The sequence below is a fragment of the Phoca vitulina genome, unplaced genomic scaffold (genome assembly GCF_004348235.1).
Source record: "Phoca vitulina isolate PV1807 unplaced genomic scaffold, GSC_HSeal_1.0 scaffold21, whole genome shotgun sequence".
Classification (NCBI taxonomy): Eukaryota; Metazoa; Chordata; class Mammalia; order Carnivora; family Phocidae; genus Phoca; species Phoca vitulina.
Window position 1 is genome coordinate 30,246,356 of NW_022589724.1, and position 136,333 is coordinate 30,382,688.

General features: G+C 59.7%; 6 protein-coding genes across 11 annotated transcripts in view; 3 read left to right on the forward strand and 3 right to left on the reverse strand.

Annotated features, from left to right (window-relative positions):
• The window catches only part of ADAMTS13 (ADAM metallopeptidase with thrombospondin type 1 motif 13), a 30,418-nt gene extending 28,284 nt beyond the window's left edge, over positions 1-2,134 (forward strand). For all 3 annotated transcript variants that reach the window (XM_032418378.1, XM_032418379.1, XM_032418380.1), the window contains 2 exons: positions 876-1,051; positions 1,660-2,134. In XM_032418378.1, coding sequence (XP_032274269.1) covers positions 876-1,051; positions 1,660-1,845 — 362 coding nt within the window. In that variant the 3' untranslated portion in view covers positions 1,846-2,134. The remainder of the gene's footprint in view (positions 1-875; positions 1,052-1,659) is intronic.
• A 413-nt stretch (positions 2,135-2,547) lies between these two features.
• Positions 2,548-10,630, forward strand: CACFD1 (calcium channel flower domain containing 1). The gene is made up of 5 exons (XM_032418382.1): positions 2,548-2,728; positions 5,865-5,937; positions 7,319-7,444; positions 9,865-9,972; positions 10,469-10,630. Exons 1-5 carry the CDS (start codon positions 2,608-2,610, stop codon positions 10,557-10,559), a joined length of 519 nt encoding a protein of 172 aa, XP_032274273.1. The 5' UTR covers positions 2,548-2,607; the 3' UTR covers positions 10,560-10,630.
• A 2,192-nt stretch (positions 10,631-12,822) lies between these two features.
• On the reverse strand, positions 12,823-20,434 carry SLC2A6 (solute carrier family 2 member 6). Its single transcript, XM_032418381.1, has 10 exons — positions 20,234-20,434; positions 19,564-19,726; positions 18,334-18,540; positions 17,623-17,722; positions 16,878-17,089; positions 16,307-16,459; positions 15,572-15,680; positions 15,000-15,194; positions 14,651-14,796; positions 12,823-13,999 (listed from the first exon to the last, which is right to left on the reverse strand). Exons 1-10 carry the CDS (start codon positions 20,419-20,421, stop codon positions 13,844-13,846), a joined length of 1,629 nt encoding a protein of 542 aa, XP_032274272.1. The 5' UTR covers positions 20,422-20,434; the 3' UTR covers positions 12,823-13,843.
• Positions 20,435-42,811: 22,377 nt separating this feature from the next.
• Positions 42,812-51,694, reverse strand: MYMK (myomaker, myoblast fusion factor). The gene is made up of 5 exons (XM_032418300.1): positions 51,560-51,694; positions 47,164-47,278; positions 46,195-46,343; positions 43,443-43,559; positions 42,812-42,961 (listed from the first exon to the last, which is right to left on the reverse strand). The coding sequence occupies exons 1-5, from the start codon at positions 51,692-51,694 to the stop codon at positions 42,812-42,814; spliced, it is 666 nt and encodes a 221-aa protein (XP_032274191.1).
• Positions 51,695-59,549: 7,855 nt separating this feature from the next.
• On the forward strand, positions 59,550-93,448 carry ADAMTSL2 (ADAMTS like 2). 3 transcript variants are annotated; one of them, XM_032418879.1, is made up of 19 exons: positions 59,550-59,776; positions 61,532-61,622; positions 62,197-62,339; positions 63,306-63,381; positions 64,592-64,694; positions 65,189-65,334; positions 65,471-65,594; positions 68,136-68,216; positions 70,705-70,880; positions 76,931-77,279; positions 77,711-78,083; positions 82,671-82,768; positions 86,778-86,904; positions 87,713-87,926; positions 88,019-88,174; positions 88,687-88,857; positions 89,500-89,676; positions 91,763-91,907; positions 92,736-93,446. In XM_032418879.1, the coding sequence occupies exons 2-19, from the start codon at positions 61,533-61,535 to the stop codon at positions 92,852-92,854; spliced, it is 2,868 nt and encodes a 955-aa protein (XP_032274770.1). In that variant the 5' UTR covers positions 59,550-59,776; position 61,532; the 3' UTR covers positions 92,855-93,446. The 3 variants fall into 3 exon arrangements, with proteins under 3 accessions (XP_032274770.1, XP_032274772.1, XP_032274771.1); XM_032418881.1 differs by lacking the exons at positions 59,550-59,776; positions 61,532-61,622 and having other exon boundaries at positions 62,227-62,339; positions 65,189-65,329; positions 92,736-93,448; XM_032418880.1 differs by lacking the exons at positions 59,550-59,776; positions 61,532-61,622; positions 62,197-62,339 and adding an exon at positions 62,753-62,839 and having other exon boundaries at positions 65,189-65,329; positions 92,736-93,448.
• Positions 93,449-94,789: 1,341 nt separating this feature from the next.
• On the reverse strand, positions 94,790-121,172 carry FAM163B (family with sequence similarity 163 member B). 2 transcript variants are annotated; one of them, XM_032418820.1, is made up of 3 exons: positions 120,866-121,172; positions 97,563-97,678; positions 94,790-96,966 (listed from the first exon to the last, which is right to left on the reverse strand). In XM_032418820.1, the coding sequence occupies exons 2-3, from the start codon at positions 97,653-97,655 to the stop codon at positions 96,565-96,567; spliced, it is 495 nt and encodes a 164-aa protein (XP_032274711.1). In that variant the 5' UTR covers positions 97,656-97,678; positions 120,866-121,172; the 3' UTR covers positions 94,790-96,564. The 2 variants fall into 2 exon arrangements, with proteins under 2 accessions (XP_032274711.1, XP_032274712.1); XM_032418821.1 differs by having other exon boundaries at positions 97,563-97,721.
• Between the last annotated feature and the right edge of the window lie 15,161 nt (positions 121,173-136,333).

Genomic DNA, 136,333 nt, shown 5'->3' on the forward strand with positions numbered 1-136,333 from the left:
CTCAGGCCGCCACCATGGCCCCCCGCCCTGGCCCTGGCACTCATGTCCTTCAAGACCCTTCAGGGTCCTCCGTGTGCCCCCCCCCCCCCCCCCCCCGGCCCTGTTCCCATGCACCGTCCTCTTGGCTCAGCCCCCACAGAGCTGGTGTGTGCACGCATGCTTGTACACGCGTGCACACACACAACCTCACGGAGGGGATGGCATCCCATGGCCCCCCTAATGTCCTCCAGTAGCCCTTGGGAGGCCTCTGGGGACTTGGCCTCTCCCAACAGCCCAGGCTGGCCGAACACGACTTCCCTAGCCAGTTCCAGAGGTTTCTGGGATCCCCCTGGCTTTGCCTCTACAGAAATGTGACACCATCCCCACACCTCTCAGTGCCCTCACTGAGAGCCAGGCTTTGAGCGCCCAAGGGGCTGGCTGCCCCTTCTCACAGCTCCTTACTTCCTGGCCTCATGCACGTGGGCTCTTGTTCTCTGGGGGCCCAGGGGTGCAGGCAGGCAGGGTTCCAGTGGGCTCCTAGTAATGGCAGTGTCCTTTGTGACAGGTTCAGTGTTAAGCATTTTTGCACATGCAAAGTCCTCCTAAAAACCTCTCTCCCAGGGCGTGCCATTGTTACCTTCACTCTACAGAGGGGGGATTTGGAGCGCAGAGCATTGAAAGCCTTCACCTAGGGTCACACGGCAGAGAGTGGTAGAGGTGGGGTTCCGTGACGGCTTCTGTGTGGGAGACCCGATCTCGACCACAACACCATATTGCCCCCCTTCACTGCTCCCCAGCTGTGAGCTGCCCTGGCCTCTGGCATTAGTGGTCATTCTGGGGGCTCCTAGGACCTGAGGTGGTCCACACCTAGTCCATCCACCTACTCTTCTTTGCAGACTGTGACATGCAGCTCTTTGGACCCTGGGGTGAAATCGTGAGCCCCTCGATGAGTCCCGATGGGAGCAACTCGGGGGGCTGCCGCATCTTCATTAACGTGGCCCCACAGGCCCGGATTGCCATCCATGCCCTAGCCACTGATGTGGGCACGGGAACTGGTGCCAGCTACATCTCGGTAAGGCCACCAGGATGGGGACAGGAATGTGCTGACTTTTGCTGATTCTAGACAGCTGTCCCCAGGGATGGGAACCGGGGGTACTGTACTAGAGGACCCCCCGAATTTGCTCAAAAACCTCAAAATCATTAGTGAAAGAATGGGAGAGAAGAATTTCTTCCGCTTACTCACCAACAAATGTTTATTGAGCTCCGCACAAGAGTGAAATAGAAAAGACCTTTTCTGATGTAGATTGTCAGTTAACCCAGGACCGAAGCATAATTTTAAACCCTGATAAAACTTTTCCAGAAGAGCGGGCCACCCCTCCCCCCATGAGGTTCATGTGTTCTGGGAGAACTGTCCTCTGCAAGGTGTCAGCTCCCCCACTGGAGGCAGCCTGGCTTCTGGAATCCCAGCTCTGGCACCCTGGCTGTGTGTCCTTGGGGAAGTAGGACAACATCTCTGAACCTCAGTTTCCTGGGTAGAATAATAGTGTCTTCTTGATAGGGCTGTTGTGTGAAGACTAAATGTGACCCTGAGTGTATGATGCCTTGCATATTAAAGGCTCCATGAATGCTAGCTAGTTATCATTTGTGGCTGGCCCTTTGGGGCTGCCCCTTTCCCCTCAGATCCGGGACATCCACAGCCTGAAGACGATGACATTTCACGGGCAGCAGGCACTCTACTGGGAGTCAGAGGGAAGCCAGGCTGAGATGGAGTTTAGCCAGGGCTTCCTGGAGGCCCATGCCAGCCTACGGGGCCAGTACTGGACCCTCCAATCTAGAGTTCAGGAGCCTGGCTGGGCCGTGCCCTAGCTTCTTCTCCAAGCACATACCTCCAGGGACCTGTGGGCACAGTGGGATGCCTCCTCCAGATACTGGAAGAGAAAAGAAGGAGCCTGACATTTATGAGCACCTGTTAGGGGCCCGGCGAGCCCCAGAGGGTTGACTCTGGTCTCTTGAGTGCTTTCCAGTTTGGATTCCCTCCAATCTTAAGTATCTCCTTTAGGACCTCCTACAACATGCAAAAGGCTAGGCGGTGCAAAGTAGGGATGGACTCTCTGGAAAGGCAGTCTCCAGCCTCTCTGTACCAATAAACGGAATGTGCAGTCTGAGTAGCGTTTTCTTCACATAACCTGTCCAATCCGGCTTGAAAACCCACCCCATGGCATTGCCGCGATTCCCTGGCCGCGGTCGGGCTCCGGACCCATTCCTGACCTGAGCAAGCCCCACGCCACCCCTAGTGGTCTTCCTTTTTGCTTCCCAGGGAGGAGGGGCGAGGGACTGCGCGGAGTCAAGAATGGGCGCCGACCCCGGCGCACCCGTTAATTCTCTGCGAAGCCCCGCCCCTGCGCTAGCCCGCTGGGAGGATCTGCCCACCGAGAGCGCCAGGGCCACCGCGCGCCCGCCCCCTATGCTAATGAGCGCGAGCCCTCGGGCGCACCTCGCCACCGCCCTGCGAGCCCCGCCCTTTATGCTAATGAGCGGCCGCCTCTCCCACAAGGCAGCGCGCCGGGACGACGCGGCCGGCTCCGGAGCCCTTTGTGAGGGCGGCGGGCTGCGCCAGACGGCGGCACCATGAGCGGCTCGGGCGGGGCGGCGGCGGCGGCCGTCAGCTCCGCGCCGCCCGCGCAGGACGAGGGCATGACGTGGTGGTACCGCTGGCTGTGTCGCCTGTCGGGGGTGCTGGGAGCCGTCTGTGAGTACCCGGCCCGGGGGAGGGGCCGGCCCCGCCGCCCACCGCGCATGCGTATCCGGCCCCGCCCCCTCTGGCGCGCCCCCGCGGGGAGGGGCTGGGTGGGCATGGGGGGGGGGGCTCTGCGGGGCGCGCGCGGAGCTGACGCCTGGCGGTTGCTATGGTTCCCGGCCGCGCGGCCGGGCGGCTCCGGGGACGTTCCAGGAGGGAAAGTGAGCTCCCGCGGCCAAGTCGCTGCCCCCCGCCGCGTCCGAGCGCGAGGACAGCGCGGCCCTTGTGTCGGCGGCGGGGCGGGGGGCTTTCCGGGACTTCCCAGATGCCGCTCGCCGGGCGCCCGCTCAGCCCGGCCCGGAGGCAGCCTCACCTGTTGACTTGGGCGTGGGTGGGGGCGCCAGCCGTCTTAACTTCTGGGCAAGGTTGTTGATCCGTGGGGCGTTTGGTGCGGACAGGCAGTCCCCGAGGGAGGGCCGGGCAGTGAGCCGAGGGGACGCGGCCTCTCATCGGGGTCCTCACTGTCCTTCCAGAGGCCGGCGCGTTCCCTTTGCTGGCCGCTGCCTCAGCCGCCTCTCCTCTCCCCTGCTCGTACTCCCCAGCGCCATCCCGACACACATCCTGCCACACCCCCGAAAGAGCATGAGCAGGAAGGCAGACCTGCTGCAGAAGTAGAATAAAGCTCATGCGGCAGGTCTTCGGAAGGCAGATGCGCGTCTAGTCTGAACGGTCCACTCGCCTCGCCTGTGCCTGCGGCCCTCCGCTTCGGGAATTGCTGGAGGAGAGGGCACCTCCCCTGGACTTGAACGAGTGCCCGCCTGGCACAGAGGGCTGGGGCAGGGCAGATGCTGATCACGTCGCCAGGAGGAACACCTTTCAGGGTCCCCTTCCAGCCCCACAGTCCTGCCGGGTGGGTGGATGCTGGAAGGACGTTCAGGAGTGCAGGGGTGGGAGTGTGCGGCTCAGGCAGGGCACGCCCTTATCCAGAGGTGATAATGGGACGCGCCCCTGAGTCCCGTCTCCCTGCCACGTCCCACTGCGTCACTGCTGTTGGAGCAAGCATGTTTTTGACTCTGGAGAGACTGCTGGCTCGAGGTCAGGCCTTAGATAAGATCCTCTCAAGTTTGGCTAGCTGTTTTCCTTGCAGATCAGAGTGGGGGTCCTGCAGCGAGTGACAGTGGGCAGTGGGGGAGAAAGGAAAGGTTCTGACGGTGGCCGGTGGGCTGTCACCTTCCCACTCTCTTGGATTCAGCAGCCCTGCTGACTCCCTGGTTCACCCTGATATCCCATGCAGTTCTGTGTCTCTCAAAGTGGGGTGCCTGGGCCGCCCCAGGACTTCATGGTGTTGGGGCTACGGATGAAGCACCAGGAGAAGCTTGTGGCATCACCCTGAAATGTCAGTTCACCTGAAGACCGGTGGGAGGGGATTGTTACGCAGACACCAAGTAGTATACCCCAGGGGAGGGCGCAAAGCACGCAGGAGTGTTTGGGATGAGGGGCGCCTGGCCGGCGCAGTTGGTGGCGTGTGCAACTCTTGATGTTGGGGTTGTGAGTTCAAGCCCCACGTTGGGTGTAGACATTACTTAAAAATAAAATCTTAAAAAAAAAAAAGGCTCAGGGATGAAACAGGAATTCAGATAAGGGTTGTGCTTCTGGTCGGTCAGTTCAGGGTAGGGTTGCCCTCCTGGCCGGTGGGGGCCTTGGAGAGGCATTTATTCAGGGTCCTGACAGTCATGTAGAGGCCGTAGCCTGGGAGGGAAGAGGACTGTGCAGGATGCCTTCCTCACTTAGCAAGAACACTGGAAACTCCAGGGGCATCTTCCAGCCTTGATTGTTACGGGGCTCCTGGCTGGAGCCTTTCTGTTTGGGTCGAAACCTGGTTCTCCCCCAAGGTTGGCTGTTGGTAGGACAGTGTGGGGAGGGCCGGAGCTGGAGGCGAAATGCTGGCTGCCGCAGGTGTAGACTGCTGTCAGGGGAGCCCAGGGACAGCCAAGAGCCGGGCAGAAGCAGTACTGTGTTGCGGGCACTCACGTCTGTGGCCCTGGGGGCCTTGCTGTCTGAAAGCCTATGTGCCATGTCCCAGGGGAGTGCCACCTTTTTAGTAGGCAGAATGTGCCTCTGTCCTTTTAGGAGACCTGGGGGACACACGAGGGCAGTCCCTCTGCAGTTTGGGCTCACTTCATCTGGTTTCCTCCTCCACCGCCTGCAGCCTGCATAGGGTTACAAGGGAAAACAACAGAATTCCAGGCCCAGCCAGGGATCAGGTACAGAGGTTTAATGTTTAATGAACTGGTGGCTAATTGCTGCCTCAGGGCCCAGCTTTCAGCCCCACCCCAGCTAGGGCCCCGGCAGCTGGGCTGGGTGCCGGGCTGGGAGCCAGGGCCCCGGAAGTGCCTGGCTGGCACCGGGAGTTCCGGGAGAAGCGGGCCCCAGAGGCAGCTGGTGTGTGCAGAGGCGGGCCTGGCACACCCTGCCCGTGGGGCACAGTCAGGAGCGCAGGGCCAGGCTCCACATTTCGGGCATTGGGGCCTGGTGTTTCAGGGGTGGGTGGCCCGGGCTGCGGCACTTGCCTATGTGCAGGAGAGAAAACAGGCCTAAAACAGTGACGAGAACATCCTTAGCTGTGTGCAAGTCACAGCTGACATGGTTACCCAGGGCTGCCTGGTCCTGATTTCTGTTCCGGGAGAGGCCGCTCTTGTCCCAACCAAAATCCAAGCCACGTTTTCCGCGTCAGAGCGCTTCTTGTGTGGCCAACCCTGCTAATGGTGGCGCCTGCCTGGCCTGAGCCCTCCAGACTCTTCTCTCTTTTCATCCTCAGTACCTCGCAGTGGGTACGGGTACGGCTGGGGTTCAGAGGCCGGCCCTCCAAGCCGTGCATTGGACAGAGGGTGAGACGCCCTCCAAGCCAGCCAGCCACACCTTTGCTGTGGGGCCTGGGACCAGCCGCTTCCCCTCTCTGAGCCTGCATCCTCATCCGGGATGCCGAGCAGTTACATTGGTCTCCCTTGTCTCGGATGGCAGAGGGGAGACTTGTAGGTGCTGTGGGCGGAGGCAAGTGTCGGGTGTCGGAAGGGGTCTGCTGGGGGTCCTTCCCGGCAGGCTCTGTCCCTTCCTCCCTGCTGATTCCTGCTCCTGTCTCGCTTCCAAGCTTGCGCCATCTCAGGCCTCTTCAACTGCGTCACCATCCACCCTCTGAACATCGCGGCCGGCGTGTGGATGATGTGAGTAGCCTCGTGACTATCTTGCCCGGTGGGGCTGGGGCTCGCCATGCAGGGCTTCACCTCCTTCATACCCTGCCATGTTTCGTTTTCCTGATTCTCTGTAGGGCCAGCCCAGGGGAACCCCCATCCAAGCCTTTATTGGGTTTAGGGCTGGGGTCACAAACGTGTCCTGAGTTAGAGGCTTGGTGTCTGGTGGGGTTGGAGCCCGGTGCTGGGATCTGGAGCTCCAGCTTGGAGGTGGGCAAGCCACAGACTGGGCAGATTAGAGCTGGTGCGGGATCAGGTGGTTAGAATGCCCTAGATGAATTCCTTGCCCGCCTCCTGCCAGGGTAGCTCATTCCTGTGGGAAGGGAAGGCAGGGGGTGAGCACTGGCCAGTGCGGCTCTGGCCGCATCTGAGCCACCCAGCGCACGTGAGAGGTGGCCGTGCACCAGGCATTGCCTGTGCCCCCGTGGGACCTGGCCGGGGAGGGGCACGGAGATGGACAGGATGGAGCCCTGCCCCCAGAGAACTCAGGCCGGGGCGGAGGCTTGCTGGGGTGGGGCCCAGAGACACGTGGGGGATTGGGGTGTTGAGGCACTGGGCCGAGGCTTCAGTGGGCTGAGTCAGAAGACAGGCTGGCCTGGCTGTGGAAGGGCTGGGAGGACGGACCTGTACAGGAGGCTGGGGAGAGCCGGGGGGGGGATGCGGGTTGTGCACAGTCCCTGCTCTGGGCTCAGGTGGGCTCCTGGGGCACCTGCAGCTTGAGTTTCTGTCGAACATAGGTAATGAGGGCCCTGGTGTCTGTTACTGTGACCCAGCCATGGAGAACACAAAGACTGGAGCAGACCCCTCAGTCTGTCCCCGCGGGTTAGCTGTCCCCAGCCAGAATACAGGAAGGCGGGGGGAGGGGGGAGAGAACACTACACCACAGGGCTTGCTGAGCTCCCTCCTCCCTGTGTGGCCTTGCCGAGGGTCAGCCCTCAGTGACTGTGGACTGACTGACCCACTCCTGGCCGTCCTGGTGGATGAGCCGCTGCTGGGGACAGCTTTCCCAGTGCTGATGGCCACCTGGGTGACAGGGGTGATCATGCTAGTAGCCGAGTGGCGGCTGGCTCTCTGCCCAGTGCTCTGTGTGGAGGGACTCACTGCATGCTTATGGCGGCGCCGTGATGCAGGGGGTCTTGTCTCCTTCGAAGACAGAGGGATAAAGGGAAGACCAGATTCTTCCTCTGGAGCATTCATTTCGGTTAGGGAGGCTGGTGTGTGGGCAGTGGTTCAGCAGTGGCCCTGAGAGAAGACGTGGGGGGGGGGGCGGGAGGAGGCATTCTGGTGCTGGGCATTGGGGTCCCCCCATATCCCCAGGCCTGTCAGCCTGCCCCTCTCTTTTTCTGCCCTCCAGCATGAACGCCTTCATCCTGTTGCTCTGCGAGGCGCCCTTCTGCTGCCAGTTCATTGAGTTTGCGAACACGGTGGCGGAGAAGGTGGACCGGCTGCGCTCCTGGCAGAAGGCTGTCTTCTACTGCGGGTGAGGGGCCCCAGGGCGGGTGGGGCGATGGGAACATTGAACCCTCCAGGGCCCCTGACACGGTTTCCCAAGACTCAAGGAGCTGAAAGGCAGGCAATAGGTAGTGGCCGGCGCGTGGGGGGACTGTCAGCGAGGATGAGGCTGGGAGAGCTTTGCGCAGAGCTCTCTGGTGATGGCCGTGTGCTGTGTGACCCGCGATGGCGCGGCGGGGGAGCGAGCCCACTGCTGCAGTCTTCCGCACGTCAGATGTGGGATGTGGGTGCCCCGTGGCCTGCTGTGTGATAGAGAAAAGTGAGCAGTGCTTGGAATGTTGGCCCATCATTTGGGAGTTGTTAACTAGATTCTGGTAGGTTCATAGAATGTGTTTGTGGGCAGCCTTTCAAGAGTGTGGCCCGTCCAGGTGCCCTGACATGAGGGCGAGTTGCAGAACAGAAACGGTCACCTTCCTATATGCTTTCCTTTGATTTTCCCACTTCTAACAACAGATTCCATATGCAGCCCTGTCCACCTGAGTCATGAGGTTGAACTAATTTCAGGATGTGTCTAATACACAGAAGCTTCTAGAACAGCGCTGGTGCATAGGAGGCCCTCAGCAGCTTCTGGCAGCAACAGCAGTAGTTACTAGGGTTTGGGTTATCTTTGAAATGAAAGCGGAGATGTTTGGTGGAGGCCAGTGGTTTTGACAGCACCAGATACGTATTCTTTCCGTTCTGGAGCCACTTCCCGCTGGGTCTCCACCACAGATACAGGATCACAGAGCGCTGCCTGTCATCGTGTCCTTTGCCTTGACCTTTTTTTTTAAGAAATGTATTTTAAAAAATACTAACAGTAACATGCATTCATTAAAAATGATTTGGAAAATATTAAAACCCCACTACTTGGAACGCTTTGGTAAGTTTTGGTCTGCTACTCTGCGGGTGGCTTTTTAAACCGGTTTCTGACACGGTCATAACCATTCTAAGGGAATTTGTATCCTCCTTTTTTTCACTTCATATCGTGATATAAACATTTCCAGGATCACTACAAAGACTTTATGACGTTACTTTTAATGATGGGAATATTTATTCCACTGTGTACGTCATGCTTTTTCTTAATTTGTTAACTGTGGTGCAAATCAAATCAAACCGTGATAACCCGCGATGTGCCAAAGCTTTTTCTGTGATGCTTTTCTTAGGATATGTTTCCAGATGTGCACTTACTAGGTCAGAGATCACAGTCACTGAAAAGGCTTCAGTACATGACTACATTGCTTTCGAGTTTCTGTCACCTGTCCAGCCTCCCAGTGTTGTGCACCATTTTACACTTGTGTCCGTTGTCTAGGAGGTGAGGTGTTTTTCCAGACGGCTAACTGCATTTTCTTTTTTGGAAATGGTCTAGTTTACTTTTTACCTTTTGGCATCTTAATGTTTTACTTAGTAAGTTCTACGTTTCTTGTAATGAAGATTTCTCAGTCCTTTGTTATATTTTCTGCAAATATTTTTCCAGCCTGTGTGCTTTTGTTTTGACTGAAGATTTTCCCCCATGGTGATTTCTGTTATTCTTTTATTACCTAGAAATTTTATGACCACAGTAAAACCTCACATCACTTGTCCCGCCTGAATAGAGTCAGGTGGAATTCAACTGGTGGTCCAGTCTTACCTTCTTTGTGTGCAGGGTGCGTGTGGGCAGGGGAGGCCTCTGGGCAGACAGTCTGGCCCAGGGAAGCAACAGGACAGAGTGCTGGTCCTCCAGATGCAGTATCTTCCTGGCGTCGGTAATCTAGCTGCCACCCTGGTCTGGGAATCCCTGCCGGAATCTTAGAGAGTCAGCCCCATGGCTACTCAAGCCAGAGCGGACACCTGCCGCCAGGTGGCGCCAGACGGAGGTCGGGACCAGACGGAGCTGGGGCTGCTCCGGCCGGGAACCTAGCAAGCAGGAAACCCCATGCCTTATGCAGTTGAAGCTTTGGGTTCTTTGGTGGTGAGATGTGGCCGGTTTTACTGCAGTACAAAGAGCTACCATGTATCTGGTGCTGATGCTGTTCCGGGCATTGTACTGTGTCGTTAACACGGGAGGAATTCAGGGACTTGCTGAGTCACAAAGCCACTAGGGGGTGGACTGACATGTGATTTTCTGGTCGATTTTCTGGTCGGCCTGTTTTATGGACAGGGAGGGCAGACCATCCCAGTACTGTTTCACCCTTTGTGTGCCACAGACCCTGTCAATGATCTGATGAAGGCTTTACGTCTTCTCCCTGAAAATACACAGAATTTCGCAGACAAGTGCCTGTGTGTCTAAGGACTTTCTGAAGCCTGGCTGTGAACCTGTGTCCGGACTGATTTCTCAGGACCCTTCCTGCACCTGGTGTCTGGGGAGGGGGCCTGGAGGCGGCGAGGCCGCCGCAGGGCAGGAGTACCCCCTGACCTCTGCCTCTCTCGTAGGATGGCCATCATTCCCGTCGTCATCAGCCTGACCCTGACCACGCTGCTGGGCAATGCCATCGCATTCGCCACTGGGGTGTTGTATGGACTCTCTGCTCTGGGCAAGAAGTGAGTGTGCTTCTCCTGGCCCCCCGGGGGGGATCTTGACATCCTGCCTCCTGCAAGTCTCTCGGGAAGGAGGGTCTGGGAGGGGCCTCGTTACCCCTCTGCGGACACTGAGGCACAGAGGCTGTCAGCATCCTCGGGGTGTTCAGCTTTAGGGGACAGGAGCAGGAGGGCTCGTGGGCTTCTGCTGGCCTGGCTGTACCTCGCCACAGCCCATAGTGGGGCTGGCAGGTCTGTGGCTTGGGAGAGCCTCTTCCTCTGTCCTCAGAGCCCGGACTGCAACTCTGAATCCTTCTCCACCCAGCACCCCAGGCAGACCGTGCCACTCTTAGAGGGGACGTGTCTGCCATCCCAGCAGCAGGGTGTCTGGGGAAACCAGAGCCCAGTAGGGTGTCCCTGCAGGTCGTGCCTTGGTCACAGGCCAGGAATCTGGTAGTGGCTGGGAGGGCTGTGTGCCTGGGGTCTTTCCCCCCGTGACGCTGACTCGCTCTCTCCCCAGGGGCGATGCCATCTCCTATGCCAGGATCCAGCAGCAGAAGCAGCAGGGGGATGAGGAGAAGCTCACGGACACCCTGGAGGGGGAGCTGTAATGTGAGCTTCCTGCTCGCTCCTGTGCTTCTGTGTGGACACGTCCTGCAGGGATGAGGCCTGGAGCATTGACCCTGAAGGACAGCCTGGAAGAGGAGCCTTTGCCTGGCTCCCATCAGCCCCTCTACCCCCGTCCCTATACCTGGAGTCCTCTTCTGTCTTCTCCTTTCTCTAGCTTGGTGTCTCCCGGCCCTGGGCCTCGGCCAGCAGGAAGGAGACTGGCAGTGACAGCGGGCAGCCCCAGGGGTGACCCAGGCCACAGGGCTGGAGGCAGAGCAGAGCCTGGCCCCACGCACAGCTGGCCTGGCTCAGCCGGAAACGCCGCCGTGTGCATTTCCAGACTCCCACTGCTAGCAGAGCCACCGGGGATCTGCTGAACATTTGGGAGGAGCTTCCCCCAGAGATGCTGGGCCCGGGCATTGGGCAGAGGGAGCCTCCTCTTGGCTCTCCAGGCAGGAAAGTATGCTGTAGGCTGAGCCACCTGGGCCCCCTCTGTCCACCTGTCATCGGGACAGAGTGGTGCCCTGCTGCCCATGGTCTGCCGCTGCCCGGGCCCCTCCCTGCCTCTCTGTTCTCTGTGGGAGCCCACAGCACTCCCGAGATGCTTCTAGAGTACCCAGAACAGCAGCCTTGGCAGCGGCTGGACGTCCCGGGAGTGCTCCCTCCCCCAGCTCCCTGGAAGCTTGGACAAGCCGTTCCAGGATACTTCTCATGGGCCTGGCCCGGGCCCCCAGGTTCTCCCCCCAACCCCCAAGGCCCTGGTGCTAAGGGAGTGGGGAGGGCAGGCTCTCCTCTCCCATGGGGCTGTTTGTCCACCTCTCTGGTGTGGTCCTGCCATGTTAGCAGTGGCCCAAGCCCAGTTAGTAGGGCTAAGCTTGACCCACCGATATTGCTGCTGGCCTGCCCCCGACCCTGCCTTCGGGGAGCTTCTTGCCTTTGAGAGCTGGGCAGAGGCCAGAGCTGCCTCCGCCACCATGAGCTGTACCCAGGCCACCTGGGAACAAAGCCTGTGCGGGGGGCACGAGGAGGCGGCCCTGCCTGGGCTGTGCACCGTCTCCCCCGGCCTCCTTCCATGCCAGTGTTCCTGTGTCCCCCGCGTATGTCCGCCTCAGCCCGCTGACGGCTCCGCTCACCGGACTTGTCCCCAGCTGCTAGGCCTGTCTGATGGGACCTGACGGAGCCCAGGCGGCACCTGGGCAGAAATGGGTGGTGTGTAAAAGGCTCCATCTGGGGCCCAGCTCTGCTCTTCCTTCTCCCAGGACCCTGGCGGCGCCTGCTCATGGCCCCGAGCTCAGCCCCAGTCCTGCTTTGTTGGAAACAGCCCTCGGGCTGTGTCCAGATCCTTGCTTCCCAGAGGGAGCGCTCCTCTCAGGGGCTTGTTAGTGTTGGTCAGCAGGAGGGGCAGTTACTGTCCTGGGGACACATCCAGGGCTCCTGGTCAGCAGTGGCCCCCGGCGGCCTTCCAGAGGGCCTGACCAGGCTGGGCCCCCGGGTGGCAAGGGCACTGCAGTGTGGCTGGCCTGGTGGGACATGTGCCTTCGGGGGTCCTCTGGGACCACCTTTCTCAAACAAGCGCTGGGTTCAAAGGGCTGTGGGCTCTAGACCTCTCCGGGCGGGCGTGTGTGTGTGTGTGTGTGTGTGTGTGCGCGTGCTTGTCTCTGTGTCTGCCGTGTGTGTGTTTGTGTGTCTTCTGCGTGTGCTGTAAGACCTGTCTACCTCCCAAGAGGAGCGCCCCTCTTGGTTCATTCTTATCCAGGAAGTGGGACGCGAGGGTCGCTCCTGCCCACCCCTCCTGCCCCTGCGGCAGGGGCCTTGATGGCGGGGGCTTTCTTCTGCAGGAGGAGAGGGGCTGGCTCTGTGTCCAGGAAGGCTGCACCTCTACCCTGTCGGGAAGTCGGGTGGGTGTCGGGTGGGCTCTAGAGGCAGGCGCAGAGGTGGGAGGGCCCTCCAACCCCTCAGTCACCGGCCAGGATGGACCTGAGGTTCCCAGCGAGTAGGGCTAAGCAATCCTGGAGCAGTGACCCTATCCCTCAGTGTGGAGTGCCGCCTCGCAAGGAACATCTGTCCAGCTGGCAGAAGGGGCTGGGCCGCCAGGTTCCACTCCTGCCTCCGCGGGTCTGGACTCTCTTGTCTCGGGCCCTCACTTTCTCAGTGTTCAGTGTGCATTTTGAGCAATAAAGCCTGGCGGGAGTTTGTATGCTTGTTCATGCACTCTGCCTATTCCCTCCACCCACCCACCCCCACCCCTGGTGCCGTAAGCAAGCAGGCTGGGACCACTGGCCCTGGGAGTAACTGCCATTTTATTGAGGACCTTCTGTGCGGCTGGCCCTGTCCCAATCCTGCTCACAGCATCTAAGACGAGGCATGTGGCTTGCCGAGGTCACACAGCTGGGGAGGGCTGAGCCCGTGAGACAGAGCCATCCCGCGGCCAGGCTCTCCCCCACTGGCTGCCTCGCCCCTTCCCTCTGCCTTACTGTGGACAGGTCGGGGGTGGCCGGAGGGGGCCTTGCCTAGGGCAGCAGGCCCTGGCAACCTTGGCTGAGAGTTTGGGTCTAGCCAAACCTGGCTGCTGGGTGGGCTCCCCCACCTGCAATATACCCCATCCTGCCAGTCCAAGGCTGAGAGCCTGATTTATTTTTACAAACAGGGTGAACATGGTTTGCAGACAGGAGCACTTGAGCCCCGTTTCCAGAGGTTGGGTGGGTGCAGGAGGAAGTGTCTGTCCTGGGTCTTGGGCCCTGGCCTGTGGGAGTCTAGAATGTTCCCCATAGTACCCATAAACTTTTAGAAGTACAGATCTGTCTTCCTCCCTGTAGTCAAGTTGTTCCGTGGTGACTAAGCGGATCAGAACAAAATGGCACGATGATGTCCCTGTGTGGAGCCATCCACCGTCTCCCGCCCTGTGCTCTCTCCTCGTTATAGCCCTCTGTGGGCGCATCCTCTGCGCCCAAGTAAGGAACAGGCCCCAGGTCAGCCAGCAGGGCCTTGTCCTCGCCCCCGGGCCGTATGCTCCCCTGTGGCCCATGGCTGCCTCCTCTGCCAGTGCGTCTTGGCCAATGAGCGTGCAACATGGCAGGCTGCCTGAGCTGGGGCCTAGGATGGAGAGGGGTGCTGCGTGCCCAGAGCCAGAACGTGCCCTGTGGGGGGCCTGCCATGCTTCTGTCTGGTCCTCCTGTGCTCCGTCAGATGGCAGATTGCTGCTGCCTTCCGGGCTCAGCGTGCAGGCTTGTGGCCAGCGCGAGGCCCTGCGCCCAGTGGTTTGGCCCCCCCGGGCGGGGACCCTCACCTAGTGCAGGAAGGACCTCCTCCCGGTGCGGAAGAAGGACTCAATCTGCTCCAGCGACCGGCCCTTGGTCTCAGGCACCCAGCAGCCAGTGAACACCAGGCTGGCCAAGCAGATGGCAGCGAAGAAGAAGAAAGGCACGTGGAGGCCGAAGGCGTTCTGGGGGTATGGAGGGGATGCCTGGTCACACGGGGGGGTTCCTGGGGCCCTTCTAGTGTTAGCCAGCCTTGAGGGGCCTTCCCCTTACTCCCCCGCTCAGGGGTCTCCCTGGGCTCCTCACTGCCTCCCGCATGAGACGCAAATGCTTTAGCATGGCCCGCCCTGGCCCGGAGCTCTGGCCTCAGCCTCGGCTCAGACAGCCACCTCTCCCCCAGCTGCAGGAGGCCTGCACCCCCTAGCCTGGCGGGAGCAAGCTCCTGTGTTTCTGGAGCCACCGCACACGTCCTCCTGCCCTGCCCCAAGCTCATCCGCGCCTCTCTGCCAGGGCTGTGCACACCACGTGTGCTCCCCAACCCTGCCCTGACCCGCTGGCTACACCAGGGGCGGCCCTGGCCCTGGCTGCCCCAGTCACACTGTCCCTCCCGGGAGCTGGGAACGAGATTCTGGTTGGCTTCAGGGCCTGTTGGGGGTCTGAACCAGGAGTGGGGAGAAGGGCACATAGCGCCCTATGTGGGCTGGCCAGCAGGGACCCTGCCGGGAGACCCAAACTGCCACCCGACAGAAGGCCCTCTGGGCTCACTTGTCCTGGCCCAGGAGTACCTGTGGGACACTCCGAGGACTTGACCGAGAAGCCCCACCCGAGTTACTCACCACCACCAGCAGGAAGGACTTGGTGAGGGCAAAGGCGGTGAGCCAGCTGACGAGCACGCAGAGCCCCGAGGCCACACCGCGGGCTTGCAGGGGCAGGATCTCCGACATGAGGAGCCAGGTGATGGGCCCCCAGCCCATGGCGTACCCTGCCAACAGAGGGGACGAGGGGCCTCTGCTGCCTGCACGGAGCTGCCGAGACCCCTGGGTCGCCAACCCTGCTGACGCACCAGGACCGCGGTGCCCCGCCCATGCCCTAGCAGGGCCCTCACACCTGAGCACAAGCCAGCCCCCCTCTGGCTGGCCATCAGCCTCCTGAGCCCTCATCCCGGTGCAGTCGCTGCACACCTACCTGTGATGAAGAGCATGGTGGCCACCAGGGGCACGAGGGTGAGGTAGCTGGAGGGGGTGGCCAGGGGCTGCTCTGTGCCCCCCAAGGACACACTCTCGAGGCCCACGGTGCTCATGGTGCTGTTGGGAGTCAGAGGCTTCGGACCGAAGTGGACATACAGCCCCAGCGTCAGGTTGGCCACAAACATGATGGTGGCTGTGGACAGACAGGTGGCCCTCGGGAGGGGGGCCAGGACCCTCTGAGCCGGGTGCTTCCTCTGCATAGCCCCTCAGCACCCTGCGCCCTTCGCGGGCCGGTTCTCATCCAGGCGGCCACCACGGCCGGTGACCGGATGCTTCCTGCAGAGCAGCAAGCTCTGCCTGCCTGCGTTTGAGCTTCGGTCACACTGTGGCCCCCGCAGGCCCTCCCGCCGCAGCGGGTGTGTGCCAGGCCCTGTGCTGGGCGCTGGGGAGGTGGGGCCCATAGGGCAGGGGGGACAACCCCGCACCCCACCCTGGAGCTCCCAGCCACAGCGCGCCCTGCGTGGGCCGGCGCGCGATCGTCAGCGGCGGGAGGAGGCGGCGAGTGCTCACCTGAGATGAAGAGCAGAACCTTGCGGCCAGCCAGGTCCATGGTGAGGGCGGCGATCAGCACGGAGAAGAGCCTCACGGCCCCCACGATGGCCGCATCGTCCTTCGGGGGCTGCGGGGAGGAAGCCGCCGGGCCTGAGGGGCTCCAGCGTGCTGCTCCTGTCCCACCCGTACCCCAACAAGGGGCCGCGGGACGCTCCGGTCCCAGGCTGTGGCCACAGCTCCGTTGGAGCGTTGAGCTGCTGAGCAGGCACCATGTGCCAGGCGCTTCCTCTGGTCACCCAGCCTAGCCTGCAGGGCCCCCCGGGCCAGCATGGAATCCAGGCGCCACAATGACTTGTGGGACTGCACTGTCACTAATCTTTCAATCTCCTCTCCCTCTGAGTCCAGGACCGGCCGGCGCAGGCACACCCTCTAATCTCCCGTCTACAGAGGCGGAAGCTGAGGTTTGGAGGCAAGGGACTTCCCTCAGTGAGCGGGAGATGTTCTGAACCTGGGGTCCATGACCCCCAAGGGCTCCGCACTTCTAGACAACGGGTTCCTTTGGAATCCCGGATATTTTAAAATATGTAAGTTTACTTATAAACATTATTCTGAGAACAGGGACATGGCACAAAACCAGCTCGGAGACCCTGGCGGGCTCCACAGGGCACACGCACCCCTGACACGAGCCGCAGGGCAGGTGCTCGGTAAGGGACGGCCTCCCAGATGCCGGCTGGTGCGGGGTCGGGCTCTCACCAGAAGGACGGCAGTGCTTTCGAAGATGGGCTGCAGGTAGACAAGGATGGGCGTGATGCCCATCAGTTGCTGCAGGAAGCGCATCAGCAAGGCGATGAGGATGGGTCGGTACATGTGGGGGTTCCGGGCCTCGGCCCACGACATGTGGGTGCTCTAGAAACATGAAGCTGCCACTGAGGGGGAGCCGTGCCGGCCCCTCCAGCAGGCTCCACCCTGCCCTGGGTTGCATGGGGCTGGGTAGGAGACTCCCTCCTCTCTTCCCCCAGGAAGGACCCTGTGCCTGGAGGCAGTCCAGGCCATGCACAGGCCTGGGGGACCCCCGCCTGAACCCCAGGCTCTTGGATGAGCGGGTGGGTCAAGGAAGATTTTTGATTGTAAGGGTCTCTGTGTGCCCGGCATTGGTAGCACGGAGCACATGCTCTGGGTCAAGTGTGGCAATATTTCCCCTCCCCCCGGTTCTTGGAGGTGGGAGCTGCTCTTATCCCCATTCCCCGGGAAAAGCAACCAAGGCTCAGATAGGCCTAGCGGCTGGCCGCAGCCACACGGAGCTGTGCGCCCAACCCTCCCACACCTGTCTGCGGACGTTGTCCTGGATCTGCTGGAACTCCCAGCGGATGTCGGTGTCGGCCCCACGGAGCCAGGCCAGCGCCCGCAGCGCCTCCGTGTCCCTGCCCCGTGAGAGCAGGAAGCGAGGGGAGTTGGGCATGAAGCTGAGCAGCAGGATCATGATGAGCACGGGCCCTTCCCCGGCCACAGCCAGCCAGCGCCATGGCAGCAGGAGGCCTGGAGGCGAGGATGGGGTGAGGAGCTGGGGTCCAGGCTGGACAGAGTCCCCTCCCGTCGAGGCCTCTGAGCAACCTCATCTGTCCTCAAGGGCTAGTCCCAGGGCCACCTCCCACAGGAAGCCTACCCTGGTTGCCCCAAGCCTCTGTGATCTACACCAGGAGGGCCCCAGGGATTGCTTGGCCCCTAGCACCGGGCCCAGCACATAGAAGGAGGTCCTTGGAGGGTCTCAAGGGCCATGGCAAGGTGATAGAGGGGTAGCCTGAGCAGGCAAGGCCCCAGGCTTCTACCCCAAATCTCCACCCCATCTCAACCAGATGGGCTCTGATCTCTTTTCTATATGGACTTCCCATATGGCCAGAGAGAGGCAGAGTATTGCCTAGATGTACACAGCACAGTGGTATCTTGTCCCCCAGCTGGGGTTTGTTTTGGGGCGTGTTCACTGCCTTTCCAGCCCTGCCTGCTCAGCGGTACCCTGTCACTCCCACCCCTGCACACAGGAGGTGCTCAGTGCTCATTTGGATGATACTTGCCAAGGGCGTAGAGGGACAGAGATCCGAACACTGCCATGAGCTGGGGCGTGGCCCCCAGGGCCCCACGGACACTCGGGGTCGCAATCTCAGACACGTACACCTGCAAGACACATCGGCCCACCCAGGGCCTTTGGTGAGATTTAGGCTCCTGGGCCTGGCTAAGATGGGAGAGGTGGCCCCGGTGAACCTCGGGAAGTGACAGGTGGGGTCTTCTGATGGGGCTCTTGTCCTGATTGTGACTCTGTCCATTTCCCTAACCGTCAAATGGGCGGAAGTGCTCACCTTTGAAACGGGCAGCATGAGGTGGGGAGGCAGGAGGCCCACAGGCACCCAGACTCGGCTCCTCCCGGGCATCCCTAGCCCCCTGCTGGCCTTGCCCCGGCCCCTGACAGGGTGTGTGTGCAGCTGTGGGAGGAGTCCTAGGGAGGGGAGAGACTTCCCCTTCCCCCATTGCTCAACGCAGATTTTCTTCAGTTGAGCAATGTGCCTGATTGTCGGGAAATGGGGTGGGAACTTGAAGGAGTCCAAAGTGAGGTCGGCTGGGGATGTGGGGACAGATTAGCTGCCCTGCGGCAGGTGAGCTGAGGTTCCCCGGCAAACATATCTCCGTTGACCGGGGGGCTGGGAGGGGGGCCGGGAGACTTCAGCCACATGGTTGTTAGCACAGTGCTGAGGCAGCGAGGGGACAGGGGTGGGCAGTCCTGGCCTTACCGGGATGCAGGCAGCTGTGAGCCCCCCAGCGAAGCCTGTCAGCGTCCTCCCCAGCAGCAGCATCCAGAAGCCGTGGGCACCTGCCATGAGCGCGTAGCCGGCTGCTGATGGTACGGCTGAGAACATGATGCTGAGCTTCCGGCCCAGGAGGTCGTTGAGAACCATAGCACTGAGGCCCCCAGCTGCTGCACCCAAGGTGAATATGGACTGCAGGAAAAGGGTGGAGGGCAGACATGTGTGGGCACCCAACACTCCTACCCCCCCATCAGAGCCTAGGGGCAGCCACTTTTCCAGGCTGATCGTGAGATCCCTGCCTGCAGGATTCACGCCCTGACTGGTAGTGAGCCTCCTGTCTCCAGAGGTGTGCAAGCATCATGTGCACAACCCTTTGTTAGAGATGCCACCATGGGGAGTCCTGCTCTGGGGAGTAATGTGGGGCCACCTCTCCATAGTGGTTCAGCTCAGCCGAACGTTTAAATGTCTAATACTATTACAGCAGACAGGAGGATTCTGTGACCTGAAGCCCCTGGCATTTTTAGATTTGGGGGTTCTTGGATTCCCTGTAGAGTGTAGTGAGTAGGATCCAGTCAGTGACTTGGGCACATTGCTTAGCCTATCCGAGCCTCAGTTTCTTTAGCTGTTTTATGGGGACAGCAGGAGTACCGACCTCATAGGGTTGGCCCTGGAGTCAACTAACTCTCATGTACAGTGCCCAGCAGCATACCCTGGCACGTACTGAGTGCTCAGTACACACTAGGTATCATCTTAGCTGCTCGGTTGTAAATTGGAGGCTACTGAGATGGTAATTCTAGCATCCTGGGACTCTCAGGGCCCCCGCTCTTCCCTCCCACGTGCCCACACTCAATCCTGGGGCCCTCCTTGCCCCAGCCAGTGCCTCTTCCCATTGGCATCTGAGGCCCCTGCCCCCCATCATCCAGGGAGGTGCCCGCTCTGTTGTGGCAGTCCGGCTGTGGGGGTGTGGGGGGGGGGCCTGGGGCAGGGGGGAGACCCGGAGGACCACCTCTCCACTGTCTCCTTCCCACAGCTTCTTAGTAATCACTTCCTCCTTCTATTTCAGAGCAATCATCTGACCTCACTCACCCACTGTCCCTCCTACAACCTGGTGAGGATCAGGGAGGGGGAAGACCAGGGCCCTACAGGGGGGCCCTAGCTTCGTGGGTCCCCGCTCACCCTGCTCTGCCCGTCTCCAGCTCAGAGGAGGGCTCTTACCCCAAACCAGGATGCCTGGGTTTTGGTCAGACTCAGGTCCGGGTCCAAGGAGTGCTCCAGGGCTGGGATGACAGGGGACGTGTAGACCAGGGCATACCCGAAGCTGAAATTGCCCAGCACGGCGGCAAAGGTGGCCAGGAACACCCTCTTGTTCTGTGGGGCCCTGGTGGTGGTGGGGGCGGGCAGAGTGATGAGGTCTTGGAGCTCCTCCTCCCCCCGCGGCTGAAAGGCTGCGGGTCCTGAGCCCAGTGGCTGCCGGCTGGGGCTCGGAGGGCAGCGCTGGGTTGGGCTGGGCCGAGGGCTCCCAGACCTTGTGTCCTCTCGCTTGGAGAATCCCCAGGACAGTCCCCAAAGCCCACCCCCGTGGCTGAGACACGGGCACTTCTCTCTAGCAGAGGAGGCTTGCCTTCCGCTGGCAGCTTTGCCTCTGAAGCTTGCTGTGTGACCTTAGGCAAGCAAGCCCCTTGCCCTCTCTGGGCTTCCCTCACCCTGGCTGAGCCAGCTGGGGGCTGGGCCTGCTACGGGGGGAGAACAGCTCCTCAAATAGGACTGGGGTGTCTGGGGCAGAAGGGGGCCGGACGGACCTTTGCTGGACACTCACGGGAGGTCAGAGAAGGCCCAAGGCGGAAGCCGGCCCCTGCCCGCAGCCCCCATGCCCCGCGACTCTCACCCGACCCGCGTCCTCTCCCCCGGCGACGGGGACTTCTCAGGGAAGGTGTCGTAGTCCGGGCCCTCGGCTCCCAGCAGCGGCTCCTGCATGGCCGCCCTTGCTCGCAGTGTCCGTGCGGCCGCCGAGGGGCCGGGTGCTGGCGGGCAGCTCCGGCCGGAGACGCTCCGGGCAGCAGCGGCTCCGAGCATCCGGCGCAGGCTGCAGCTCCACCCCTCGGCCGCGATTGGCTGCGAGGCGGCCCTGCGGAGCCGGCGCCGGCCAATGGGGCCGCCGCGAGCGGTGCGGATGCTCGGATGCGGCTGCTCGGATGCGGGCGCGGCGCCGGGGTGGGGCGCGGGCGGCGTGCGGGGCCCGGCCGGGCTTTCCCAGGGCGCGGAGCCGGGAGCGGAGCGCGGGCGGACTTTCCCGGGGCGCGGGCTGGGGTGCGGGGCTCTGTCGGGGCTTTCCAGGGGCGCGGGCCCGGGGGCGGAGTGCGGGCGGGCTTTCCCGGGGCGCGGGCGGGGGGGGGGCAGGGTGCGGGGCTCCGCGGGGCTTTCCCGAGGCGCGGACCCCGGGGCGGGGCCAGGTTTTAAATGGGCGTGACCCGCACCTCGTGCGCCCCGGGAGGCCCCTGGGCTGGCCCTTCAGATGGGAACCCCTGCACCCGCACCCGAGGGAAGAGGCGCGATGGACGCAGAGCCCCTGCGGATTCGTCCGTGTCCACGTCTGGGTGGGATACCAGCACCCACCCCAGACCCAGCTCCTGTAGGCTGGAGGAAAACGCCCGGAGAGGCTTAGCGACTCCCCAAGGTCACACGGAGTACAGGTGTCTCCCTCCAAAGGAAGGCCTTGCGCTCTGCCTTCCTGGACTCCCTCCCTGCTGCATCGTGTGCCCGAGTCACGCCTGGCCCTGCCCCCTCCCCTCCAGGGCTGAGCTGAAATCTGGCTGAGGAGTGCCCATGACAGCATCCCGCATCCCGGACAGCCAGAGCGGGTGTGGGGTGGAGGCCCAGGGAGGAGGGGGCGGTGGTCCCAGTGGCACAGATTTGTATTTTCCCCATTTCTGGCCCGGTTTGATGGCAGAAATAACTTGGGCTTGTTGAGAATCATCCAGGTGATAAGATAAATTAAAAAACAAGAAAGACAGAAATAGAGTATTCCCTGGAGGCTCACCCTCAAACAGTAACACAGTCCACTAGTACCCGCTCTCCCCGCGGACTTTTCCAGAGAGGGGCTGGCTCACACCCTATTCTGCTGCATGGATGTGCCACGTGTGTTTTTTTTTAACTGATCCTTTGTTGTTGAGCATTCGGGTTATTTCCAAATTTTAGCTATTAAAACAGTAAATCTTTTTAATTTTTTAATTAAAAGATTTTTATTTATTTATTTGAGAGGGAACACATGCGAGAGCAAGGGCAGGGGCAGAGGCAGAGGGAGACTCTCAAGTAGATGCCCCGCTGAGTACAGGACTCTATTCCACAACCCTGAGATCAGACTTGAGCCAAAATCAAGAGTGGGCTGCCCAACCTGACTGAGCCACCCAGGTAACCCCAGTAAATTGTTTTTTGTTTTTTTTGTTTAAGATTTTATTTATTTATTTGACAGAGAGACACAGTGAGAGAGGGAACACAAGCACGGGGAGCAGCAGAGGGAGAGGGAGAAGCAGGCTTCCCGCTGAGCAGGGAGCCCGATGCGGGGCTCCATCCCAGGACCCTGAGACCATGACCTGAGCCAAAGGCAGACGCTTAACGACTGAGCCACCCAGGCACCTGCCTCCCCACCAGTAAATTGTTTTTAAAAAGTATCCTGTAGGGGCGCCTGGGTGGCTCAGTCGTTAAACGTCTGCCTTCGGCTCAGGTCATGATCCCAGGGTCCTGGGATCGAGCCCCACATCGAGCCCCACATCAGGCTCTCTGCTCAGCGGGAAGCCTGTTTCTCCCTCTCCCACTCCCCCTGCGTGTGTTCCCTCTGGCTGTCTCTCTCTCTGTCAAATAAATAAATAAAATATTTAAAAAAAAGTATCCTGTAATTCCCTTTTGCTATCAAAATACAACTAGTAGAACAATGGAGAAAGCATGCTCGGGAAAACCACATCCATCACCCTGCTGGCACTCTGGTGTCCTTCCCCACGTGGGTCCGTTCTGCATATTTTCGTATTGTGTGTGTGTGCACAATTGTGTGACCACTTACAGCACATTTTCAGCATTTTCCTGCTGTAAAGGACCTAGGCTTTGGATCCAGGCAGAGCCAAAAAACGGTGACTCCTATTGCTAACTTGGAGCAATCCATGTAACCATGTTTTATCAATTGAGATGTAACGTGGTTTGCTCAGGAATCTCCTTCATGGACATTAAGGCTATCTCACACATGTGTGCTTGTTTTTTTAATTTATTTTTTGACAGAGACAGCGAGAGAGGGAACACAAGCAGGGGGCAGTGAGAGAGGGAGAAGCAGGCTTCCCGCCGAGCAGGGAGCCCGATGCGGGGCTCGATCCCAGGACCCTGGGACCATGACCTGAGCCGAAGGTAGACGCTTAACGACTGAGCCACCCAGGCGCCCCCACATGTGTGCTTTTAAAATTAGTGATTTAGTGACCATCTTTGTTCTCAGAGGATGATTTCTTTCAGCAAGGATGTTTCTCCAGTCCTCAGGCCTCTTTTAACCACCACCCCCTGCACCCCCATTGGGTGGCTTGGGCCTTCTCTCCTGCCACCTGGGTCTGCCCCATATGGGCTGCTTGGGGACCCGGTCTCTGGAGCGGAGTGGGGCTCTCCTCTTCTTCCCCGCCCATCCGGTGCCTGGCCCAGCATATGCACCCAGCGGTGCTGGGAGGCCTCTAGTCGATTTGAATTCAGAGCCCTCCCCTCTCCCTTAGCTTCTCCCAGCCCCCATCAGGGAAGTCTCTGCTCAGAAGCAGCAGAAAGCACTGGTCTGGGAGTCAGGGGACCTGGATCTGCTTCCCCTCTCCGGCCAGGACACACCCACAGCAGGGGCTGGGTCCCTCATTTCCCCGCCCGCCCCAGCTCCAATCCCTCCCTGAGGGAGGCCCCGAGGAGGGTGGGTTCTTTAGAGGAAGGGCCCCTAGTTGAACCACTCAAGCTGCCACTGGTCTGGGCCTGCACTGGGGAAGGTGGCAGCTCTGGGGCGTGGGAGCTACCACCCTGGTCAGAAGGTAAATTCCCGCAGAGCTGCCAGGGTTGGGGAGGGGCTGGGCAGAGACCACCACCGACTTGCAGGCTCCTGCACGGTCTCCATCCCTGGCTGCTCCAGGGCACCGGACCTTAGCAGAGGGCCTGTGCACAGTCTGCCCCATACAGAGGAGGAGCCTGGGGACCCGGTCTCAGGCTGCTGTGACCACCTCTGCCAACCTCTGGAACTTCTCGAGAACCCTGGCTTCTCTGAGCTGTAGGATGGCTGTAACCTGGTGCCCCCCTCTCGGGCTGCTGGTGGGCACAGGCAGCTGGGCAGGCCTTGATGGAGCTCCTGCAGTCTGACAAAGGTCCCTCCAGACCAGTCTGCAGGCTTCCAAGGGCCCAAGAACCTGGATGAGCTACATTCCAGACCTGCTGGCACAAGGACAAAGGTCTCAGAGGGGGGCTGTGGCGCTGAATCTGACTTTCTAGCCCCAGTCATCTCAAGAGGGGAGGTAAGGGGGTGGGAGGAGATGCCAAGACCCAGGCCCTACTGTCTCGTCTGCTCCCTATCCTCCCTGGTGGCCTTCTGCATCCCAGTGTTAGAGAGGAGAAAACGGAGCCTCGGGGAGTCACTGGCCAGGGTCACCTCTGGGGCACCTCCTGGCCCTGGCTCCTGCTATGTCTGGAGGGCCCCCGAGGGGAGAGGGATGGGAGGTACCGACGGAGAGGGGACCGCCGCCCTCATCTCCTCCTTCCCACAGATGGGCCGGCCAGAGCCCCCAGGGGAGAAGGTTTCTGACGCCCAGCTGTCTGGCGCCCTGCTGCCCTCCACCATGCCCTTGGCCATGCCATCCCTGGCCCCGAGGACTCGGACCTGGTGCCCTCTGTGACCCTGGCTGCAGCCCTGGTCCTGCTGTTCCTCCTGCTCTTGGCCTGGCTGGTGTGCGACAGGCCCCTCCGAGGCTCCTGCTAACGTGGCTTCCCAGGCAAAGGATGGGGTATCCCTTGGCTGGGCCTGGCACGAGTCAGGAGTGGCCTAATGGGAGCAGAGCCAGGGACAGGGGTGGGGGTAGGGGGTTGGAGGGTTGGAGGGTAAGAGTGTGGGGAGGCGGCTGGGCCTCCCAGCCACACCCTAGGCCAAACCCTGTGACCTTTGTCTATGGCAGCCCCCAGGGGACCCCAGGAAGTCCCCAACCCCCCCGCCCCCGCTGGAGGCAGGAACCCAGACGAGCCCTGGCCTCTGCTGTCCAGTGCCGCAGCTGGAGCATCATGCCTCCAGGTGGCTGTGGAGGGTGGGCTGAGAGCCTGGGGCAGCCGAAAGTGCCCAGGCAGGCGGGGCTCAAGTCCACCTCATGCTGGTTTCCTGCAGGGTGGTGGTCCGCATCTTTGCATGACCATCCTGGGTGCTGCAAAGAAAGCCAGGTGACCCCTGGGCATCTGTGGGATGAAGCAAAGGGAGTCGGGGAATGAGAGTTCCAGCCCGGGCTCTGTCCATGACGGACTGGGACAGTGGATGACATCCTTCTCCATTCTGGGCCTCAGCTTTCTCAGGCATCAAGTGAGGATGACCGTACCTATTTCTGTGCATTGTTCTGAGGCTGACCAGTGGGTAGGCACTCTGTGGTCACCTCTGCAGCCGACACTCTCCCTTTTGCCAGGGACCCTCGGAGGAAGCCCCCCTCCCTGGAGGCGGAGGCCGCAGGAGCAGGGATGCACTGGTCTTGGCCGCCACCTGGTGGCTAAAGTAAGAATGGCATCATCTGTCGTTGGATCCCCTTGGGCTCCTCCTGGCAGAGGAGAGAAAGGGGTTTTATTTTTTTAAGTGGAAACATTTGAGATTGTGGATAAGCACAAGTCTTGTTACTTAGAGAGAACTTCTTTTACCATGTGCTGTTTATCTTTGTTCCCTTCATTTCTGCATCTATAATTTTACCAAAAAAAAAAAAAATCATCAGGAAGGGGGTGGAGGGGGCAGGTGAGGTGGAGGGGGTGGTGACGGTCAAGCCCACGGTTGCGGGTGTCCTCCTGCCCCACGGGGGCCCTGTCTCGGAGCCTGACAAAGGAAGACATGCATTTCTGAGGATGGGAGGGGCGGGGGACATTCAGGTTGGGACTGGTGGTCCTCATAGAACAAATGCTTACCAAGACACCATGTGCCAGACACGGGGAGATGAATCGGGCCCCCAGAGAGCTCAGGGTGGCTTTGTGCTCTTCTCCTCCTGCCGGCTGGCTGTCCCTCCCTCGGGAAGTGCAGGCCTCTGGGGTGGGCCCCAGCCATGCACCATACGGGAGGGAGGGAGAGAGGGAGGGAGGAAGGAAGGAAGGAAAGAAGGAAGGAACGAAGGAAGGAAGGAAGGAAGGAAGAAAGGAAGAAGGAAGGAAGGAAGGAAGGAAGGGGGTTTCTTTCTCCTGCTCCTCCAGCTTCTTGAAGTCAGAGTGCTCACCTGCGTATCCAGGCTGAGGTGCCGGGGAGCTGCAGACTCCCTCTGTCCCCTCCCCTCCCTCCCCATCTCCCTCCTCACTCCCTCTCAGAGGCTGCAGAACCAGAGGCGAAATCCTTGGCTCCTTCCCTCCAAGTGTGAGATCATGGCCACAGATGTCAGGCGGTCCCCACTCCCCCCAGAGGTGACTTCCAGTTCCTCAGTTCCCCGGAAGGCTTAGTGAGCTGGGAAGCGCCCTCTGGGGAGCAGGGCTGGGGGAGAAGCCCCTCTGGGCCTTGCTCAGGGGCCCAGGGCGAAGGAGTGACCGAAGCAGGCAGGCTCTGCTTGTTTGCATTTGTGACTGGTGACCTGCAGGGAAACTATCGTTCTGTGTAACGCAGTGACCCGTTTTATAAACATCGCCCCTCCCCCTGGGGGTTTTTCCTGCGGGGACAGCCAGATGCCCCAGGTCAGGAAAGTACCGGCTTTGGGTGGGTCGGACATTGCGAAGGGTGACGGGATGGGCCTGGGAACTGGGCTGGGCAAGCCTGGGGTGGGGGGTGCGCTCCCGAGCTGGCTGGCGAGTTGCCAGGGGCAGGCCGCTTGCGTGTGCGTGAATGTGAGTGTGCACATGTGAATATTCGTGTAACGTGGGTGTGTGTACGTGTGTACATGCGTGTGTATATATGTATACGGGTGTGTATGCGTGTGTGCGTGTGCGTGCTCGTGTGTTTGCTCCACGTGGCCTCCTACAGGCGTGTGTGCGTGGGGTGAAACGGGCGTCCCTCCTCCCGGCCTGGCCGCGGGCTGGTGGGGGTCTGCAAGGCCAGGCTGAGTGGCCCATAGAGGGGCCGGATGAGTTTCCCTTGGCTGTTGTTGAAGAGACAGGCCGCTCTCCGGTTGTGTGTCCTTGGGAGGGTCGTGCAGCCAGAGCCTCCTTCCCTCGTCAGCCCGCGGGACGCTGGGGGCAGCGCTGTCCCTTCTGCTTTTCTGCTTCCTAGAAGGGCCCTGGTTTTGTTTGCGGTGGCGGGGTGCTTAACCGTCCTTGCAGGTAGGCGGCCACGTGAGTCAGTGCTGACCCAGAGGTGTAGACAGGGGTGTCCAGGGAGGGTCCTACCCAAACCAGCCCGGCCCGGTCCCCTGTTGGGAGGGGGATGGCTCCAGGTCACAGGGGACAGGGCGGTGGTAGGAGAGCAAACACAGCCTGGGACCGCGGGGCCTGTGCCACCCACCGCCCTCCTCCTGCCTCCTGCCCTCCACGAGGTGGGAACAGAATAACCATCCAGGGCTGTGGGTCCCGTGACGGGTGGAAGCCTCCGTCCCCGGCCCAAGAGACGGGACAGAGGAGGACACCGACGGCAGGAGAACACAGCCACAGGTGAGCAGGGCACATAGCAACCTTCTTTGTAACCCGGGGCAGCCGGTCCCGAGGGCTGGGCCCCAGCAGGGCCGCAGCAAAGGCCTGGCTGGACGTCCCCTGGGGGACATTCTTGGGCACCTTCTGGGGGTTTCAGCCAACCCACACCATCAGGCGTGCCCTGCTTGGGGCAGGATAGGGAACAGGGAAAGGCCGAGGTGGGGCTGTCTCCTCCCCTGGCTGTCAGCCCCTCCTCAGGGCACTGCTGGGACCCTGCCTCTTCTGCTCCTGGGGTCCTGGCATGGTAGCCAGATAACCTGGGGTAACCAGATAACCCGCTCCCTGCCGCTCGCTTCCATCTCCTCTTCTGTACAGGGGGAGCTCGGGGAGGTGTGTGCGGGCGAATGCAGCGGAGCTCCGAGCCAACGCCCAGTGTCCCGGACGGGCGCCCGCTACCCTGCCCGCCGGCTGGCGACCCCACTGGCCGACCAGCCTCCGAGCGAGGCCTGCCGGAGAGCAGGCTGGTGTGGACACGGGCTGATCCGCGCAGGTGAAGTGACTTCCTTCCCCGTCTGGCGCCAGGAAGGGTCAGACCCAGGTCCCCCACCCCGGCCCAGACGCCCTGGGGTTCAGGCCCCCTCCCCTGCGGGGGCGCCACCCTGCGGGCCTCAGCCAGCGCCGTCTTCGGGGACCCAGCCGTCCAGCTGTGGCTGCTGATCACACAACAGCTGCTCTTCTTGCCCGAGTGTGACGGTACATTTTTTCGGGCGGCCGGACTCTCCCTGGCTTGCAGTGTAAGCGACGGTCTGGCTCGGTCCCGGCCGCCCCCCGTGCCCTCCATTTATCTTTGGCCCCCGGGCTGCTCTGTGGACTCGCTGCCAAAAGCAAGGATTGAATTTTGACTCTTGTTTTGCTGATGGTCTAGAATATGTAAAAAATGTTCCATTGGGAGACCCGAGGGCACGGCGGGGGTGGGGAGCGGGGGCTTGGGAGCGTGCTGTGGCCAGCACAACCCCCCGCCCCGGGGTAGACCTTTGGGGTGCCTGGTGCACTGGGGGAGGGCTGGGGCGAGCGAGGCTGTTTATTTAGAGCGGTCGCTTGTTGGTGCTTCTGGAACACCAGGGTGTGCGAGCTTGTCACACAGTGGGGGCATCTTTCCCTGCTTCGCAGGAGAGAAAACACTTGTGACCCCATCGCCTGTTTGACAGGCTGGCTTGGTCCCCATGGGCGTGTCCCCACGCCCACTCACACCGCAAATGCTTCTCCGGTGCACGCAGTAACTAGTTCCTGCCAGGCAGCGGGATCCGGACCTGCCCCGCCGCCCCGAGGGAGCTCCTGGTCCGGTGGGAGCCCGATGCAGCCAAAGGGCTCGGCAGGCGGGGGCAGGACAGGCATGCGGCTGAGGGGAGGGCTGCGGTCCCAGCCTGCAGTGGGGACCGAGCATGCCTCCCGGTCACGAAGTGAACCCAAGCTCAGTGCATAGGAACCCGTGGGGCCAGCCAGGCGGTGCGGTTGTCCTTCCGAAGGCCCCAGGGCGGGAAGCGGCTTGGTGCTGGGTGTGGACGAGGCTGTCACCAGCGGGTGCGGCTGGAGCATGAGACTGAGTGGGGCATCAAGGGAGAGCGGTCAGGCTTTGAGGGTGGGGGGTCCAGCCTTGGACGCTCAGGCCTGGCCTGCCTGTGTCCTGACACCCGTGGATGCCATGTGCCTGCCCGTGGTGTGTCTTCTGTCCCGGTGTCTACACAGGCTGGCTTCCAGCTGGTCCTGTCGCCCTGGACAGCCGCAGGGGTTTGGAACTACGGCTGCAATTTCAGGGGAAGATGCAGACGGAGTGCCTGCGCTCACCCGCCCCCGACCTTTGAGGCTTCATCTTGGAGGTAGGCAGAATGTCTGTCTGAGGGGCTCGGCCCACAGCAGCTCCATGACCCGGGAGGCCAACTGAGGCCTGGGGTCTCACGGGTTGCCCTCTGTGGGAGCCGACGGATTAGCTGCCCAAGCAGGTGGCTCTTTTGAGAAGCCTGGCTCCCTCTTGCCAATAAGGAGTGGGGTTTGTGTTTGTGGGCCTGGAGGATGGATACCAGGTCCCTGCTGCCCTTAAAGGACTGGCTGGTGGGCGTGGACACAATGGAGGATCCGGACCTTCTGGGGCATGGTGGTGGGGAAGGGACTGCTGGTGGTGGGGGTCAGGGCCCCCCTCTGTCCAGAACAATCACATCGTCCTTTCCCCAGGTGCATCCTGGCTGTGGCTGGGGCTGAGAGTGGGCTGCAGGGCTCAGGGATCCTGCCACCCTGGCCGGGGCCTCCCTGTGGCCACCGGGTGGATGGCCCCCACACGGTGGCTGCCTGACTTTTCTCCATTTCAGCTCACCAGGATCCCGGCCACTGTCTCCTGGAGTCCTGAGTCCCGTGGGAGTGGTGACCCATAGGAACATAGAATTAGGCAGAAGAAATGTGCTTGCCACACGAATACGGCAACACGGTGCCTTCCGGCCCGAGTGTGCCCCTGCTGTTCCAGATGGAGGTCTGGTGCCTGGCTTGGGAGGAGGATGGCCCTTGTGCATTCGACGGGCCAGGCCTGGAAGGCTCCAATGAGCTGCAGTTATGGGGCTGGTGTGGGGAAGGTTCTCCAAGATCGCCCTGCAGCCCCCACCCTGCCTGTGGACAGGATGCTCTTCAGGGCCAAGAGCAAATGCCTCTGCGGAAACTTCCTGGCTTTCCAGGTGCAGAGCACCCTGAGCCCACAAATCTCCCTTTGCTGGGACTTCTGCTGGGACAACAGATTTTGTGTTGGATGGGATTTACAAGTGAGAAGCTCCAAAGTACAGGGGCTGGTGTGCATGTGCGTGCAACCCCACAGCTGGGGACTCCAACGAGCCCCCTGCAGCTACTGGGCTCCACGCTGCGCCTGTGGGTCCGCTGCAAGCTCCTGGAGGCCCCTCCAGCTGCTGTCCAGGTCCAGGGAGTGTAGGGCTTTGTCCCCGGATGGGAATGCCCTCTCCTGCCTGGCCGTCTTGACTCTCACCGACTCATTACTAAGAATAAAAGTCGAGTGCCCGTCAGGCCCCTCTGCTGTTTCTGAGAAACTGGCCCCTTCCCCAGACCGTCCACTGCAGCCTTGCTGTTCTCCCACCTTCATTTCAAAGTTCATAATGCATCTGAGTCAAGAGCTCCAAGCATGGGGTCTGGCCCTTGAAAGGCCAGGCAAGGGGTCTTCAGCTCAGAGGTGTTTTGGCTTTGAAAATTCTCCCACTTGCACTTGAAACATGGGACTCACACAAAGCACCCCCAGATTGGGGTGCAGCCAGCCCTACACCTCTCTCTGGGCAGCTCCCAGATGATGGTCGAGGAGCCCCTTGGTGGTGCAGAGGGCACGCCCCCGACCACACAGCCTTGTAGCAGTGAGGGGGGCCGTCTGACAGCTGGGCATCCCCGGGACCACCCAGTGCTTTCTCGGATTCTCCCTCGGTGCCTCGCCCTTCAACTTATTCACTCCACCCTCGGGGAGGGCAGAGGGGGTTTCACCTACTTAGAACTGCCTGCAGATTCTGTGTGAGGTCAAGGGCAGCGCCCTCACTCTTTGGGGCCTCCTGACACTCCCCCTGCCCCCCCACCCCAGGTTGGCCAGTCTGAACTGCAGGCTCGAGGACCTGGAACAGGCCCCCGGCCTCTGGGAAGCTGAGCTGCAGCCGACTCGGCCTTCGGTCGGGCGGGAGTTGGGATCCCTGACTCGGCCGGCCGGCGGGTCAGGGGCCCGGCCACAGACTGGGTGTGCAGTCCTGCCGAACGGAGCTCCTGTCCACCCGGTCTCGGCTGGGGCTGACCTGCCGGTCTGGGATGTGACGGGCTTAGGAGAGAACATGGGGTCCCCGGCCTAAGAAGGCGTTTGAAGGAGCTGGCTGGCGAGGTGGGACAAGGAGGTTGGGGGCGTGACCAGTCCGGCCGGGAGATGGAGGTTGGTGTGCAGTCGGAGAGCGCAGTGGGTGAGACCATGGGCTCTGTGGGCCTAGGTCCTGCCCTGTCACCTTCCAGCTGGCCCCGACCGTGGGCGTGGCACCCGCCTCCCTGTGCCAGAGGATCACACGAGTTCCTACACGGAGCGCGAACTGGGAGCCCCTTATAGGTGTCTGCAGGGGAAAGTGTCTCGGATTTCGGGTGATTTAAAGGGTCTTTTTATTCATCCGCATGTTTGAATTTTTCTACGACACACACGAATGTGAAGAATTTAAATGGTTGCTTTGAGCAAACTAGAATCGTCACCAGTGTGTCGCCTGTGTGGGTAAAACGTAACTGAAAATTCCTACAACCCGGTAAAGCTCTGCATCCATTACACCCTGACGGGATGGTCGCTGGCCGCAGGGCTGGGGACCGGAGGGGAACCGAGTCAGTGTGGAGGGGGCTCCATCCGTTGGGGATATGCACGCGTGGATGCACTCTCGGCATGAGTGATGAACGGAGGAAGGGGTTCCTGGGAGGGGCAGTTTGGGGGGCCATGGAAGGGTCGGGTCTTGGAGGATGAGTTTGATTTTAACAGGCAGGGAGCAGAGGTGTGCCCGAGGGCATTGCGGGTGGGGGAAACAGCCCATGTGCGTGCACGCCCACACACACACATGCATACTTGGGCATAGAGTGTGTGCTGGGGGAGGGGGCTGCAGCTTAACGGGAGGGGCAGCCAGAGGGCAGGTGAGGCCGGCCCGCTGGGAGGTGCGTAGGCTGGACAGGGCGGCAGCGTGATGCCATGTGAAGTTGTGCAGCTGAGGGAGGACGGTGACTTGGCCCCAGAATCTCACTGGGCAGGAGCTAGGAGAGCCACAGTCTGAACCAAGAGAGGTCTCAGTCCACAGTGGCCGGCGTGCAGGGGGCTGGGACCAGGCTCCACCAAGGCCTCGGGCTCCGTGGTGGCTCCTGAGTAGTTTGGTGAGAACCATAGTGCAGGCTTCTGGAAGCTACCAATGCCTCTTGGGCCTTCTTCTCAGACACTCTGGGACACCAACACATGGCCCTACCCCGCAGAAGTCACCCCGCTTGGGAAGGCCTCCAGAGAAGAAGCTCACACATTCCTCTGGTTTGGGGCTAGAGATATCCTCCCCGCCACCCCGCAGGGCTGGAGGCGGGCGGGGGACTGCTTTGTCAGGCTGGGACATGCTGTCCCCTGGCCTGGCCTGGCCTCCTGGCACAGGGCCCATGCTGGGAATGGCGTCTGACCCTGTGTTCCAGGAGAGGCTGGGGCAGTGTCCTCAGGACACAGCTGTGCCCAGCTGTTTCCCGAATGACATCGTCCAGAAAGCCCACCCCCACCCCTCCCAGCTCTGCTGACCAAGGGACACAGGTGTCGGGGCCCTTTTGGGGACCTAGGACCCTGGGGTAACAGGACAGAGGCCAAGACCCACTTGGCTTGCAGAGTCTGGGAAAACTGTTGACTTCCTGAGGCCTCCCAGGTACATCGTGTGGCTAAGAAGTTTTGTCCACAGTCCAGGCCAGGGGATGCTCTTTGCTCGGGCTTGTGAAGTTACCGGAGGCTCTGTCTTCCAATGGAAGAGCTCATACCTCCCTTGTCATGGCCACCAGCATCCCCTGCAGAGAAGACCCACCCTGCTGCTGTGATCTCTGACCTCCCTGAATCCGCAGCTGTTCTGCCTGGAAGGCCTTACCCGGGTCCTTGTTGGAGTCTTCAAGGGGAGGAGGGCAAACCGTGGGCGTGCCATCAAACCACGGGCTGGGCCATGGGCCTCGGGCAAGTCACAAAGCTTCTCTGTGCCTCGGGGTTCTCAGGGGCTTAGTGGGCTCCCTCCTCACTCCTGCAGCTGCCCCCCAAAAGCACAGGCACTTGGAGGAGGGGTCCCAGCCTTGAGGTCCGGCCCAAATGGCCAGTGTGGGCACACGTCCCTCTGGAGATGCAGAGCCCCTGATGGCTGCCACTGGCCCTTGCAGAGGAGGGTCCTGCAGACATCCTCCATCACTCCACTCCCATGGAGCATGAGCTTCCGTGGACGGTGCTGTCACCTGTCTCGTTCACTGCCGTATCTCCAGTGCCTGGCATATAGGAGACGCTCGATAAAGATTGGATGAATGAACGAATTCACCAATCACTAACTCATTTGTTGAGAATGGCAGAGTTTGAGTGCATAGACCCTGGAGTCAGATAGTCCGGGTTCTGAGGTTTGAGTCTGTGACTTACTGGCCGTGAGCGAGTTAATGTCCCCGTGCCTCGGTTTCCTCATCTGTACAATGAAGGTAAAGAGATTTCTGTTCCTATCAATAGGAAAAGCAGCTACAAATTCAGGATAGAAGAAAAGATGTCCATCTTGAACGCTGTCTTCCATCGGCTGGGAGGTTGCAGAGTCCTCAGGCCAGGATGGGGGAAGGAGGAGACCCAGGGAGAACGTGGCACACTCATGCTGGTTTTGCTCTGAGATGTAGGGGGATGAGGCCACCATGTCACATCTGGAACAAAAAGATTGAATTTATTGTTTGTTAAGCCAGGGATTATATGTTGCACACCTGGGTGGCTCAGTCGGTTGAGCGTCCGACTCTTGATTTCAGCTCAGGTCGTGATCTCGGGGTCGTGGGATCGAGCCCCGCATTGGGCTCCACGCTCAGCGGGGTGTGTGTTTGAGAGTCTCTCTCTCCCTCTGCCCCTCCCCGCTGTGCTCTCTCTCTCTCCAAAATAAATAAATCTTTAAAAAAAAAAAAAAAGCCAGGGAGAACCATAGTTGTGAGGCACAGAGTTTTATCAAGTGTGGCCTCAGACCCTCCCCGCGGGGCAGTTTAGGGGCTGGATGCTCTTGAGCTGAGGAAGGGGAGTCACTGGAACGGGGCTGCTGGTTGGCTGCCCGAAGCAGGTCGCCACCGATAGGTTGGGATAGATTCGACGCTGGTCCTGGTGTTTACTGGTCGTGATGGCCGAGGAAGAGTCTGTCTTGTCTTTTTGAATATGGGGAGCTGAAACTTTTCTGTTCTCATAGGTAAATTGGAGCATCACTTTTTGGCTCTCTTTGGGACTAGGGACAGAGGACAAAGCGCTGGGTCTGGGCGTGTTGGGGTGCCACAGAAGACCACCTCCAGGGGCACAGGATTCCCAAGCGCCCCACTTCACTGTCAAGGTAAACTAGAAAATCCACCTGGCCTCAAGATGTTGAATCAACAGTGCCTGGCTCAAGAGGAGAGGCGGGAGAATTCTCTAGAATTCATAACCCTAAGCTGGCCCTCGTGTGTCCGTGCGGCCTGAATTCACAGTCCCTCAATTACCCCCAAACCTCCAACAAGGGATTCCAGTCTAAAGGGATCTCAGACTGGGAGTGCCATAGTTGTGTGGCAGAAGCAAAGGCATCTGCCTCCATCTCAGGCCTCAGAAAAGTTCCAGAAAGTTCCACAGCTTTAAACGAACCGTTCAGAGTAAAAATTCACTAAATACACAAGGGAACAAGGAACCATAAGCAAAAGCTGCAGAAACAATAGACTGTAGAATCAGACCAGCAAAAAAATCCCCCAAAAAACAAAAACAGATATTAGAAATATCAGACCTAAAAAACAAAATGAACGTGTTTTATTATTTTTTTTTAGAAGGGGAGGGGCAGGAGAGAGAGAGACTCTTAGGCAGGCCCAGCACGAAGCCCGATGCAGGGCTCAATCTCATGACCCTGAGATAGTGACCTGAGCTGAGATCAAGAGTCAGACACCTAAGTGACTGAGCCATCCAGGCACCCCAAGATTTTGTCTCCTTGAGTATAGTCATCCCAGTGGGTGCCAAGTGGTGTCTCGGTGAGGTTCGATCTCGTGATGTTGAGCATCTTCTCATGTGCTTGTTGGTAATTCATAAGTCTTTGGTGAAGTGTCTGCTGAAACCTTTTGCCGTTTTTTTCTTGAATTGTTTATCTCATCACTGAGTTTTGGAAGTTTCCTTATATGTCCCGGATACAAGTCCTTTATCATATATATATATATATTTTTTACAAGTATTTCTTCCCAGCTTGTTCCTTATCTTTTTAATTTCCTTAATGATGGCTTCTGAAGGACCAACGTTTTAAATTTTGATAAAATCTAGTTTGCTAATTAACCTCTCTGACGGATCACACTTCTGCTGTCCTATTTAAGAATCTTTCCCTGACGGAAGGTCACAAGGATATTCTCTTACGTTTTCAGCTGGAAGCTTTCTGGTTTTTGGAGTTAATTTTGGGGTGTGGTGTGAGGGAAGGGTTGAGGTTCACGTCTCGTTGGCATGGGGACGTCTGTCTGTGCCAGTGTCCTTTGTCCAAAGCCGTTCATTCCCGAGTGGGAGGTTTGACTACCTCTGTCTCCGTGACTGACAGCAACTACTCAGCAAGGATACAGAAGTTTGAAGCGATTCCACCGTGGAGCTCGATTTGATGGACTCCTACAGAATGTGAGGAGCAAACACGCTGGGCAGGCTCCCAAGGGGCAGTTAGGCAAACTGACCCCACACTGGGGCATAATTTTTACACATTGGTGTCTCATAGACTGACCTCAGTACCCGTGAGAAATCAGTTATAGCTTGACCCCCCATCCCCCATCTGCACATCAAGAAAGAAGACATCGTAATGAAATCAGAACAAGGGCGGCCACAGTGCCTGTCCCAGTGGGCAACGGTGGAGAGGCCCGAGTCAGTACACACGGAGCAGGGTATGGAAGTGTCTGGAAGGCATGCTGCACGCCGGTGGCTGGCCTTTCATTCCCTCTGCCTCCTGCCTGTCGTGCTCCTTTGCTGATTCATGCATGGGTTTATGAGCTGGTGCTGTCTGCAGGGTCAGCTTGCACCAGGCTTGGTGGGGCCCGCCCAGCATTCCCGTGCAGCGAGGACGACGCCACTGCACAGGTAGCCGGGTTCCCTGCGTGCTCACAGAAGGACGCAGCGCCCGGTGGCTTGGATGGTCCACGGTGGGGTTCCGCATTGTGCCATCGCACAGCAGGACAAGAGCGGCCATGAGGGGCAGTGGACAGGACACAGGGCTAGGGAGCCCACACCAAGCAAGGTCAAGTCCCAGCTCTGTTGGCGTGAGACCTCAGGCACACTGACACTTCACTGATCCTCAGTTTTCCAACCTGAGCAATGGGGACAGCCGAGATGCGTTAGGATGAGGGAGTGATAACAGGTTTGAGAGCCCCTTCTAGGCTGTAATGGGGCTGATCACATGATTCAGAGGATGTGGGGAGCGTGGGGCCCCGTGTAGAAGAGCCGGCGTCCGCGGGAAGGACGTTCAGCTGGCCTCTGATGTTGCCTCTTGTGTTGACATCGTGGGTTCTGACACTGTGATTTCTGGAACTGGCTGGAGGCCCCAGGCCAGGGATCGCCCCCCCGGCCCCCCGGCCCCTCCCCTCCCAGCCCCGGAAGTCAGGGCTGTGGGTCTGAGGCCGGCAGCTTCCTGGAGCCCAAGCTGGAGCCGGCAGCAGGCCCTTATCAGCTGCTGCTCTGAGGCCTGCTACTGGGGGGCGGGGGGCAGGGGGCCGGGGCTCTGCCAAACATCTTCCAGATGTGGCCACAGCTACCCGATAGCCTGGCTCTGGTTGGGGCCCTCAGCCAGCAGTCTCCTGTTAGCAGAGCTGTTAGGAAAACAAAACCCAGTGAAGGCACAGGAGGCCCAGCTTCTCAGGAGGGAGAGAGGGGCGACTGGGCTGGACATGCAGTTCCAGGCACTTGCTGGCCTCCTCCCTCCCTGCGGCCTTCTGGCCGGAGAGCCCGGCCTGCCCAGCCAGCCCTGACCTTGGGGTGGTCGCAGCCATCGGCTGGCTGCCTCCTGGGTGGGAATCTAAGTCTCCCTGGCCAAGGGCTCCCTGGAGGGTCCCTCCACAGTGCATGTGGGTGATGTGGGGTTCATGTGCCTGCTCACCCCAAAATGGAGCTCGACAATGTTGCCGGTTTGCCAGTCAGATTGAGGGTCCCATGCGCCTCCGCCAGCCTTCCTGAGCCAGGACAGGTTTTTGGCAGTGAGGGGTCGTGGGGGAGGCGCCAGTAGGATAAGCAAGGGTCTCTCCTTTTAGAGGTGTTGGGGCCTGAAGGGTGACCAAGGTCTCACGGCCCCGGGGAGTGGGCACCCCAAAGCTGTTTCCTTTCCAACACTCGGCCCCTCCATCATGCTCCTGGTGTCTAGGTCAGCAAGGGGTCAAGGCCAAGACTTCTGAGGTTACTGACTAGCCATTTATCCAGAGTGGGCTCTTCAAGGAGCCATGAGTCTGCCCTCGCCAAGACATGGAAAAACCCACCCATTCCTTTGTTGAGAAATATTTGTTAACTGTGCATGGAGAGTTGCCTACATCCTCCTTTGCAGCCTGCCCGCCCCCGGGGGAACCCAGACTGCCCCTTGCGCTGTCCACCTGGCCCGCCCCCGTGTCCACCTGGCCCCGCCCCCAGTCCACCTGGCCCCGCCCCCAGTTCCCACAGCCACAGCTGCCCCTGGCAGTTCCCACACAACCCTGCTTGACCCTTCACCCTCTCCCTGGACCACTGCTCCCTTCTCCTTCAGCTCGGCCAACGGCACCCGCTCCGCAGAGCCTTCCCTGGACGCCCATCCCCTCACTCACCTCTGTCTCTGCTGCCCCGCTAGCTTGTGCGAGGCGGGCAGGCAGGGCCCCGGGGGGTGGCTTCCGGGGTGAGGGGGTGCTCCCAGTGAAGCCCCGAGGTTGGGACAGCTGCTTGCACGGGTGACCACCCAGGAAGGAGGTGCTGTTAAGCGGGGCCAGGACAGGCATCGGGGAGAGACGGAAACCCCAGAGCAGAGCTGGTGACAAGACACCAGGGTGTGGACCATCCCACGGCCCTTTGTCCTGCACGGCTGCACCCGAGGCCAGCACAGGCCTGCTCTGAAGTCCTGTTCACGTGCTCAGGTGACCTCAACCCCCCCCCAATCCTGAGAGAGGGCAGGAGGGGAGCCCAGTGCGGCCTCCTCCCCCCTCCACCTTTGGACCCTGAGCACGCCAGGCCAAGCCCATCTAGCTCCCTCTGGTCCTGGATCACAAGCCAGAGACGGAAGCAAGGACAGTCCAGCCGTGGGCACCCTTCCCTCCATCAGGGCAGCTGTGGTTCTCTTGAGGCTCTGACGTGAAGGAGGCAGGAGGTTGGGGGAGGTTCAGGGCACAGAGGATGGTCTGACTCAGAACCGTGGCACAGTGAGGCCGTCACAGACGAGGCCCAGGGGCCAGGCATCTGCAGGCTCCCACGGCTCAGTCCACTTTGCTTTTCTAGTTTCAGTCTCAAACCTGCCTCTTCCAGGCAGCCTTCCTTGCTTACTTCCTTGATCCATAATAAACATTTGTTTCCTTGGCAAATGGGGGCATTTGGTGCCATATCTGAGGTGAATGTCCCCTGACGGTAAGGACCCCTTTACTTATTTGCCCCCTACCCTCTTGCTTGCCCATGACCACCGATAATGGAAATAATGATGCCATTTCTTAAAATGCCATTTATACGATACTGTGCTAAGTGCTTTGCAGTCAGTGACCTCATTTAATCTTGGCAACACCCACGCGGGGTGGGCACTGCTACAGAGGAGGAAGCTGAGGCCAGGGAGCCGGGAGGGGGCAGGGGGCTCACCCGAGGTCACGGAGGGAGAGCTGTTTCCTCGCCTCTACACCTGACCTCCCAGCCTCCTGCTTCCTCTTTTTGCCTGTTGTACTTTCCCAAGACCAGTCTGGCCAGCCTCTGACTCAGTTTACCCCAGGGGCCGGAGTGGGGCAGCGGGCGAAGCTGCTGTCCTGGACCAAAGGTGAAGAAACCTGGTGCGGAGATGGGACGACACAGGCCCCAGGGCCCCGCGCCGGGTTGGGGGGTCCCCGGTGGCACGTGCCCAGCGTGGCTGCTAAGCAGCGGACCGGCTGCCCGGCCAGCCGGGTTACGCCCCGGGCCTTCCGCCGACTCTGCAGAATCGGTCTTGCCCACATACCTGGCGCTCCTCCCTGCAGCTCCCGGTTGCTTTCCTGTGGGTCCTGGGCCAAGCCCCTGCGGCCGAGCCCAGGGCGGCCGGCTTCCCCTAACTACAATTGCAGCCCCGCCGGCGGCCCCCACGAGGGAGGTGGGGAGCTGTAAAGCCTTTTTAAAAGGGGCAATAAAAGTTTTGGGTTTCAGATGGTCTCACTGAAGAAGAGCCTAACAGAGACATGAAATGTCGGCAGCAGACAAAAGCCACAGCGCGCAGACCGCCCTCCGACGGGGCACCTCCTTCTGAGGACACAGGGTGCCGGCTCCCCCGGCCGCGCGGCCCTCGCCCGGCTCCCAGCTCTGGGGGAGACGGAGGGGCCCCTGCAATACTCTGTTTTCTCTGCGTGGTTCTAAGCGCTCACACTTCTCCGTTTGCCCTGGACGAGGTGTGCGGCGTCCCCTACAGCTGAGCCCCGTGCACCCTCGCAGGCATGTGTGTGCACTTGTGTGCATGCACGCGTGCACATGCGTGTGCCCGGGAGGCGGCGCGGGCCTGGGCCCGGGCACACGTGTGCTCCAGCGGGGCATCGGCTGTGTCTGCTCCGTGCGCTGCAGGGTCTGGAGGCCAGGGCTGGCCCCGGGGACGCCTTGCCCACCGCAGCCCCCAGGTTCAGGGGGGACCCAGCAGGGGGACGACGCCCTCCTGCTCACGTGTCCTGCACGCCACAGCCCCTCTGCCCATGTCACTTGGCGTCACTCAGGGCCCCCAAGCCCGCACGTCCAGGGAGCTGCCCCACTCCTTTCGTGTCCAGGGGATGTGCTGGCCCAAGCGGGAGCTGCTAGCCGTGGCCACAGGGAGAGGGTTGCTCCGTAAAACACCGCGCACCGTGTCGAATTTGAACTTCAGGTCAACAGTGAATCCTGTTTTAGCGTCAGTATGTCTCATGTAAACATGTCCTGAATATCGCGTGAGATACACAGGGGAAATCATTATTTTTTATCCGAAATTCGTGTGTAACCAGGTGTCCTGAAACCCTGCATCCCTACACATGTGGCTATTTAAATTTAAATTAATTAAAATGAACTGATATTTTGCTCCTCTGTAGCCCGAGCCGTATTCAGATGCTATGCAGCGGCGTGCAGCGAGCGGCGGGCCAGCCGGATGGCCCCAAGCATCTCTCCGTCACTAAGGCAAGTTCTGCTGCCCCGGCCACTCCCTGCCTGCCGCTAACATCTAGGACTCCGCATTCGGGCACACGCTGGAGGCAAGCTCAGGGCTCCTGGTTTCCGAATCCCTCATCAGGGCTGGGTGGGAGGTGAGTCCTGTCCAGAGCCCACGGGGGTCTGGGAGGGCCTCGGGGGTCCTTGCTGGCCCCAGGTGCCATGACTGTCAGATTCTAGGGCATGAAGACCCCGGGCTCGACGGCACTGGGGTTCCCAGGTATTTGGTCTGAAGGCCATGACCCTTCTTCCTTGTTAGTCTTGCGGTGGAGGGGTGGCCATTCCGGGTGGCCTCCTCCCTTTCTGTCCCCCTCCCGGGCACTCATGCCCTGGCCCTTGGCTAGAGTCACCAAGATGTCAAAGTGAGCTTTTGAGCCAGAGGAAGATGCCACTAGGATGAGGACTAAGACCCTGGGGACAGCCACCTCAGTGGCCAGTGTCCAAAGGCCTGGGGCCGGCCACCGACATCCTGGCCCTGTGTCCTCATCTGCACAGTGGGGTCTCCATGGTGCCGAGCCTGCGTGGAGTGGCACAGCGGGCCTAGAGCCCGAGAGGCGGACGGGGCTGAGGGCTGGAGCGCGCCTCCTAATTGTCCATGACTTACAGACTTGGCCGGGCTCCCAGACAGCCTCATAAATCAGCGCGGCCACAGTGAGTAGCCTGTTAGTGCGGCCCTTATGCGCTTGGCAGGCCCCCCACCTCCTCCCTGCTCGGGAGCATCCCGCTGCCTCCAATTTTCCATGTGCTGCTGCAGACCTGGGAGCTGGGGTGTGCTCGCGGGGCATGGGGGCCAGGGGGGTGGAGGCGGAGGGCTGGGGAGAGAGGCGACTGGCAGAGGCCAGCCGCTTTGTGGATGTCTGTTTCCTGAGTGGTGCCCCCAGGCCCCCGGCGTGGCCCCCAGTGCCCTCCCTTCCCCTACGGCCGGGTGTCTCCCCTTGCGGAGATGGGAGATGGGCGGATGAGAAGATGCGGTTTGCAGGGCACGCACATGTGGTGTGCACGTGTGTCTACAGTGCATGTGAGCGTGCACACACCCCTCAACCAGACGAGAAGCCACTGGAAGCAGCATCTGCCCCTCGCTGTGCTGGGGAGGGCGGGGACGCGTCTGTCTGGGTAGATGGCCCCGAAGCTGTGGCGTCCCAGCTGGCTCATCTGGGAAGCAGAGCCATGATGCACCCCTGCTCCCCAGGGCCTGGCCAGGACTCTGAGAGCCAGTGTGAAGAGCCGAGCGGCTGCTCTGTCGTCACCGGCCTATAGGGACAGAAAGGGGCTGAGCCGGCGTGAGGCTGTGGGCGTCCAGGCCCCCGTGCGTGGGACCTCTGGACCGTCAGGGAGGCCGACAGATGGGGGGCTGGGCTGAGGGGTCAGCCTTGTCCCCAGTTCTCTCCTGGCCCCCTGAGGTGAGCAAGAGGTGATTTTAGGACAAATAATGGGCTGCCCTATGCAGTGGGAGTGGGTGTGCACCTTCTGGAAATACAAACAGGCCCCAGACAGGTGTAGGTAACTTCCTGCCTGACAGATGTGCCCACATCATTCGGGAAGCAGGGCTGCTGGGGAGGCTCAGGTTTGTGAGGTGATGTCTGGGAGGCCTGCTCCCGCCACCCCCGGGGCCCAGGGCAGACAGGCTCTGGGCCCAAGCTCACTGGCCTCCCAGTGCACTGTGGCAAGCGGCCCCGGGTGCCCAGCTGTGGGCCTGCTGGCCTCTGCTCAGGTTGCCTGCACCCAGACCCCCTTCCCACCCTGGCGCTTAGCCCGGTCGGAGTGCTCGGAGCGCTCAGGAGACCCACAGGTACTCGTGCCTGGCCCATGGGGGGGTTCCGGAGCCGGGGGGCGGGCATGACTCGGACCGGCGGAGTGGGGCTGGGGCCCGGCTCTGCCCTCACTGGCTCGGGGCCCCAAACACACCATTCCCCTGAGCCTCAGGCTTCTGTCTTTAGGACGGAATGATCATACTTTACTGCAGACTTGTTTTAAGAATTAGATCAAGGGCTGAGTATACAGCTTTTGGCACCCGGTAAGGCCAAGACATTGAGGAGCTTTACAGGGGTTGCCGTTCCTGAACCGGCTTGATTCGGGGACCTGGCTGGGGGCTTGGCCACGCAGGCCTGGGCCAGGGACAGAGCTGGCCCCCTGCTGGCCTGGGCTTCCTGACCGGGTGCGCTCAGATCCTCAGGGCGACGCTAGTTTTCAAGGGAAAACAGATGCTGTGAGGAGAGCGCGTGGGCAGAACCCCTCTGCGGCTGGGGCTGGGCCAGAACTTCTGGGTGAGGAGGGAAGGGGAGATGGGGGGACACCCCCTGGCTGCGGGCTTCTGCAGACACACCTATTGGCCATGACTGTGGAGGAGGAGGAGGAGGAAGAGGGAGGAAGGTCTTTTCTTTCGAGCATGATGTTTGGCCACGGTGGGAACCACAGGAACTGGGCTTTCAAGAAGCACTCGGCAAGGTGCTCCCCAAATCCCCGGGGACCTCTCAGGCTCAGAGGAGAGATGTTTCCCCTGGGCGCTCCAGGGTGGGGCAGGACAGGAGGCCTCTCTCTAGGCGTGAGACGGGGGAGGGCAGGGGCTTGCGGGGGGCGGGGGGCAGGGGCGGGGTTGCAAAGTCAGATGCAAGCACAGCAAAGGGTAGAGCAGTCCAGCTTGGCCGGGGGCCCTGCGCTTCCAGCCTTCTTGTTGACCTTGGGTAGCAGGAGGACGAAGGACATGGCCAGGGCACAGTGGTAGAAACTGTGGACATAGGTGTAATCCCAATCCTGCAGGGGCAGGGGAGGGCGGGAGGGGGATCGGTCTGTGGCCTCAGGCCCCCCTCCCCCACTCTCCATGCCTCCTGCATGCCTGGCATGCCAGGGCACCTGCCAGTCACACACGCCCCACCCTCCGGAATCTGGCCAAGTGCCCTCCTCCAAGGGGCCTCTCCTCAGCATCCAGCCCATGGGCAGTCTTTCCTGACCTCAGACCCCTGGAGCACTGAAGGTGGAAAGTGGACACTGGGCCTTTGACAATGAGGCTGGGGCTCCTCCCTCCCCCCTCCCTCCTTCCTGCAGGTGCAGGCTCCAGCCCCAGGCCCCATCTGGGCTGTGCACCTCATCTCAGATCCACGCAGACAGTGAGAGCCATGGGGCTGGGGATGGACGGTGCAGTGGTGGGAGGGAGGCACCCCTCCACCCACCGGGAGGGACAGAGGAGGCAGGAATGTGATGCTGAAGCCACCCCGAGGAGCCCCAGTCCCCGTACCTCGAAGAAGAAGCGCAGCATAAGGGCCAGTGCCCCAAAACAGAGGCCGGGCCCTATCTGCTGGGTGTAGACGCTCTTGTCGGGGTACAGACCTTTCTTCTCCTTCATCTGTTGCAGCTGTGGGGAGAGTGGTCATGCAGAGAGGTCACAGGGCGGGGATGCTGCTCAGAGCTGACCGGAGAGCAGGCCCCGGGCACGCACGAGCCCCTTGGCTATCCTTGGGCGGGAGATGGGGCTCAGGGAGATGCCCCACGTGCCCCGTCCCGTGGTGGGAGGACCCAAGGGAGCCCCAGGCTGGATGGCTCGTCTGGGAACCCCCTGGGCCAGTTTGCCCTGTGAAGAACCCCAGCCCCTGCCTGCCTCTTTGGGGCCTAACAAGGCCACCCTTGCACGTGCGCCCCTCCCAGCCAGAGGGGCCCCCAGGGGACGAGTCACAGCAAGGGGGTGTTGGAGTGCCGGCCCCGCCCACCATATGGCCCGCGGGGGCGCCTGTGGGGTGGTCCGAGGGACCCTTCAATGGCTCGTAGATCATTATCCATCGTAGTGCTTCTGAGACAAGCTGACCAGCACGTGAAACTCTGGTTGCTCAGGCGCTCACGTTAGTGGGGGGGGGCTCGAGCAGGCATTGACGCTTGAAAAGATGGGTTCACGTACACTGAGAACGTGCAGTAAATGAGGGACCGCATCCTGCAACCTCGAATCCCTGGGGCCAGGGTGTTTCAGAGTGCAGGGTGTTTGGGATCTCAGCACGATAACCGCCTGTGCACACAGCGGATCATGGAAACCCCCAACCACACCGCCCCCAGGGCCCTGTGCCGGCAGGGGCAGGCTAGGCCACCAGAGTCTGGGGTGCGGGTTTCTGGAATTTGCCATTGCCGATAAGACATCAGGCTCCGCACGGGCACAGACAGCGTGTGGGTGCGGCTGGGGGCGCCTGGGCGCTGGCGGCCAGGCCGTGCGTCTGCCCAGGGTCGGGTCCTAGCCTGGCCCGGCCCTGCCCTGCAGCCCCCACACCCACCGCTCTCTGCTTCCTCTCCCCGAGGGCTGCTGTCCCCAACTCGGGCTCAAGCAGGGACGAGCCTCCAAGAGAAAAATCCACCCTCATTCCAGGGAACAACTGCCCTGGAAAATCCAAAATAAACTCCACGTTAAATGGTCTGAAAAACACAATTTGAGCCCCAGATGTAGGGAGCCAGGCAGACGTCTTGGTTCCTGTGTCCGGATCCACAGCCCGAGGGCCGTGGAAGTCACCGTAGCGCTTCCCAGGGAAACCAGCGAGTGGCTTCCACTCTGGCTCATTACAATCCAGCGCAGATCCAGACCTGCCAAGATCTGCAGGAGGAACAGCCCTCCAGGGCAGACCAAGCAGCCTATCCTACTTCCTGCCGGGGAGTGAGTGCATTATCGAGACCCAGGGCTCTGTGTTTATGCATTCCAACATGTCCCTTAACGGGGTCCTTCCCTGGGTCCAGACGCGGCAGACCCAATGTGCCTCCCCTGCTCTCACAGGCAGCTCCGAGGGGCCTCCTGGGTCAGCCTTCCCCCTTGGGGAAGCTGGAGTGAGAAAGAGGCTCCTTCTCTTCTCTTGGAAAGTCAAGGCCTGACCTCGCCTGGTGCTGTGTGACTTGTTGATTGCTGACCTCTCTGAGCCCTACTTCCTTCACTAACCGAATGGCAGAACAAATCCTCTACTCCCTGGCTGTAGGAGGAGCGGGGCTTTCTTTTCCTTCCTGCAGCTGTAAAATGGGTTGATGGACACCTTTTGCACCACTTGCCCAGCCTGACCCCTCTTCCCAGAGAACTGCCCTCCTGCTCCCCAGGTGGCCCAGGAGCAACTCCCCGCCCCCATCCCCTGAGGCCCTGCCATCTGGGCCTTAATTTTGGGGCCTTGAGTGGGTGTGTGACTTGGGCTGGGCCGGACCAGCCCTCCTGCCAGCACTTGGAGTTGGGACACCCTGAGATTTCAGGTGGAGCTCCAAAGGAGTGAAAATGTGCCAAGGGATGTCACCTTGGGGCCTGGGCTGCTGCACGGCTGGAGAGTGAGCCCAGCCTCAGGCCTGCCAGCAGGCCAGGCCTGTATTCTGCTCCCTGCAAGGTTCAGCTCCTTCCCTTCTGGGGTCCCAGGGAGTGCCCCTGGGTCCATCTTGCTCTAGCATCCCTTATTAGCTTGGGAAGCATGAGCGGCTTTCAGCCCTTGCAGCCAGGAGGCCCTTGGTACAACAGAGGATGCAGGGAGGCCTGGGGACCGGGTGTCAGGGTCAACTTCCTGTCCACCACACACCACAGCCTCCCTCCTCACTAGAACCAAACTCAAGGCTCACTGCCTCCATGAAGTCTTCCCAGATTAACCCAGGCCATTTCCAATTGCTTTTGCACCTCTAAAGCTGTCATTCTCTGCAAAGAATAATGATACTAGTAATAGCTCCTATGTGTTGAGCACATTAGAAGCCAGGTTCTATGCCAGCATTTTAGATGCATTAACTCAATTAATCTTTGAACCAACCCTATGAGGTAGGTCCTGGACTGTTCCCGTAAGAACCACTTTTCAGATGTGGAAACTGAGGCAGAGAAGTGGAGTCACTTGGGTTAGGTCCAGATGATATAGATGGTGTCTGTGTGGTGGGGGCACCTGATGCTCACTGTCTCTGTGTTTTAGCTGAAGCCCTGAGATGGGAGGTAAATGGAGACGCCAAGGTGGAGGGGTCACAGGGGACAGGTGCGCCCGTCCGCTGAGGCTCGCACAAGTACGCACCCACTTTGTGGCAATGATGAGGACAGCCGTGCCGATGGGGCCCGAGTACACCCCATAGCCCCAGCGGTCGTGGTAGATCCGCACCGCGATGGTCAGGACACCGAACATCACAAAGGTCGACCTCTTGGGTTCGTCGAAGTCGGCCAGCGCTGGAGGTGGGGGAGAGGAACCAGGAGAGGTGAGCGGCCTCTCTGCCCCTCCCAGCCACTGCTCCTCCAGAGGCATCCCTTAGGGGCCCTGGTGCGGGGTGCCCCCAGCCAGTGAGACCCCATGGCCCAGCCCGGCCACCCCGAGGTCTGAGTTCCAGCTGGTTGTAAGGGACAGACGTGGACAGAGCAGCCTGGGCTGCGCTTGTGGGAAGCTGCTTTCATGAGCAGGTCAACGCATACCTGTCCCCGAGGACCCCAGGGATGAAGACAAAGACACACAAATAAGAGACAGGAAAGATCTGGGTCCTTCATGGGGCCTGGGCAAATGGCAGGGAGCCCGTGCGATGGGGCCCACACGTCCTGACATTGCCGCCAGACGGTGTTAAATGAGAAAAAAGGTGCAGAAACAATGCACTTTTGAGTGATTCCATCCTTGTAAAAAGCTGAGCTGACAGTGATGTGCGTGGATGCTTGTATGAGCCTCAAGAAAGTCTTGGGGGCAAACCCTGACATGCGAACCGTGGTCTCCCGGGGGAGAGAGCTGGAAGCCCTTCCACGGGTTCCGCGGCATGGCTCCACCATGTAAAGTGGTCTGAATGAGCCTTCGTTCATGTGTGAATTGAACAGGATGTGAGGATGGGACTTAGGGCATTTAAGGACTGTGCGTTCTTTTTCATTGATTAAACCAGGCTTTGAACCCCAGGAGAGGGGAGGAGACGCTCCCGATGAGGGGTGGGGAGCAGAGTCAGTGGGCTCTGCTGTTTCGGGGAGCAGGCAGGAGGATGGCGGGGACACTGGGCGACAAGGCATGGCCACTCACCCATCAGCGAGACCCACATGCTCAGCGCTGTCCCGTAGACACTGAAATACTCCAGGACGTCGTGACGCATGAAGCAGAGCACCGACAGGCCGGGCCCGGTGCAGGCGTGGTAGAGCTGCCGGAAAACCCACAGGGGTCAGGGGCTAGAGAGGACTGCTCGGGAGCCCCAGGACCACGGCTGGGTCCCAGCCACGCCCCCCCGCCAGCCAGGCCACTCACTAGCCGTGAGGCTCAGGCAAGTCACTTTGTGCCTCAGTATCCCCACCTGAAAAAAAAAGGGGAGCCAAGTGCTCCCCTCATGGGGTCTTGTGGAGGTTAGACAAAACAATCCACATGAGGGGCTGGGAGCCTGGGGATGTGCTCAGGGCTCGTTCGTGTCTCTTATGTTCTATGTATGACATGACCAGACAGAGGCCAGGCGTTGGTCAGGTGAAGCCCGCCAAGGTGGGGACCCCGCAGATGTACCCTGCACGTTCCTTCAATACCTGGGTTTACCGACAAGTACATATGTGTTCCTTCAACGCCTCTGGGCGTGAGGCCATGGCCTATTTTTGGGTGCCCGTCGGCCCGGCCTTCTCCTCTACTGTTCCCCCCTGTGGTGACTGGGCTACCCCACCGGGAAAGTCCTCAGACATGAGTGGGCACTAGGACCCTGGTGGGGGCAGGTGGTATTATGAAGACTTGGGTTGCTAACTCAGCAGGTCTGGGGTGGGGTCAGAGATCTGCATTGTTAAGAGTTTCTCAGACTGATGCCAGCCACCCGTGGGGAATACACTTTGAGAACCTCCGGCTGTAGTTTTCAGCTTCGGTTTCTTTAAAGTTCTGGGAGACTGCGGAGACCACCGTGCTGAACATGGCATGGTAGGTTCGCCCATCTCTCTCCTCTAGTCTCCCCAACACCTAGTTTAATAGCAATTAAAAAAAATATTTTATTTATTTATTTATTAGAGAGAGAGAGAGAGAGAGCATGAGAAGGGGGAGAAGGAGAGGGAGAAGCAGACTCCCCACTGAGCAGGGAGCCCGATGTGGGACTCAATCCTGGAACCCTGGGATCATGACCTGAGCCGAAGGCAGATGCTTCACCAACTGAGCCACCCGGGTGCGCTTTAATAGCAATTTTTAAAGCAAAATGCCTCTGTGGAGTATTCCCAAAGCAGTCAGCTGATTTCTTACAGAAAACAACTCTCTCCTTTTGCATACACATTTCATCACTTCAAGTAATATTTAATTACGTGATGTAATTATTTTGACAAGTTCCACGGACATAAACGATCTTGGGAACCAGCACAATCGACTCTTGGTGAGCCCAGCTCAGCAGGAGGGAGGAGGCGCCCAGGAGAGCAGCCCAAGTCTGGAGGCCCAGGGATGTTACGGGGGAGCAGCAGCCCTGGGTCACCGGTGAGTTGAGCAAGTTGGGGTTGATTTAGAGCTCTATTGGTTATAATCACAGGTGACCTAAAGTTACGGTGCACCTAGGAGGCATGAATAGAGGTATAGTGTCCAGAACAAGGGAGGTGACCGTCCTGCTTCTCTGTGTTCTGGTCAGACCCACCTAGAGAACTGTGTTGAACTTTGGATGCTGCACCCTTTAGAGTGACATAGGCAAAGACGATGGAGGAGAGCAATTAGGTTGTGGACATGACAGTTTAGCTGGGGCAAGAGAAGCTTCAGGTAGGGCCTGATCAAGGTGCTCAGATCTCTGTGGATAGAGCAGGGAGAAGGACACTTGCTGCGCGTGGCTCTGGCAGGCAGAGCTAGGCCCTGTGAGTGATGTGGATATTCTCCCACTACTTCTAGAACTACATCCCTCCCCCCATTATCTGCTGCTTCTGCACCCATGCTTCTCCTTTGTAGCACAGATCACCACGTATAATCACAGACTTAATCACTATGAGATTCTCGGGAGTGTCCACCCCAGTCCCATGAAGAGCAGGAATACTCTGTCTCAGCCTGGCTGTGCGGATGCAGGGCCAAGGAGGCAGGGTTTGGAGTGGTTTGAAGGACAGCTGACCCAGGAGGGTCTCTCCCACCAGGCCCTTGGTTCACCTCTGTTGGACAGGTGGGGAAGGGGAGATTCAGAGCAGCGCTACCTGCCAAGGAGGCAGGGCAGAGCAGCGACTGTGAGGCCTGCCTCCCTCCTCCGATGCGGGGCGGACTTGGCCCCCGAGGGTGTTGGCGGGGGTGGAGTGCCGCTGGGGGTCTGGTGGGAGACAGCACAGCCTCCCGATCCCCGCTTTGTGAGCTCAGGTGAGTGGCCGGCAGCTTGGGGCCTCCTCTGTCAAACAGGGGCGAGAATACCCGCTCTGCGGGGCGGGCCAGGGGACTCCCCGTGACAGAGTACAGGGCTCTTGGGCACAGAAATAGCGACTGTCGCAGGAGGGTTCTGGTCGGAACACAGAAGAAGCCACATGGGAGCTAGAGGTGCAATGGTGTCGCTTGGGGCTCTGGGAGAAAGGGGCTGAGTGTGGCTTTGAGGTCGGAGGACATTTGTCACAGGAGGCAGCTGCTTCTGCCACTCTGGGCGGGCTAGGGCGGGACAGGGTGGGCCTCTGAGGTCAGCCTGGAGGCAGCTGGGGGCCAGCCCAGCCCCAGCAGGGAGGGGTGGCCTGGCGGTGTTTGTGGGTTTCGGGGGCTGGGTCTAACATGGACCTGGGGACAAGAGTCCTGGCTCCTCTCCCCAGAGCTAAGCCCCTTGTACCCGCAGAGAAGTCCCGGGTCCACTCCGTGCCTGGGTTTCTCATCTGTCAAACTGACTTCCTGGAACTCACCCAAGCAGGGGTCCCTCGTGGAGCTAACGAAATGGCATTGGGCAAGATGCCCTGAATGAGCCAAGAGCCCCAGGGTGCATCTGGTGCTTACAGTGACATGTGACTCAGCCGCTGTGGGACTCAGTTTCTTCATCTGTCAAATGGGCCGGTCACAATCTCGGGTTCACGGGGAGCTGAGAAGACTACATGAGACAGTGTGTCCAGAGCACCAGCACGCCCCACAGCCTGGACGCTGGCTCGCAGCCAGCACCACTGCGGCCAAGGTCTCTCCCACCCAGGCATGGAGACTGAAGCCCCAGGCAACCCCCGGCCCCAGGTCCCTGCTGCCTAAGGGAGCGCCAGCCCGTGTGCACACACAGCTTCTCCCCTTGCAGGTAAGTGTGGGTTCGGCTCACGAGGACGTCGGCGTGACAGGTGCACACACATCTGCAAACACGTGCGTGTGCTCACAGACCTCGCTCCCCAGGGCTGCCCCAAGGACCCTGACACTCACCCACAGGAGGCCTGCTGCTGAGGAGCGAGCCCAGCCGGCGGCAGGAGGCATGCAAGTTTTCACATGTCTGGCACTGCCACAAGGAGGAGACTGGGGGAACCTCGCCTCCCTGGTGCCTGCTTCTCGCGGGAAGCTGGGCTTCAGAGAAGGGTGAGTCTGACAGGAGTTGATGGGGCAGACCGTCAGAGTGAGGGAGGGAGTCCAGCTGTGAGCGTGGGGGACTCAGAGGTTCGCAGGTGGGCACTGAGACACAGATTGGTGATGGGTGGAGGGATGGGTCATCGATTAGGTAGGTAGAGTGATGATTGATTAGATAGAGAGGTACATAGATAGGAGGGTAGGCAGACGGACAGACAGACAGACAGAAGCTTTCGGATGGGAGATAGAGCCACGGAGACCCATGGAGGGCCAAGGGAACAAAGCCAGACAGGGAAAGACCAGGAAGTTTGGGACGAGAGCAAGTTCTGTGGAGACAGAGCTCCAGAAATCAAGAGAGACCCAGACACAGACAGAATAAAAGAGAAAAAGGCAGATGCAGAGAAAACCAAGAGGAGAAATGCAGAGGGAAAGAGCTCAGCTGGGAGGGAGGGGGAGAGAGAGACAGTCATCCAGGCATATACATGGAGAAAGAAGGACTCAGAGAGAGACGTAGGCCTCAAGAAGGAGAGACAAGCAGACGTGAGCAGGCCCTCCTGAACTGGGGCCAGCTCTGGAATTCTGGAATCAGACTCACCCAGGCCCTACGCATTCCCTAAACCCCACTAACCCCTCCCGGACCTAGCTCAGCCCCTTCCTCCCTGCTCTGCTGCCCTGTGCTTGTAGCTGGGAGAGTGGCAGGGGTGGGGGGCAGCCTGGGGTGTTCTGCCGGCAGCAAGACGAGGGGCACCCCGGAAGCTTCGAAGGGCTTGTCCTGGACTGACTGACGTTGGCCCATTGTGGGCTCGGTCTTGTGCACACCAATCCTGGCACAGATGGGGAGACTGAGGTCCAGAGAGGAGGAGGGCTCCCCCAACCCTCTCTCCCAGTCTCCAGGCTCTTTCTTTCACCTCCAAATCACTTTTCTTCCTCACCAATACAGGAAGGTGGTGGATAGATGGCCCTTCTCCTGCGCCTTTGGGAGGGTCCCCAGACTTACCGCCACGAAGAACATGGTAAAGAGGTAGACCATGGCCTCCATGTGGAACCTCCGCTTGGCAGCAACGCTGACAGTGGGGAGGAAGGCCAGGCTGCTGAGGGTGGGCAGAAGCAGTTTCGCTGCGAGCGTCCCCATGGGCCGGGGAGCAGGGAAGGGCGCAGGCCTCCTGGGTCCCCAGGGCAGAGAAAACCAAAGGGACAAGGCCTGCTCCCTTTAGTGGGGGCTCCGATGGCAGCTGTGGTTTGAACACCAGGAAGGGAGGCAGGGAAAGGAGTGCATATGTTGAGAGCACATGGATAGGGTCCAACAGCTGACGTGCCATGTGATCAACACTTGTCTCTGATTTTTTTTTTTTTTTTTGAGAGACCAGAGTAGTTGATTCAAGGAGACCATACTTTTTTTCTTTGAGGCAACAGCCTTGGAGTAAAGTGCCCATGAGTAGAATCCTCAGCTTCCAGCCTCTTTCCGTCCGGGCCCTCTCCCCAGGGCCCTAGGGAGCCCAGAATGAGTGCACCGTGGTCTCTGCGGCTTGAGTCACGTGTCCGCTGGTGTTAGAGGCAAGAGAACCCCAGGTTTAGTCAATTCCAATCACTAAAGAACCTTGCAGACAAGCGTCATATTTTACCAGCCCACATCACGTCCCACTCGCCTGCTCTTTCCCCACCTTGGTTTCCTTGGCAATTGGACTAATGAAACAGTCTTTTCTACTTGGTTACATTGTTTCACGTCTGTAGTAAACAGCAGGATGATCTCTAACGTGCTCCCGGTATGAGGCTGAAGCTTGCATCTCAGCACCCCTCCGCTGGCCTTTGGGAAACCACCTTCCCTTGTTGTAAGAGGTTTTAGGGGCACTCTCTGGCGGGGTCCCCCCTTATCCTCTGGCCCAGGAATGATGGGAGTGGTGAGCTACCCAGGCAGACTCTCCCCAGCCTGATTTGTTGTCAGCCGAAGGACAATCTTTACTTCTGTTCTTTCATTCTGATACAATTCGCATATGACAAAATGCACGGATCTGAAGGACAGTTGGATGAATTTTGACAAGCGCATATAGCTGTGTGACCACTGCGCCTCCCCATCACCCCAGGGTGACCCCTCAGGCCCTTTGCCAGCGTAAGCAGGCACTGTTGTGGTTTCTGCCGCATGCCTGACTTGGCTTGTTCTAGAATTCTGTACAAATGGGACCATGCAGTGCGCATTCTTTGGGGTCTGACCTCTTTTGCTCCACTGACAGAACGTCCCTGAGATACGCCCACTTCGTGTCAGGTGGTTTCTTTTGTTCCTGGGTGAGTAGTATTCTACTGTGTGGATGTGCCACGCTTCTGTTCTCCTGGGAGCTGGACTGCGGAGTGTGATCACCCAGGGACAGCAGGAGTGCAAGTAGCTGGATCCCGTTTCTACTGTTTGCAACAATGCATTTGGTCATGCCATTTTTCCGCTTCGGTGCCTTCCAAGGCACCTGCCGTCCTTGGGGTAGAGTCCAAGGGTCAAGGAGACCACCAGGCCATCCATGGCCCGGCCCTGTCGCCCCACCACACACCCGGTCTCCACCATCCTCTCAGACCCCGTCTCTCCTCCTACCCCTGGACCCCCACCTCCCCTGCAAGAACATGTTTCCTCCTCCTCCTCTTTCTGGTCACTGGCTCAACAGCACCGTCTATGGGCCAGGCTGCCCCCTGGCCTGGCACCCAGGCAAGCCAACGTGCTCCTGTGCCGGACCTAAGCCTGGCATATGGTAGGTGTTTGACAAACACTGGCTGAATGAATGACTTTGTTCAAAGAATGAATGAAAGTCCAAGGAGGCCAGGCTCCTGCACATTTCAGTCTGGCACTTAGGAGTCCCTTTCCCTTTCCAAATGGGAAAACCAGATCCTGCTGTGTGTGCAGCTCCGGGCAGGGCAGGAGGCAGCGACCCCACGTGGGTTGTCACAGAGGCCTGCTCTCCCTGCCCACCTCTCCATCCCTCCGCTCCTGCCCTCACCCAGCCCCCAGCCCCCGCTCCCAGGAGGAATATAAACCCTGTGGTGTGGAAATGCGAGTAGATGTCAGGTGCTCAGAGAACCCTCTGGAGCCATAAACCCTGCTCAGAAGCAGGAAAACATTCCACAGTTGGTTTTGTGCATGAGTGTGTGTGTGTTTTCTTTGCAGCTGTAAACTCCAGGGCCAGGGCTGTAAGCTTGGGGAAGGGAAAAAGAGAAGGGGGAGGTATTGGAGGAAGGCAGGGGTGCGGTTGGCTGTACATGTGTTGCAGTGATTAAGGCAGAAGGGGCCGAGGGGGGCTGCCCCAACGTGGGGAGACAGGTGACCAGGCCTGGGGCAGCCCAGGGAGCCCCTGCACACCGGCCGGAAGTCCAAGTCCAGCGTGGAGCTGGGGGCGGCCCACGTGTGGCTCCCCTCCGAGACCTGGCCGCCTGGAGACCGACCAGCTGGCTCAGGGGAAGGCGTCCAGCTCTGAACAGGACTGAGATGACCCTCGGCTCTCCCTGCAGCCTGGGAAGCCACGGGCCTGGGGGCTGGGAGAGGGGGAGGCAGAGTGGGAGACACAGGCCGGCCGCTTCGAGGGTGGTGTTGCCCTTGGAGAAGTGTGGGGGGCTAGGATGGGGCGAGGCTGGGAGCCCACTCCACCCGGGCAGGCTCAACCGGGGGCCTGAGCAACCGATGTGCAGCCTGTCCCCATCCTCCCCGCCCTCCTGTGGCCCCACCTGCCGGCCTGCTGTGGACACCCCCGCCCCGCCACCTGCTCGTGTTCCGACTGCGCCAGAGCCCACAGGCCGCTCTCCCTCCTTCTGCCTGGACTCTCACCGCTTGGGCCTTCCCCATTCATACTGTAGCCCTTAGCCTCTCCTGACCCCCGCCGGGGTGAGGTGTCTCCCTTCTAACCCCCACCACACTGTGTGTGTCTTGAAAACCACTCGCACACACAGACATTGATTCAGCGCCGGCCATGTGTAGGGCTCTGTGCCAAGCACTCTTCCTACTTTGTCGGGTCCCGTCAGCAGCTGGGGGGTGGGGGTGGGGGTGGGGGTGGGGGTCGCTGTCTCTGCTCTCCCCATTTTACAGGGCAGGAGACTGAGGCCCAGAGAGGAGCAGGGACTGGTGCCTGGCACCGACTCTTGCAGAGTGCTCAGGGTCTCAGGATGACCTGGCCTCCCTGCCTAGCCCAAGGTGGCATCCCCCCTCCGCCCAGCAGATGGCGCCGGCCCCAGGGGGACCCTGGGGGGGTGGGGGGGCAGCTGCAGGGGGAGAGGGAGCCCACGGCTGGCACCCCCTTCCCTCGCCCCCTCGGCCCAGAGCAGGCCGGTTTTATAGAGGTGCTGAAATGCCTGGAATGCCACACAGCTCCCGCCTCCCTGACAGCTGTCTGCTCGGCCCGGCCCCGGAGAGCCGAGCCAGCTGCCGCGCCTGCAGCCTCCAAGCTGTGAACACCCGACCCCCGGCTCTCGGGCGCCCCGGAGCACAGTGGCCCTCGGGCCTTGGCTCTCTGTGCAGGCGCCCGCGGAGGCGCCCTGCACCTGGCGAGAGGGGTCTGGGCTTTGGTGTTTTCCAGCTCGTTCCTTGCCCCCCACCCCTCCCCGGAACTGCCATGCAGGGCCTCTGCTCTGTGCACGTGTGTGTGTCTGCAGCTGAGCTTGTGATAGCAATCATGTGCTGTCTTCAGCCTCCGGCTGAGAATTAGCGCCCTGAGCCACCCCCTGCCTCCGAGCGCCTGCCAGGTGAGCCAGGCCGAGGCTCCGCCCCTGCCCCACGGGGTTGCCGGGGTCCCCGGGGACGCAGACGAGTGTGTGGCGCTCTGAGCAGTAGCCCGTCTGTCCGTCTGTCTGGCCGGCCTCAGGGCTTCGTTTCCCTGGAGCTCCCGTGGTAAAGCTTCCTTCTCAGCCACGTCAGGCTTCCCTTGCCGCCATCCTTGTTCCATATTTGGGTGGAAAGGAGTCTCTTGTGGAATCTGAGAACCAGAGAGGCCTACACACTTCCTGGGTCCCCCTGCTTGCACTTCAAGCCTTGGCCTAACAGAACATGCGAGTGCTTCTGACTGAGAAAGAAGGACCAGGAAACAAAGCCCATTTTGGGGTCCAGCCTCCCACCTGCTGACCCTCAGTGGTCTGCAGGAGGAAGTTCTTCCTGAATGTCCAGCCCCTGGGCCTGGGGCAGAGAAAGCTGTCGTCTGTCCTGGGCTGGGCAGGGAGCTCATGAGGAGGGGCTGGCTGCGGGGGCTGCCCTCTGGGGCCCGGTCTTCTTCTGGGGTCTGGCCGGTCACCGCCAAGCTGGCCAGATGGCCCCTCGGCGGCCCAGTGCCTGCTGGGTGGGAAAATTGGGTGTCAGAAGGCACCCAGCATGCCCCAGGCGCTGGGGGGACAGCAGGGAGGACAGTCGGGACGGTGGGGAAGACGGTCCAGATGGGCCACCCTCGAGGCTGCCCAGCTGGCCTCTGGGTGCCAGGGGCGAGGGCCCACCTCACACAGCCTCTGGCTGCAGTCCCCATGCTTCTGAGCTCTGCTTGTACAGGACAGCGCCCGGCTCCCAGCGTGATTGTTCAACCACCGGCACCCCCAACTGGTCACCCCATGACCCACTGGCACCCCTCCCCGGCCCTGGATCTCTTCTTTTCCCTGAGCCTGCTTCTTGCCCTTCTGCCCGTGTTCCCCTGCCCCTGCTTGGCCTCTAGGAGAAACGTGCCTGTTTTCCTGTTTCCAAGCTTCTCCCCAGACATCCAAAGGCTCTGGTGGAAAGACGGTCTCCTAAAACACAGGTGTCTACAGCACCCCTTCCCTAGCCAGGGCCCCAGGTGGCAATGCGTGTGGGTGAGGCCACTCCAGGGGACCAAGGCCCTGGGGGGTGTCAGCAGGCCAGCAGGGAGCTCAGCCTCAGGAGAGTGGAGGACCCCCAGAGGGCAAGGAGGCCCTGGCGTCAGGAGCTGCCACACAAGTCCACCCCTTTGTTTATTGAGCACCTAGTACATCTAGATGCTGAGCCCCACAGAGACGCAGAGAGCCAGGAGCAGCCCCTGCTCTGTGGGGTCCCAGCGGCCAGTCAGGAAAGATCATTCTGAAGCCTTAACAAAGTGCTGAGGTGCTGGGGGCTTCCCGGAGGAGGTGGCCCCAGTAGATCATCTGGGCGTGCTGAGCGTGTCCAGATGGGTATGAAAGAAGGGCTGGGGGGAGAGTGGGGAGTGGGGAGCAGGACCTGAGATGGGGGCCTGGAATCATCCCTTGCAGTGTCTCTCCAGGGAGCCCAGACAGTTTGAATCACAGGAGGGACGGAACCAGGAGGCAGTGACCCCACTAGATGATTTGTGGGGCTCAGTGCAAAATGGGGGACCTTTGTTCAAAAAGCAGGATGGAGCTTTTTCTTTCCTCCACAGATTCTCTGGTCTGATTGTGCTATTTTTTATTTGATGTTTAAGGTCGTGTTCCTTTGGGCACGAGGATACTTTGGGGATGAGTGCTCACCCTCACAAGCACCCAGGACCCCACCCGGAGACTCAGCCTCACCCTGGCCCCTCGGGGGCAGAAGGCAGCTGCAGCTGCTGGGTTGGGGCTGGGGGGCCGGGTGGGGGGTCAAGAACCTGGGAGGTGGAGGACGGTGGGCCGTGCGTGAGCCGAGGCTCCAAGCCCCCGTGCGTGCTCCATCACCCCATCCCATGTCACCTCCAGAACATGATTCAAAGATAACATTATTCAGACCTTCAATACAGTGAGGGCAGAGCCTCAGCCCCGAGCTGGGTCCCTTCTGAGCTCGGGCTGTGCTCCAGTTCTGGTCCTGTGTTGCAGCTGGCTGGGAGGCTCCTCGGGCTCCTTGGGTTCCTGCCTGTGAGGTGGGTCCCAAGGGCACCTGAGGCCTGCTGGCCCAGGAGGCCCACCCTCACCAACTCCCTCCACACTCAGAGCACCGTGAGGCCTTCAGGGAGGTGCTTCCTGCCTATGCTTTATTCTTCACTCCCTCCGCCGATTCCTAGGGTCTCTGCGGCCCCCAGAAGCCTTCCCTGGCTCCCGGGGTCCCCCCTGACATCCCCAGGGCCACCAGCAGTTGAAGCAGCAGCCACAGCTCCCTGTGGGTCTGGAGTGTGGGGGCTCACCGGTGTCACGCGGTGGGGGGGCCTTGGCGGGTTCCTTGAGGTGGAGGGCGGGGTGGGGTGGAGCGCGGTGGGCCCAGGGTCACACACCTGCAGGAGGTCACAGAGCCAGGGGGGTGGCAGGCCTGTCCCCCAGGCGCTGTCCCGCCGGGCTAAGAGGAGGCACTGGGGGTGTTTGTGTCGGCTGGCTGTGGGGTCCCTCCCAAGGGAAACCATTAGTCACCCTGGCGCTGGCTGGATGTGGGGCCAGAAATGCTGGGAGTTTCGGGACTGCGCCAGGGGGTGCAGGGCCCTGGAGCTTGGCTGGAGGGGAGGGGATGGCGGCTGAGGCTCCGAGCGCGCCCTGGCCCTGTCTGTCGTGTGTCTGGGGTGGGGGGGGGTGCGCGCGTGGGGATGTGTACTCCAGGCTGCCCGGGGACAGGCTCTGTCCTGTCTGTGCTTCAGCACGCCGACCGCAGGGGGCAGTGTGGACCTGGGTTCAAGTCTCCGTGGCACCGACCATCCCAACAGCCCCAGGGGGGACACTGAGATGAACAAGACCTGCCTCCCCGATGTTCTGTGGCAGGGGGGACAAATGCCACGTAAGAACCCCTGCAGACAGAGAGGCTATGGTCAGTGACAGCAGTGGGGTCCCTGATGTGTCACTAACCAGATGTGCCACCGGGGGTGTCACTCAACGGTCTTGAAGCCTCAGTCCCTCCAACTGCAAAATGGGGATGGTCAGGATGCTGGTCTCAGAGCCCTTGGTGCCTAGGAAGGACTCCCTCCAGGATGGGAGGTGGTGTTGCTTTACTCTTACTCCTTGTCCACTATTCCTGTCGGTGGCCAGACGGAACTTCACCAGGGCTGGAATAACTCTCAGCCACGCCAGGACGCAGCCGAAGGAGGAGCTCACCTCACGGTTCCGCTGGCCGGGAGGGTGGAGGGAAGGAGGAGGACTTTCCAGGTGCCGCTGTGGGCCTAGACCACCTGCACAACTGAGGCGGGGGGAGAGGGGGGCGGGGATGAAATGCTCAGAAGACCTTACATGCTGTTTCCACCCCTACCCTGCGTTCCAGGAGGGTGGGCTCTGCGGAGGGGGGGGGCGCTTGTGTGCAAGGGGTGGGTGCCAGGTCTGGCTTTGCTTGCAGAGTCTGGGGTCGGCCTGGGTTCCTAGGGGCTGGAGGGCGTGCTGCATGCTCCGTCGTCCTCTGCTCCACGCTCTGACTCAGCAGGAACACAGGCCTGGAGCACCACGTCTGGCCTGCCAGGGGCTGCCCAACTGGCCTGGGCCCAGCCAGGCCGCTGTGCCCTGCCAAGCTGGTGCTGAACATCTGCACAGAGTTCCCCACGCCTCCCCCCACCGGCCCTGGCCATTTCGGCTGTCTGGTCAGCAGGCCACGGGCACTTCTGTCCCTTCCCTGGAGCCCTTGGCCGGGGTCCTCACTGGGTCTCCCTTTGTCCTTCCATCTGTGGAGGCATCTGCCTCTCAGGAGAACCTTTCCAAGGCTGCCTGGGTGACCCGGACCTCACCTTTCCCATCTGTAAAATGGAGCTATCAGACTGGACGCCTCCTACAACCCAGAGTCCATTCCGGGGAAGGCCAGAGACTGGGTCCCTTCCCGAGGCAGAAATCAGACAGGCCTAGGCTGGGCTTTGCCACCACCAGCCTCCCCGGTGACCCCAGGCTGGAGGCTGCGCTGTCTGGACACCCCAACACATGCTTCCCAGCGCTGGACCCGGGAAGGCGGCCTCCCTGCTCGCCGCTCTGGGCCGCTGCCGAGGCAGCAGTGAGCAGGCAGCTGGGCCGGCCTGGCCGGGCTCCAGAGGCGCGGAGCGGGTTAAAGTGTGCGCCAGGCCGGGCCGGCGGCGGGCGGGGGAGCAGCCTGGTGGGAAGTGTGAGTTCCTCCCTGTCTGCCTGACAGCTATAAAGGCAGCCGGGCCCGCAGAGCCGCCACTGGGCTGCGCGCCTCCCTGGGAACCCCCTCTCGTGGGTGCTCTTTGAAGTGGAGGAGGGAGGCGGCAAGGGGGAGGAGGAGGAGGAAGGGAGCGAGGCAGAGCCCACAGCTCTCCGCACTCTGAGCCTCCCCCTGGTCCGAGCACCTGGCGCCGCCTGCCCGCAGCAGCTCTGCCCCTTTCCCCGGGAGGACAACCTGCTGACCCCGGGCCAGGTAGGCCACCGCAGCTCTCCCAGGGCACGGGTGCGGCTCCGAGCCGGCTGGGGGGCAGAGCATCCCCCAGCCCCCTCGGGGAGCCGTTATATAACAGGAGGAGGGCTCGCGGGGAGGGGTTGGGACCCTCAGAGCATGGCGAGGGCGGCTCCTCAGCTCCCAGCCTCGGGCGCCTGAAGCTCCTTGCAAGGCGAGCCTCTGCTGCTGGCTGGTGGCTGTTTTTGGACCCCAGGGAGGGATGGATCCCGCGTGAGCCGGACCTGGCCTGTGGCCAGGGGTGTCTGGGAGCCTTAATGAAAACCAAGTGTGGGGCCGGCTCAGCACCTGTCTTCAGCCCGGCGGGCTGGAGCTGGGGCACCGATTAGCCAATGGGACCGCCGAGGGGGGGCTCTGTGCTTATGCGAGGCTGGCGGGGGGCTGCAGATGGAGGCCTGCGGGGGAGGGGTGGCAGACGAGGCGGGGAGGTGGCAGACGGGCAGCGGGTGAGGTGGGGGTCTCAGGACTCTGGCTCCAAACTCCAGGGTGTACTGCTGCCTTGTCCCGGCAGAGACGTTCTGAGGATGCACGGGTCAACGTTGCTGGCATAACTCCTGGAGATCTGCAGGTGCTTGACCTGCCAGGGTTGATGCAGGGGAGAGGGGACAGATTTGGAGGTGGCTTTGGGGCTGGCAGGGCTGGCAGGGGTTGGGGGGGGCTTTCACACCTTCTTCCTTGGAATTAGCCAGGTACAGGGACAAGTGCCTGAGTCTGCTCTGTGGCTTTGGGCAAGCTGGCTTCCCTCTCTCGGTTCCAGGCTCTGGGGGGACAGGCTTGCTGGTTTCTGAAACCTCTTCTCTGCCTTGCTGGCAAGTGACACTTAGGACCAGAGACAGATCCTGGACAGAGGCTGCTGAGGCCCCTCTGAGACGTCCACACAGAGAAAGCAGATAGGCGAGGCTGAGAGCCCAGGAGGCTGGAGGGTCCCTTTGATTTGACCCCTGGCAGGAAGGTCAAGTGGTGTTTGGAGCTAACAGTGTTGACTTGTCGGGAAAGAGACAGTCCCGCAGCCCTGGGCTGCCCTCACTCCATACTCCAGGGGCACAAGTGTGCGTCTTGGTTGGGGCGTGAGGAGACAGATGCCTGGACTCTTCCCAGCCTGAGATCCCTGAGGGTCCTGGGCCCAGCCCCCCACCGAGGGCAGGGGTAGTGGTGGCCAGGGAGGGGAAGGGCCCGGCAGAGCAGGTGGCGTCCGTGGCCCTCTCCAGCAACCGCACATGGCTGGCAGGGAGTTCACTCTCCCACTGGGCAGCCAGCCCTGAGCGTGTGAAAAGCCCCAGGTGCTCTTGCTCAGGCCGCGTCCGCCAGCCAAGGTGGTAGCCCGAGCTCTGGGGCTTTGCTTCTTCATCCAGGGGGTGTGGCCTGGGCCTACAGCCTCCCCAGCTGTCCCTGGTGTTCGCCCCAGGCACTCCCTAGGGAGCGCAGGTAGTCCGAGGCTAGCTGGTACTCATCCCGGCCTGCCCTTCGAGGGGTGGGTGGGGAGACCAGGCTCAGCAAGCACACCACCACCTGTCTGTGGCGCTCGCTCGTGCCTGTGGCAGGCATCTTTAATCACTCACCGACCTCTCCCAACAGGGCCACGAGGCAGCCCCTAGCAATCAATCCCAGATAGCCTCTGGGCCTCAGTTCTGGGTGGGCCCCAAGGGCTCTTCCCTCTTCCTTGTCAGCTGTCAGGGGAGCTGGGCCTGGCCTAGCAGTGACAGTGGCCTTGCTTCCTAGGATGGACGGCAGACGGCAGCCTTCACGCTGGGTCTGGTGCCTTCTGGCTGTGGCACTTCTGGCTGGGGGTGTGGCATCTACGGGGGCCACGGTGAGTGGGGGGCAGGGGCCCTCACCCAGAGGGGCTGAGGTTGGAGGGAGTGTGGCAGGTGTGGGGCAGGTGTCCGGGGATCCCTTCATGCATTCCCGGAGCCCCCACTCAGCTCCCGGGAACATGGCTTACAAGCCGGTCGGACCAGCCCCTAAGCGGGGGCCCTGGCCACTCTGGATCCCTCGCTGACTTGGCAGGATGAGGTCGGAGGGGGCTGAGGACTTCCTTCCAAGCAAAGGCCTGCAGCGAGGCATGTCGAGGGGGCTGCTGTGTCCTGCAGAACCCAGGCCGGGGCCCAGGCCGCTCAGGAGAAGGAAAGCAAGGACAGTTAGGTGCAGCCTCACGTTCCCATCAAGCCCCCAGGATGTTCCAGATCTCAAGATGGGGCGGACCCAAGGCCCATGACTTCCGGGGAGTTCCCTCCAAGACCACCCTGGAGATGTGGGCCAGGGTGCCGAGTGACCCAGCCGGCGGGCGTCCGGGGGCTGTGTCCTCCTGACCAGGGCAAGGGGATGGCAGGCCAGTCCTGCCCGATGCGCCCGCCTTCTAATCATCTGTGGGGACTGTCGCCCAGGACAACAGCCCAACATCCAACAGCCTGGAAGGGGGCACCGACGCCACCGCCTACTGGTGGGGAGAGTGGACCAAGTGGACGGCTTGCTCCCGTAGCTGTGGGGTCGGGGTGACGTCCCAGGAGCGGCACTGCCTACAGCAGAGGTTCGGGGCTGGTGTGGGGGGGGGGCAGCAGGTGAGGGGGGGGGGGGGCGGTGTGCCGTCTCAGGCCGGGAGGGTCTTCTGTTTGAGGCAGTGCAGGCCAGGTGAACGACAGGCTTTTTGCTGGCCTATCAGGTCCTGGGCGACCATGTCCTGGGGTTCATCCTGCTCCAGGGTGCTGGGGACAGCACTCTCATGAGAGCAGGATCCATTTCTTGGGATTTTTTTTTCTCTTTTCTTTTTTTCTTTCTTTCTTTCTTTTCCTTTTCTTTCCTTTCTTTCCTTTTCTTTCTTTCTTTCTTTCTTTCTTTCTTTCTTTCTTTCTTTCTTTCTTTCTTTCTTTCTTCTTTCTTTCTCTTTCTTTCTTTCTTTCTTTCTTTCCTTCTTTCTTTCATAAGCTCTAGACCCAACGTGGGGTTTGAACTCCTGACCCTGAGATCAAGAGTGGCATGCTTTACCAACTGAGCCAGCCAGGCGCCCCTTCTTGGGACTTTTAATGAGTGGTGAGCTCCTCCCTGGCCTTCTCTTCTGAAGACCTGAGTTGAATAAACATGGGGAAAAACATAGGGTCCAGTGGTTACCATCGGACAGACCTAGGTTCAAATCTTGCCTCTGTTACTTCCTAGCTGGGTGACCTTGGGCAAGTCACTTAATCCCTCTGAACATCAGTTTCCTCATCTGTGGAGTGGAGATCATGCTAGGGCCCACTCACCTACCAGCCTAGGGCTGGGACCCAGTAAACTTTCTTGATCTTATTATTAGTTCTGTGTACAGAGACCCTGTGCTATGTGCCCGGGATGCAGAGGTGAATTGGGTATCATCCCTCCCCTGGGCTGCGGTGGAGCAGTGGGGGTCAGAAGAACTGGGGGGGCTTCTGGGGCCCGGCCAGAGGCCATTTGGAGTAGGAGCAGGGTTGGTGCCTACAGCCGGTGGCTCCCGGCCCCAGCTTAGCCTGTGTCTTCCCGCCAGGAGGACATCCGTCACGGGCGCTGGGAACAGGACCTGCACGGGCACGTCCAAGCGGTATCAGCTGTGCAGAGTGCAGGTGAGGCCCGGCCTGGGGCGACTGCAACCCCCCCAAACTCCTTAGGCAGGTCTCCTTAGGTGTCTTCTTGGTAGCTCCCAGGCGCTCCGGACACTTTGTCCTGGGCCCACCCCTTATTTCCTGTCGAAGAGAAGCATGGTGAGCGGTCCTGGGCTCAGAGCCCCTTTCCTGGCTCCAATCAAATCTGTCCTGCCCTCCACGTGCTCCACACTCCCAGGGATGAGGCCTTAGTTCTGCTGGGGGGGCTTGGAGTGTAGCCTCAAGGTTTGAGATCTCTGGCCACAGCCCCCACTCTGCTCACAAGTCCTGTGCCAGGTGCTCACCAGGAGATGGACGGTCACTAGGCGTCCCCGTCCCCACCTGTGGAAAGTCCCACTGCAGCCCACTCCAGCTCCCCAGGCCCTGGCACTGTCAGCCTCCGTGGGGGTGGGGGGGCGCGCCCAGGGAGGGGCAGGAGTTACTGACTCAGGCTCAGCCTCCAGGCGGCTTTCAGTGGGGCCCAAGCCAGTCTGAACCTGAACTCATGGGCACAGGGTGGAAAGACAGCAAGCCACTGAGGTCTTCTAGTCCCTGTGACCCGGTGTCCGTGGGGCTGAGTGCCCCTGCATGTGCGCACGTGCAGAGAGTTAGGGCCTGTGTTAGCATCACTGGTCCGCTCCCCTCCTGGATGCTTATGAGCTCTGGAGGGAGGCCCACCTAAGTCCGGGTTCTGGCCCAGAGTGACCAGCTGCCCCCCCACTCCCAGGCCTCTCCCCTTCTGTCCCGGGGGTTCCTCTTCCATGAACTCAAGCCCACCTTCAGCCAATGAGCCATGTTCCAGCACTGCGGCCATAGCCGCGGCCAGCCAAGCGGGCCTCTGCCCAGGGACGCAGGGCGAGTGGGGGCCAGCACGAGCGCCACCCGGGCCAGGTGCGCCTTCCCTGCCCCGGGGCATCTGGGGAGGAGGCCGGGGTGGTGGGGACGTGAACGGACCCCGCCCAGCGCACGAGGAGGGCCCATGGGTGTACGTGCTTGAGGGACAGCAGCCGTCCTCCTGCTTGTCCTTGCTCCTTCCAGAGAGCGAGTGACACTGAGGGGGAACGAGAGGCCACCACGTGGGCCTCGGCACTGGCCCGGCCATCCCGGCTGCAGCCGCTTCCTGCTCAGCCTGGACAAAAATGCCTTTGTCGGGCCGAGTTCCTCCTGGAGCCTCCTGTCTCTCGCCCCGCAGGAGTGTCCGCCGGACGGGAGGAGCTTCCGAGAGGAGCAGTGCATCTCCTTCAACTCCCGCGTGTACGACGGGCGGACGCACCAGTGGAAGCCCCTGTACCCCGGTACCTGGCCCGGGACCGCCCAGCAGGGGGCAGAGGGCAGGGGCGTCCCCCCAGCTGCCTGGAAGGACCCACACCCGATGGCTCCCTTCTGGGGTGGGCCGGCAGGAAGGTGAAGCCCAGAGGGAGGGGTCTTGTCCAAGGTCGCAGGCAACAGTGAACATGAGGGTCTCTCTCACTCATGGAGTAAGTTCCGGGGTGTCCAGGACCCATAGCCCAGGGCCAGCGGTTGGCTCAGACCTGCTGACGGTTGGGAACTGCCCCCCACCCACAAGGAGGCAGAGGCTGGAACTCGTGGAGCCCGGGCTGCGCCAGACCCCCAGCATCTGGGTCTCTTTCTGCCCCGAGACCCTGGGCAAGCTCCTTGCACACTCCAGGCCTGAGTTTGTCCATCTGTGCCATGGGCGGGAGGAACTCGGTCTCCGTGGGAGGGCGAGCGGTAGGCCCTGAATCCCGCCGCTCCCTGCACCCACCCTGAGAGCCTATCTCCCCATCAGACGACTACGTGCACATCTCCAGCAAGCCATGCGACCTGCACTGCACCACCGTGGACGGTCAGCGGCAGCTCATGGTCCCCGCCCGCGATGGCACGTCCTGCAAGCTCACCGACCTGCGAGGGGTTTGCGTGTCTGGAAAATGTGAGGTTGTTAAACATTGTAGCAAAAGTCCCGCTGGTGTCCTTGCACTGACCGCCCCGCCTGTCCGCCTGTGGCAGTGGTGGCCCCGGGGCCCGGGGCTCAGCGCCCTCCCAGCGGCCCTCTCCGCCTCCCTTCCTGCAGCCCATCGGCTGTGACGGGGTGCTCTTCTCCACCCACACGCTGGACAAGTGCGGCGTCTGCCAGGGGGACGGTAGCAGCTGCACCCACGTGACGGGCAACTACCGTAAAGGGAACGTCCACCTTGGTAAGAGCCCCTGTCCCCCGCCGCAGCGCAAGTTCCCTTCCCTCGCCGGCCGCCTGATCCTCCCCCCTGGGCCCAGGGGGGCCGGCCAGGTGCTCCGGAAGACCCCCTTCGGCTAGGAATCCTGAGCGGCTCTTTGTTGAGTCCCTACTGAATACCAGGCGCCTCAGTGCACCCTTGGCTGGGGGATCATGTTTGACCTTTGCAGTAGCACTCAAAAGGGGGAAACTGAGGCACAGCCAATGTGAGATTTGAGTCTGGGCATGAGGATCCTGGGGCCTAAGCCCTCAAACCCGAGTTTCGGAGGGCTGAAGGGGCGCCGAGGCCGATTCCCAGAGCCAGCCCCTCCCTTCCCCGGACAGCAGCATGTCCGTTTGTCCGCTGTGCCCATTTGGCGTGGCTCGGCTCGGGATGGCGGGGCGTGGTGGGCAGGTAGGGGGTCTGAGCACGTGACAGGACTTGGAACTTTGGAATGATGCACCTTAGCCCTCGATGTTGAACTGACTGCATTTCTGGGTCTCAGTAAATACTCGTGGGGTCTACCTGGGTTAGCACAGCCCTCAGACTGGGGAAGGCGGGGCACGTGAAACCCACTCGGCACATGGGGAAACCGAGGCCCGCTGTGGGAGTTCCTGCTCAAGGTTCTCGAGGGAGGCTGGGCAAGTCTGGACTAGTTGGAGCCACCCCGGCCCCGGCCTTCGGGACGCCGGCCGTGTCCTGGAGGTCCTACCCCCACAGGAGGGGTAATTTCGGAGTTAATGATAGGGCGTGGACGTGGGACCTCGGGATGGGCATGCCGGACTGAGGAGGGACAGGATAAGGGTAGCAGGGAGTGTCTGAGCTGGAGGGCCCAGGGCAGAGCAGCCAGACGGGGGTCTGAAGAACACGTAGCCAGCGCGGCAGGCGGAGGCCGCTTTCTGCCAAACCCTGGGGCATGTTGATGGCGGTGCGTCTCTGTCTGAGCACCCACGGCCATGTTCTGGGGGCTACACGAAGGCCCGGGAGACAAGGCCCGTGCCCCACGGAACTCCCCCTTGGGGGACTGGAGGCTGACACTTCCAGCCCCCCTACGTCTGCCAAGTCCGTCCTGGGCGCCGGGCTGAGGCTTTCACAGCTCGGAACGTCGCTCAGGACCAGCCAGGCAGGTGTGGACACAGGCAGAGAGAGGCGAAGAAGCCAGCGGGAGGTCACACAGCCGGAGGTGGCAGAGCGGGTCTGAGCCCGGACAGCCTGGCTCCGGGGTCCGTGGTCCTAAGCGCCGTGGTCTGCACGCTTCCTGATGAATGTGTGTGCGCGCTCACCGTGGCGCCAGCCCTGCTCGGACCGAGAGCTGTTCTTAAATGCACGGGAACCTTGTGAGCCGGCTGCTGATTTAAAAGGGAATGTATTGAACCCTACATTTAGATAAATGACAATTAAACCAAGTCCTCATCTCCCGTTCGTTTTACCGCTATTCGTACTGTGGGTTTGCCGTGGAGACACCGTTGAGGTGGGTGGGCTAGCGAGCGCCTCCCCCTGCTCTGTCTGCTCCCAGCCCAGCACACTGGGAGCCTGGGCTCGGCCGCTGTGAGGGGGCTGACACCGCGGGGATGGGCCCCCCCTGCAGACCAGAGCGCCCCGCCCACGCCCCCGCCAAGAGCCACTTAGCACCCTCGGGCTGGGAGGGACAAGCGCGGGGCCTTGGGGGCCTGCAGAGCGAGTGAGGCAGGCCTGCAGGAGGCCCGGGCAGGCGCACGTGGACTGTACTGTGACATGGGTGTCAACCCCCGCAAACCTGATTTCTGAAAACATGGTCACCGTTCGCTCCTGGGAGACGCTTCGATCTTTGGGCTTTTAAAATCTTTCCTCCTTCTCCTCAGACCACCCTTTACCTCCTGCTGGGAGCACCTCTCCCTTCCTCAGACCCAGCCCCCTGAGACCCTTGGTCCCATCGTTGGGCGTCCCATGTGGAGGGTCCCCATGGCTTCCTCCCATCCTCCGTGACAGGCCCTCAGCTGTGCATCCTCATCCACATCTTCGAATGCAATGAGTGTTTAAAATCCTCGTGATGCTGTGACAACATGGGTTTTTAAAATAATAGTCGTGACAGGGCCCTTGGGGCGAGGCTCTGTGCCCTGCAGAAATCTCCCCACATGGCCTAGAGTGGGAGCCAATGTCCCTGTGCACAGACGAGGAGACTGAGGCCTAGGGGCTCAGGACCAGCTCGGTGACACGTGGCAGAGTAGGACCTAAGTCTGCTGGATTCTGGCAGATTTAAGGTGTCTATGGCCTATTGAGTCCCTCCAGAGGGGCTGGGGCAGGGACTGATGAGCGTCACCTATGACCTTGGTAGGAGAGGGTCATGGAAACCAGGTGGCAGGGCAGCCCTCCGGTGGCACGGGGCTTTTCCACAGGGCCTTCGACTTGGGTCTTGGGCCCGGGTGCAGCCGTTGAGGGGGGACTGCCTTAGCCCCTCACCCACCAGGAGCACGGGAGGGTGGCGACTTTCCAACCTAGAGGTGGTGGCCACAGCCGACCCGCCGTTCACTATCCGATTTCCCCCAGGTTACTCTCTGGTGACCCACATCCCGGCCGGTGCCCGAGACATCCAGATCGTGGAGCGGAAGAAGTCTGCTGGTGTCCTGGGTACGTGTGTAGGGCCTGAGTGCTGCTTCGCGTGGGCTTGTGGTTTTGTAGGGGGCAAAACACATGGGTGCAGGAGGGGCACTTGACCCTGGATCCATCCCGCAGGAGAGGGTCGGGCCCCAGGAGCCAGAACTTGACCTAGGTGTGTCCATGTGTGTTGGGGGGCGTCCTAGGGAAGCTGATTGCACCCCCATGTGTGGAAGGACCTATACTCGGGGCTGCTTGACAAAGGAGGGGCCGGTGAGGACAGATAGGGAGTTCCCCGTCCCTGGAGATCCTGGCACAGGCAGAAGCTGGAGGTGGGGTTTCTGGCTGCCCCGCCCCCCCCAGGGCACAAGAGTGAGACTCAGGAGTTGGAACGAGAGCAAATAGGTGGCCAGTCGGAGGCCATGGGGGACGTGAGGCAGAGGTGAGATTCAGACTCAGGCCTGGCTGCTCTCAGGTCGACATTCTCGCCACTGGAGAGTCTCTGGTGGGTGGCTGGACCATGGTACGTAGGGGTCCTTCAGCTTGAGGATTCTGGAGTGATTTGCATAAGTGGCTGAGGCAGTGAGGCCCCGATTGGTGACAATTTCTGGGAAGTCTCCCTGTGTAGTTGGAGCGTTGGCCTGGCAACCTCCTTGTCTACACCCCCGGGAGGCAGCCTGAGGCCCTTCTGGCTGGGGTGGGTGGGTGCTGCCGCCTAGAAGCTGCTCGGCTCCTGGCCTTGCCCCGTGCGGGGGCGGGCTGGGGACCCAGGCAGGGAAGCCGGTCCCAACGCCTGGCTCCCTTCCCTGCATCTCAGGGCAGTGCGTGAGAGCCAGGACTGGTGGGGTGACACCCAGCCTCCTCAGGGGCCACGGTGGGTGGGGACTCTGCCAACCGCCCCCAAGGAGGAACCCGGCTGGGGCTCTCCGCCCTTCAGGCCCCCGAGCTCCAGCCCCCTTGCCAACAGCTCCGCCCACTCCAGGCCCCAGGCCCCGCCACCCCGGCTCTGGAGCCAGGCCTCTGCCAGGCCGGTGGCTCTGTCCCCCGCTGGGAGGGTGGCGAGGCCAGGAAACACCGTGTTCTCAGAGCTGGCTGTAGAGTAATCGCTCTTGAACCAGACGCGTGGAAACAGCAAGGACAGCCTCCGAGCACCGGGAGAGCCGCAGGAAGGAAGGTCATTACTGTCAGGAAACAGGCTTTGGATGCCGGCCGGGGATTTAACCCTGTGCACATACCTGGCGGCTGGGCCCAGCCAGCCAGGCCGCAGCACGCGCCCCACGGCACTCAGCCTGGGCGGTCATTCACGCTATTTTCTGACGTTGCTGCATTGAGGGTGTTTTTCCAGCAGACGTGTCTTGCTTGTTGCGTCTGCCTGATAATAAATGAATGGCCCAGCCCCTCTGCCCCGATTGCATCAGGAGCTCTGGAAATGGAGCTCTTCCCCACCCGCGGGCCAGTTTCCGGAACTGGCTCTAAGGACAGCCTCTGGAAGGCACGCTGTCCCCTAGCATGGAGCCCGCCTCCTCACTCCCATCCCCTGGGCCCGAGGCCCCCAGCCCCTCCGCAGCCCCAGGGCGGGCCAGCTGCCCCGAACGATCGCCCCAGCTCCCGGCGGTTATTCCGGCCTCTGGGGCTGGCAGGAGACGGGCCGCTGAGGGTTGCACGCACGTTCCTGCTGTCTGGGCGTCATCAGGCCTGGGTCAGGCCCTGGGAGCGGCCAGCCTTCGGAGGTCCTCTGTTCCAAGTGTCCACCCACACCCCGTCTCAATGAGAGGGTGACTAAGCATGTGCCCGGGCCGCCCTCGGCCACGCCTGGGAGAATGGATTGATTGGGTAAATGGTCAGTCTGGTCAGTCTGGTCACGGTGGCTCTGGCCACAAAGTCAGGGCTCCCCTTGATAGCAGGGAGCTGGTAGGCTTGGGGTGGTCCGGCAGGGCCTGCTGGGGCCGCTGGGACAGCATCCGAAGCCAGTCGGTCCACGGTTGCAGTGTCACTCAGTGTGGGCCCTGCGGGATCCCTGGGGTCCCCTCCCCATGTGTGGTCCCTTTTCCAAGGTGGGAAGTTGGGTGGGGGGCAACTCACCCAGGGTCACACAGTGAGTTTTCAGCAGGGCCGGGCCATCGGCCGACCCGGCCAATACCTGATGTCCGCTGTGTGCCTTCCCCGGGCTCTGATCCCTCCTGGTCCACCTGGTCCACCTGGTCCCTTAGTCCTGATGGTACTCATCATGCCTCTTTAGAGGTGGCCAGACGGCACCACCTAGGGCCCCAGGCCAGCCAGCTCCATCTCCTGGACAATTCAGGCTGATGGGAAAGTGTTCATCCCTCCTTAGCATTCCCAGGCCAGGGCCACGTGGACACGGTCGGAGCGCTGGCCTCCCCCGCAACAGGGAGTGTCCCGGGGCGGGTCACGGGGCTGAGCTGGCCGAGGCTGCCTGAGTGGATGATGTGGGCTACTCCCTGTCCCTCCGCCCCCCTCTAGCCCGGCCAGCTCAGGTGACGGGGCGGCTTTGCCCTTTCAGCTCTTGCAGATGAAGCTGGTTACTACTTCTTCAATGGCAACTTCAAGGTGGACAGCCCCAAGAACTTCAACATCGCGGGCACCGTGGTCAAGTACCGGCGGCCCATGGACGTCTACGAGACCGGCATTGAGTACATCGTGGCGCAGGGGCCCACAAACCAGGGCCTGAATGTCATGGTGGGTGAGCCGGGCCCTGGGGCCGGCGGTGCCGTGCAGGGGCCCTAGGGCGCGTTCGCACACAGCAGCGCCTCTGGCCGGCTTGGCTGGGTCTCCTGGTCACTCCCTCACTCATCCCGCCGCCTGGGGTCTAATTCCTTCACTTAGTCTCCAACAACCCATTGATGCATTACTTCATTTACTCGGTCACTCGCCCAGCCGGCCACCCACTGTCTCAGCCCTCACCCCAGTAGTTGGTGGTTTGGTCCTTCACTCACTCACTCACTCACTAATTCATTCATTCATTCACTCATTCATCGACTTCACTCATTCACTCTCATTCATTCACTCACTCTTTCATTGACTTTGCTCACTCATTCATTCATTCACTTATTCATTCTTTCATTTACTCATTTACTCATTCACTCACTCATTCATTAACTCACTCCTTCACTCACTTCTTCCTTCCTTCCTCCCTCTCCCTCCTCCTCTTCCTCCCTCCACTCCTTCCTTCCTTCCTTCTTTCCTTCCTTCCTTCCTTCCTTCATCCCTCCCTCTCTCCCTCCCTCCCTTCCTTCCACTGCTGTTAGCAACCTTGGTGGATCTGCATAGTAGGAAACTGCAGTCATCAGCATCTGAAGGAGTTGCTGAGGACAGGAAGCTAGCTGGGGTTCCGGGGTGAGGGTGTTTATACCCCACCTCCACAGTTGGATGTTTATACCCCCTGCCTAGTTCCCTGCCCCTGGCCCCATTGACACTGGGGCATTCTTGCCAGGTCCTCGATATTGGGGGACCAGGGCAATGCTTGTGGCCCCTGTCCCACCCCCCCCACTGCCCCTCTAGGATGCTCCCAGCTTCTGGGGGCATGGCAGGGAGAGAGCAGAGAGCAGGAGAGTTTGGCCCTGCTCCACTCAGCTTGCTGGGAGTTTTCCCATGGCTAGTGTCTAGAAATGAGTGCCACTGCCACTTGGTGCCCCAGCACCGAGAAAATAGGAGAGGACTTGTCACTGAAATCAGGTGACATCCAGATGGGCAGTTCTGAAGTTTTTCACAGTCTGCCGGCTTTTGTGGAAGCCGAGGGACACGGTGGGGACAGAACCCACCCACCTGACCTGATCTGATTTCCAAATCCCACCAGGGTGGGCACTCACATCCTCCCTTTAGAGGAAAAGCCTGGGCACACGGAGCCAGTGACCTGCCTGGACACAGGCTGGTCCGTGGCACCCACCGCTGTACTTTGAGCCCAGGTCAGCCTGGTGCTGGAGCCAGTTGTTTGTTTAAGTGCTGTGCTGGAGGGGTCTCTAATCGGGGGTGCCGCCCCCACCTGCCCACTCTGCTTCTTGGCTGAAGAGCTTCCCTGGATGGCCCCCAGAACCTCCCGGGGGCCACAGACTTCTCCACCTTCCATGGGAGCTGACCCTGAGGCAGACTGGCTGCTGGGCTTCACCCCCGGCTGGAGGAGCCGTGTTACAGGTCGGGGTCCCAGGACGAAGACTCTGGGACAGAGGTCTGCGTGCAGTGGGGTTTTGGGTGTGGTCTCAGCAGCAGCCGCTGTGAGGGGGTGAGGCGGACAGAGGGAGATGTGGCGCCTCAGCTGACCCCCCAGGGGCCCTGGGGTTGCAGTGGCCCCTCAGAGTCGTCTTGAGTTGAGGCAGAGAGGCACGGCCTAGTTGCCGGAAGCCACAGGGACGGGCGTGACCTTGGGAGAGGCAGCTCTCTTTGGCTGAGGTTAATTCCTGGGCCAGGGCTCGCTGTGAACTGTCCAGAGACGCTCCAGGCAGCTCACTGAACGGCGGGGCCCGGGGCCATGCCACCGCACCCGCTCGTATCCATTTGCTTTGTAGAACGAGTTTACCTTGGCAGGACGAGCTCTAGAATTCTGTTTGGTTTCTTCCCAGGGAGCCTCACAGGGAAGGCTGGTGGGATGGACTGCAGCTCATCCGGGGGCTGCTGCCAAATCCGAAGACTTGCCTCCTCCGCTAGCCACTCTAGAGTCCCCTCTGCTAGTCTAGGTGGCTCACCTGGCCAGGTGTCCCAGTCCCTCTTACCTGAGGGGTCTGGGCTCCTGGTCTCCAGGCCCTTTTCCATCCCCATTCTTATCCAGTTACCATCGAAAATGGGCAGGGGGAGAGTAGGAGGTGCCCCAGTGGGCCAGCAGGGAACCAGATACATTCTCTGCCTCTAGGGTTGAAGCATCCGTACACACCCTTGGTGGTCAGGGTCAATTCCCCGCCAGGGTGGTCACTCCTTTCCTGCTGCTGTCCTGACACAAGGTGCCCGAGTGGACCAGGTAGCAATCAGAGCTGACAGTTGAGTGACATTCTTGCCACGTCTCCTGGTGGCAGTGCCCCTCCTCTGGCAAGCACGACCTGCAGACTGTGGACCCTAGAGCCCCAGGGGCCGGAAATCCCAAATGCCTACTGGGTCTCGGGGAATGATGGCCACAGCGACTTCCATTCTGTGCTTCCCAGAGCCATGGGTCTGCCCACTGGGGACCCGGGATGTCGCATCACGGAGGGTGCCCCCACCCATCCCCGCCCCGGCGCCTCGTCCTCACGCGGTGGCGCTGTCTCCGAGTGCACCGGGGCTCCACCTTGCATTGCTCTATCAGGCTGGCAGCTTCTGGGTGAGGCAGCCTAGCCTGGGCCCGGTGGATCTCACGGTCATGTGCCCGCCGTGGCGCCTCCTTTGCTAGAAAGCGGGTCCCTTGTCCAGTGCAGTGTCACCTGATATCCTGTCTTGGCTGATCAAATGCTCTGTGAGCCCTTGGGTTTGGGGGCGAGGCCCTGTGGGCAGGAAAGGCAACCTCATCGTCAGAAAATCTATCACCCCCCCTGCTAGGATAGAAGGGGTCTCCTGTAATCGACTTGCCGTCAGAGAGCCGATGGTCCCTCGAGGCTGTGAGCTAGCCTGAGTGTCAGCGCTGGATAGCTGGGCTTTCAGTAGGTGGGAGTAGCTAGAGCAGCTTGGCGGATGAGCGCCCATGCCCTTGGGCCTATGCATAGTTTCCACCTTGCCACCATGGCTATTCCATGCATGCACCTCTCCTGCCATCAGTGGGCAGACTGATGGCAGAGGCTGGCCCGGCTCAACCGGCACAGCCATTCCACCTATAACTCCGTGGCTCAGTGTCCTCCCGTGGGGGATGCTCCCCGGTGTTCGTTAACAAGTGACACAAGTGATTCGCATCTTATGCCCCATGGATCCATCCACAGGTACCTACTCCAGACCTCTTCATCCCCATTCTTACACCCTTTTCCACCAGGACCCTGACCCACCACCCAAACCATGTGCCCTCCCCTCCCCCCACGAGTCAGTACATGTTCTCATCTTAGGCTACTCTGTGTTTCCTACAAATTAGATGATCACACTGCATGCACTGCATAAAGCCCGTTGGGAGGATTTCCCCTCACTGCAGTTTCTTGAAGCCACCCCTGAATGGGGCTCTAGTGAAGCAGGTCCCATTTTCAGCTCGTACCCCCACACCGAGCTGACCTATCTCAGGCTCAAGCTTGGCCATTTTTCTCCTCCCTGACTTCATCCTAATGGAACCACACGCAGCCATGGCTGTGAGCTAAGAGATGCCAGGTAGGGGGCTTGGATGCTGAGGGTTCTGGCCACCTGCTGATTCAGGCTTCTGGCTCTGATTGTGCCTAATCCTGGATGTGATGCTCCCATCTTACTGTGGATCGCTGCAGGGCCCTCCCAGCTGAGTAGTTGGGTAGAGTTCAGCTCTGGCTGCATGGGTCCCTTGATGTCCTGGGGTCACTTGGTTCCATCTATAGTAGGGCCTGGTAGTGCGTCAGAAGCTCTTTCCCAAAAGATGTATAGTTATTTGTCGTGGGCGGCATGGCCTTGCTCTAGAATGCTAGGGGACTACGCTGTGACTCTCCTTTCGAGGCTGGCCAGATATTCCACATGACGTCTTTCCCCAGATATCTCTGTTACTGCTTACCCCACAGCCTAGATCTGCCGCAGAGCCCCTTCTCCCCAGGACCCCCACCGAGAGCTGGCAGCTTGTTATGACACCCAGTATATGGATTGGACAAGCACTCCCAGATATGTAGTAATATGCTATGTCCCAAATTCTTCTTCATAAGGGAGGAAATGAGAAGCAATAATGTGTCCTTTACTTTCAAGGAGATGTCCTGGCATGCCTGAGACCACTGAGCCCTGGAGTGTTTGCTGATGGGGGCGGGGCACTGAATCTTTATAGGGTTTAACTTTCAATCCTCTGGAATATATATGCTTTACTGAGGCCTCCCACACCACTTCCTGCTCAGCTGGTCTGGTAGACATGATGTCATCAACGAAGAGGACCCGTGTGATGTTCTGTAGAATGGTCCAGACCCCCTTGCACTGTATCATGTCAGGGAGTGGGGGGTGGTGACCCCAGCCCTGGGGCAAAACTGCAAATGTGTACTGTTGTCCATCCCAGGTGAACAAAAACCTCTTCTCTCCAGCTGGGGTAGAAAAGAAGGTTTTTGGCCCACAAGTGGTCACATGTGATCAACTTGAGGTCATGTTAATCTACTCCAGGAAAAACACTGTATCTGTCACAGGGTTGCAGCTGGGGCTCCTGCTTAGGTGGGTTTGGGGGGGCTCCCTGTCACCCACCTGGATCTGTCTTGTTTTCATAGGGGCCAAACTGTTGAGTTAGGTGGGGGATATGGGGATCCCTTCCTTGCATCCTTCAGGCCATTAGGAGTGTCACTAATCTCTGTAATTTCCCCAGGATGCAATACTGTTTTTGGCTCACTCTCTCAGATGGGGGTGGGGGTCAGGGGTCAGGGTCACGGGCTTCCACGTAGCTCTCCCCCCTACGGTAGCTCTTACCTGACAGGCTGAGGGGCCGGCTAGCAGCCGTGCACTGGGAACCGGAGAAAGCCTTGGATCCAGCGGACACAGTGTGAGCTAGACCTGGGCCATAGTTGGGCCACTAGTCACCCACATGCTCTCATACTAACAGGAGGCAGCGATGATGCTTTGGGTCCCTGATTAACTGTGACAACCGGGACCCTGGTTCCCAAATGTCTACCCATTTGTCCAGCAAACAGTTAACCAAGTCAATGACCGTCGGCTCTTTGGGAGAAGAACGGGGTGGGGAATCTTTACCATATAAACTCGTTGTGGCTCCTTCTTCCCAGGGACCTGGCCATTCCATCATTCAGTGGACTGTGGGTCTGAATGCTGGCCCAGGAAATCGGGTGGGGCTCACCCCCTCCCCCGCACCAAATATCCACCCTTGATTAGCTTTCAATCTTACAGATTGAGAAGCCGCTTTTCTGGGCCCATTTATTTGTCCCCTGGGAGTCCTTTGTCCTATTAGCTGTGTACAGAGGTCTCTGTGGGTCAGGCCTCCTGGCCACCATGGCAGCCCCCCTTGTTCCGATGATCGTGGGGAGTCTGGGTCTATGACAGCATGTCCTGCCATCTGCCCCGGCCTGTGGATACTTAACGGCGTCCCTCCAAGTGTCCCTCCAAGTGATGCTAGCGCCTCCTCACGGGCACATTTCCTTTCGCTCTGGTGAGCAGAATGTCCCTCAGGTGCTCCTACCGGAAACAGTCACCTGATGGGTTTTGCAGCCTTTCTTTACGCTCCCATCATCTGCAATGGCTTTATCCTCCACTTAGTGTTGGCCTCCTTTCTCCAAGCTTCCAAGAACCACCCTGGTGGCGTGTTGGCACTTTCCCCCAGAGCTATACCCGTGGGATTTCTGGCCCGTGGTGAGAATAAAATGCAGATCAGGTTTCAGTTGGCTTTATTACTTGTAGAACATCCTCTGGGCACCCTCTGTGGCCTGCACCTGGGGTGGACAGCTCACTCTGCCCCCTCCCTGCGTGTGCCCCTGCTCGCCAGGCTTTGGGTGTGGGCTGCCCCAGGGGCGAGGTGCAGCCTGGGTGGAGGCCCCGTTCTTTGGTCAAGGGCAGGTCCTTGGGAAGGACTCAGCTCCGCATCTGGCAGCTTGGGACAAAAGCGCATCTCTCCCCTAGGGGCTGGTGGGCACTGAACCTCGGCAGCCCCTCCGGCTTGTGCGGAAGAGGTGGGGTCCCGCTTTTCTCCTCCCCAGGTGTGGAACCAGAACGGCAAAAGCCCCTCCATCACCTTCGAGTACACACTGCTGCAGCCGCCGCACGCCCACCGCATCCAGCCCGTCTACTACAGCTTCTCCGAGCCCGCGTCTGAGAGCGCAGAGAGCCAGGAGCTGGACGGGGCCGCACTGCTGGGCTTCCTGCGGCACAACGGCTCCTTCTATGGCCAGGCCTCCTCCGAGCGCCTGGGCCTGGACAACCGGGTGTTTGGCCACCTGGGCCCGGGGATCGAGCTGGGTCTGAGCAAGGGCCAGGAGACCAACGAGGTGTGCGAGCAGGCCGGCGGCAGGGCCTGCGAGGGACCTCCTAGAGGCAAGGGCTTCCGAGGTAACCAAGAGGGACGGGATTGGGGCGGGGGCTTCCTAGGGAGAAGGGCCCTGGCCAGGCAAGGGGTCTTCAGTCCCCTGCAGCCTGCAGATGAGAGGCTTGCTACGTGTAGCTGTCTGGGGCAGGCAGGCCCATTTCAAATGAGCTCACATTCTGAGGTTCGGGGCAGACATGAGTTTTGGGGGGACCCAATTTAATCCGCTGCAGAGGTCAAGCAGATTTCCCTGCGAGAGATTATCCAGGCCTGCTTACACACACACCTCTACCTGGTGGTCTGAGTCCGCTCCCTGGGCAGAAACCTGCCCCTGGGAGGCTCCCGGTTCGGGTCTTTGCTGCCAGTCACACTGTTCCCCCCGTCCCCCGCCCCCATGGGCAGCCCTCGCGCCCTCACAGGGGAGCACTTGAGAGTGAGCCACCTGTCTCCCTCGTAGACGGCAATGCCACCGGGACGGCTCTCGCGGGGGACAAGGATGACCAAGAGGTGGATGCACGTCTCACCTCTCAGCGGCTCCTCTCTGCCAATGTCATCTCCGACCAGCTCCTGGGCGCAGGCTCCGACTCCAGGGAGCTCCCCTTCAACGAGACTGGCAACAGCATCTTTGTGCAGGGCGCGCCGAGGAGCTCCCCGGCCGAGAGCCTCTACGTGGACTACGAGGAGAACGAGGGAGCCGGTGCTTATCTGCTCAATGGGTCCTACCTGGAGCTGAGCAATGACAGAGTGACCAACACCTCCTCTGAGGCCCCGTTCCCGAACGCCAGTGCCAGCCTCCCAACCATGGCTGGGAACCGGACTCACAAGGCCAGGTAGGAGCTGGGGCTGGTGGTAGGGCTTGGTGGGCGAGGCCAGACCCCAGGGCAATGGGAGAGAGCCACTCCTGCCCAGGCTCCCCGCCCCCTGGATCTGAGTAGGAGGTCAGAAGCCTGGGTCTTAGGGAATCCTTCCCGCAAGTTTGGCCCGTGAATTAGAGGGGCTGCTGAGCGCCCACGTGTGACTCCAACGCTGGTTGGGGGGAGGAGGAGGAGAACCGTTCTGAGTGGTCATCATGAGCCAAGCTCGGGCCAAACATCCACGTGCGTGGAAACACCTGCCACAGCCACCCTGAGCGTTAGGGCAGTTATAGGGACTCCGAGGGGGTCACAGAGCCTGAAGGTCTGGGTTCTCAGTCTGGACAGTCTGGACACACAGCCGCTGGGTGTGAGGTGGACGCCCCGGGCTGCTCACTGAATGTGGAGTGGCTTAGCACCAACCTTCGCTGCAGGCCAGAGAGGAGACGGGGAAGGGTCCAGTGGGGTCCATGGCCAGGGGGAGAGCCCAGAATCAGGCACTGGGAATAAGGCCTTCTGCTTCAGGGGCTGGAGCTACCTCTAGGATGTGTCAAGTAGGGGTCTACCTGGGGCCAGGCCCCCAGAGCCAGGGACACACCTGGAGACGTCTGGATAGTTACACCTAGGGACACCTTGTCAGCTGCACCTGCAGGTACCTGGACAGTCGCGGCTGACTCTGGGTCGGAGGCAGTTGGGAGCAGGCCGGTCACCATCCTTACCAGGAGACGATCCCTGGTGACAAGGCCCTTGGGCCGATGATGGCCCCCAGGGAGGGTCCCCGCGCCTTTCCCCAGAAGTTCAGGGGGCAGCCCAGGCCGCTCAAGCCGAGCGAGTCAGGCTCGGCAACTGCTGGTGCGGGCGGGGACTGGAGGGGGGAAGGACTCAATGGTTTTTGTTTTATCTTCCGAAGACCCACCCACACCCCTTGACTTTAGACACCAAACATGAATGGAGCCCTAACCAGGGCTGAGGATGCAGAGGTGGGCATCCTTGGGACCCTGGGGGACTGGGTTTGATAGAAGATTTGGGCTTCACTCATAAGGTGACATGGTTGGGGTGACCCTCTCGCCCGTGAGCCTGGGGACAAGAGCAGCAAAGCGGCCCCCCTTAGCCTACCAGGGTGCCTGTGCCATCTCAAGCTCTTTTCTGAGGTCCCCCCGCCCAGTCACAGGGGACAGCCGGGGCGCATCTGGGACACCTCTTACAGGCTCTGGGTGGAATTCTTCTTTGCAAATGTGGACAGAGTGAAGCTTCTGTGGCTGCCCTTCTTCCCACAGGGCCCAGCAGGGCTGTCTGCTCACCAGCCCAGGGACCCAAAAGCTTGCAGGGTATGGGGCCTTGGGGGCATGTGGGACCCAGCGGCGGGGAGGGGTGGCAGGCTTCGCTTCCAGGTGCACGTCCGAGTCTGAGAGTGGGGTTTATGGGCAAAGGGCCAGTGTTCACAGTGAGCCAGCCCTTGCTGGTGGGACTGAGCCCGTTCCTGGAGTCTCCGAGCCTGGTCTCCGCATCTTTAGCCGGCCTCTTGTCAGCTCTAGGCCTGCCTAGAGGATTACAGTCTACCCCCAGTGGAAGCCTCGAATGAGGACTCAGGGAATAGAACCATCAGTAGCCCGCGGAACCTCCAGGGTGGGCCTGGCACTCTTGCAGGTGCCCAAGAAGGTTGGCGTCCCTCTCTGAACGGCTTTATCCGGGTGGCACAGAGGCCCAGCTGCCTCATGTGGCTTACGGCGTGGAGAAAGCTCAGGAAGGAGTGTTGGGAGACCTGGGTCACCATCCCAACTTCCCGTGTGACTCAGACATGTCTCCCACCCGCTCCTGGCTTCAGGTCCCATGTCCCTGAGTGCGGGGCTAAGAGGAACCCCCAGGGCCCGCCAGTCGAGCAGCCCGGGGTTCCCAGGCCAGATCACGCACGCACGAGCTTTTGGGTCCTTGAGCCCCGCTGAAAGTGTCTCTCCTGCCCCAAACCCAGAGGACTCTTAACCATTCCTCAGCCCCCCGGGGGGCCTCCTGGGCCGCAGGAATCAATACAATCGATTGTCCACACTCAGAAAGCCCCGGCCAGTCAGCCAGTCGGGCGCGGGGAGATGGGGCGGCGCCCCCAGCCGGCTGCCATCAAAGGATGCTGCTGCTCGCTTGGAGACCAAAGATGGTCTTTAGAGATAAAGGACCCAGGGAGGCGGCGGGGAAACCACCAGCCAAAATAGCCCGGCGCGGCGCGCTGTCCAAACACAGGAAGTCGCGTCTGCTCCGAGAGAGGCCAAAATCAAAGGGGCAGCTCAGAAAGGAAAGGTTATTTTCATCTCTTCAGAGCGGCCTCAAACAATCAAGGGAGGCCCCCCCAGTCACCAGAAGCAGACGCTGGGAACCAGCACACGGAGACACAGGCTCTCTCTCTCTCTCTCCCCCACTGGCCTGGAGGGGGGAAGAACAGCAAAGAGGCTTGCTGGTTCATTTGTAAACAAGACTCTCCTGCCTGGGTTGTCTGAGCCTAGAGCCCCACCGAGTCTGGCTGAGAGGGGCACTCTCTTCCTTCCAAAAGGAGGCAGGAGAGGGGTTGGTGGCTCAGAGATCCTGGGGGTGCTCGCTCCTTCCAAGAACGGAAGGCAGGCGTTGCATTGTTGTGCAAATATGGGCCAGGTTTTTCAAGAGGGGTTCTGCTGGTCCCAACGTGGGCCCCGTGTAAGAGGGAGGTGTGGGCAGCCCCTCCAGAAATACCTTTTGTGCTTCAACCCCGAAGGGTTATTTTGAACCAGGCCGCTCTCTCTCGAGTCAAGAATGAGTCACGCAGCCTGCTGGCTAAGGAGTGTGTAATTAGTTGAAGATGGTGCTGCTTCCCCATGGGGGGGGCGGTGGGGCATGGGTGGGATCTTTTCTTCTCTTTTTGTTCTTGGGGAGAATTGAAAGCCATGGGAAGGAGGGCGGGGGACCCAGTCAGCAAGATTCATGTTCTCCGAGTCAGGCGTTAGGTAGTAGGCTTCCGGGCCCTTCCTTGCACCAGGGAGCTGGATGCTCTCTCCCAGGTTTCCATGGGTCCCTTGCTCTGAGATGACAAGGTCTTCGGTGGGTGGGGAGCCCCATTTAAACATTTCTTTTCACTCTTGAGGAGGGAGGGGGACCTTCCCCTTCCCATCCTGAGATCTACGAAAGGGAAGGGTTGGCTCTTGGTTGTGAAGCCACCAGGTGAGGGGCTCAGTGGTTTTGAGTGACCCTGAAACCGGCCACTGGCTCGCGGTCTGCACCCCCCCCCCCGCTTTCTCCTCCTCAGCCCCCCCACCTCTCTCCCCCTCCCTGGGTTATGAGGCCACATTCCTCATAAGGTAGACTCATTCCTTAAGATTGTGGGTGGATTATTCCCTGATTCTCAGAGCGAGATGAGCCTTCAGGGTCACATTCCCACGAGAGTGGACCACAGTGCTGGTCCACACAAGAAACCCCAGAAGTGGAGCGAGCTCCCAGATGAATCCAAACCAATGTCCCGATCACAGAACCAACAGGCAAGCCCTTCAGAGTGTACGCCCTGGAACCTTCACTAAGCCTGACCACTGAGGTGGCAGAAGGTCCCCGGGAAGGGACCTGTGAATGTGTCCACGCAGAAGCCTCGTGGAAGGGTGGCAGCTATGGGCGGTGGTCAGCCAGCCCCTCGGGCATGGGGCACCGGGGCAGGGTCCGGTGTGAGAGGGATGCCGAGGCCCGAAGGATGCCGTCAGCCAGGCCATCACGCCACGTTCCGTTCTGGGGGCTGCGGGGCTCCGTGGGCCGCCTTCAAGCTCCGGCGGCCACATCTCAGAGCAGAGGCTGGGGCGCCACTTCCCTCCTCCCCCGCTGAGTCCAAACCCAGCCTGCATGTTGGATATGGAGGCTGGGCCCCAGCACACCAACTGGTTCAAAGAAGCAAATAGTCCTAACAATAGTTGGCTTCAGCCGCCCGGGCTCTGGCCAAGAATCATAGCTGGTTGCTGGCGTGGACCCAGCTTGCTTTCCCCTGCACAACAGCCATCACAGACCTGGGCAGAGGCGTCTGGAGGGGACCGGCCACTCCCCTGTCTGCTGCTGAGCTTTGCTGCTTTGATCCTTGGAGGCTGAATGGCTCGTGTCCCCATTCAAGCTGAGTCCTGGCTGAGGGAGGCCGCAAGAGAGAATTCCGGCACGTTCTCAGCAGAGAAGGTGCCTTCCGAGGTCCCTTGTGGGGGAGTAGAGAAAAGGAATCCACTTGCCCATGCTAGAAGGCGACAGCGGGAAGCCGGCGCGTGTATGGGGAGCCATGGCCATGCGGGCGAGCCCCGAACTCGCCCCCAGCCCAGAGCTCGGGCCTGCCGTGCCGTGTGCTTGGACGGCCCTCGGTCTACAACAGAAAGGCAAATGTCGCTCTATCCTAAAGCGTGCCTCCCTGCAGTGCTCCCTCCGGTCCTCCGTTCTAGACGGCGGCGGGTGGACTGACCCTCACAGTGCGGACCCTGCCCGGGGCCAGGGCCGGCACGCTGTTCCCTGAGGGCACGGCCTCACGGGGAGCTCATGCCCAGAGCCCCGTGGGGAAGGCTCATCCCCTTCTCTGCGTCTCCCTTTCAGGACCAGGCCCAAGGCACGCAAGCAAGGCGTGAGCCCGGCGGACATGTACCGGTGGAAGCTCTCGTCCCACGAGCCCTGTAGCTCCACCTGCACCACAGGTACTGCTCACCTGCAGGGCGGCACCTGCTCAGGCCGCCTCCACGGCGGGGCTGCGGCTGCGGGCCCCCCCCCCCCGCCCACAGGGAGCTGGTCTGGTGACTCCCTGATGGGGCGACGGCATGAGGGGACAGGAGTTGGTGTCCTTGTGCTCCCGGCAGTGTGGGGACCACAGTCAGGCCCGGCCTCCTGGGGGTGAGGCGGGCTGCCCCAAGCACTCCCTCGTCTTCGTATATTTTGTTAGGGCAGACATCCTTTTGGTTAAAAGTAAGACCGATCAAGTGGTGAGGATTTTACTTTTGTTTGCAGCAACCTAGGAAGGGAAACCCGACCCATGAGGGAATGGGACAGATTCTAGGACCTTGTCAGGGGAGCAGGTGGGAGGGGTAGAGAGACCCCCCCCTTGGTGGCCCCTAGACAGACAGACACATGTGGTTAGTTAGTGAGCGTTGAGCTGAGATTCGAACCCGTGTCTGTCTGCCCACATGGCCACTGCCGCATTCGGATGCTGGCCACAGCCCCCGGGGACCTGGGTTCCCACCCCTGGGGGCTGCTGTAAGCTCAGACGTCAGACCCAGGGCCTGCGCCCATGGGAAACATTTAGGGAGACCCCGAGTGCCACCTCGCCCATGCTTGGGACTTCATGTTTGGGTTTGGTCAACACCCGGGGCTGCCGCTTAAAATGTGTGATGCTCTCCACCCTGCCCCAGCAACCCCCAAATTGGCCCCTGCAGTCTCCAGCCAGTGAGGAGGAGGAGGCAGGCCACTGGTGGATCCTGGGCAGCTGGTGGACCAGGTTGGGTCACGCAGACCTCCTGCAGCCCTGGTTGGCATAGGTGATGCCCGAGGGAGGAGCTGGGGAGGTGGCCCCACAGGGTTCTGAACACACTGTAGGTCCTTAGGGAGGACCTGCCAGTTAGGGAGCTTGGGCCCCTCGTGCTATTGCAAGAGCCTCCTGAGCTGGGTGCAGGGCATGCCGAGTTTGCCCCCGGATGTTGTGGGGGGCATGGGGCCAGCTTTGCAGGGTGTGCACTGAGCACGGGAGCTGCACCGTCTGGCCGACCACACCACGTGCCCTCGGCAAGTTGCTGAGTCTCTCTGAGCCTCAGTTTTCTACCTGTAAAATGGGATGCGCACCTCCGCCAAGGTGGTTGTGAGGATGGAAGCAAAAGGAGGAGTAAGCTGTCATGGCCAAAGGTCAGCACGTGGGCACCGCCTCTACGCGGCCACCACCCACCTATCGCCAGGCCGCTGGTCTTGGGAGGGAGCCACGGGAGCCACCTCACTGGGCTGGCCCAAGGGGGCTGGGCACGCCGGGGCTGGCTGTTGGAGGGTCTGCTTTGCCAGAGGCTGTCTCAGGAGGGCACAGACCGGTTCGCACAGAGTCCCCCAGTCTCCCCGGGACGCTGCGGGTGCTGGGATTGTCCTGAAACATTATGTCTGGGAGCCTCTCCTTTCCCCCCCGGACACAGTGCTGCCTGGGGAGGTGACAGCGCTGGAGATGGTGGTGAGGGGCCTGATGGCCGGCCCTGGGTGGAAGACAGCCCCCCTGGGGGCGGGGGAGACACAGAGCCACTTCTCCTCGGCCACAGAGTAGCCAGGCAGGGGGACGGGCTGGCTTTGCCTCTTGTGGCCCAAGGGGCACAGCAGGATGAAAGAAGAAAGGAAGTGAGAAAGATTTGGGCTCTGCTCTAGGAAGCGCTCTCCTTTAGCTGAGGTTCTCCAGGAGTGAAATGAATGGCCCTGGTAGAGGGTGAGTTCCCCATCACCACGGAGGCACCCAGCTCGGCCCAAATGGCACGCGGCAGAAATGGCAGAGTCGGGTTCCAGCTGAATGGCCCCCCTGCCACCACCTCCTGCACACGCTATCGAATTCGAAGCTCGTGACTGTGGCCGACTACTCTTGAAATCCCATTCTGCGGGGTGCCGAGGCCAGGCCAGGTGGTGGTGGGGTGACACGCCTTCTGTGGCCCATGGAGTCTGGGCAGTGTCACGGGCACACAGCAAGGGCCCCTTGGCACGTCCGGGGTGAGGGCTGGGGGTAGCGGGGCCAGCAGGCCCTGAACCTGGCCCCCTGCCAGTGCAGGACGCCAATCTGTGTTTCATGCGCTCGGGCTCCCTGCTCGCTTTTGCTTAAAGGGAAGGCCCCGTGCGTAAGGAGGTTTGAAAAGCACCATGCTCAAGACTGATGTAATGAAGAAAATTGGTACCTCGATTCTCCTAGCATCTTGGGGAGGTCCCCAACTTGGGGATGACCAAGCTGAGGCCTGGGGAGTCTGACAGTGTTCACGAGATGAGGGAGACACTGAGCTGGGTCTTGAACCCCAGTCGCTTTTGCTCAAGACCTGCCGTGTTTCCAGTCAATGGGGAGGTCTGAATGGATAATCAGGCACTTGGCGAGGGTCTGCAAGTCCCCAACCCTGGACCTCCCTGGGCCCCAGAGCTGGTGTCTCCGAGGCCTGGAACATTCCAAGCAGACCTGGCCAGGAAGGCGGCCTCCCCCTCAGAGAGGGCGAAAGACGACACAGCCCAGTGCTGCAGCCTGGCTCGTCCTTTACGGAAAAAAGAAAAAATCCCCTTGTAGGCTGCTTCCCAGGCTGTTCCGTTCCATCCAGGGCTGGGGCTTGGAGAGGCAGCAGCTTTCAGACACGCGTCGCTGGGAAGGGAGGGCTGGGGCTCTCCATCAATGGGAAGTTGATTTCCTCCTGGGGGACCGGCAGCTCCATTGAGGAGGACCCCATTATCTCCATCATTCAGGGGCTGGGTCCCCCCATCTCTCTCTCCCTCTCTCTCTCTCTCTCTCTCTCTCACACATACAAACACACCAGCAACAACAGACCCTAACCCCACCTGGCCTTCACTGATGCTAACAAATCTCCCTGAGTCATCCTGCTTCCTTTGTAGGGACCCAACCACTGTTCAGTGAATTTGGCTCTTGTGCCAACTCAGTGCCAGGTGCAGGGGTGCAGGGGCAAGAAGACCAGAGGAGTAGAAGATGGAGGGGGGGGGGTCAAAGAACTAACAGTATTGGGTGAGGGCTGGCCCTTTACACATCGTCCCCCTGATGGGATTTACGGAGTACTGGGGAGCCAAGGAAGGTAAACACACATCGTAGGGATTAAAGGAAGTTCAAGAGAGTTGGGTGAGGATTAAGGTGTGCCATAGGAGGGCAGGGAGAGTCTGAAGGTCAAATATAACACCTGGGGGGAGCTAGAAAGGGCTGGAATGGTGAGAGTTTCCAAACATATCCATCCACCCACCCATCAACCTATCCATCCTTCCATTTACTCACCAAACTATCCATCCATTCATATTCATCTATTCATATCAACTATCCATCCATATCCATCTATTCATATCCATCCATAACTATCCATCCATCTACCCATATCCATCCATTCACCCACAACCTGTCTGTCCATCCATCCATCCATCCATATCCATCCATATCCATCCGTCCACCCACAACCCATCCATCCATCCATCCATCCATCCATCCATCCATCCATCCACCCACCCATATCCATCCATCCATCCACGTACACACAACCTATCTATTCATCCATCATCCATCCATCCATCCATCCATCCACCTATCCATCTACCTACCCACCCTCCCATTTACTCACCCATAGATGGGTAGTTGCTGTAAGAATGAAGATTAGTGACGCCTGGCTGTATGCGCCTCTGTACCCCTATAAGGGCCAAATGAGCCCAGGGTCTGTGACATATGAAGTGGATGCCCAGTCTGAGCTGGATGGGGTAGGGGTGGAGGTGGGGGTGCAGAGAGGGATCAGACCCCGAGACATGGGCAGGGAGAGAGTTCATATCCACAAAGCTGTCCTCACTGGGCTCTGCCACTGTTCTGTAAGCTGGTTACTGTCATTATCCTCAATTTAAACCAGGGAAGCTCTGAGAGGTCAGGTGACTTGTCTGTGGTCCCATGGCCCATCTGCTGGTCTCCAAGGGATTCGCTTGTGGCTCATAGGCCCTTCCCTTGTCCTGAACCAGGGGTCATGTCGACCTATGCCATGTGCGTCCGCTATGATGGCATCGAGGTGGACGACAGCTACTGCGACGCCCTGACCCGTCCTGAGCCTGTCCAGGAGTTCTGCGCCGGGAGGGAGTGCCAGCCCAGGTACCTGCCACCCAGCGCCCGGGGCAGGGGGTGTGGGGGCACCTGGGGGTCTGCTTTGCCTCTGCCCAGAGGAGCAGCAGGCTTTAGCTAGCATCCTGCTCCCACGACGGGCTTTGTGGGCAGGGGACTGCGGGGTGGGGGTACGAAACTGGCCTGCCAGTCCTCTGCCATGTCCCACACTGCCTCACAAATGGTCAGAGACCAAGCCCTAAGCGTGTCCTCTTCCCAGGCACGACCAGACGGGGTCCCCAGAGGAGCCCGAGGCTACGCACCTGTTCTCTTCTGGCTGGCTCCATCCGGGCCCTCTGCTCCCTGCATATATGCTCCCTTCTGAGAAGCTGGTTATGTCGCCCTGGGGGCCTGCCCTTCCCCCTTGGAGCCCCCATGGGGGGGCAGCACAGGGCTCTGGGACACTGAAGCATGACCTCGAGTAGGAGAAGGAGGGAGGGCACTTTAGGAAGGAAGGAGCAGCGTGAGCAAGGGAGCAAGGCCAGGACATGGTCCTGAGAGGCTGGAAAGCCAGGTGGTGTGTGCGGAGGGGAGAACAGGTGGAGGTCACATGGGTTCCTAGGCAGGCTGGCCAAGCTCATGCTCTGGGCACCAGCTCCCGGCACTGGTGCCCCCCCCAACCTTGGGCGGCTCCCGGGGGGCTCAGGGTCATCTGGGCAACAGCCTCCATCCTGGGGCCTCACCAGCTTCCTGGCTGGCTTCGCCCAGTGTGATTTCGGACACGGTCGGGGGGATTGCGTGGGGTCCCCGCCGCAGGAAGGAAGGTGGGGTCTCTGAAGGCCGGCCCCTCCCGAGGCAGGTGGGAGACCAGCAGCTGGAGCGAGTGCTCACGCACCTGCGGCGAGGGCTACCAGTTCCGCATCGTGCGCTGCTGGAAGATGCTGTCCCCCGGCTTCGACAGCTCCGTGTACAGTGACCTGTGCGAGGCGGCCGAGGCCGTGCGGCCCGAGGAACGCAAGACATGCCGCAACCCAGCGTGCGGGCCCCAGTGGGAGATGTCCGAGTGGTCCGAGGTGAGCGTGTGCGCGGCCGAGCCTGGCCCACGGGCTCAGGGTCCGCGCGCTTCGGGGCAGCCCTGACCCCCGCCCCACCCGCTTCCTCGCAGTGCACGGCCAAGTGTGGGGAGCGCAGCGTGGTGACCAGGGACATCCGCTGCTCAGAGGACGAGAAGCTGTGTGACCCCAACACCAGGCCCGTGGGGGAGAAGGACTGCACGGGGCCCCCCTGCGACCGCCAGTGGACTGTCTCCGACTGGGGCCCGGTGAGGGCAGGGCCTGGTTGGGGCGGTGCGCGCGGGGTTGGGGGACGCTCTTCATCTCGCGGCGCCTCAGTCTCCCTGTTCGTCTCGAGTGAGGATGTGGGGTTAGAACACCTAACCAGCCGTTCTCCCTGCTATGATGAGGAATCTAAACCTTTATCCGAAAACACGATCCCTTCTCAAGTCCTCCCCATCTGTCTGTTTGTGTGTCTGTCTCTGTGTCCCTCGTCTGTAAGTCAGACACTCAGCTGCTCACCAGGGTCCCCTCTGGGTGCTGGGTACACGGGTGACCTTTTTAGGTATTTTAGGTGTGCTTTTCTGTGTCTGTTTTTCACCGAGTATGGAATATTTCTGTAATTAGAACAGAAAATGTTATTTAAAAAGTGGTTGCCGTGGCAACCGCTCCCTCCCCCTTGCTGCCTCGGGAGCCGGTCCTCTCTGGGAAGCGGCAGCGGGGGGGCGGGGGGTGGGACGTGGAGAGGGCCCTGCCTCTAACCCCGGTCTCCCCGCTGCAGTGCAGTGGAAGCTGCGGCCAGGGCCGTATGATCCGGCACGTGTACTGCAAGACCAGTGACGGCCGGGTGGTGCCCGAGTCGCAGTGCCAGACGGAGACCAAGCCTTTGGCCATCCATCCCTGCGGGGACAAGAACTGTCCCGCCCACTGGCTGGCCCAGGACTGGGAGCGGGTGAGTGCCCCAAGCCAGCAGCCTGGGAGAGCAAGCAGCCGAGAGCCAAGTGGCCAGAGGGACAGATGGGTCATACGGGGAATTAATTGCACGATTCACTACAAATTAATTTGAAATAGAAAAAAGGCCCCAAGGGAAGAACACCCCTTAAAACTTGCCAAATCTAAGGAGGCAAATGCTGGATGAGGCATGTTGAATGGGTCGTGTTTCCCCTGCCCCTCCCAGTCCCCACTTTCCAGATTTATGGAAAACCAGGGTGGGCGGGGGGGCGGGCACTCAGCCATTTGCTCCCACAACCACCTCGTCTGCCCACTGACCAGCCAGTCACTGACTTGCCCCTCGGGACGAGTTGTTCTCGCCAAGCTGCTGCGGGTGGACCACTATTAGCCGAGTCCTCTTGGGACCAAGTGTCATTAACCATTCTGTTTCAAAACAGATGGTTTTCTAGGCAATTGCTTTTGATCAAATGTGTCTGGGGCCAAATGGTTATCAACCAAGAGTTCTCAGCCAATTTCCCAGGGATGCAAACGTTTTCACCCGTTGTTGGTGACCAAGCCCTATCGCTGCAGTCACACACGTGCTATGTTCTGGTCCTCCTGGCCTCTGGCCTCTGACCCAGCCCCATCTGTCCCCCGGCCTCAGTGTAACACCACTTGCGGCCGGGGTGTGAAGAAGAGGCTGGTCTTGTGCATGGAGCTGGCCAACGGGAAGCCACAGACCCGCAGCGGCCCCGAGTGTGGGCTGGCCAAGAAGCCCCCCGAGGAGAGCACCTGCTTCGAGAGACCTTGCTTTAAGTGGTACACCAGCCCGTGGTCAGAGGTGAGCGCCCTGCAGGCCCCTCTGCCCTCTCGGGCCAGCCCTGAGTCTGGTCCTGCCACGGTACCTCGCCCCCGCCCCAAGTGCCCCTCACTCACCCCCTCCATGGTCTCCTAGTGTGTCCTTAGCAACAATGTCCCTCCTGGGCTCCCAGGCCCCTCTCCACCTAATGATGTCATCTGCTTTCAAGAGGTGGCACAAGGGGAGGCCCGGAGTGGTCTTTGAGCATCACCGAGTGGGGTGGGGATAGAGAACAGGAGCCCCAGGGCCAGTGCAGCTGTGGCCAGGCTGTGCCACCTGGAGTTTCCAGAGCCTCTGGCCTCAGTGTCCTCATGGGCCAGCTCTGGACACTATGGGGATGACGCGGGGGTGTCACATGGGACGGGGAGCCCTGGACACTCAGCCGTGATGTTCTGCAGTGTGCCTCAGACACCATACCCAAGGCTTCCATGGTCTTGGTTGTTAGGATGGTGGAGGCCAAATCCCTAAACCTTAGAGTTCAAGGTGAAGATTTTTAGAGTTTATAAGACAGGGTGAGTCTGGGGATTCTATGAGTGCTGCCCCCCTCCCAGAGGGTGAGCCCCAGGCTCAGGGTTCTCCGTGGAAAGACTTGTGGTGACGCGGATCTTGCCCTAGATGGGACCTCTGCTTCCTACAGCACGCATGCTCATTCAAGAGCAAAAACACGCACATTTATTCATACTGTGTTGCCCACAAAAGGACCCATCTGGGGAGAAGGAAAGGGGCTGAGGGTGGGGCGGAGGCTTCCAGAGGAGGCGTGGGCAGAGCCAGGGTCCAAAGGGTGAACAGGCGTCCAAGGGCCAGGAGGGTCTAGTGGCTACAGAGAGCAGAGCGAGGCATGTCAGGGGGCCAAGTCTCCCCCCGAATGGCAGTGCCTGGCTGGGAGGGGAGGATGGGGAGGGCATCAGGTGGGGCTGGGAGGCTGCTGAAGTTTGCCTGGGGCTCCAGGCCCCCAGGAACCAGCTTCAGAAGATGGGGGTGGCTGTGGGGGTGGGGCCAGGACCTACTGGTCCCAGTGCAGGTGCTGTGCTGGGGGTTGGGTGCCATGACCTGGAAGGGAGGAAAGCCACAGAGAGGGAGCAGACCCCCCCCAGATGTCCTGAGAGCACTGGGGGAGGGACATCCCCGTATTGCCCTGTTGACAATGGGTGGGTGAGGGGTGACTGACACAGATGGACCACGGTGGGCGTGTGGGCCTCTGGCATCTTGTCCCTGTGGCTGCCCCTCCCTGGGATGCGGGCTCAGTAAGAGCTCACTCTCCCAGCTGTCCTCTCTACTCCCCGGGGGCAGAGGGTTCCCTCTGGGGCTACAGCCAGAGGCTCCTCGGGGAACCCACCCATGGTGGGCGGTCCTCTGTGCCCAGTGCCAAGCTGGCCTCCTCTTGCCTCCTGCCCGGGCCAACTGCCCACGCTGGGAGTGGGTGGGTGTCCTCCCGGCTAAGTCTTAATCAGTTAAATGGGAGGCTCGGTCCAGGGCTGGGGCCTCCCACCCTTCGCCCCCTTGGGGAATTGAGGGCTCAGGCCCCAGATGTGCCTGGGTGATGTGGGATCACCCATATCGGGGGGAACAAGAGAGAGCCACTGCCTGTCAGATCTTGGCAGGAGGATGACGGGGCAACTGGGGTCAGCAGATGTCCCTGGTGTTCTGGGTAGCTCAGCAGGGTTTTCCAAGGGGAACATCTGGACGGGGGAGCCTCGGGTGGGAGTGGCGACTTTGGAAGATGGGTTTAATTGGCCCACGACAAACAGTGTTTTACTGGAGTGGGAAACCAGCATTCTCCCTCGGCCATGGCCCCGTGTGTCTGGAGTGTTCTGTCTCATGGGCCCCGGGAGAGCTGAAACCAAAGGACCCACCCAGGGACAGTGGGGAGAGGAGGGGCCCACTGCTTCAGGGTGCAAATGGTGAAGCTGAGTGGCCCTGGGTGGGGATGAGCGTCAGGCTTCTTGTCCACCCCCCCCAACTGAGACTCAGCAGCCTGGGGGGAGGGGTGGGAGTCCCTCTTTGGCTGGAAACCCTGTCCTGCCAGGTTGGGAGTGGGGGACTTCAGTCATTTTCTCTCTCTCATCAGTGCACCAAGACCTGTGGGGTGGGCGTGCGGATGCGAGACGTGAAATGCTACCAGGGAACGGACATCGTCCGGGGCTGCGACCCGCTGGTGAAGCCTGTCGGCAGGCAGGCCTGTGACCTGCAGCCCTGCCCCACAGAGCCCCCAGGTGAGAAGGGGGAGGCCGACAAACGTGGGCAGAGCCAGGGCCTGAGGGATGAGCAGGTGTCAGCCAAGGGGCCAGGAGGGTCTAGTGACTAGGGACACCAAGTCCTATGGGGGAGCAAAGGCTCCACCCCTCCTCCCCCCCCCCCCGCCCCCGAATGGCTGAACCTGGCTAGGAGGTGAGGGTGGGCAGGGCGGCAGGTGAGACCTAACTGGGGCTCAGGGTCCCCAGGAGCCATGCCCAGATGGGCATCTGGCTTCAGAAGATGGGGCCAACTATGGGCAGACACCAGCAATCCAGGATGACTCAGCCTGAACGGGATACACAGCTCAGGTGCTGGGCACGGGCGGGCGGGTGGCGAGGGCTGATGGAGGGCTTGAGTGCCTGGAAGAGGGGCAGGGTGCTAGGCTCTGTGGGGGCACCAGGGCGGGTGATGAGTTGCTTCACACCTGTTCCATAGTGGGGATGCCTGTGGGCCTGTGGACCTCCTGGGAAGTGAGGTCAAGGACTCCCCCCAACCCTGGCTCTGGGCGTCACCATTCTTGTGCACAGATCAAACCACTGGGGGGATATCGGCAGGAAAGGGGTGGCAGAGGAATAGCGCTCGAGGGCCCCAAGTGGGGTGGGAGGCCCGTTGCCCCTGCACCTAGAAATGGGCAGGTAGGTAGGGGCCGCCTGCCCCCAGGTGCTCTGCTGCCTCGGACCACCCCCAAGTGGACCAAGCTCCTGCAGCTGAGAAGAGGAGGCAGTGGGGTGGGGGTGCGGTCCTGTCCTGTTGAGTTTTCACCCCTTGGCCACCTCTGATGCCCCCCCAACGTGTCCCTTCCCCAGATGACAGCTGCCAGGACCAGCCAGGCACCAACTGCGCCCTGGCCATCAAGGTGAACCTCTGCGGCCACTGGTACTACAGCAAGGCGTGCTGCCGCTCCTGCAGACCCCCTCACTCCTAGGCCCTGCCGCCGCCCCTCGGAGACCCGAGCGCCCCGCCCCTGGGGCCACCCCGCAGCTCCTGGGGCCCCTCCACGGACACCCTTCCCGAGGGCGCCCGGGCTGTGAAGACGAGACACTGAGCCTCTGCTCTCCCCCAGGGAGGGAGAGCCCCCGACAGAGCCGTCCCTGCCTGGGAAGGTGTTCTTGGAGCTACGAGGACGGCGTGTTCGCGGTTCCCACGCCCCAGCACCCAGCCCGGGCCCCAGCCCCACCCAAGGGGCCTGGGAACGTCCCCTCTCCCTCCGGGGCTGTGGGGTCGAGGAGGGCCGGGGCGGCCAGGAGATCCAGGTGCCACCTCGGACCCGGATCCTGTTTAGGCGTGCTCCTTCCAGAGGAATTGTATCTCGCAACGAGCGTCCCCTTGCCTCGTTATACGAAGCTCTCGCGCACGGAGGGACCCGCTGCACTTTAGGCCCCGGGAGAGGCACTGCTTCTCACGGCACGCTAGGATATGGTCGTCAGTCAGTACTCCTGTATGTTAATAAAGTGGTCGTATTTATGGCGGCGTCGCGGGTTCCCAGGGACTCTGGCAGGAGGGCTGGGGTAGCTGTCGGGCTCTGAGAGCCAGGCCGTCCAGCTCGCGAGTTCAGGAAGATTTGCTGGGGCCTCGGCCGAGCTGCAGAGTCTCCCTAAGGAGGTGACAGTCGGGGGCAAGCAGACAGAGGTGGGGTGCCTGCAGGGGTGAGAGGTGGGGCACATCAGGACTCTGACGTTGTACTCAGAACTGAGCCAATCTCACGCCCACTCGCTGGTGTGGAAGCTGGGGATGGCGCGGGGGGTGGGGCTGAAGGAATTGCCTGCCCTGAAACTCCGAACCTCCGGAGAAAAACCCCCGCCTTGGGGTGTGTAGGGAAGGAGGAGGAAATCGGGAGGGCAGGGCAGGCCCCACACTGGGCGCTCGGGAACACCCTCCATCATTACTGTTTCTGGGCCTCATAGGACTACTTGATCTGGACTTGCAGGGGAAGGGTCACAGGAGGGCTTCCTGGGGGAGGTGATATTTCGGCCGATCCAGCAGCAGGAGTCCTTCTCCTGGATGAAGGGGTGGGAAGGGCGTGCAGAAGAGGAAGCAGCGAGCACAAAGTCTCCAGGGGAAGGGTGGGGGGGGTGTGGAAGACGCTGAAAGCAACTTGCTCTGGCTTCAGTGGAGGGAAGGAGGACCTGGGTGTCCACCCACCTCTGGAAGTGAGACTGCCACAGGGCCCAGGAGGCCACAGGGATTGTCTCCTTTGGCAACAGGTGGCAAGAGGGCAGGTGGCTTCCCTGGGATGTGCCGCCAGCCGCTTCCCCAAACCGGGGCCAGAGCCGGGTTCACCGCATGGGGCTGCGATGGGGTTGGATGTTGAAGGTCACTGAGGCCGTGGGCTTGCATGAGGTCCCCAGCTCGGTTCCAGGGGAGATGGGCCACCGCAATCCAGGGGTCTGGGTCTCCCTGATGCACCCCTCTGATGTGCCTTGTTGTCACCCCCTCCTCCCCCTCCTCCCCCTCTCCTCAGCCTTCCTCCCCATCCTGCTTTCCAACAACACTCACTGTGCCCTTACTGTGTGCCAGGCTCTCCGTCATGGGCTTCCTAAGAGCCCCGTGCAGCGGGCATCGCTATCTCCCCACCGTGTTGATGTTAGCACAGGCCCAGAGACCATCCACCACTCGTCCGTCCCAGGTGACTCAGCCCGTCACCGCCACCCCGCTCTCCAGGAGCTCAGAGTTTAGGCCAGTGGCTCCCGGCCTTGGCAGACAGACACGACCATCCCGGGAAATACCCTGACCCCCTGGGTGGGAGAGAACAGGCCGACTCCGCCCGGCACGGGACTGGACGCTGCCCCCTCCCAGACAGTGCCGGGGAGGGGTCTGGGCTGGCCCGGAGTCCCAGGCTGACCGAAGGCGGCGGCGTGGCGGTGGTGCCGGAGATCAGCTTTATTGGCTTTCGCTTTCCTCAGGGAGCACCAGCTCCCCACAGGTCCCCACAGTGCAGCTGCGTGAGCTCACACGGACGGGTGCTTATCTCATTTCAAGTGGATCTATGAATCTATACAGAGAATAGAGACCAGAGAAGGAAAGAGGAACCCGGGACAGAGCCGCCCGCAGAAGTGTCACCTCCCGGGGCTCGCCCCCCACCCCAGCCCACCCCCCAAGCAAATGCACAAAACAAACTCATGGGGTTCCACAAAGGAGAGGAGATCGGCTGCAAGGAAAGTTGGGGATGGATTCCAACAGCATGTCCAAACTGAGGCAGGAGGACAAAGGAAGAAGGAGAAATAATCCAGAAAGCTAAAAATAGTTGTCTTCCCCCGACTCTTCTCACATCCAGATGACTCCACTCTTTGGGGCTTTCGGCAAGAGGCAGGTGCTCAGGTTGCCCGTGGCTCAGGGACCCTCAAAGATCTGTCTTTTAGGAAGATGGCTTGGCTGAGGAGCTTGGTGTGTTTCCCTGGCAGACAGGGGCTACCTTACTCTGGGGGCTCCACGGTGGGCCCCAAGAGGGCCGGGGGCTCTGGGGCCCTGCTGCAGAGAAGGAAATGCTTGTTGCCTCTGGCTGGGTGGGGGAGCTGCGTTCCCCATGCCCGGGGCCCTGGGTTTGGGGCATTTCCATGGGGTGGCCATTGGGTATCACTTCCCCAGCCGGAGGGAGGGAGCTGGAGGGTGGGCTCCCAGGGAGACCCTGGCCCTGCTGGGAGCTTGGTGGGGAGTGGGCTCAGTTGAGGCCCTCCATGGAGCGAGAGCAGGATCATGGGCCTTGCTCCCAGATCCTCCTGAGACACAGGGGCTGGGTGGGAGAGCTCGGGGGGTGTCTCTCCCGGGGACCAGAGCTTGAAGGGCTCCCGGAGGCTGAGGCTCAGTGGGTAGGAGGGCCTGTCCCAAGCCTCACGGGGAGATAGTGGGTCTTTCTGGTCCTGTTCCTGGCTCTGTCTGCCTACCACAGCAGAGCTTCAGAAGGGGGCGCGTATTGTGGTGTGGACACTCGTGAAGCAGGTGGTTGGCACGTGGCCTCTTCGTCCCTCTGTCACCAAAAACCCAGGCGGGGCTGTGAATGGCGAGGGCCCGGCCGCCCCTGAAACTCATCTAGGGCATCTGCAGTGAGGCCAGCCCAAAGAGTGTCTCAGCAGCCTGGCACTGGAAGCCAGGGGTGCGTGTGGGAGGGGGGCGTGGGGGGGACAGCGGCGCCCTTTCCAGGACAGAATACTTGGTCTGCACTTGCTACCGGGCCAGGGGCATCACCAGTCACCCCTCCTCCTTGAACAGGTGGGAAGGCGGAGGCCCAGGGAGGGGAGGGGACGGGGCCAGGTCTCGCAGCCAGGGATGGCCACGTTCCCAGGGTCGGGCCGGGGGCCACGCTCCACGGCAGCTTCACTGAAAGGCAGCCTCACCGTCAGGAGCCCGGTGTCCCCCCCCAGAGCCCTGCCTTGCCCTGCAGCCTGACACCCGGGAACCACCCCTCGCCTGCGCCTGCCTGCCTTCCAGCCCCAGGCCCCGCAGCCCCTACCCCTGGCGGCCACGCATGTGCTCACAGGGCCTTATCCGTGCCGTGAGCCGCGGAGCTCCCCCACGGGCCCCCGTGGTGACAGGGAGGCGAGGAGGGCTGGGCCGGGCCCTGGTCCTGGCCCGGGGCCAGGCCGACGCGGCCCGGGGACCCCACCATGGTCTGGGGACCCGTCGGGCGGGCGGGGCCGCTCAGACGTCGGTGCTGATGCTGCGGCTCCGGGAGAAGGCCTCCCGCATGGCCGACAGGCGGTTGGGGTTGAGCGCCTGCAGCCCCCCAAAGCTCCCGGGCGGCAGCTCCGCGTCCTCCTGGCCGATGCTCTGGTAGGCCACGCGCTCCCCGCCGTTGCGCACGCCCTCGTCCTCGGGCTCCTGCAGGAAGAAGGCGGGTGGCTCGTAGTGGGAGCAGCTGCGGCAGAGGGCGCGGGCCTGCGGGGTCTTCTGGCTGAAGGAGGTGGAGGCGGCCGGGTAGACCGCCGGCCCGTTGGTCAGCACGAGGTTGCGGCCGCAGGGCAGCGGGGGCAGGTGCGAGTGCACGGCGAAGTCAGGCTCCTCCTCGTCCTCCTCCGACTCGTCCTTCTTGCAGCAATAATACTGCAGGCAGAGGGCTGGTGACCCCCGGCTCCCGCCCACACCCCCCGCGCGGTGGCCACACTATGGGAGCACGCTCAGGCCAGGCCCCCTGCCGAGCGCCTCAGGGAGGAACGGGCTGGTTTCATCCCCACCGCAGCGGGAGGCAGGCATGAGGATCATCGCCATTTTGCAGGTAGGGAAACTGAGGCACAGAAGGGTCAAGCAGCCCGAAGATGGGCGCCGGGCTGTGCTGCATTGCCTTGCACTTATGGCTTCCCCTCCCCTCAGGGAGACGTGGGGGGCCCTACGGGATGGGCAGGGGAGGAAGAGCGCAGGGGCGGGGTGGGGCGAGTAGCACGGCCCAGGTACCCACCCCTGCTCTCCTGCCTTACCCTCCCTGAGCCTCAGTGGCTTCCCCTTGCAGGGAGTCTGGGGAGCCCTGGGTGAGGGGAGCCAGGTGGCCACCATCCTGAGCCCCCACAGCTGGGACCCAGGCCAGGGCTGTCTGCTTGCGCCTTCTGTAGGACCTGACCCTCCCCCTCTTCCTGGTCCCCAGCCCTCGTGAGCGCGGGGGTGGGGGGCTCCCTCCTCGCACCCCCCCAGCGCCCCGGGACTACCTGGAGCCGACAGTAGCACAGAACAGCGATGATGCAGAGGAGAATCACAGTCGCCAAGATGCCCCCGGTGATGACCACTGTCCCGGCTGTCATCCGCCCCCTTCTCCATCAACAGCCTGCAACACACGCCACCAGCTTCACTGCATCATTGCTTCCTCGCTGCAAAAGCAACCCCTTATAGCTTGGAAAGTTGAGGACACTGGCTGAAAGGGGGAGACCAAGCACCCCCCGGCATGCAGGCAGGAGGCAGGGGCAGGAGGAGACCCAGGCCGGCTCTGCCCCTCCCTCTCCGGGGCCTGGCTTCCACATCTGGAGGGGCCGATGCTAGCGGCACACCCCAGCCTGGCTCCAGGGGCTCCGAGAAGATTCCGTGAGCACGCACTTCAGCACTCAGCGTAGCACGCTCTCAGGGAATGGCGCCCTTCCAGCCTGGCTCTCCCGAGCTCACGCATTTTTAAATTCACCCAAACACAGTCATGCTGAACATATGGTTTTGTAACCTAACAAGATCATCCTTATTTTTCCATATCATTACATTTCCTTCCACGACATGATTTCTAGGCATATTCCATTGTATGACATAACCGATCTGTTTTCTTTAAAATTTTTAGCTGGGGTAAAATACATATAACCTGGTCTGCCATCGTAACCATGTGAAGTGTACCATTCAGGGGCGTTAAATACGCCACACTGTTGTACAACCGCTCTCCGGAACTCTGTCACCTTTCAACGACTGACAACCGACAACCAATCCTTTTTTGATATTTAGGTTGTTTACATTAAAAAAAAAATATTCAAAGTGGATGTTTTTCAGTAAGCGTTCTTGTAGCTAAGTGATTGGAGTCATCCGAGCCATGGCCTACTTCAGTTCCTCTTTGGCGAAAAATTCTTAGAAGTGGGCTTTCTAGGCCAAAGGACAGGCCCCTTTGTAAACTCTACATCACGGCACAAGTCACTGAAACAAAAGCAGAACGAACGTGCGTCATTAGCTACCGTCTTGTTAGCTGTTCTGTCCGCCCACCCGGGCGCCGATAAACCCGTTCCAGAATCAAAGCGCCCTGCTTGGAGCAGTCGCTGATGCCCCTTCTCACTATGGCCTGGTTCAAGTTACAAAGGTCTGACAACTGGCTTGCAAAGTTCCTGGATGGCTAGCAAGCCTCTCCCACAAGCCAGGAGTCGCTGGCTCCAGCATTCCCTGTTCCCATTTGCCATCCCTCTTTTGCAGGGACATGGCGTGGGCGGCGGGGCGGGGGGGGTGTGTGGCGGAATTGAGGATATGAAAGGAAATCCCAGAGCATATCAGTTTAGTGCAAAATCTGACAGATGAAGACTTAAAAAAAAAATACCCAGTCTGTGTTCAGCTTCCTTCCATCAGCTCCAAAATGTCTTTTTACAGTTGGTTTGTTCAAATCAGCATCCAGTTGCGTTTGGCTCTTTTGACTCTAGAACATTTCAGTTCCCTCCACTCTCCTCGCCCACTCCCTGCCCCAGGTTGTTTATCGAAGAAACTGGGTCATTTCTCTGACAGAATTTTCCATGTACTAGAGGGGGCTGGGTCTCCTTGAGTGGCACTGGACGTGATCCCTCTATCACTGTTTTGTCCTCTAAACTGGCTTCCTATCACTTCGCTTCCAGGGACTGAGACTGTCCCTCTCGTCATCATGTCGAGAATAACCGGTGGGGTTCAGCTGCTGTCAGCCCAGTTCCTCCAGTGGAAGGTTCCTTATTGGCCCTCTACCTAATCGATTTAGCAGCCTTTGGAGATTGTTACTTAGATCCATTACTTCATTAGGGGCTGCAGAGAGTGACGTTTCAAGCACCATCATCTCTTCTGCATTTCTCAACTCTGATTCTTCTCTAAAGAACTTTCCCTAATACCTACACGGTTATCCTAAAATACAGTCTGCAGGGGAAAGGCCCGGATGCTCACTTCCTTATCAATTTCCAGAATATGTCGGCTCCCCAAGAGGTGTGTGGTGGTTTCCTAGTATCACTTTGATCTCACTGATTTTTATATATTTAATGTACTTCTTGGTGTTCAAATGACCCCATTGGGACTGTGGGTTTGGAGGCCTCTCCACGTTCACTCCTGTGTCATTTTGATAGGACCCCCCCACTAATCCTTGATAATATTTGGCTTTCAGGCACAAGATGTCCCAGCTCATCTTGGCCTTGGGACCCACTGTTCCTCTGTGACAGCCTGGGTCTCTTAGTGGGAAGCGGTTGGTAGAGAACATAGTCTGAGCACTAAGGGTGCTAGCTGTTCCTGAGTTTTCATTGGTTCTATGCTTTTTCAGACACCACAGCCAGGGAATAATTTTTTTTTTTTTTAGGAAAAGAAAAATAAAACATGAGTTTATATTGACTTTATTCCTTATTTGTTTTTCCCTATTACATATAATAATTTAAAAATAGCATTACCAATATTTTTACTAACACATCCACTGAATGGAACAGGATACTTACTTGTTCCTCTTTTTTGTCCTTACCCCCTAAGGGGTGGATAGTAAAAAAAAAACTGTCTCAAAGTCACTTGAAATAATTCTTAGGATGGTTTCTCCACTAACTCGATACTCAGACTCATTTATTCCAATTAGTTCTTACTTTTTTTTTTTTAATTGATTTAGTTTTGCCTTTAAATGGTAGAAAACATTTGGTTCCAAAGTCAAAAGCATAAAACCAGGTGCAGAGAGGTCTCCCTTCCCACCTCTCCCCTGCTCTGCCCCAGAGGGGACAATTTTACTTAGTTCTAGGTTTACCTCCCATTGCTTCTTTCTAAAAATATAAGCGAATATATAGTTCCTTTCTTCTCTTACTCCAAAATGGCATTCTGTATATACTTTCTGCCCCTTCCCCGTCTCCCCAGGCCATCTATCACTGCATGGACCATATGCGCCCTGGTCACACTGAACATCCCCAGGGACCCCTGCAGAGCCTACTGCCCCATAGTGTGGGGAAACTGAGCTTCCTCAACCGGGCTCTGTGGGTGAGCATTTGCATTATTTCCTACTTTAGAAGATTACAGGAATGTGCAACAAATAGCTTTATGGTGTGCACGTTTCTAAAGTTTTTTGATAAACCTTGCCAAAGACTTGCTGGAATCTGGGCCCATTTTTCCCCTTCCAGGAATGTGTGAGAATTGACATGGGATTTTCATTCGGAGACTCAAGATCTGAGCAGTTGGTGTGTGGGGAGGGAGGGGCTGGGCCCCTGCACTCGGGCAGCAGTGTAGGAGGGTGAGGTGAGGTGGAAGGTGTAGGGGTTTCCCTGCAGACTCTGCAGCTAGCTGGGGCGGGGGCCGGGCTGTGCAGGAAGGCCAGCACCCCGTCCACAGATGGCGGGGAGCACGACCATGTACCGACACGGAGAGTCTTTCCAGGCAACACTGGGCATCCGTGGCAAGGCTGGGGTGGGAACCCAGACTCTGGACAGACAGACAGACAGACAGAAAGGCAGATCTGGACAGACCCAAAGTGATGAGACAACGAGACGCAGACTCACAGACAGCTCCAAATTCAGACAGAGGTGCAGACAGGGCCCGAGTCAGGAAGACACAGTGCAGGCCACACAGACAAGACAGGAGCCCCGGGGACCCCCACATTCCTGGGCACCCTGCCGGGCAGCTCCCACCCGCCTTGGCCCCCGGGGCGGCTGAGGCCAGCTGGCCTGCTGGCCCTGCCAAGGGTGCAGGCCGACCTGGGGCCAGATCCAGGGAGCTGGGTGTGCAGGCGAGGCGGCTGGCGGGGGGATGCTGGGCAGGGGCCAGGCCTGCTGTCCAGATGCATTTCACGCTTTTTGCTGAGGTGAGACCAAGCACAGCCGACAGCTGCTGGCCCGACTCCCCTGCTCCCTGCCCTCCTGCGGGGCTCCCAGGATGCCACAGCCCACCTCAGCCTTACCCTGAAGCGGCCATAAGGCGGCAGGGGAATGGACCCCAGGCAGCCCTCCCTAGGGTCCATGGTGCCGTGGGAGGGCAGAGCCAGCACTGGGACCCTGACTTTGCAGACGAGGAGTCAGGTTAAGAGAAGAGCAGGCCCATTTCTGGTGACCCAGCCAAACCCCAGCACCCCGTCAGGGTGGGCTGATCCGGGAACACCATTCTGGCAAATAGGCCCCGTTGCAGCCTGAAGCCATAGAGGCCCCATGGCCCACCACCTGGAATCCAGGGCCTCCCAGGCCCAGAGGGCATCGGCCTCCTGCCCATCCTGCCCAGCGCTTGTCAGGCGGGACCCTCCTGGGAGACCCCGCAGGTGTGGTGGTTCCCACGTTTGAAGATGAGCAAACCAAGGTTGACAGAGGTCCCAGCACTAGTAGTTTTGGGGTCAGGGTGGAGGTCAGACCTGCCATATCATCACATCTTGGGACTGAGCTGAGCCCCTGTTGCCCCCAACCATGCAAAGCCCCGCAGCCTCTGGGTTTCAGGGCATTGGCCGGCCCCTGCTCTCCTCTCCAAGCCTGGCCCTCAGCAGCGCGTGTGGATCCCGGCTGCCAGCCCTCTGGCCGTCGCTTGCCGGGGTCGGGGTGGACATGTGCCCCAGGCTGAGCCAGTCCTCCCCTCTCTCCTAAGAGATGGGCCTGGGACCCAGCCCTGACCAGTCCCTGCTGGTCACCTGACGTAAGGCAGAGACACAGGTGCTTCCAGCCACGTGTGCGACGGCCCGAGGAGCTGGTCCTGGGGCGGGGGTGGGGCGGAGAGTGGAAGGACGCCGGTGCCCAGAGAGAGCCGAGCTGCGGTCCTGACTGGCGGAAGTGCGTGTCCCTCCCTGTATCCGCAGAGAGACTCATTCTGTGACTGTGTCACCTTGCCTGCGTTTCTGCTCTTTATACCCCAAAAGGTAATTATGCTCCCACTTTGTCAGTGAGGGAACTTACTCAGCTCACAAGAAGTCAAGAGAGGTCATGCAGGGATTAAGCTCTGCTGGGCAGTTCAGCGACCCCAGCACCCAGCACCCAGCAGACCCCCTAGAGCCAGCCTGCTTCTCCCTCCGGCTAGTTGCAAGCATGGGGCTGGCTCAGTGCCTCAGTTCTCTCCTGGGTGCGGTGACGAGGACATCAAGGATCCCACTGGCCGGCCGGCGTCCTGTGCTCAGATTGCTCTTGTTAATACACGTGTCCCTCCCTGGCTCTACCGCCTCTGGCAGGCCCGGGAGGACGTTGGAGGGTGGCCGTGGTGGCCACAGGGCCCCTCTCCCGCGTCTGAGATCCAGGAGGCCCCTTGCTCGGCCCGGCTCTCAGGGCCCCTCCAACGGCCGGCAGCCTGGTGGCGTGATGGGAAGGGTGCCGGCGCAGGCCAGGCGCCCAGGGCTGTCAGCAGCCACGGCTCCGACACCCCGGCCGCGTCCAGCTGGAGCGTCTCAGCCTCGCTCTGCAGATACACGCATGCCGAGGGGCAGCAACGCCCGCGGCGGGCGCCAGTCCCGGGGCCAGGCCCGGCCAGCAGACGCGCACACGGCTGGCAGCACTGCTGGCGCCCCGGCCTGACATCAGTCCACAGTTAACTCCAAACACCCTCCGAGGGACACGGCCTCCCTCGGCCCCACCCTCCTGCCAGCCCTCTGCCTTGGCCCTGCCCACCCCCAGGATCCCTGCCCTCTGCCCTCCCAGGGCCTACACTACCATCAGGGCCCAGAGCATGCTGCATTTTCCTCCAGGAAGCCTTCTTGAACTTCTCCATCCTAGAAATGCCAGTGCTGGGATGGACAGAGAGGCTGAGGCCAGCGTGAGCAGTGGGTGTGGCTCGTCCATGACCTCACACAGTGAGTTCACGGGGGAAGAGCAGCCAGAAGCCTGCTTCTCCGACTCTCACACCTGCCATCCTTGCTGGACCGTCGCCTTTCAGACCTCCTTCCCGTGCCTGGGGACTGCCCGGCCGGACACCATGGTGATGAGCCTGAGGGGCCCTCGTCCTGCCCAAGATGGGGGGCAGGTGAGGAAAGTCCTGCCATACACTTGCTGGTCACCCTGGGTCAGAGGCCTCTCCCTGGGCCTCAGTTTCCTTATTCTGTTATATGGGTATGGCAGGGTTTAGACACCCATTCCGGCAGCTCCGGACGTGAAACATCTAGGTTTGTATCTTTAACCAGCCCAGCCTACCAAGGGCTGGGCTGATAGAGATGCAAGAAAGAGTTTGAGGATCACAGAGGTAAAACAGCGCCAGCCACAGGTCCAGGCCATAAATCAAGATGGCATCCCCCAGGGCGGGCCGAGCAGAGAGCTGCGGACACGCTGGGTGCATGCTTCCCTGGGAGCCTGGAGGAAACTGGGCTGGCCCATTGGCCCCTGGACACTTGTGTCCCGAGCATGGCTATGCTGAGTGCCCAAGAGACCAACGGAGGGCTTTGGGGGGCAGGGCTGGAGACAGGTGGCCTGCCCTGGGGGGATCCCAGGATGCTCCCTGGAAGGAGGGACTGGCTGGGCTGGCGGAGGAAGGGGATGGCCATGGGAGGAGGGACAGCAAAGCAAAGGTTGGGAGGCAGAGAGGTGCTGGCAGACGCAGTGACAGCCTGGTGGAGGTTCCTCCTGGGCTCTCCCTAAAGTCTTCACTGCCCTGCCAGCCAAGACAGTTTGGCGGGGATCGTGCTGAATTGTTAATCTGCCCCCTGGGACCATAAATGGTTTTAAAGCTTTATAAACGGCTTTGCTTCCCTGTCCCCACCCTCGGTTTTTACAGGGACAGGCTGTGAGATGGGGCCCGTCTGTGCATCCCCACCCCCACCCCTAGGGTCTGTGGGGAGGGGGCCGGGTAGCCAGTCTCCCCGACAGGCAGGCGGGCAGGCCCACTGCTTTATGAGCTCGGGTTGTCTCCGAGCAGGAAGACCAAACGGGGTGGTGTCGGGGGCAGGGAGCAGGAAACACCTGGCAGCAGAGCCAGACACCAGCCTCCACCTGCCTCCCCCCCCACGGAGCCCCCTCCCATAACCACCTTCCTCTGGCAGAAGACCCCCGCGCGGCTGCCATCTGGACCACACGTCCCGCACCGAGTTTCAGACTCCTGTTTTCCTCTGTTCCTCTTGCGCGATCCCCCCCGCCCCAGCCCCAGGCCTTGCGAGGCGCAGGGCACACAGCAACGCCTCATGAAGGCTTCTGTCCGCCGTGTTCACCTGAGAGGCCTGGTGCTCCTTTAGGAGCCAAGGAGAAGCCGAGCCCGGCATCCTTGCGCCCCGGCCGGGCCTCTGGCTCTTCTCGACCAGCGACTTCCAAACCCGCCAGGCACCAGAACGTGGGGGAGCCTGGGACACACACGCGGATGCCCAGGCCTCTCTGGGTCTACAAGGGGGCCTTGGAATCTGCTTGTGTAACAAGCAGCCCTTCCAACCAAGCGATGATGGCACCACTGGCTTCCAGATGGGGAAACCGAGGCTAGGGGAGCCTGGCGGAGGGTCCTGCCTCCCCCCTGCAGGCCTTTCCCCAACCTGCTGTCTCGTCAAGGGCTTATGGAGAGCCAGCCCGCCTTTTCCTCCACAAACACATCTGTCTGGTTACAAAAGCGCTCCTGCTACCTGGAAGCCCAGGGGCCCCGTGGTCCGCGAGTGAGAGTGGCCGCGGAGTTCCTGTCTAGACCTCCTCCACATTTGTTCCTAATTTCACGCTCCGCGGGCTCCCAGATTCCTGGGTTTGGTAATAAATAGACAGGGAAGTGCTCAGCAGCCCTGTGGCTGGTCTCAGGATATTCTCCAGAGCCTGGCTGGGCTGGGCTGGGCCAGGCTGGCGGCGCAGGGCCTGGAGGGGCGGTTCCCAGCAGTCCCTGGAGATGTTCTCTCCAAGCTCCCCGAACTGCAGGCCCACCTGGTGCGGGGCCCAGTGAGCCAGGCCTGTGCCCACCACCAGGTGGAGGGCAAAGAATGCCCGGGGCGGGGGGAAGGGGGGCTGGTGCTGCCAGGCGCAGCTGGGAGGTGGTGTTCAGGAAGCCGAGGATGCCCTGGGCTGGCCTGCTGCATGCTATGGGCTCCTTCAGGGACTGCCAGGAAGAGCACAAGGCGCTGGCCATTTCTGGGGTTCACAGACTTCCAGAAGTTCTCCCCAGACCCCCGCTGAAGAGCCCCCCGCTGGGGTCAGCACTGGGGGAGCAGGCCTTGCCTGGGGTTCCCGGCTCTGTTCCTGCTACCCAGCCCAGTGAGCACAGTAGGTGCTCAATGCTCAGAGGAACTGTGATGAGTGAGTGTGGGGGACTGGGAGCTCTCGAAGAATCAACGGGAACTTCCAGGATGGACCCGGGCAGAGCCAGGAGCCTTAATAAGAACGGCCGTGCGGCTAGCAGGATGGTTCATCCAGCTTCTTTTTCCCCTCGACTCCCCCCTGGGTGGCCCCCCTACCCGCTCTCCCCAGGCCACGTGGGAAGCAAGGAGCAGATGCATCTCTTTGCAAGATGACCCCACCCACACAGTCCAGGGGTAAACTGAGGCTGGAAAAATGAAGCAACCCACCGAGCAAGCAGGGACCTCTGGTCTTTGTGTCCCTTCTGGGCCCACTGTGGATGTGGCTGAGGCGGCAAAGGGGAAACCATGCACTGTGCGGAGAGGACTCAGCGCAGACCCCAGGCCCTGGGTGGCTGGGGCGCCTGGGCCACGGCCGGGAAACTGAAGGGAGCTGCTCTGCCGGCCCCACCGGGACTGGCCAGGGAGCTCAGCTTCCCCGCTGCCTGGGAAATAGGGCACCCCCAACTGGGTGGCCTTCCTGCCCCCTCTGGCACCGTCCCCAGGCGGTCGCTGTCCCCTTCCTCAGGAACCTTCGGGAAGGCCCTCCTGGCCTCTGTCACAGAGCCCCGCCAAAGCCACCCAGGTCCTCCTGGTCCTCTGGGGGCAGCGGGCAGCACCCAATCATGCCCGTGGAAGGGCCGGCCTGTGGGGCCCTTTATGAGGCAGGCTACCACGCTGTTCCTTGCCCTCAGAGCCTGCTCCAAAATTAACTCAAGTCTGAGCTGTCACTGTTGCAGTCGGTCCCAGAGGCCCCGCCTCAGCACACTGTCCCGCTTGTCCAGAGGAGCGGACACTCGGTGTGCAGGGAGGCGTGTGGCCAGGTAAGGCTGGCTCCCCGGCTCTGTGGGGACCGGGCTTGGTGGCGTGTGCTGCTGTCCACTCTCTGTCAGACAGGTGGCCGGGGCCCCCAGAGAAGGAGTCCTGCCCAGAGTCACCCTGGACGTGTGCCGCAGAACCAGGGCTGGGCACTGGCCGGCGACCCTGAACCCGATCCTTGGGCCCCGAGGTGGGGGTGGGGGTGAGGGGGTGGGAAGAGGAGGCAAGGCCCCCATTGTCTGACGTTTAGCTCAGCCATGTCTGGCCCTGGGGCCCCAGCCGCCCCCAGACCTCTCCTGTCTGACCTCCCGTGGTCTGAAGGACGTATGTGTGTCTGTAGACGCTCACAGTTCATGCCCAAGTGCCTCCAACACAGCAGACAGGCTGCCCGGGGGTTCCCCCCCAACCCTCCTGCCCATGTTGCCCTGCTGGGGTTCCTCAACCTGTCTGCACAAGTCACTGCCTCCCTCACACACCCCGGGGGGCTCCCCAGTACCTCACATTAGTAAGAAGCACATTATCCTGTCCTGAGCGCCCTTTGTGCCTGGCGGGGCATGAGACCCTTCACCAACATCTTTAATCCCTGGACAGTCTGAGCAGATTTATCATCACCCCATTTCACAGACAAGGAAACAGAGCCAGAGAAGTGCACAGGGGGTCACGTGGTTTGGGGTGGGGGAGCAGGGTTGAACTTTGGTGTGCCACCGCAAAGCTGGTGTCTGGTCTTTTCCCTCCTCCTGGCCGCACCCCAAGGCTTGCCTAAAAGTGGGAGGGACGGGACAAGGGTGCATTCTCCTCCTTGCCCCGTCCGACTACAAGCCCCATGAAGGCAAGAGCCCGGTTTGCCACGTTTCCGATGCCCTTCTGTCACTAGGGGTCAGCACAGCACAAGGACACAGTGAGGGCTCCGAAATAGGGGGGATTGGAATGGGGTTGGGTCCAGTTGGCGAGCCCCCACTGAACAGGCCCTGAGCTTGGGGAGGAAGGGGTGGTGTCTCGCCACTGTGGCCCTCACCTCCTGGACCTGCCTGCCCCCCCGAGTCTCCTGGGTAGGTCGGGAGGGTGAGCACCAGCTCAGCTGCAGTCGGGCTGCCTTTTTCTCTCCCTTAAGAGCAACAATGGGTAGAAGCTGGGTTTGCAAAACCCTTTCTGCTGCTTGCCTTAAATTTCTTTTTCTGTTTTCAGCTTCCTCTTCCGAGAACTGAGTGCTGCTCCTGGGCCCAGGTCAGAGGTTGGAGGTGCACAGGACGGAGCGCGGTCGGAGCTTCCGTTCATTAAACACACACCACGTCCCAGCACTGAGCTGAAGGCTCTACTCTTGATATGTCACTTAACCCTCATGGACACTCTCCGCCCAGGCCCCCTGAGCGTCCCCATGTGAAGACAGGGACACAGGCACAGAGAGCACGGTGCGTCCGGGTCTGGACACAAGGAGGAAGCACAGCCAGGATCTGACTCCAGGCCTTTGCCCATCCCTACGGCTCGGCACCTCGAGTTTGATGAAACCCTAATGACCCTCTTCCGTGGGCCTGGCCCATCTTCTGCATCGTGAGCTGCCTCCTGGACTGCGAGCTCAGTGAGGCGTCACCCTGATGCACGGGCCCTGGCAAACCGCGAGAGCTCCATATACGCCCGTGGAGTGAGTCACCAGCCAAGGCAGTGCCCTTGGGAGCTGAACGCCGGGGGAGGTAAAAGCGGAGGGGAGACTTTGGGGCCGTAGATGAATTTCGGGAGGCGGAGACTGAGGAGACCCTGAGCACATCTGCTCTGGTCCTTGCTCTGGCTGTGTGCCCCGGGGAAGGCCCGCGGCTCCGAGAGCGCTCCTGGAGGGCGCTGACGCCTGCACTCCTGGTGCTGTGGGGGGATGCGCGCATGGCCCCATTCAAGCCTCATCATCATCCTTGGGGTTCATAGATGAGAAAACTGGGGGTCATGGAGATGATGTCACCTGCCCAAGGGTGCACAGCCGGCGAGAGGCAGAACCGGGGGCCGGGAGAGGACATGGGGGGCTTTTTCAGAAAGGCTGGCTGCCTCTGGCATCTCACGGGATTGGGCAAGCACCTCGTCAGTCACTGGCAGCCAGCTGGGTCCCACTCCCAGGGCCTGGGGAAGGGCCAGGGGGCACTGGGCCCTCTGTCCCCGCAGGGATGGTGAGTGCTCGTGAGCAGTTCAGGGCAGAGGGTCGGTGCAGTGATCAGGCAGGCTTCCAGGAGGAGGCAAGGTGGGGGGGGGCAGGTTGTGGCGGGGGCTGGCTCCCAATCACAGAGAGCCCAGCTCTTGTAGAACAGAAAACCCACCTCTCTGCCCCCAGGGCCTCCCTCTGCCCTCCTCAGCCACCAACCTGGCCGCCCTGCAGACAATCAGCTCCTGAGGCTGCTCTGGGCCTGTGACTTCTTCACTCAGAACATCCCCAGCTGGTGAAACCAGAATCCGGGTCCCACCCAGACCCCCTGCTCAGGAACAGTGGGAACCTGTGCTTTAACGAGGCCCCCGGGGGAGCGACAGGCTGGCCCCAGGCTGCACATCAGGACCACCTGGGCAGCCCATCGCCCAGCCCTGCCCCAGACCAAATATGTGAGGGTCCCAGGGGCGGGCCCAGGAGCCAGGCCTTCTGGTTGGGACCGCAGACACCTGTGGATGTCCCGTACTGCCTGCCATGTGAGGGGCGCCCCCCCGGGACCTCGGCTGCACTGGGGGCGCCCCTCCCCGGGGGGGCCAGGAGGTGCTGGGCCCTGATGCATGCTTCACCACGTGGCCCTCACTGGTCCAGGAGCTTCTGGGATCTAACAGCACTCACTGTCCATACTATGTCCTTGGCATTTATAGTTTATCAACAGTTCAACAGCAAATATTCATTAAGTTCCTATGGCATCCTGGTTTCTGCTCTGGGTCCCCCCACCTTTGAAACAGCAAGTGCAAAGGCCCAGAGGCAGGCAGAGCAAGGTGGGCTCCGGGAGCTGGTGCATAAGAGCAGTAGAAGGAAAGGGCACAGGGCGGGATGTGGGCGGTCCAGCAGGGCCTGTCTGCTCCTGAACAGCCTTCAGGGAGCTCTGGTGCTCATCTTTCCGCCTGCTGCAGTTTGGTGCCCTTTCCTTCCCGAAATGCTTTCTAGATCATTCATCCTCACCTTGGGATGTGCACCAAGTCTACCTGAGGTCAGAGAGAGAACCACCGTAAAGGATTCTAGAGAACACTACTCAATGCTCACACAGGTCCAGTTCCTGCTCCCAGCTCTCAGAGGAGAGGTTCATAACCCAGAAGGGCCAGACTGAGTGTTGCTCTGGTCCTGCCCAACAAAGCATAAAAGCTAGAGCTGAAACAATCAAACTGTTTCCAAATAACAGCCGTATCCCAGAACAAAGCTGGCAGAGAGGCATACGGTGAAATCTGCCACGTCTGGCATCCAGTGGAAAGTTACCTGGCATGCGGGGAAGCCCACAGTACAATCCATAATGAGGAGAAAAGTCAATCCCTCGGAACTAACCCAGAAATGACACAGGTGATAGGCTTAGGAGGCCAGGACATTAAAGTAGTTCCGACAACTGTCACCGCCGTGGTCCGAACACGGGAGGAGAAACTGGGCGTGTCAAGTAGAAACACAGACGACGTTAGAAAGAACCAAACCAAATTTCTAGAGATAAAGAAAAAAAGGCTCCAGTTCCGATGACAAATACACCGGATGGGATTAATGTCAGATTAGATGTCGTGGAAGAAGTGATTTGGAGACGCGGGGAGAAACCGCCAAAATGAACCTGCACAGAGACAAACCCTGAGTGAGGGAGCAGGGCTTCGGGAGGTGCGGGGGCGCCCAGCGCCCATGGGACCGGCGCCCCCACAGGGAGGCCCACGCGGACAGAGGTCCAGTGAGAAGAAACACTGGCTGAAACTTAGATCCGAAACACTTCACACACGAGAAACACCAAGAGCACGGAGGAACCGTTCTGAGCAAATTGTCTAGAACCAGCAATGACGTGAAAATCGAAGGAAGAGACAAAGGCCCACGAGCTACAAAGTGGGAGAGCCACGCGCGGACTTTGCGGTGAGAGCGGTGGGCACCAGGAGACAGTGGGGGGCAGGTGTAAAGTAGGGAAAATACCCCAACCTAGAATCTTCTGTCCAGCAAAGATCTTTCTGAAATTAAGATGAAATAAAGAGTAGCATGAGTACCATCTCTTCTTCTTGACTCCCAAGTCCCGGAGGGCAGGACCACAGTCTGGCTCCAGGCCAGGGCACGCCCTCTGGATCTATTGCTGGAAGATTCTTATCTTCTCATTGGGTCTGGGTCTCCAGTGGCCCAACCCGAGCACAGGTTGGGGAGTCTTGGGGGAAAGACTCTGTTCATCGGGGACTGGGAATCTGGCTTGTTTTGGGGGAAGCCCAGGTGGAGGGAGCAGCGGCCCTTTCAGGGGCTCTTCCCACGGGGGACCCCAACGTCCTGGACCCGGGCCCTGCAGAGTGAGCGTAGGAGGTGCGAGGCATGTTCTATAGGACAACCCTGTGCCTTTATTCACCTCCCCTATCCTCACAGGAGTGTAAAAGCAGAAGAGAAATCCGCATAAGGTTTTTGAAAACAATAAACCAAACACACACATATGCGTTCTAGCGGTTCACACGGTTACCGCAGTTTCCATGGGCGCCGTGGTAAGCTGCATGAACTGAGGGAAAGAGGTGGGCTCTCCTTAACCCAACAGGTCAGGGCACTTGGACCTGGCTGCTGGACTGGAGGGAGGGAAGGAGGGAGCGAGGGAGGGAGCGAGCGGGAACTGTCAGCTCTCTCCCCACGCTCCCCAGGACGGATTCGGCAGCTACTCAGAACACCACCTGTGTCTGGACAGCTCCCTGCTGTTTAAGATGAATTTTCAGCATCTACCCCAAGAGCAGCCCCGTGAGTTAGGAAGACAGGAGTCCTCATCCTTATTCACAGGTGGGGTCACCCAGGGGAGGGGGTCGGTGGAGTGCGGCCGCACCTGTCCAACTCCCAGGCTTCCTCCTGTGTCCCCACCTCAGGCGACCCCGCGCGCGCTGACTGCCCTGGCACCCCTGCCTCAGCCAGGACAGCCCGGGGCCCATGGGGGCCGGGGCCAGCCTTGCCCTGCTGCAATCAGGCAGTACCACCTGTCATCCCGGGGCTGTGTGCGTGCACGTGTGGGCGTATACCGCTAACCTTAAAAATAGGAGAGCCGGTTATTTTACTAGCAAAATAGGTCTATTCAGAATATATATATACATATATGGAATTGCAATTCGGGACTTACCTATGGCTTTGCCGTCGCTTGCCTGTCTTGAATTGCAATTCTCTGCTGTCCCTGAATAAATACATGCATGTGTGTGTGTGTGTGTGTGTATATGGCATGTGTGCATATGCGTGTGTGTGTGGAACAACAGATGAGCCCAGGCAAAGGTGAGTCGAGCGACCTGGTGGTCCCAGAGGGACTGGCTGGACGGAGCAGCAGCTGGGGGCAGACTGGGGGCTGCACCAGCCCTGTCTGGGCATTGCCCTGGGAGTTCAGATGCCCTCCAGGGGACCTGGCACCTACCAGGGAGATCCCTGGATCCCTGCCTTTGTCTGAGGTCAGTGCAGATCATTTAAGGCAGGCCCCCCCCTTCTGCGCTGGGGCTCCAGGCAGGGTCTCATGTGGGGTGGGGAGCCAGAGGGCGGCGGACAGCCAGAGGACTACTGGAGCCTGGGAGGAGAGGTCAGGCGAGGTGGTGGAATGATGGACTCCCAGAAACTGAGAGCCACGCGGCTCAGAGAATCAGTACATCTGAATAATGATGCTTGGAATCTAAGAGTCCCCCACTTTTCCCCTTAGATTTGGACATTACCTGGTTTAATCACCTGCTCAGTGAACCCTGATGGAGATTTCCTTCTGGAAATCGCAGTTCATCCAAGACGGTCAGCCTGAGTGTTTGGATACACACCCTCAGGGAAGGGAGGAGGGCAGCATCACCTCTGGCTTCTGGCCACATTCCAGGCTTTTTGCTCTTCCCTGGAGGTCACCTCAAGTCCTCTCCAAGTACAAGCCACGAGGGCCCCCAGGAGGCCCCACCTGCCCGCGCACCCGCTGTCCTGGGGGCAGAGGCCTCCAAGGGAAGCTGCCAACCCTCTGCCCAGCACCCCCACCCCCAATTTCTTCGTTCATCTGACGCAGTTCCCGGCGTTCGACTGCCCGCCAGGCGGGCCCCGGGCACGGACCACAGACCCGCCTCGGCCCCCTCCACGAGGCTCTGCCGCTGCAGCTAATTCAGTGGCTCCGTTAGAAACTTCTGGGGGCAACTCTGCCCCCCCGAGCAGTCTTTGGTGGCCCGGGCTTCAGCAAAGACCCTGCCTGAAGTGACTTGTTTTACATCAACTTCCCTTTGTAAGAAAACTGGGCTCAGCCATTTTTCAGTGAGTGTAGGCGTGTTGTTGAAAGAGTGCGTCTTGCAGATTAAGTGATTTTTTTTTTTTTTTTTTTGAACCAGCAGTTGTTGTCAATGAAGAATGGCAGCATTAACCCCGGGGGCCTGGCCGGGAGCTGAGGCCTGCCCGAGGGAGACCCGCCAGCCCCAGGCCTGCCACCACCATGACATTCCTACAGCTGGAAAACGCCAGGCGCTGCCCCGAGCAGACCCCGCTGACCCCCCGAACAGCTTCGCAGCTGGCCGTGCTCTTGCCACACTGGCTTACTTCCGTTTCTGGAACACTCTGAGCTCCTTCCTCCCCAAGGAGGTTCTGAGTGTTCGGAGGGAAGCTTCTGGTGGGAAAAGAGATGTCATTTGTGGCTCTAAATGTGGGGGGGGGGGGTCTCGGTCCAGGGAGAGGCCAGGCAGAAGCTGCTCCAGCCCCTGGCAGACGAGGTCGGGCCGCAGAACAGCCCAAAAGCTTCCAGCCGTCCGACAAATATCTACGAAGTCCTCCTATCTCTGTGCCAGGCACCGTGCCAGGTGCTCGGCTCATGGGTGAACAGCACCAACAGGTGCCATCCTCCAGAGGCTCCCCGGCCCATGTGCAGAGGGAGACCAGTTGGGAAGACGCACAGAGCCAGTGTCACAGGCGGTCCGAGGGTGTGTGTCATGGGGCTGACCTCCAGCGAGGTGCCGTGGGGTCAGGGATGCAATCCTGAAGCACACCGTGGACGCTGAGACCCTCACGAGCCAGGAGAGATCGTCCAGGAAGAGAGGGGAGTAGGCAGGAGGACCCCCAGGGAGGAAGGTTCTGGGCATGTTCCAGACTGGGAAGTGAGCCGACATGCAGGAGCACAGTGGGGCAGACAGGCCAGTGAGGAGGCTGGGGGGTTAGCAGGGTCTGTGGCATGCAGGGCCCTCTGGGCTGCAGTGGGGGTCTGGGCTCTGCCCTCAGCTGGGATGGGATGGAAGCAGGGTACCGACCCCCAGCTGCACACGCCGAGGGGGAACCTGAGATCCACCATGGATGTCATGCAACAGGACCTGCCACCCACCGTGCTCAGAGACCCCAGAATCTAGCACCAGGCTCCCTCTGTCATGCTCCGGGTGACGAAGAATCCTCACCACCACCCTGCAAGAGGGATACAACCATCCTGTTTCTACAGACCAGGAAACCAGGGTGCAGAGTGACTCAACAGTGCATCTCAGCTCGCCAGCTGGGAGGAGCCTGCGATGGGGGTTGGGCTGAGCTGTGGAGTCCTAACCCTTGTGCCTTTTTCGAGCATCCCACAGGTTCTGCAGCCATGCCGGAACCCTACCCACCTGCTCCCAGGCCTCCCTCTTGCCCCTGGGTCTCGTGTTCAACGGTGGGGTAATTCCAGAGAGAAGAGGGTGTGCAGGGAAAAACAAGACAGCCAGTGGTAATCAAAATCTACCACAAAAGTGATTATGTAAGACGCTGCGTCGTAAACCAAAAATTTTCTTTTTGAAATAGAAATCTGTTCGGTAATTAGAGGAAACTCTCATGTGGGAAGTTCCGTGAAGGTAAAATTAAAGTTGACTATATTTTTAATTTTGTAAATGGGTTCGCACTGAGCCAGGAGCCTTCTGTATGATGAATGTTTTAACCAAACAAACTCTAAACACAGGTAAATACCAGAAGCTCGCAATTTGACGATGTTACAAAGAAGTTGCTGTTTTTCTGCGAAACATTAGACTTTTTCACTGTCCCCCTTCAAACCAAAATTGGATCATCATATCCTAGAGTTAGCCCTCTCAAAGACATTGCTGGTTTTGCAATGTTTCCAGGGGAGACCCTGATAGCAACAGACACGCGGGTCCTGGCCCTAACTGTGGGTCCTTCCCTAAGCCAGCGGGGTCTGCTGGGCTCTGGGAGCAGTGAGGGGGGGGATGCCCTGCAGAGAAAGGGCGTCTGGACTCGGTGCTTGCCTTGGAATCTGAAAAATGAGCATCTTTGCTTTAGGAAGGTTCCCGAAGGTAATGAGTAAGTGCATTTGCCAACAGCAAATGGGAGAATTGGGAAAACAGGGAGTAAATGTGACATTCAGACACTGCGAGGCAAGCGCCCCCCCAAGTGTCAGGGACACACTAATGATGCTTCCCAGCCTCCTCCTACACCCTGGGACACACACTCCTGTGCTCTGAGCAGCCCCTGTTCCTGCTCCCAGCAGTCTGGCAAAATAACCCGAGCCAACGCTAGGGGGACGCACGGGCAGGAAGCACAAAGCCAAAGCCGGCTGGCGCTCTGGAGTTGAGGCAGGGCCATGGGGCAGGGGTGGGGGCTCTGCTGCGGGTCCCTCACTTGTCTGTAGCAAAGCCCCATCAGCACCGGGATGGTGGGGAGCCCTTTCGAGGCCGGGCAGAGAGACCAGAGGATGAAAGGGGGTGATGCACGGGAAAGCCAACTTCAATCACAACAGATTTGAGGCTCAAAGCCGATGAGACCACCAGGAAGTGGCCAACCGGTTCTCCCCACCCTCACGGGGAGTGGATTGCTGGAGAAAGTCAGGGTGTCTTCCGTGAGTCACTGATTATCAGCCCAAGTCAACAGACAGGTGTCCTGCATCCCAGTGATGGCAGAAATACCCCATCTCCCCAGCACGCCTGCTCCTCCCCACTCCATACTCCTCCTTGAGGGCTTAGTTCAAATTCCGCCTCCAGGAAGCCCTCCCTGACTGCTCTGTCTGGCCCATGGGGTATCTTCCTCTGAATCTGGGATGCCTGCTGCCGCACACCCATGTTACAATCCATCGAGAGCTGCCCTGTGCCCTGCTGTCTCATTCTATTCACAAGTGGGTGCCCCCCTCAGGCCCCTTCTGCCACGAGATCCTTTCCTGTTGGGATCACACCAGTGAACCAATCAATAACACTATCCAGCACAAACAAAAACCCAGGATGACTTACACCCCGGCTTAGTAATGTGGGGCCAGGTGAACGAATGAGAAGATGGGTGCTGACTCAGGGAGAGGATCCAGATCTGCTGCTAAAAGGGCAAGGCAGGAACACACGCAGATAAGCCCCCAGAAGATGCCCGGGTGGCCGGCATGCAAACGACTAGCAGGTGCCGAGCGCTGGGGGGGGTGGGTCACAGGGGGGACGCCCGCGGCTTTTACTTCGTGAAAAACAAACAAATGGAGGGTTTGATTTTTCTTTTAGAGCCAGCATCAATGTATTTTATTTAAAAATCCCTTTAGTGCATTAAAATGTAATTCAGATCAGCTGAAAACGTAAGTGGCTTGGAGGAGACAGTTACCTGCCGTAGCTTTCTGCAGGTGGAGTCGGTTTTCCGTTTTGGTGAACAGCATGTTTTCTAGAACAGTGTGTCTCAAACTTCACTAAGCACAGGAATTACCCGGGGAGCCTGTTAAAGCAGAAGGTCTGGAGGGGGTCTGAGAATCTGCGCTCCCAGCAAGTTCCCGGGGACGCCGATGCTGCTTTGCAGACACACCGGGTAGCGCGGCTCCAAGTGTAAGCTCCTATGGGATGCGCAACTAAGTACAGCAAATGACGACAAACAACAACAATAATAAGAGGGAGGACTGTTCTCCAAGGACCCAGGCCAGCAGAGGGCCCCACTGGCCGGGGCCAGCTTGGGAGTGCCCCAAAGGGCCACCTCTGCCATTGCTGTTGCTTTGCAGAAACTGTGGATCTGGTCGGGAAGAACCCAGACTCAGGCGGTAGCCAGGGAGCCAGGTGGCCCCGAGGCTGGTCAGCCCTGAGGCCACTCTGCGGCTGAGCCAGGAAACAAGCACCCACGGGGGCTGCCCTGGGGGTGGACCAGGCCTGGAAGAGGCTTCTGCTGGCACACAGCATGCCTGGACTGCCCTCCCCAGTCAGCCAGCTGAGTCGTAATCCGGCGCATCCTATGAGGTAGATGTTAATATCATCACCAAAGAACCCAAGGCCCAGAGAGGCTAAGTCACTTCACCAGGGACACACAGCTTGGGCAGAAACATGGCTCTGGTCAGCCCCATTGCCCAATGCTCTCATACACTTGACCACTCTACCAACCTGTCCTCGTGGCGGGGGAATGTGGCAGATGAGGCTGCAGCCCCGGGAGCCTGGCTGGCCTCCACGTGGGCCTCGCGACTGGCCCAGCCTCCTCCCACCTCTGCCACCTGGGAAAGCTGAGCACAGGGGTATAGTGACTGGCCAGGCGTGGCCAGGGCCCGTTCCCATGAAAAGCGCCCAAGGTGGGCGGGGACCACGCGCAGCGGACAGGCAGTACCATTGAGCACAGGCGGTGATGGGCACTTCTGACACTGTGCTGATGTTGCTGGAACAGAAAGTCCCCCTGGGGGCCCCTGGGGCTGTGTCCTCACCGCGTGCGCTGGCCCATCCTGCATGTCCGGCCACGCCCCGGTCTCTGGCCCGGCCCCATGCAGAGGAGTGCCCTAGGACCGCTATTTGCTCCATCCCAGGCCCCTCCCACCACCCAACGCGTGTCCCGGTGCCCCCGCCTTGGTTGGATGGTTGCTGCCCACTTCTTACTCTCCTGGTCCAGGCCTCCGTGGTTTCCCTTCTGACTGGAGGCAGTGACCTCCTCCAGAGCCTTCCTGCCTCCAGCCTCACTCTCTCCAAGCAATCTTTCACGTTGCAGCCCAAGAACATTCTCTAGAGGCCGGATCTGGCCATGTCCCTCCCAGGCTCACGATGCCTATTGTTTCTGTGGACCCCTGGAGAAACCCACCCCCGGAGCAGGGCTTACAAGCCTTGCCTGATCTAACCTCCCGCCTTGCTCCCCCACTCCAGAGGCCCCAGGACTCTCACCAGGATCGTTTGTTTCATCCTGCAAGGCCCCCAAGGAAGTAGGGGCCACAGTCCCCATTTCACAGCCCAGCACGTCCCACAGCCAGGAAGCAGCAACATCAGACTCGGAAACCAACCTCAGTGTGAGTTTGGGGCTCTTGCTGCAGCCCACCCTCCCCCTGGGACAAGGTGGTCAGTGCCCCTAGAATTCCTCCTGCAGCCCCTACCATCCTTAGACAGCCCCCAGCGGGGCAAGGGGCTGGGCCAAGCCCAGGGGGAGGGCTCCCCAGCTTGAGCCTGTTTAGGGAAGGGACCTCATTCCCAAGGGAACAAAGAGCATTGAAAAGAGAAACCAGCCCACCCGCGCCCAGGAGCCTCTCCGCTCAGCGGTGGAAGGAGAGGGGCTGGCAAACGCTGAAGAGGCTGGGCTTGTCAAATCCCCTTTGGAGCAAATCCAAAGGGATCGAGACACTGCAAGGAAAACCAGGGCCAGGAGGAGAGCAAAGCAAGGCTGAGAAGTCCCCAGTCGCCCTGGCCTCCGTGGAGCAGACCGTGGGAAGAGACTCGGGGCGTCCAGCGCCTCGGGCAGGCCCAGTTTCTCAGTGGCCACCGTGTGCTGGCGGGGAAGCCAGAAGCACCCTCAGTTCTGCGCACGAGGAGGCTGAGCGATTTGCCCGAGGTAGCCCAGAATCCACAACCTGCCTCTTACTGATGGACAGACACAGACTCGCTACTTTGGAGACAGTGGTGGGGCCGGGAGCTCCCGGGGGCACAGGACAGGGGCCCTGTTGCCACTGTGCCTTGCCTCCTGCCCGGAGTCAGAAGCAATTTACAGAGACGTAATAACTCTCCCACAGCGCCGCCTGCTCCCTCACCCCTCCTGAGCACTGTAATTATTCCTCACTGGATCTCCCTGCCTCCACTCTGTAGAGCAGACCCAGGGGCCTCCCTGCAGGAGTGGGGCCCTGCTGTGTGGCCTCCAGGCCGGCCGGGCCATTTGGCTCACCCAGCACCAGCAGTCAGCGATTTAGAGCCGGCCCCCAAACATGCAAGCCTGGGGTGATCATTTGAGTGGGGGCCTTGGGCTCAGGTTTGCCCGGAGATTTCAGAACCCCTCTGTCCTCCCTCAATACTGCAGCTCCTCCCAGGCTTATCCGCTCAGTTCGAGGCTTAGGTGAACAGAGTGGTAATGGCCCATCGGGGGCATAACATGAGCCACCCCATCATTTCACAGTTGAGAGACTGAGGTCTAGAGAGGGAGAGTGACTTGTCCAAGGTCACCTAGAAAGGTGGACAGAACTGGGCAGATCAGTCTTGGATCCTCCAGCTGTGCCCACCCTTCCCCCCCGAGTGTCCTTACTCATGTTTGATGATTGTGCTGGTGTAAGCAATGCATGTCTGGGAGCTCGAAGCCTCGGAGGCTGGGAGAGGCTCTGTGGTGGACGCCCTCCCCTCTCCCCTGCAGAGGCCAGGCTGAGAAGCTGTGACACTTCTTAGGCCAGGCTCTCAGCAGAGAGGGCCAGTGAGCTCCAGAAAGACCAGCCGATGCTCCCCAGAGCTCCCCATGCACCCATCCCCACATACCCCTTGGGCACTGAGGCTGGGAGAGCCTGTGGGTCCTTCCCAGACTCCCAAACCGTTCAGGAGGCCAATTCCCAGACTTTCAAGTGAATCCAGACCAGTGGGCCCCGCTGGACACTCAGGTGGCAGGGAAATCAGAAGTCAGGAAGAACCAGGGTACAAGGATCACCCTGTTTTTTTCACCCTGTCATGCAGGTGCCCAATGGCCACTGCCAAATGAAAAATTGAACAAAACCCCACATTGCCTGAGCCCCAGCCTCAGGAGCAAGATGAATTTGTCACAAGTTCCAGCACCTGAGCTCCTGAGGAAGCTTGCAGTCAGCGCACAAAGGACTAAAGTCAACCCCTCCCCTGGGCCCAGGAAGTGCTTGCGCCACCTGCTTAGGGAAGAAGAACTCTGGTCACCTAGGCTATATCCTGTGCCACTGGCAGAGGGGGATGGATGGGAACTTTCTGGGGTTGGAAGTTCCCATGGCGTCTGGAAATGCCCCCCCCCCCCCCCCCCCAAGAGCCTGTCCTGGCATGAGCTGAGGGGAATGCTGGGGGAAGGCTGACAGGTTGTCTCCTCTGGCTCTCCTGAGCTCCAGCTTCCCGAAGAATGTGAAAACAGGGCATGCGGGGGCTAAGACCTCTGGGACACTCCCTGATCCTCGAGAAGGGTCAGCGAACTTGACTTTTGAGATTTTTGTCACTGAGTCATGGGGGCTGCCATGAGATGCACCCTGGCAGGACCATTAGTGTCCATGTGGTCCTTGGCTTTGGGAGTGCTGGACACTGGGTGGGAGGAAGTGACTGAACCAGGAGGGTGGACAGGGAATCTCTCTTGGATCTTTGGTGTTTGGAGAGTCTTTTTATTTCTCGCTAGGACACCTCAAATGCCAGTCTGGTACTCCTCTCCCCCATTTAAGCTGAGGTTTCAGACAAAGGTGAGGGTGAGGCCAGTGGCAATGACAGACAATGGGGTGTTTGAGGTCAGGTCTACTACCACTTACTGGCTGTGTGAACTTTGACAAGTGATCAAACTTCCCTGAGCCTCAGTTTCCCCATCTGTCAAATAGGACCAATGTCCCTTTCTCATGGGTGTTGGGTGAACTGAATGAATGATTACTCGCAGGTAAGGTGCCCAGCAGGTGTCTGGTAGAAGGCAAGCCTCAGTAAATGAAAGGTCTTAGCTCCTGGCACCAGAGAGAATGGAGGCCAGGCTCCCCTCGGAAACTTTCTCTCCCCGATTTCCTTCATGCCCAGGCCAAGACAGAGCCCAGGTGTCCCTTGGCACAGTGGGTCGCCCGCCTCCCTCAGGCCCTTGCTGCCCACCTGGGTCCCCGTTCGCAGTCCACAGCCTCCTCCCCAGGGGCGCACTTCCAGGGAAGATCAAGATGGGACAAGTGGTGTGGCCGGGCTGCTGTGTGGGGCAGGGACCCGGCTCCAGGCTGCCGGGCAGGCGGCAGTGGGTGCTCCAGCCGAGGTGGACACCGAGCCGGGGCTTCCCTGCCTGCGTCCTTGGCGTCCTCGGCCCCCGTGCCCCGCGACCGCTCAGCCCCGCTCGGCCCTTACCTTGAACCATGGGAACGGCGCTGCCCCGGCCGGCCGAGGACTTGGGCGCACGTGACGGGGCAGTCCGGCGTCCGTCCCGGGCAGGGCGCAGTTACCGGCGGCCGCTCCTGCCCAGGCCACGGGTTGCGGCGCCTGCTGGGGCCGGGCGGGCAAAGCTGGCGCTGGGGAGGCCCGGAGGCCCGCGGGAGGCGACTGCGTGCCGGGGCGGGAGCCCCCTACTAGCTCCGGCTGCGGCCGCGGCTCGGGACGCGCAGTCTGGCTCCCTGCGAGCGGCACGCGCGGCTCCAGCCCAGTCCCGGGCGCGGGGCGCGCGCTGGCGGGAGGGCGCGCGCCCGAGCTGGCGGGGAGCGCGCCGCCGGCCCCGCGCGCGCCGCCGTCGGGGGCTGCGGGGAGCGGTTCGGGAGCTGTCCCTGGTGCTGACGGCTCGTCCGCCTCGGGGCTGGGGCTGAGGCCGCGCGACCTCCCTCCGGCCTTGGGGGGCACCCCCGCCCCCGCCCCGCGCCCTGCGGGGGCTCCCGTTGCTCTTCTCCTGCTTTCCGGCGCTCCCCGTTTCCACAGCGTTGGGATTGGGAGTCAGGCTGAAGCTGCTGGTGCTTACCCACAGTGCGACCTTGGGGCAAGTTCCTTCCCCGGAGCTGGGGGCGGGGGAGTCTCTTTCTGGTTCTCATCTTTGAAATGGGTCGCAGAGGTGCCTGTAAGGTTGGTCTGAGAATGCAGGGCAGGGACGTCCAGGGGCTTGGCACACAATGAGTGCTCAGCAAACTCTGGCCTGTGTCATGGTGTTTCCATTTCTGGTGAGCAACCACCAGCCGGGCAGAGAAAGGGCAGTGCTTGTCCCGCCCTGGGCTGGCGGGGGGGTTGGGGCCTGCTAGCTGCCTTTGGATCTCTGAGGGCATCCATAGGGAAGGGAGCAGACTTCTTCCTTGGGACCACAAAGCACAGAGTTAGGACCAATGGTTGCACGTTGAAGGAGAACAGATGGGGCTAGTTGCTTCCTGACATAAGGTCCCTCCACCCGAAAGGAGTGCTCCAAGAGGCAGTGAGTGACCTCTGTTCCTGCAGATAGATACTCAAGAGGAGGCTGAAGCCACAGGGCCCCCGAGCTGACAGAGGTCTGGAATGAAACATTAGTTAGAGTATGTAAAGCATTAAGAACCATGCCTAGCACATTGAAAGCATAATATGAATGTTTGCTTGTTTGACTCTTAAGTTCTTTTTTTTTTAAAAGATCTTATTTATTCATTTGAGACACAGAGATACAGAGACAGAGAGAGAGCATGAGCAGGGAGAGAGGCAGAGGGAGAAGGAGAAACAGGCTCCCCACTGAGCCAGGAGCCCGATGTGGGGCTCGATCCCAGGACCCTGGGATCATGAGCTGAGCCGAAGGCAGACACTTAATGGACTGAGCCACCCAGGTGCCCCATCTCTTAAGTTCTTTATAAGAAGCTATATCCTGGTAAGAAGAACCTGTTACTTCACTCCCATTCTAGAGACGAGAATACTGAGGACATGTAGAGGGGATCAGATGACCTGCTTGGAGTTCATTCCCACCTTATAGACGGGCTGAGAAGAGAAGGGTAAGCAACTTGCTCAGAGTCACACCACAGGACCAAGAGGGTGAGTTCTTACAGACCAACACACGTCCAGCCTGCCACCTCGCCCTGTCAGGTCCCCTAGGCATGGTCACTGACCGATTTCCCAAAGCTGTTCAAGCCATTTTGACCCTGGAGAATTTCCTTGTAGCAAACCGGGCAGGTACCTCATTTCTCTTAACTAATGGAAAGAGCTGGTGCCTGCCCCGGTGAGTACCTCTGTCCCTTCCAAGCGGGATAATTAAACGTCACCTGCCTCATTTCCTAAGAGATCAGTGGCGGTGCTTGATTCGCTAATTAACTGTGCACAGTACCTGCTTCCACCAGACACTTATTTCATGATAAACATCACTCATTATGTGCTCAGTATGTCCCAGACACAAGGCTAAACACGTTGCCTGCACTGTCTCATTTGAATCTTCTCAACAATCCAGTGAGATAGACACTGGTATTGCCCTCACTTTGCAGCGAAGATCAGAGACTAAAGAGCTGCAGAGCAGAGCTGGGCTAGACGAAATCCCAAACACGTGCTCCTTACACCCTCCTTCTAGATTTTTGATGTTCTCCCCAACCTAGGAAAAAATACGGGAACATTAATAGAAATTCCATATAAGGAGGAGGGGGAGGGCTCGAGAGATGCAAACCAGCCAGCCAATCGGTGCCCTAGGAGTCAGCTTAGAAATCCTTTAAATTGACATTTTCCATCAAAATTCCCATTATGACAAGTGAGCCACTTTTTTTTTTTTTTAATTTCAGGACTGCTTAGATCCTGGCAAATGTGTGCCAAGAATTTTAAAAGGAGCATCACTGCCAAATCCTTTTTACCAACCAGCTCCAATGCCCTTCCACTTCTTCCCACGCCTGCTCTTCATTCACATGCTGCAGAATTCCCCAGCTGTGGTCTGGGTGGCTGCAGACCTCCAGAGCTCCTGACCCTGTGAAGCACTGATTTCTTTCCCGTGCTCTGCAGAGGTGGGCTCCCGGGGCTTGTGCTGATGCAATCGGAGCCCATTTTACTTAATCCAGGACTGATAATACAACATATAGAGTAGATACCCTTCTTAGTCTCACTTTACCGATGGTAACCAAGGCATGAAATAGCTTACCACTGGTCACATGAGTGACAAGGGGGTTGCTGCACTGAACGGATTTCATTTGGAGAACGATGCTCCGTGGTCACCACCAAACTCAACTCTTCGTGTGACCAAACCATGGTCTGGTTTTAAGCAAAAACCCCATTTCCAAAAAAACAAATGGGGGGAAAGTGAGCAGTCACTGGCCCGACTTTATAGAAATGATTTGCCATCAGATTTCCTTAAATAGCAAGTTCTCCTGGTGCTTGTGCAAAAAGGATTTGAACTACACATAGTTCTTTCAGGTTGGCCAAAAACAGTCCTGGGGGTGGGAGGCACGGCTCGGTACTACCCGCCCCCCCCCAGCATTCCTTCCACTACCATATGCTTTCAGTTACATGGCAACTTCAGTTTATGGTGGCCACTATGGCCCCATGACCAGCATCTTTCCCCAGCACAGAAGTTCATGGATATCACTCAGATCCAACAGATGGCTGAGTTGGTTGAAAAAGCCCCAACACGTTCGAACATGTGTGGCTGTTTACAAGGGTTTCTTTTCCACTGGGGGCAAATGGGGCTTTTGTAAGATCAGCCCTGTGCGCTAAAGATAGGACCTTCATATCCATCCATTTTCTTCGGGGCCAGGGTGGATAGCTTGTAGGGGAGGGGCTGTGATGACCAATGTCCATTTCTCTCTGGGGCTCCATAAAAGTATATGTTCAATATGTACTCCCTGACTTGATGCATAGGAATAAATTATGCCGGTGACTGCAGGCGCCTGGACCTTCTGATCATAGCCACCCACTGAAGATAGTCACATATCAATTTGGACGGAGGGAATTACATTCTTGGAGGCAAAGGGTATGCACCCAGCTGCTGCTTCTGACCTGAGTCTCATCCGGCTGAACGGCAGAGGAGCCAAGTGCGTGAGGAGTGAAGATTCGGCCAGGATATGAAGAATAATGACCCAGAGCCTTTCCAATTCCCTTTCTGGGAACCCTCAATAGGGAGTGAGTTCACCATCACTACACGTGTCCAAGCAGCAGCTTGCTGTCCACTCATAGCAGACGAGCTGGCTGAGCTGGCCCCCGGGGGACCCCTCTGGTCCAGGAAGTCCCTGAAGTTTCAGAAGGGGCGGCTGATGGCAGCTCAGCATGGGCGTCCCACTGCCTGGCCCCCATTTCAGCTGCCTGGTGGTTCTTAGGCCACCAAAGGGGGGCCCCATGTGGAGTCTTCCAAGTTCTTCTTTCCCTGAATGGGCACTGGGCCAAATGACCCAAGTGGTTGCTGTTTCCACCAGCATGTACTTCTGGAAATTGCCAGCGCCTTCGGGCAATTACTAAATTAACCTTTGTTTGGTCTTTGAATTGTTTTCTTTGCCCCGGGTCTGCACTCCTGAGGGGTTTTGCTGTTGATCGAATGGGCTCTGTGGATCCACTTACGTCACTGAACCTGTGTCTACCCAATTCCAAAATATCCATCCAGGTCAAACCCATTTAGAGAATATATATATATATATATTTTAAAGATTTTATTTATTTATTTGACAGAGAGAGACACAGTGAGAGAGGGAACACAAGCAGGGGGAGTGGGAGAGGGAGAAGCATGCTTCCCGCTGAGCAGGGAGCCCGATGTGGGGCTCGATCCCAGGACCCTGGGATCATGACGCGAGCTGAAGGCAGACACTCAACGACTGAGCCGCCCAGGCGCCCCTAGATTTTTTTTTTTCTTTTTTTTGAGAGATGAGCAATGCCATGACATTGCCATTATTTTGTGATTTTGGCTAGGCAGAGTGCACTCACATTCCAGATCAAGGGCTTTGGATTGGGTGTCTTTTGGACGTGACTGGGAGAATAACAAGGCATCGAAGCATGCAGGAGAGAGCAAGAACGAGAGGGTTAGAGACTGAGCGTGCAGAGGGACGGGAGTGGGCGGGCTGGGGGTGCCTGTGGGTGCTCGGGCACACGTGGCGTGCGCGGTGTTTCCATTGCTCTGGTTTGAAAAGACAGCCTCGTCTGTTTGAACAGAAATTACTGGTGGTTTTCAATTACTGCAACATTTTACAACGTTGTGACAGCAAAGCTTGATATGCTCATTCTTTAGGAATCTTCGAGGATGATGGATGAGGATGAGGTGACGCTGAGCGAGGTGCCACGGATCAAGCAAAGGTCCCTCGGGGCTCCTTGGGTGAATCACAGTTCATCGTGACAAGTCCTGCCAAGGGTGGGGCGTGAGGCGGGGGCTACGGAAGATTCTTCCATCTCCTCCATTTCTGGGAATGTTTCTCCAGAGAAGCATTAACAAGAGCTCTGGTGATCTCATCTTCGCTTCCCAGCCAGCCCACTCTCCACAGCTTGAGCAAATCCAGGCAGTGTGTGCATGGACTCGTTCATTCATTCACGTGCCACACACTGTGGGTGCAGAGACGGAGCTGGAGGCCCCGGAGTTGGGGAGCTCAGAGTGGGCGAGGTTTCCAAGGGCTGAGGAGACAGGGTTCCCTGGGTTGGGTGGAGCCGGACCCAGGACGGTACTATAGGTAACTGGCATCTGTGGTGAGCTTACCAGCACGTGGCTGTCCCGACAGCCCTGGGAGACAAGGACTTGTCTGGCACTAAAGGACCCGAGCCTCGGAGAAGGTGAATGGCCGGCACTAGGCCACGCCGTGGCCATCCCCACCTCCCACCCCCTGCCCGTCTGACTCCGAAGTCTGCACTGAGCACGTCCTATGCTGCCGTGTAGCCCTGAGTCTATCCTGCTGAAAAACAGGAGATAAAAATAAGACCTTGACTATTTGGACTGTGGGATCCTAAAATTAAAGCGATCTCCCCATAACCTGTCTGCTTCTGTTAGCACAGGCTTGTGGAGGATGCAGAATGCTGTTCATTTGAACGGAAGGGTGAAGGTGATGTGACACTGGCAGACGTCACACATACCAATACGGTGTCGTGTGAGGTGGGACCCTGTCACTGCCCCCGGGAGAGAGCAGGGCCTTCCCGCAGGAAGGGGGCCACATGCGGTCACGCCACCCAGGGCCCTATAGCACATGACCTTCTCCGGGGCACAAAGATCGAAAACAAGGGCTTGGCCATTGCTGTCCTGTCAGACCCTGCCGCCCTGGCTGACGGTGGCAGATTTGGATTGGGGGCCAGGAGGAGGGAGAGTGTGGGAGGAGAGGAAGGGGGAACAGTGGGGTTAGGAGTGGGGAAGCAGAATGAGCACGGCAGACCAAGGACAAGGACGAGCCCTGTGCTCCACGGTCAAAGGGTGCAGGGTGAGGTGTGGGATGCCGAGGCTCCCTCCTGCCCTGGCCTTGCTGCTCCCACCCCCACATCTGGGTCGCCTGGGGTGGCTCAAGAGCCTCAGCTAGGGTCTCCCTATAGTAACACGGCCCTCTCATAAGCCCCCCAAAGAAGCATGGAGGGTGAGTTTCATCCTCAATCTCCCCCCAACCCACCCACCCACCGTCCCTCTCCATCCAGCACCCATGCACGTTGTTCGTGGTCCTGATTCTCGGGCATGTCTCATCCGTGGGCTGCCTCATCCTCTGCCCGTCTGCTCTGGGCTGGAAGAGCCGTGAGGACAGAGCTTTGTCTTTTCCATTCTCCATTGTCTCCCAGCGTCAGCCTTGGTGGGAAGGCATTCGCCGGAGGCTCTGTGCTGGTCCTGGGTTTTCTGCAGCCCCGACAAGGGGTGACCAGAAGCACAGCCTCTTTCTGCTCCTCACGCCCCCACTGGAGACCACTGGCCACTGTGATTGTTCCCATTGGACCGATGAGGAAGTGCAAGTGACCGGCCGGGCTACAGAGGTCATGAGCAACTCAGTGGTGACTCCTGCCCAGAGCCCCCCGTCCCCGTCCCAGGGCCTCCCAGGAAGAAGGGGCAGAGCCCGTCTGAGCCCATCAGCCCTGGGGACTCTTGGACCAGCACAAGACCCCTCAGCAGAGCTTCCAACCCTCTGAGTCCGCCCTACATTTGCCCCGGGCCCTTGAGCTACCAGACTGCTCCCCGTTGTCCCCTGGATGGGGGGCAAACTTAGCTCTCCGTGCTGGCCCAGACCACCATCCCTCCCCAGGCCCAGCCCTGCCCTCTCAGAACTGATGTTCTAATGGGCCTGCCGCTGCCTCCTCCAGGCCTGCTCCGGGGCTTGGCCCGCAGCCTGGGCTCGTCCAGAACTTGGACCTGAGGATGCAGATCTGGGGGTGGCCATACAGCCAAGCTCCACACTGCCGTGGGGCAGGGCAATGGAGAGACAGGGCTTGGAGGCGGATAGGCCTGGGCCGGATTCTGGCCCTGCTCACTGGGTGGGTGAATACAGGCCCTTCGCTCAGCCCCTCCGAGGCTCAGTTTCCCCAGGTATGTCTCTGAGCTACACGGATCTGCTTACCTCACAGGATGAGGGTGAGGGGACCCTTGGCTCGGCCAGGCTAGGCGGGGCCCTACCAGCACAGACACGGCCATCCTGGCAGGAAGGGCTGCGCTGAGCATCAAATCTCACGTCCTCTTCTGGCCTGGAGCCTGGGTGCTGGTGTTTGGAGTCCCAGTCCTGCTGGTTTCCTCCATCCCTGGTGGGTGGGTGGGAGCCTTGGCAAGACAACCTCATTACCTCTGATGGAGCCTGGAGCGGGGCTAGCATTTACCCGTGGCCCCTGCCCATGGCCACTTCCCACTGACCACCCCAGGGACCCCACAGCCCTGCCTGACAGGCCTTCCCTTCTCCCCTGGGCTCTCGAGAGGCCTTTGCATTCTTGTCTTTCCCTTGGCAACACTGGCGCACGAGGCTTTGGGGAGAACATCTGGAAGCACATTAGCATGTGTCTCCAAACGGGGGCCGATGGCGGCCCTGCTCCCAGCCCAGGCCAGTTGCTAGGCCACTGATCTGCTCTGCGAATCACTGTGGGAAACGGAGGGAAGTGCCAGCCGCGAAGCCTGCCCTCCACGTGCCCACCACCGTCCCTGGTCTTGTCATTGACCCTTGTCACCCTGAAACGGGGTCAGCCCCCCTTCCCACAGCTGAGGGTGCAGAGTGGCTCCTGGGTGGGGGAAGGGACTCTGGGCCACTGTCCTTGTTAGAAAGCTGTCATCACACACAAGGGCAAGTGCCCTTCCCCATGCCGGCCTGGCCTCTCCCGCTGCGCCATTTCCCTCTGTTTTGGGTGTTATTTGTTTGTTTAAGATTTTATTTATTTATTTGAGAGAGAGAGAGAGACAGAGATAGAGGGAGAGGGAGAAGCAGGCTCCCTGCTAAGCAGGGAGCCCGACGCGGGGCTGGATCCCAGGACCCTGGGATCATGACCTGGCAGGCGCTCAACCGACTGAGCCACCCAGGTGCCCTTGCTGTTTTGTTTTGATGAGAGGTTTGGGGTAGTTACACCACCACAAGACAAATAGACCGATGGCTTATGTTCCCCGTAGGCGACTTGCGACACTCTCACGTTTGTGAGATTAACATTTCCCTTCCCTCCCCTGGGAGCCTTCTCCAGAGCTGCTCGGGCTAACTGTGCTTTCTTCCCCTGAAACCTGGGGCTGAGGAGCCCCTGCCCCCACAGGTGGCAGCGTGTGGCTCTTAAAAGAGGCTCGAGGGCTGTGTGTAAGAGGCGGGTGGCGGCTGCTTTTCATGGGGTGGTCGGCGCTGGGCCTCTGCCTTGCAGCTTCCCAGCAGGCATGGCCCGGACGGGGAGAGAGGTGCGGTTCTCTCGCTGTAGGCCCATGTCAGGTGGGGTTGTGTCTGTCCACGCCACACACCAGCTCCTCTGCCCCTTTCTCTGGGGCCTCGCCCCTCCTGGCCTCGGCGTGGAGACAGCACCTGGTCACTGCTTTCACCTTGTGGCTTTCCTCACCCCGCCCACTTCTCCGTGAAAGCTGCTTCCTGATGCCTCCTCGAGCATTCTCGTCTGAGGGCCCCTGCCGATGTGCCCTCCTCCCAGCCACGCTGGACAGGGGCTGTCTCCCCGCATCCTCACCAATATGGGGTGTCAGTAATCTGTTCTATTTCTTCCTACTTGTCGGCAGAAAACTCTCTCTCGCTGGTTGACTTAGTGTCTTCCTGCCTGCTGGTGAGGTTGAGAACCTTCCATACATCTGCTCCGATCATCTGCCCGTTTCTCCCATTCCTGAGTCCTCGTGACTCACACTGATGTGCACACACTTTTTATACACTCAGGATGTTTGACGGGTCACAACTCTTTCCTCCGAGGCGGGTGTCCGTCCTCACCTGGGTTTAGGGTCAGTCATGGAGTGGAGGCCGCCAGCTTTCATGGGCGCGATCCGCCAGGCTTGCTGGGAGGCTCGTGAAAGTAGATGTATTTTCCTTACTGTTTGTGCCATTTTGAGTTGATGTTTAATTTTTAACCCATGTAGGATTTTCGTGGATATGAGCCAGAGGTTTACCTGGTCTTGTTTGTATTTTGTTTTGACACACGAATAACCCAGTGTCACCGCTTCCCTATTGAAGTGGAAATTGCATCCATTCAGCTACGCAGGGGTCTGGTTCTGGAACCTCTGCTGCCCTATGACCCACGTGCTTGTCTGTTCACCGGCACGCGACACGTGCGACTCTCACAGCTCCGTGGAGCCGCTGCTACGTGGAAGCTTGTCAATATCCTCTTACTCTGCTTCACGGGTTTCTTGAGCTTTTCTCTTCTGAATGATCTGTATAATCAACTTGTGAGACTGGGAACCCTTTAGGGGCCCTAATTAAGACTGGATTGAATTGCGGATCAGCTTGAAGAAACCCAACACCTGGAGAAGTAGAGCAAGAGAGGCGGAGATGCTAGGACCAAAAGCCTCGGTTCAAATTCCAGCTCTGCCGCTCCCCAGCTGTGTGCCCTTGGACAAGTTTCTTGACTTCTCTGAGCTTCAGCTTCTTCAGCTGTAAAATGGGGTAATAATGACACCAAGACCACTCCAAGGGTTGGTGTAAAAAATAAATGAGCTATCATATGAAAAGCATGTATAGAAATCAAAAATCATCTCTTTTAAGATACATCATTATTGTGTTTATTACTAGGAAGGGAAAAAAATGCGGCCAGTTCCGCCGTGATATGCCCTTGATTGTAAAGTCTATCTCAGTTTCAGAGATGTTCGAAGATGGAAGGTGTGTTTATTAGAATCGATATGGTAGAGCATTGTCTTTGCAACATGACAACAACTCCCATCAGGAGGATGGGGTTTTATCTTTGCTTATGTAGATCTTCCTTTGTTATCCTGCAGTAAAACTTGAAAACCTATAATCTTCATGTAGGCTCTTTAGGGTCTTCAGAAATTTTTAGGAGGGTAAAGGGATCTTGGGGCCCCCAAAGTTTGAGAAGCACAGTTCTGCATTCTTAGAAAGGCAGGGAAAGCTTGGGATAATCTGAACAGATGCTGGAAAAGCAGCTAATCGAAGTCAGCAGCTCTTGCTGATTGAAAAGAAAAAAGGAGAATCTTGCTAACCTATGGAAGGGTATTGACACCGATCGGCAGCAGGTGTCCTGCACGTTGGGAAGCCCGGGAGAAGCTAAGCTGCCCGTCCCTCGTCCCCGCGCTGCTGCATCCCCCAGGCCAGGAGCCCTGGCGAGAACGCTGGACAGAAATAAAAGACACAGATATTGAACCAGGAGAGGCTGTACTGTGACTTCTACTCCCTGACACTCGGAAAATTCCGCTTGGTAAATTCAAGCGAACCCAGTGAAGATTTATCAAGACAATTATGAGTTTCCAAGGTGGCCAGTTACAAAATAAACATTTTTTTTTAAATCAATGTTTTTGTACCTGTTACCATAACCCAATTAGCTATGTGATGAGAAATGGCTTTGATTTGAGGCGGGGTTAGGGAGCTTAACAGAACCTGGGATGGGTCTTTATTTTGTAAAAACAAAGCAAATATATCACAACGGTCACCCAGGAGGTCTGAGTGGTGGGCACATGAGTCTTTATAATCTCATTCTCTGCATTTTTCTTGTATTTGAAACCAGTCCTAACACAAAGACGACGAGAGATCCCACCCCTGATAACAACAAAACCACCCAGACTTCCTTCCGAGCTCCATTAGATTTTATGTCCTCATCAATTCTCAAGTCCCATCTTCCTCTTCCTCGGGTTAAGATTTTCATGTTGTCAGATCAAGTCATTGGACTTAATGCTTTCAGAAAGGGTGGTGGTAACATTCCCGAGTCCTTGAACATCTGATTTTTTCTTTTGCTCCCAAACCAGAATGTGGGGCTTGGGATAGTGGCTTGAGTAGCATCTTCTCTCTGAGCTTGGAAGGAGGGACCAGCGTCTCCTGCCGGCTGGTGCTGCCGGTAGGAGAAGGGACGGGGACCCTGCTCCCACACCTTCACAGGTGCCTTCCCTGCTTTCCTCACCATGGCTCCAGGCACCTGCGTTCAGCTTGCTCCGGGAGCACGGGAACCTTCGCTCTGCTCCTGCTGACCTGGAAACTGGCCACTCGTCTGGAATGGGCCTGGTTCGTTTGTCTGCACCTGGCGAGTTCTTGGAGTCAAACGTGGGCATCTCTCTGTGGCTCTGGGTCTTTCTGTGGCCACCTTCTCCCCTCTGTCCTCACTGTGCCACTTGGGGAACGTCCACCAGATGGCCAAGGGGCATCTGGAGCTGTCCCCAAGGTCCCGACTTCTGCCTCCTGCTTTCCATGACTTTGCCCTTTAAGACGAGCTCCTCGTGCGGCACCTGGCCTGATCTTCCAGCTCGCTGATTTGCTCCTCAGATGTCTCCTTTCTGCTTTCAGCCCTTCTATTTTAAATCCCAAGATCTCTAATTAGTTCTTTTATATAAAAGCCCATGCTTACTTCATGGATCCGATAACCCCTCTTATCTCTCTAAAGGTAGTAATTATGCGTATTTTAAAGTCTCCTTCTGTTGACTCAATCAGTGCGCTCCCCCGGGCTTCAGGGTTTCTGTTTCTGAAGTGAGGGCTCTCTCTTATGGGGTTACTTTTCCTCACATGCTTGGTCATGTGGTCAGTGTGCCTATTTCTGCATTAGATCCCCTGTTTATCTGTCTCCCTCTGCGTCTGTCTCTGAGCCTCTGACGGAAGATGGGGAGGTCCGAGCACTCAGGCAAGGTGGGCGGGGAATTGTTCCCTTGGACTGGGGATCCCTCGCTTCACCGAGGTATGTGGTTTTCTGTTCACTGTCCTCCTATGGTGACCACCCTTTGCTTTAATTTGGGGACTTGGGGGCTCTCTGCTGTCCATGGCGGTGGGCAAGGGGTGCCTGACTGTTGTCCGCACCCCACCCCAGTGCCTCACCTCTCCGGCTCCTGACGGGGGGCTTCCAGCTGCGTCAGCAGCTGCCCCATCTAGGCATCTCGTGAGACGTGGTTCCCTCTGATTTGGGGGTTTTTTTTTGTATCTTTCTGTGATTCCTACAAAATTCTGATCCCCTAAAAAGACTCATTTGTTCAAACCAATTCTATTTGCATTTTGTTTCTTTTAAAAACAGTTTTCTGACACTTGGTAGGATTTGGGAGGGGGCATGTTTAATTTCTCATGTGACTGAAGGCCCTGAGTATTATTAAACAGCCCGTGGAAAGCGTGTTCGCCCCGTATGCCCAGCGGGCCCCTGGCCAAAGCAGGGGAGGCGCCTGCAGGTCTTGGCACGTGGGCCAGCCACCAAAGCACACAGTGTCCCTCTTCTGCAGATACTTTCAGGTTGAGACTAAAAAGTGGGTCTGCTTGGCATTCTGAGACTGCACAACTGAAAATAACCAAAATGCTAAAACCACACGACTTATCGGTAACTTCCGGGGCCTTCTTCTGAGCGAGGGATGCTCATCTGCTCCCAGACGGAGACGCAGGCCTCCCTGGAGTTCCTCTGCCCCTTGATGTCGGTTGATGTCTCGGTTTTAAAAGACCAGCCTCCGTGCTGAGATGTTGTCAGGGACAGTGAACAACCAGGAGACTAACACCAAGGACTCCACGAAGTGCTCCTCCACAGGCCCCGGGATGGACCCAGAGCCCTTAGCAGTGACCACACGGTGACAGACATCCCAGTTCTGCTTCCTGTTGTCCGGAGACGGACGACGCAGGCTTTGCGTGCGTGACACTGTGACACTCTGCACAAAGCCAGCCCTTCCAAGACAACCTGTCGCTCCAGATATTGACCAAGTGCCACCAGAAAGACGGCCCCACTGCCTGCCCTCCAGCTCCCGCCGCCCCTTACCTCCTACGTGCAGCAGATCCGTGTCCTTATCGTTTTAAATTGCCTCCCCGCCCCCCCACCCCCCTCTCCGGAGCGTTACTGGACGAGTCTCTCCCTAACTCGATCAGCGGCGGGAAAATTGGATCAGGGTGGGCAGATCGCTGTCCCCTTCTTACCACGTGAATGTCAGAGGCCCCCAGGCATGGAGACCTGCTCATTTCTACAGCTTCCTCTTTGAAAAGCAGATGGCGAGCCTTGGACTTTATTGAATTTGTGTTTATGTATGTGATGCGTTTGATTGCAGCCGGAGGGCGGCTGCCTGGTCCAATAGCAAATTTGGCCCATCAACAAGGTTGAAACCTACTTACCTGTAAGAAACTGTTTGTTCCAGGGAGGCAGTTTTGTCCTCAGTGGGTGGCAAAGAGCAGTCAGTGGTTGGACGAGCTCCTTGATCAAGGCCTTTGAGCCTTGGGAATGACTTCAGCTGCCTTCGGACCCACCCCCCCACCCCCAAACAAGGTTCAACTTCCAGGGATTTATACTGAGAAATCATAGGCCCAAGGACAAAGGATAGCCGTGCATGAGCATTCAGCGCACCACTACCCCTGCTAGTTTAGTTAAAAAACAAACAACCCAAATATTTGCCAACGGGGAGCTGGTCACATCGATCGGAGCACCGCTATGCTGGAACACTTGAGAGCTAGTCAAAGGAACAAGGTCAGCCGGGTGTGTTAACAGTTGATGTGCATCCAACACGGAGGTGGAAAGGTCCGGAGCAAGTGTCTGGTACGCCAGTGAGGAGCACCGATGCATCCACGGGAGCACAGGATTCTTACATGAGTCAGCCGTCCTGTTTCCGCCAGGAGCCTCCAAGAACTGAAAACAGGGACTCGAGCAGGTGTGTGCACATCGATGTCCAGAGCGGCACCTTCACGACAGCCAAGTGTCCATCAGCGGATGATGGACCAACAAAGCAGGGTCTGTCTGCACCACGAACTGTCACTGAGCCTTCAAAAGGAAGGGCACTGTGACACCTGCTACAGCGTGGGAGAGCCTCGAGGACCTGAGGCGGAGTGAAATAAGGCAGCCACAAAAGGGCAAATCCTATAGGACTCGGAGGACCCCAGAGGGGTCAGATCCATGGAGATGGAGAGTAGAGGGTGGGGGCCGGGGGCTGGGGGGAGGGGAGGGGTCTGTGTTCCACGGGGACGGACAGGGTTCAGTTTAGGAAGATGGAAAGTTCTGGAGACCAATGGAGGGGACAGCTGCACAACAGTGGGAATGTGCTTCATGCCGTGCCCTGTGCACTTGAAAATGTTTACGATGGTAAATGTTATATCATGTAATACACATGATAAACAAATAAATAATAAATAATGAACGGAAGTTAGAAATATATTTAAATAGTGAAAAGGGATTCTGAGATAGGATGCACAGAGCTGTTAATAGTGGTTATTTTTTTTTTTAAGATTTTATTTATTTATTTGAGAGAGAGAGAATGAGAGAGAGAGAGCACATGAGAGGGGGAGGGTCAGAGGGTGAAGCAGACTCCCTGCCAAGCAGGGAGCCCGATGCGGGGCTCGATCCCAGGACTCCGGGATCATGACCTGAGCCGAAGGCAGTCACTTAACCAACTGAGCCACCCAGGCGCCCAATAGTGGTTATTTTTTTTTAAAGATTTTATTTATTTATTTGACAGTGAGAGTGAGAGCAGGGAGAGCGGCAAGGGGGAGCTGCGGGCAGAGGGAGAGGGAGAAGCAGGCTCCCCGCTGAGCAGAGAACCCGATGCGGGGCTCGATCCCAGGACTCCGGGATCATAACCTGAGCCGAAGGCAGACACTTTGACTGAGCTTCCTAGGCGCCCGATAGTGGTTATTTTTTGAGGAGGGGATTCTGGGGGTTTTACTTGCCGTGTGACCTATTTGGGGCACATGTGCACTTGAATAGTAACAGAGAGCCAGCAGCGACGGAGTCGGGCGGGGGGGCTGTCCCAGCAGCTGGGCCCCTCCTGTCAGCGCGGCTCCATCACCCCCCCCCCCCAACGGCCCAAAGTGAGATGAGCAAACAGGTACAGAGAGGTTAAGTCCTGTGTTCCTGCCTCTCCCCCTCTGTCACTTTCACCGGGGCAAGAACCCGTTCGTCCCTGCTGGTGACAGTCATCTAAATGTCAAGGGACAGCACTCCCCCGGCCGTGTCCCCAGTGTCCCCACCCCGGGACACAGATGCGGCTGTTCTGCATCATCTTCCCCCCGGGGCAGGACCTCAGATGTGGTTTGCACTGAGCCTGCAAGGTGCTGCCCTGCAGCGTCCCTGATCTGATTTCCAAACACGCCTGCCCCCGCGTGGGTGTGGGGGGTAGGGGGCTGGGGTACAGGCCTCTCCGACCCTGGGGCCCGAGTTGTGTTTGCTTGGCTGAGGCTTAAGGAGCGGGGGCCAGGCCAGAGGGCCCTGGGCTGGGTGGCTCCAGCCCAATCCCTGGTGTTCTGCAGCAGCTGATGGTGGATGTCAGGGTCACATGGGGTGTGGCAGCTCCAAGCTGCGCAGGACCAGGGAGGGGTGTGAGGGATGTGTCACCCGGAGGTGGGCCTGATCTGCGGGCAGACCCCAGTCAGCCCTCCACAGCCCCGTGTCTGCTTCTCCCCTCAGGTAGAATGCTGGATTGTTCCT

Coding starts and splice junctions, on each gene's coding strand:
- FAM163B (XM_032418820.1), bottom strand. CDS start 97,655: ATGACAGCCGGGACAGTGGTCATCACCGGGGGCATCTTGGCGACTGTG. Junction 96,967..97,562: donor TGTGCTACTGTCGGCTCCAG/GTAGTCCCGGGG, acceptor CTCTGCCTGCAG/TATTATTGCTGCAAGAAGGA.
- MYMK (XM_032418300.1), bottom strand. CDS start 51,694: ATGGGGACGCTCGCAGCGAAACTGCTTCTGCCCACCCTCAGCAGCCTG. Junction 47,279..51,559: donor TTACCATGTTCTTCGTGGCG/GTAAGTCTGGGG, acceptor GTTTTCCGGCAG/CTCTACCACGCCTGCACCGG. Junction 42,962..43,442: donor TGCTGCGCTTCTTCTTCGAG/GTACGGGGACTG, acceptor CTGCCCCTGCAG/GATTGGGATTACACCTATGT.
- CACFD1 (XM_032418382.1), top strand. CDS start 2,608: ATGAGCGGCTCGGGCGGGGCGGCGGCGGCGGCCGTCAGCTCCGCGCCG. Junction 2,729..5,864: donor GGGGGTGCTGGGAGCCGTCT/GTGAGTACCCGG, acceptor CTCGCTTCCAAG/CTTGCGCCATCTCAGGCCTC. Junction 7,445..9,864: donor AAGGCTGTCTTCTACTGCGG/GTGAGGGGCCCC, acceptor CCTCTCTCGTAG/GATGGCCATCATTCCCGTCG.
- SLC2A6 (XM_032418381.1), bottom strand. CDS start 20,421: ATGCTCGGAGCCGCTGCTGCCCGGAGCGTCTCCGGCCGGAGCTGCCCG. Junction 18,541..19,563: donor CCCAGGCATCCTGGTTTGGG/GTAAGAGCCCTC, acceptor CTTTTCCTGCAG/TCCATATTCACCTTGGGTGC. Junction 17,723..18,333: donor TCACAGCTGCCTGCATCCCG/GTAAGGCCAGGA, acceptor TGTGTCTTGCAG/GTGTACGTGTCTGAGATTGC.
- ADAMTSL2 (XM_032418879.1), top strand. CDS start 61,533: ATGGACGGCAGACGGCAGCCTTCACGCTGGGTCTGGTGCCTTCTGGCT. Junction 86,905..87,712: donor GGGAGGGAGTGCCAGCCCAG/GTACCTGCCACC, acceptor CTCCCGAGGCAG/GTGGGAGACCAGCAGCTGGA. Junction 87,927..88,018: donor AGATGTCCGAGTGGTCCGAG/GTGAGCGTGTGC, acceptor GCTTCCTCGCAG/TGCACGGCCAAGTGTGGGGA.